At 42.8% G+C, this 144,179-nt stretch overlaps 1 protein-coding gene and 1 pseudogene across 1 annotated transcript; one reads left to right on the forward strand and one right to left on the reverse strand.

Annotated features, from left to right (window-relative positions):
• The first annotated feature begins 476 nt into the window (after positions 1 to 476).
• Positions 477 to 73,075, forward strand: USP31 (ubiquitin specific peptidase 31). Its single transcript, XM_030871472.3, has 16 exons — positions 477 to 1,255; positions 34,346 to 34,483; positions 36,407 to 36,495; positions 36,586 to 36,678; positions 37,294 to 37,429; positions 39,721 to 39,865; positions 44,159 to 44,339; positions 47,280 to 47,391; positions 47,997 to 48,091; positions 49,503 to 49,580; positions 50,176 to 50,305; positions 56,063 to 56,182; positions 58,424 to 58,649; positions 63,915 to 64,073; positions 65,648 to 65,800; positions 67,718 to 73,075. The coding sequence occupies exons 1-16, from the start codon at positions 635 to 637 to the stop codon at positions 69,277 to 69,279; spliced, it is 4,038 nt and encodes a 1,345-aa protein (XP_030727332.2). The 5' UTR covers positions 477 to 634; the 3' UTR covers positions 69,280 to 73,075.
• On the reverse strand, positions 51,257 to 55,313 carry LOC115861041 (T-complex protein 1 subunit zeta-like; annotated as a pseudogene).
• Positions 73,076 to 144,179: the final 71,104 nt, after the last annotated feature.

Below are 144,179 nucleotides of genomic sequence, written 5' to 3' on the forward strand. Positions count from 1 at the left end.
CTCTGCGATGGCGCTCTAGTGGGCAAGCAGACCATCGGGGTCCCTCGGGAGCCTGGCGGGGCTGGCTTGCCCAGGATCGGTCAGGGCCATGTCCATCACCTCTTCCAGAGTATGGTAAGGGGGCGTCCTGATTCCTACACTTTCCCAAGGCCTCCACCATCAGATAGGTCAAGACGGAGTCCTACGCCGGGGCATCCACTACCCAGCGCTAGCCCAGTGCTAGCCCAGCGCTAGCCCAGCGATACCCCGCGGCGCCTGGACCTTGACCACACTAGACATGGCCTCCCTCGGGCTTCACGGAGCAGTACCGCGCCCGGGGCCGCCAGTCATCGCGTCTGGCTGGGGAGGCAGCTCCGTTCCCGGAGTCAACATGGCGGCCGCGGCGGCTTCAGCGCGGGGCGGGGGAGCTGGGAGGCGGGTCACGTGAGCGGCCCAGCTGGGCGGATCTCGCGCGCTCCCGCCCGCCCCGCCGGCCGCGGCTCGCTTGCTAGCTCCGCGGCGCTCTGAGGTGTGCGGGGCATCGAGCCCCCCGTCCCGGTGAGGCGCGGCGCGGCGCGGCGGGATGCGGCGGCGGCCGTGGCGGGGACGCGGGCCGGGCGGGCGGACGCGGTGATGAGCGTCAGCGGCCACCGCCATGTCCAAGGTAACGGCGCCCGGGCCCGGGCCGCCGGCGGCGGCAGCGGGCGGGAAGGAGAAGCGCTCCTTCAGCAAGCGGCTGTTCCGGAGCGGCCGCGCGAGCGGCGGCGGCAGCGCTGGGGGCCCCGGGCCGGCCGCGCCCTCCTCGCCCTCGTCGGCGCGCTCGGTGGGTAGCTTCATGAGCCGCGTCCTCAAGACGCTGTCCACGCTCTCGCACCTTAGCTCCGAGGGCGCCACCCCGGACCGCGGCGGCCTCCGCAGCTGCTTCCCGCCCGGGCCCACGGCCGCGCCCACGCCGCCGCCGTGCCCGCCGCCGCCCGCCTCGCCCGCGCCGCCCGCCTGCGCCGCAGAGCCGGTGCCCGGGGTGGCGGGGCTCCGGAACCACGGCAACACGTGCTTCATGAACGCCACGCTTCAGTGCCTCAGCAACACCGAGCTCTTCGCCGAGTACCTGGCGCTCGGCCAGTACCGGGCGGGGCGGCCCGAGCCCTCGCCTGACCCCGAGCAGCCTGCGGGGCGCGGCGCGCAGGGCCAGGGTGAGGTCACCGAGCAGCTGGCGCACCTGGTGCGGGCCCTCTGGACCCTGGAGTACACCCCGCAGCACAGCCGCGACTTCAAGGTGAGCCCCTGGGGCACCCGCCTGCCCAGAGCTTCCTTCTCCGCTTCCGTCGCGGCCAGAGGACTGATGCTCTGGTTGCCTAATGAAAGAGGAGCGGGCCTCGAGTCCGGGCAGATGGCGCTGATTGCGAGGAACAGTCATTCACTCATTCATGCATCGGGCATTTGGAAGGGCTTGCTACGTGGCGGGCCCTTTGATGGGCACAGGGGAGGGATGGGACAATGGGCAAGACCGTCTGCCATCCTGGAACTTACATTCTTGGGGGTGGGAGTGTTGAGCTTGGGTTCAAATCCTTGTTCTGCCACTTACTAGCGGTGTGACCTCGGGCAGGTTACTCTACCTCTCTGTGCCACAATTTCCTCATCTGGTACCTACCTCATAGGTGATTGTGAGCTGCTAACAAGTTGATATGTTGGGTTGAACCCTATGAAGTTACCCACTGTTGACCGTTCTGACTTACAGATTGGCATTTTTATGGCGTTCAACCTGGTATGTAAAATGCTTCCATTGTGTGCAGTGCTATGAGTATTTGCTGCCATTATTATTTTTAGTATTAAAAACTTTAACAAGTTGAAGAGGTGGTACCAGACAGTGGTTTGAAGGAAGTAAAACCTGGTGATGTGACTGTTGTGCTGGTAGGGTACGTTACATGGGTTAGGGTGACTTCTCGGAGGAGGTGATGTTCTGAGACTTGAGTAACCACAGGGAGGGCCAGCCTTGAGGAGCTCAGGGGAAAGCGGTTCCCAGGTGTAAGGCAAGTGTGGACACCTTGAGACGGGAAAGAGCCTGGTGTACTTGACCCGCAATGTAGCTCCGGGATGGGCAAACTCTTTCTGTAAAGGGCTGCATAGCAAATGTTTTAGGCTCTGCTGTTCAAGATGCAAACTCGAGGCTATTAAGTAGATACGTATATAACAAGAAAAGACACATTTCTACACATTATTGCCTAAAATAAAAATGTTATAATAATTGAGTACAATATTTTGTAATACAGGTCTACTAATGAGAAGCATGGGACTCCTTTTTTGGAGAGTACAAAGTTTAACTTAATTGGAGTTCAAAATTAATGTTCCCTGTTGTCAAATTGATTACAAGCATTCATCTCTCCAAATCATTCGTAGCTCACAGGCCGTATAGAAACAGGCAGTGGGCTAGATGTGGCCTTGGGTCCTTGTGAGTGCGTGAGAGCTGAGAGAGGAGTGTGAGTGGTGGGCTGGGGCCAGGTGGTGTAGGATCATAAATTTAGGCTGTAGTACTAAGGAAACGGGCTCTTACTCTAAGCAAAAGGGGAAGATGATTTGAGATTGTATAAGGGATACTTTTAGGTGGAAAATGGATATAGATAGAACTAAATAGAATGAAGTCACACAATAAGAAAGTTAATTCCTTTTCTGTTCTCTTTCTCTCCTGATCATGCCCAAGAGAAAGTCTCAGCTTGGTGGTTAGCTTGTCTTTAACACCTCTTGCTCACTCCCCCACCTTTTTTTTTTTATTTGTTTATTTATTTTATTTATGTATTTTTTGGCTGTGTTGGGTTGCCCCTGCTGTGCACGGGCTTTCTCTAGTTGCGGCGAGCGGGGGCTACTCTTTGTTGCAGTGCGTGGGCTTCCCATTGCAGTGGCTTCTCTTGTTGTGGAGCATGGGCTCTAGGCGCACAGGCTTCAGTAGTTGCGGCACGCAGGCTCCGTAGTTGTGGCGCACGGGCTTAGTTGCTCCATGGCATGTGGGATCTTCCCGGGCCAGGGCTCGAACCCGTGTCCCTTGCATTGGCGGACAGATTCTTAACCACTGTGCCACCAGGGAAGCCCCCCTTTTTTTTTTTTTTTTTTTTTTTAAATAGAGAATAAGCTTCAAGTTTAGAGATCTGAATAGGTAACAGTAGCTAGAATTTAATAAGGTTATGTCTTCATTGGATTTGTCTTTTCTAAAATAAATTTATTTATTTATTTTTGGCTGCGTTGGGTCTTTGTTGCTGCATGTGGGCTTTCTCTAGTTGCAGCGAGCAGGGGCTACTCTTTGTTGCGGTGCGTGGGCTTCTCTTGTTGTGGAGCACAGGCTCTAGTTGCACAGGCTTCAGTAGTTGTGGCACGCAGGCTCAGTAGTTGTGGCTCGCAGGTGCGGGCTCTAGAGCACAGGCTCAGTAGTTGTGGCTCATGGGCTTAATTGCTCCGCAGCCTGTGGGATCTTCCCGGACCAGGGCTCGAACCCTTTGCATTGGCAGGCGGATTCTTAACCACTGCACCACCAGGGAAGCCCTGTCTTCTGTTTATGGCAAATGGTACTGGCAGTCCATTGGTGCTATGAAGTTTCTTTCTAAAATACACTTATTTAAGTATGAGTAAATGATTTGATTAAAATATAAATTGGTCAGCTATCTAAGGGAATCAGCTTGGTTGAGGACCTACTGTCTTGCTGAGGAACAACACTGCCAAGGTCCACTCCTCTCCTTTTAATACATTTTACTTACATGTTATTTATATTTATTTATGTTCTACCCTGTTTTTCTCAAAAAGAAAAAAATGGTTGTTGTTTGATCTTGGAAATTTGAATGGAAATACTTGACTGGGATAGGGACTGGAAAAAAAGAGATTCATGTCAGAGATCTCAAAATAAGAAAGTAGGAGGGAATGGCAGCCAGCCAGCTACTATTGGTCTTTTTCTTTTTGCCTATACGTGCCTGCAGGTAGCCACAGCAGTTGCAGACTTTTCAAGGTCACAGCCTAGTGTTTTCAGTTTGGTTTTCCATTCTTTTCCAAAATGTGAAAATCAATTTCTACAGCATTTTTGTATGTGAACATTTCCATTGCTTTTTAAGAGATTGTGTTTACTTTTTTATCAATTAAAAAGCTGTAACAGAATTGGGTCAATAATTCTAGAAAAGCATGCTTTGGCAAAGTTGAACAGGTTCTTAGAGGCCTTTTTTTCCCTGAATTTTATTTTATTTATTTTCTTATACAGCAGGTTCTTATTAGTTATCCATTTGATACATATTAGTGTATATATGTCAATCCCAATCTCCCAATTCATCACACCACCACCCCTACCCTGAGGCCTTGTTTTTAAAAAATGTAATCTTCTGAACCGTTAGTAGATTTCACTTTGCATTCATTCATTCATTCACCTCCCTCTGTTGAAGGTTTATTCAGTCAGTTAGGAATGCGTTCCGCACCAGAAAGAAGCAGCCCTAATGATGGTGCCTTAAGCAATAAAGATGTTGAATTAGCTCACCTGTAAGAAGTCTGGAGGTAGGTGGTTCTAAGGTGGTGCAGTGGCTTTATGGGCCCAGCTAGGACCCAGACCATTTCTGTGTTTCCATTCTGTTGTCCTTAGCTATCAGTGGCCTTTTGTCCTTAATGTTTGTCACCTCAGGGTTTTCTACCCAGTCAAGCCAGGAAGTCATTAGGGAAATAAAAGTTCTTCCAGAAGCCCCCTCAACAGGCTTTTACTTACATCTCATTAACTATAATCATGTCGCTTGACCACCCTGGCTGCCGTGGAGGCAGGAAGGTGGTGTTTGGGTTTTCCTGCCTTAATAGAAGAGATGAGTAAAGGAGGGGATTGCCTTGTAGGCAGCCCACCAAAGTGCTTCGCCTACCACGTGCCAGGCACTGTCACGTGGGGAAGACACTGCGCCTGCCTGTGAAGCACAAAGGAAGTTGAAGCACCAGGCAAGAGGATGCACCAGTCACCACGCCCCCCTCACCTGCTAGTGATTTGATATTCGAGGCAGATACTCTTCTCTGCTCTTCTTGAGCTCACATTCAGCCTCAGAATCCTGTTGAACAGCCTGTTGAACAGCCACTACCAGTTGGCAGAGGAGATAAAACCAATTTGCCATGTTGAGATAATTTGCCTTGAGGTCTCAGAAAGCACTTAGTATGTCTTTGCATGTACTTTTATCGTCCTAAAACTTCTTTAAGTTCCTAACAATTTTGTTTGTAAGATTTTCAATTCGGATTCTAACCACATTGATTTCAGCTTTAGGAGCTTGCCAGGTAAACGGAGTTTTGGTTTTGGATGAGCTAGATGGTTGTTATGGTTGGATTTTCGTTTTCCAGAATGAAAGACGTTGACTGGTCCAATCTTGGTAAGCTTTAAGAAACTTCTCTAGCTGCCACTTATATCTTTTTCTTTTTTTGTGCAGTCCTTTTTCTCCTGCTGATAGAGTAGCGGTTGTCAACCAGGGCACTTTTGCCTCCCCTACCCCCTCACTTCTGGGGACATTTGGTGATGTCTGGAGACACATACTTGGGTGTCACAACTGGGGTGGGGTGCTACTGGCAACTAGTGGGGAGACTCCAGGTTTGGGGCTAAGTGTCATACAACATGCAGGACAGTATCCCTCAAAAAGGATAACCCAGCCCCAAATGTCAGTAGTGCTGAGGTTAAGAAACTGTTGGAGGAATGTTTTGAACTTCCTTAGTGCAAGTTTTCCTTACTTTCCCAGCTTTTAATGGTTATCTTGTTACTTTTTCTTCTTTGTTTGCTGCGGCACTAGAGTAAAGGTTGGACTTTACTGGCAGGATCCTTGGATCACTGTCTTAGTAAAACTATGACAGTAAGTAAATCATTTTGAAACCTGAATGCTCAGTATGCTGTTGTAAGAGGAAATAAGCCTATTGTCCTAACTTTAACAGGATGCTAGCTTGGGTGCTCCAGGTTCGTACAGATGCTTTCTGATTTCTAGTACTCAGTGCCCTTTTGCAGCAAGTGAAAGACGGAAGGTCATCTTTCAAGTAACAAAGATGGGTTTTATAGCAGCAGTTTTCAAACTGTGCTTCCAGAGAACGACTAGAACAGAGTGATCTACTGATAAAAGAAATGTGGGGACTCCTTTCAAATTTGCAGGAAAACAAAAAGTAATTGATGAATCAAATTTTCTCTCCCACATGTTTTTCCTTGAACTTTGGTGCCTGGTGGTGCTTATTTATTAGTGAGAGTTCTTGGGTTACAAAGGGAGTATATGTGTGTAAATGAGTAGTGGCAGACAAGCCAGCAACCAGGGGCTTCCGCTGGCTCAGTTTCACACCTTACTGTGTCATGGACTCATGCTGGGGAGCTCTGATTTTATGCTGCAGACCTATGATGAAAGTTTTCCTCGTTTGTATGAAGCTGTTTAGTATGTTGACATTTCACAGTGGTTCCCAAGAAGTGATCTGATTTTAGGGTGTCCCTCAAATTAATTTGAAAAATAGGAAAAAAAAATGAAATAGTGGCGGTCACATTCAGATTTGTGATGGTATTAAATAGAAAGTATGTGTCCTCCTGGTCTGTTCTCTTGTCTGTCAAATGCTGTCAGTTCTGTTTTAGTGAAGTTCCACATCTTTGAAGAAGGGCTGTGAGAGAATCATCAAATTTTAGACTTGGAAGGAGATGTGGGTGAAATGTGAGTGGCCCTCAGCCTTTCTGGATGCGGAAACTAAGGTTCACCTGCTGGCTAGAGGCTGAGGGAGCAGAACCAGAGTTCTGACCACCCCCCGCATGCCGATGCACGCACTGAGCCCTGGTTCTGAGGTCGTCTTATTAGCACAACCACTGAAGCGACAGGTCTCAACATAAAACATAAACAGGGAAGGTGGACGTGCTGAAACATGTAGCATTTTTTCCCTCTAAGTTTGCGGTGCTAAATCGTAGTGAAAATAAGGTCAGCTGCAGCTAGCTTTATATATGTGCTATTGCTCCTGAGACGTAGGCACTTTTGGAAGACTTCCTTAAAAAATTATCCTTTCAGACCATTTAAATGCATATATAAACACATCTTTTACATTGATGGGCTTATACTCTCCATAGAGTTCTGTAACTTGCTTTCCTTTATGCCCCTATACTGGACTTCAAAATATATCACAGGTAGCCATAGCTTTCATTGTTTTTTGTTAATACATCCAAGTCCACCTCATTCTTTTTAACAGTTGTATGGAAGCCCACTGATGGGTGTTTTGGTTGTATAAAATTTTTAACCATTATAGCCAATCCTTCAACATATATCAAGTCTCCTTTTCTAAGGAGTGGGTCTTAGCTGTGGCGTTGCTGAGTCAGAGGGAACGTGCATTTACACTGTGGATGCACCTCACCAGACTGCCCAGCAAAAGCCCGAGTAGGACAAGACTCTGACCCATCCACGCTGCATGCTAGGGCCTCGCTGCTGACACGTGCTTCCTCTTTCAAGTGACTGCCCTATTCTTCAGTTTTCAAACTTATTTTCTTTCACGTAGGTCAGTTTTGTTCCTCTAGGTATGCCTATTCTCCACTCTTCTTAAACGTGTATGTCTCTCTTTCCAGACACGTCCACCTGATGTGTGCAGCTTCTTATCAGGTGGTAAAGGGGACTCATGAGAAAGTGCAAGAAAAGCATTGAAGAGGACTAGTTGGGGAATAAAAATACACAGGACAATTATGGACTTTCATGTTTGCTGACTTAAACCACATTTACTGAGCAATTATTGTGTATAAAGGGACTAGTTTAGGGGAGAGGGTTGGGAATAGAGGATTAAGTATGACGATTATAGGACAAAGTTCTTGCCCTCAGAGAACTTACCAGTTTTATAGGGAAATTAAAAAAAATTGTATTGACTGGGAAAGTTCAGTGGGAGTTCAGAGAAGGGTGAAATCATTGTGAGCTGAAGTGCAAGTAGAAGATTCATTCATTCATTGTTGGCAGTTAAGCTTCTACAAATTTATGAATTTATGGAGCTCGTAACTCTATGCCACGTGCTGTGCTAGTCCTTGGGTATATGGGGTAAACAAAACGGTATGGTAATGTAAAAAAATGGTGCCAGGTCCCGTGATCCATTCCTTCTTGGAACTTTTATTGTTACAGGGGATGCAGATGTTAAACACACACTGGTAAATGTGAAATTTAAAATTATTAGAGCTAAGAAGGAAAAGATAAGGTGTATGGGAGAGAATGATGGGTGTGGCCAGGCAGGAGTGATAAAATGTATTCAAAAGGCTCTGCAGGGGACAGGGCTGGGGGTCCATTTGAAAGTCTGACAGGCCTTTTTCATGGCTTAGAGAGCTAGGAGGGGTGTGGGATAGATGAGGCTGGAAAAGGAGGTCAGGTAGGCAGAGGCGGGTCCTGTAGGACCCCCTTGTAGACCAAGATTAGGGGTTTAGATTTGGTTCTAAGAGCAGTGGGGAGCTGGTGCAGGTTTTAAGCAGAGTTCTGGCATGATTTCCTTGAAATGTGAAGTGATCATTCTGAGTCTGAATAGTGACTATAGACTGGAAGCAGGGAGGCCAGTTCGGAGGTTTTGCGAAGGTGGTGGATGGGATGGAGAAGCGGATAGATTTGATATGTATCTGGAGGTAGACTCGACAGGACTTGCTGAAGGATTGATTCTGGGGAAGGCACTGAGGCAGAGGGGAGCAGCCAGAATAACGCCCCGGTGTTTGTTTTGAGCAAGAGAGTGATTACTGGTGCTGTGCACTTACTTGAGGAGCAGCAACTGGGGGGGTCGGGAGTTCAGTTTCAGATGTATTAAATAGGACACTCATGAGATATCTGGTTGGCAGCTGGATAAGGAAGTCTGGAGTTCAGAAGATTGGGACTGACTAGAGATAAAGATATGGGACTCCTTGGTCTATAGGTGGTATTTAAAACTGTGACATATTGCTTGGAATGGGATTTGAAGATAAATAAGGCTTGGATAGTTAAGGGAAAGAGAGATGCCATTCCATATTGTTGGGGAAATATTCTGAGCAAAGGCACAGCCATGGCACATTGTCTAGGGTCAGGGAGGCCACTGGGCTGTCTGCTGTGTGCAATTGATTTGCAGAAGTTTTTTTCAGCCTTGGCACTGTTGACATACCTGGCATTATTGGCTAGATGAGTCTTTGCTGTGGGAGGCTGTCCTGGTGTATTAGGATATTGAGCAGTGTCCCTGTCCTCTACCCACTAGGTGCTGGTAGTACTCCCCTGCACCCACCCCAGTCATGATAATCAAAACTGTCTCCAGACATTGCCACATGTCCCCTGGCGAGCAAGATTGCCCCTGGTTGAGAACCACTGATTTGGAGAGAAGGGCAAATAAATGTAGATGGCTGAGGAGATGAGAGGGGACAGATTATGGGTGCCCTTGAAAGTCTGTCACAACAATTTAGCCTTGAGGCTGCAATCAGTAGTGATTCAATTGCGGCTTTTTGAGCTGTGCAGACTCTGATTTGATGAAAAAAGATGTTTTAGAAAAATGGTTCTGATGGTGAGCAAAAACGAATCAGGTGGAGGAGAAAGTAAGTGCGTGGAAAGGGCAGTCACAGGTGTGACATGAGGAAAAGGAGGAGGAAAGGGTGAATCCAAGAGACATTTTGGAGGACATCGTGACATCATTAAAGAGACTCCAAGAGATGGAGAGTAAAGGAAACACCGAGGTTTCAGACCTGGGTGATGGAGAAAATAAGGGGATATCTGACAGAGGTGGAGCAGTCCAAAAAGGGCACTAAGGGCAGAGAAGATCATGAAGATAATTTGAACATGTGGGGTTGGGGGTCATAGGATATCTAAGGAGAGTCTTAATAGTTGGAAATATGGTGCGATTTAGAACTAGCTGTGTAGACTTGGATTCAGCTGCATAGAGGTGATAATTGAATCCAGGAGCATTGAGTGTGTAGTCAGAAGCCCAAGGCCAAGCCCTTGGGGGAAACTAAAAATAAAAGGATAGGAGGAGGGAGGGACTTCTTGGACTTGTTAAAGGGGCAGAGAGATAGGCGGAAAACCAGGAAAGCAGAGTCAGGAAACCTGGCTTATTTAGGTTGACTTCCTGCTCTTAGCCCTGAGTACAGTGTAGAGCTGCAGAAACGTCAGTTTATACCCAGTAAGAGGGGCTTCCCTGGTGGTGCAGTGGTTAAGAATCTGCCTGCCAATGCAGGGGACACGGGTTCGAGCCCTGGTCTGGGAAGATCCCACATGCTGTGGAGCAACTAAGCCCGTGCGCCACAACTACTGAAGCCCGCGCGTCTAGAGCCCGTGCTTCGCAACGAGAAGCCACTGCAACGAGAAGCCCGCGCACCGCAACGAAGAGTAGCCCCCGCTTGCTGCAACTAGAGAACGCCCGCTCACAGCAACGAAGACCCTACGCAGCCAAAAATAAAATAAATAAATAGATAAATAAATTTAAAAAAATGCTATATACCCATTAAGAATCAAATTCAGGTTGATATATTGTAGTCATGATTCGTTAAGTCTGCAGATTTATCGAGCATATTTTTGTGCTGGTCCTGTGTTGGGAGGCACTGAGCTGTGCCAGGATGACTGAGATGGTCCATGCCCTTAAGGAATGCAGGGTCTAGAAGGGAAGGCAGGGGTTAAGAAACAATTGCAGAAGGGTAGGATGAGTGCTGTGATAGAGGTATGTATAGAAGTGCTGTGTAGACCCCAGGGAGGGAAGGGAGGGTTGTGGGGGGACTGGAGTCTGGAAGGATTTGGTCGGAATCCTCTAGGTGGGTAAGGGGAGAGGTGGGAAAGGCCTTTCCAGGGCAGAAAACCCATCAAGTGCAAAGGCTTAGAACCTCAAACAACTTGGCTTATTCAGAAAATTTCAAGGTCTAGTGTGGTTGGAGCAGAAGAGCAGGGTGGTGGATGGGTTGGGGAGGAGGTCACTGAGTGATGCTTTGGGCGAGGTTAGGTCTCTGGCTTTGTTCTTTGGGTGCCATGTCAGAGAATAGCATCTTGTGAGGGCAGCACCAAGGAATTTCAGACAGGCTTGTGGTATCATTGTCTTTTTCTTTTATTATTTTTCAAAGAATGATCACTCAGAGGCCAGGGACATTGAGGATGGGGAGGTGATGATGAGAGAGGGCAGGGGCAGAACTGGGGGGTTCAGGGAGAACAGAATATATCTTAGCCTCTTTGAGCCTGGTTACATTTGGGAAACTGAGGCAGCATAAAACTTTTCAGAGGTGCTGAATTCCACTTTAGGCATGTTGTATTTGAGGTCCCATGGTAACTCATGGAGGAAAATATTCAGTAGTGTAGGCTAGAGTTTCGGCTAGAGATTTTTATTTGTTATTAAACTCCCCTTCTGAGTTTTTAAAAATATCTTTCAAACCAGCAACATAAACTAGCACTAAATCTGTTATTTTGATTTGATCTAGTTAGGTTCTTTACACATTTGCAGGGGCAGAGCTTCAACTTGAACTCAGGGCAGTGTGATGATAACATTTATGCTCTTACTGTACTGAACACATTGCCTTGAAGTGCCATCAGTTTACATTTTTGTACTTGTCCACATACATACATATTTTACGTAGTTGCTGTTATCCTGGCCAGGCCATTTTGTATTATAATTTTTTTTCATGCAACTTACAAAACATTTTTCCATCTTTCTAAATAGTACTCATAATACTGTTTAATGTTTACTGATACATATGGTATCATATTGCTAAGTGATAATTTAATCATCCAGTCCTCTTTTTTTTTTTTTTAACGGTACGCGGGCCTCTCACTGTTGTGGCCTCTCCCGTTGCGGAGCACAGGCTCCAGACGCACAGGCTCAGCGGCCATGGCTCACGGGCCCAGCCGCTCCACGGCATGTGGGATCTTACCGGACCGGGGCACGAACCCGCGTCCGCTGCATCAGCAGGAGGACTCTCAACCACTGCGCCACCAGGAAAGCCCTCCAGTCCTCTTTTATTGGGCAATTTCCCCCATACTCTTTTTTATTATAATGAACATGAATCATGTGTATAGCTTTTTGTTTTGTCATGTTATTTATTTAGGATAAGTTTCCAAACATGTTCTCAGAGCATCAGAAGCTTATGGACATCTTTTTGACTTCTTATTACAGAAATTACAGCGCTGCTAGTTTGATCATAAGCTTCACCCAGCCCAGTGAATGGTGCATGTTGGATGCTCACAAACCATTTTTGGAATGAGTTGGATTTTATAATTTAAATTTGTTATTGTCAGTTTATATTCATTCTTTGCTCATTTGTCTGTTGTCATTTTTTCCAATTTTTTGTTGTGGTAAAATACACGTAACATAAAATTTACCCTTTTAGTTGCTTTTAAGTACAGCTCAGTGGCATTAAGTACCTTCACTGTTGTGCAACCATCAACCACTGTCCATTTCCAGAACTTTTTCATCGTCCCAACCAGGAACTCTGTATGCATTAAGCAATCACTCCCGTCTAGTCCCTGGTAACCAGTGTTCTACTTTCTGTCTCTATGAATTTGCCTATTCTAGGTATCTCATATAAGTAGAGTTACACAGTACAATACACAAAATCCTTTTGTGTCTGGTTTGTGTCATTTAGAATAATGTTTTCAATATTCATCTGTGTTGTAGTATGTTGCAGAATTTCATTTCTTTTGATGGCAGAATAATATTCCTTTATACGTATGTACTACATTTTGTTTATCCATTCATCTGTTGATGGACAACTGCATTGTTTCTGCTTTTTGGCTATTGTGAATAATGATACTATGAACATAGGCATTCAAGTATCTATGTGTGTCCCTGTTTTTAATTCTTTTGGGTCATGTAGTAATTCTGTGTTTAACTTTTTGAGAAACTGTCAAACTTTTCCACAGTGGCTGCACCATTGTACATTTCCACCAGCAATGCATGAGGGTTCCAGTTTCTCCACATCCTTGCCAGCACTTGTTATTTTCCATTTTTGTTTTCAAATAATAGCCATCCTAGCGTGTGTGGTTATTGTGGTTTTGATTTGCATTTCTCTAATGACTAATGATCATTAGTCATTAATGACTTAACTGATGTCTTGGACTATCTTTTCAAGCAGTAGGCTTATTGCCTGTTTGTATATCTTCTTTGGAGAAATGTCTATCCAAATACTTTCCTCATTTTTGAATTGGATTTTTTTGTTGTTGATGCTGAGTTGTAGGAGTTCTTTATATATTCTGGATATTAATCCTTTATCAGATATATGATTAGCAAGTATTTTCTCTCATTCCGTGGGTGGTTGTTTCACTCTCTTGATAACTGTGATGAAGTCCAGTTTGTCTATTTTTCTTCTTCTGTTGTCTGTGCTTTTGGTATCATATCCAAGAAATCATTGCCAAATTTAATGTCATGAAGTTTTCCGTCTTTGTTTTTTACTAAAAATTTTATAGTTTTAGCTCTTATATGTAGGTCTTTCATCCATTTTGAGTTAACTCTTGTATTGATGTATGGTGTAAGGTAAGGTTACAACTTCATTCTTTTGCATGTGGATATTTAGTTTTCTCAGCACTGTTGTTGAAAAGACTACTGTTCTTTCTTTGTTGAATGGTTTTGGTGCCCCTGTCAAAAATCAATTGACTGTATATGTGTGGGTTTATTTCTGGGCTCTTTATTCTATTCCATTGATCTATATGCCTGTCTTTGTTTCAGCACCACACTGTTTTGATTACTGTAGCTGTGTAGTAAGTTTTGAAATCAGAAGTTTGAGTCCTTCCAATTTGTTCTTCTTTTTCAAGATGGTTTTGTCTTTGGAGTTCCTGGAGATTCTATATGAATTTCAGAATAGGCTTTTCTTTCTGCAGAAAATGGGATTTTTATAGGGATTGCACTGAAATCTGTAGATTGTTTTGGGTTGAATTGTCATTGTAACAATATTGTCTTCCAATCCATGAACATGGAATGTCTTTTTTAATATTTATGTTGTCTTTAATTTCCTTCGCTTAAGTTTTGTAGTTTTCAATGTACAGGTTTTTCACCTCCTTTGTTAAATGATTATTCCTAAGTATTTTATTCTTTTTGATGTTATACATGGAACTATTTTCTTAATTTCCTTTTTTGGATTGTTCATTGCTAGTGTATAGAAATGGAACTGGTTTTTGTGTGTTGATATTGTATCCTGCACTTGGCTGAATTCATCTGTTAGCTCTAACAGTTTTTTTTTGTGTGTGAGTCCTCAGAGTTTTCTACATATAAGATCATATTATCTGCAAACAGAGATAATTTTACATCTTCCTTTCCAGTTAGGATACTTTTTTTTTTTCTAGATAAAGCATAGTCGGTATACAATGTTGTGTTAGTTTCTGGTGTACAGCAAAGTGATTCAGTTATATATATTCATATATATATATTCTTTTCCATTATAGTTTATTAAAAGATATTGAATATAATTCCCTGTGCTATACAGAAGGACCTTGTTGTTTATTTATTTTATATATAGTAGTTTGTATTTGCTAATCCCAAACTCTTAATTTATTCTCCCACCCTTCCCCTTTCTCGCCTAGTTCTGGCTAGAAATTCCAATATTCTGTTGAATAGAAGTGGTGAAAATGGGCATCCTTGTCTTGTTTCTTCATCTTAGGGGAAAAGCTTTCAGTGTTTCACCATTGAGTATGATGTTAGCTGTGAGCTTTTCGGATATGGTCTTTATCATGTTGAGGAAGTTTTCTTCTTTTCCTAGTTTGTTGAGTGTCTTTATCATGAAAGAATGATGAATTTTGTCAAGTGCTTTTTCTGAATTAATTGAGATGATCGTGTGGTAGTTTTCTTTCATTCTATTAATGTGGCATATTACATTGATTGATTTTCATATGTTGAACCCCTTTTCATTCCAGAAATAAATCCTACTTGGTCATGGTGTCTCTTGGGATTTTTTTTTTTTTCTTGGGATTTTGAAGTTTCTTTTCTTTTTTAAAAAACTTTATAATAACTCTTTATAGAGTGTAGATGTAAGGTAACACCTTCATTAAGCCTTGATACATTTGATATAGATACTTCTCTCAGACTCTTGCTCTTTTAGTTTTGTTAACTTTTATGTATTACAGAAGGTTTTAATGTTTTTGAACCTGTACCTTTGCCTTATTTTTTGTTATGTATAGCTGAAAAGTTAGGCTTTCATATAGGATAATTTTTCTCTTTTATTTTTTGTTAGTTTTTTCTTTTATGTTCTAAAATATTTCTCTTTCCAATAATTTGGAGTTTGGTTTAGTATAGTGCAACTGTAAAGTGGGGATTTATTTTAAGGTTTGAGATTTCCCATCTTGTATAGTACATTGAGTGGTTGAGAACCTGGACTGGGGAGCCAGACAGCCCGTGTTCCAATCCTAGCTGCAGCACTTACTAGCTATAGATCCTTGGGCACTTAATTCTCTGGGCTTAGTTTCCTCATTTGTAAAATGGGGATAAGACTATATCTACCTCATTTGGTTGTTTTAAAAAGAAGAGAAAAACTTGGCTAAGGGACTGGCATACCGTCAGTGCTAAGTGAGTGTTAACTGGTATTGTTACCCAGCCTTGTTATCACACTGCTTATTTGTAAAAGTCTTCTCCATATTTAGAATTTTATGGTCTATTTCTGAATTGTGTGTTCTGTTTCATCAGTACTTTTATTGGTACCACATGGCATTGTTGTTGCCTGTTCTTTTCATGCTATTCTTTTTTCCCCCCACTGTGAAACATTTATTTTTCTTCTGCAATATTTTCTTCTGATTAAAACCAGTGCAGAAAAGTACTCAGTACCTTGGGTAAGAGATGAGCTATCTTGCTGTTCTTTTAAAGTTCTCCAGACAAATTTTAGAATCATTTTGTCAGGTTTCAAAAACCAATCCTGTGTGAATTTTAGTGTTAAATATCTACATTAGTTTGGGACAGATAACCATCTTTGCTGAATGTCTGCCTGTCACTGATAAAATTCATAACTTTAAACAAACCATAAACTAATAATAATGTTACAGTAAGAAAACCTGGTTGACTGATAAGTGAGGAAGAAATTGCAAGAGTTATTAAAAGAACTGCCTGTTCCCCCCAAAGATTACAGAATTGGATGGATTTATTCGTACATTTTTCCAAGGATCAGATAATCCCCATGTTGTATGACTGTCAAAAGTGTAGAAAAATTTCCTCTCCGAGGCAAAAGGATTCTGTTTCCTAAACCTGTTCATGTCTGTCTCCTCCATTCCACTGCGAGGCCCTCGAGGGCAGTGAGTCTGTCTTATTCAGCATTGTTTTGTTGGAGGTGCACAATGTATTGGTCCATCTGAACTGAAGATGCCACAAGCAAGGAAGGACAGCTTGCAGACCAGCCTCAGTTGTAAATGTAGATGTGCTGATGCTGGGCCACTTCTCTTGTACACATGGGTCAGACCTCACTTGAGGACTGTGATCACGCTTAGGCTTTAAGCCTTGCAGGAGGAGGAGGGAAACTGGAGATGGGTGGCATGCCTCAGTAACAGAATTTTTTGAGCATGTTGTCTGAAAATGGAATGAGATGCCTCACCTGAGTATTTTTATCTTTGGACAAGTTGAAGCAGAGCCCTGGGTAGTATTGTAAAGGAGAGTTACACACCCCATAATAAATTGGACTGGATTCAGTTTATTTCTTTCCCTTTCCTTGTCTCCTGCTCCTTTCCTCTGACTTTTGAACATATAAAAAATGTACATTTGAAGCAGAGTTGACAGTGTTTGGCAGCTTTACGTGAAGGGTGGATAAGATGAGGAGGTGAAAATAACTTCGAGGTTTTGAAACAGGGTGTCTTGGGATGGTGTTCTTCACGCCTGGAAGCACAGAATGGAAAACGATTCTGGAGGTGAGTGGATAAGTTCAGTTTTAGAGAGCTCACATAGTATTTGAACATAAGAGCCCTAGGAAAACTTGTTTGTTGTTGTTATTATATTTGTTGAATGTCTCTCATATGTCAGGCAGGCACTGTGTAAAGTGAATCGTTTTAAGTTTTTGGTGAGCCATGTAGAAATGTGCCGATCTGGTCAAAATGTGGAAATCTCTCTTAAACTGATACAGATGTAGTAATAAAGATGCTTGTGCTGAGTTACAGATGCTTATCCTGAGTTAGGTGTTTTACATCTTCCTTTGTGTGGCTTGAAGTTTTTAGTTTGACTCTGCCCCTTTTGTTTTGTTATTAGTGTGTGGTTTGGTGCATTTTTCCTGTCCCCATCTATACACTTGTCACAATGAGGGGCTGCTAAATAGGGCAGTGTTCTCTGTTTGTGTAGTTCCCCACAGCTGTTTCCTATAGTGAAGACTCAGGAAAACAATGACCTCATGGTTTCCACAAAAAAAGCCTTTTATATATAGTCATGGAAAAGAAATCATTGAAAACTGAGTAATTTAAAATTCTGTCCTCTGCAGCTTTTTCCTTCAAAAATATTCTTGTTTGCTCTGTTAATTGGCTGTTCCTCAAATGACCTTTTATGTTTAACAAACAACATTTTTGCAGTGGAGCACATCGGGATATCTTGTCTTTCATTTGATTGTGATCTTTCTCTATTTAGAAATCATTGTTTTCTGCCACGGACTGTGGCAGTTCCTAGAGGAATTGGCCAGTCACCCAACATCTGTTGCTTCTTCCCTCCAGTTGTTGAGCTTGGATGGTAGCAAACAGTGTGTCCACAAACAAACAGTTCACGCATTAGAAGATTGCATAGGACTGGTCAGGAAATGCCTTTGTTGCTTCTACTGTCAGGAACCTTTGTAAGCTCATCACCAGCTTAGTAAATTCTTCTTCTGTTTTTTTTTAAATTCCTTGACTTTAACTCTTGGTCTTCTCATCTTTAAGAGCAAGGCAGAGCTGTCTGATTCTCAGGAGATTTAAGAAATAATAATAATCATAATGAAAATACCATTTATTTGTGTGGAGCCAGATGATTGATTGATTGATTGATTGCGGTACGCGGGCCTCTCACTATTGTGGCCTCTCTCGTTGCGGAGCACAGGCCCAGCGGCCATGGCTCACGGGCCCAGCCGCTCCGCGGCATGTGGGATCCTCCCGGACTGGGGCCACTGTGCTACCAGGGAAGCCCCATTTATTTATTTTTAACCTTCTTTTTAAAAAATTTATTTGGCTGCGTCGGGTCTTAGTTGTGACATGTGGGATCTTTCGTTGTGGTGAGCGGTATTCTCTCTAGTTGTGGCATGCGGGCTCTAGAGTGTGCAGGCTTAGTTGCTCTGTGGCATGTGGGATCTTAGTTCCCTGACCAGGCATTGAGCCTGTGTCCCCTGCATTGAAAGGTGGATTCTTAACCATTGGACCACCAGGGAAGTCCCTGGAGCCAGATCATTTACACTGTACATTCATATACAACTTTTTCATTTAATCTTCCCAACAGCCCGTGAAAGGAGCATTGCTATTCCATTTAAACGATTAGGATATAGGGCTTCAGTGCTAGTACTTGATAAGTAGCAGAGCCAGAACTCCAACCTTGCATGGTTTTTATGAGGTTAAAGGAGAAGATATAATTAAGGGTTTAGTACAGAAACTTGCACATGGTAAGTATTCCAGAAATGGAAGGTGGTGATGAGGAAGGTGCTCATTCCAAGTCTGTGGCCGCCTGAGTACCCGTCCCCATTTCTCAACTCTGTCCTATTGGCAGTTTTTCTTGCTGCCAGAGTAGTCTTACAGCTTATCTGTAACTACATTATTTCTCTTCTCAAAAATTGCCTTTACTTTTTCTTTTATATACAAAATGTGGTATAAATTTCTTAGCTTGGCATTTAAACTTTTCCGGAAAAATAAAATAAAAAAGGCATGCATAAAACCAGCCCCATTAAAAATAATGGTTAGATTCAATAGACACACAATTACTGTTAATTTGCTCTAAATGTTACTGATGCTTACTCTGATTTCTGTACTTATCTCATCATGGACTGGTTAAAAAAGTTCACAGACAGGTACCTACCTGTGGATCATACTTTGAAGAGCACTGCTGTGCAGCTTCCCATGGTCTGATTTTGTCTGTTTATTCCCATAGTTTCAATGAAAATGTTTTTCTGTCTTTGCTTTTCTTGTAAAATGGTAGTTAGATCTAGAGGCTTAATGAGATTCAGGTTTGAGGGTTTTTTTAAGCCCTCTTCTTCTTTTTTTTTTTTGGTAAAACTAGTTTGTGGGAGGTGTTATAAACTTCCATCAGGAAGCCTATCTTGTCTGGTCGTGTCTCTTGCAGTGTTAGTAGTCGTCAATGGTTAGTCCTTGATCCATTAGTTCAATAAGGGTTGAAAAATGGTGATGTTTTACTTTTAACATTCCTTTTCACTTATTAGCTGGAGAACTTCTATAGAGACTCTCGCCCTTGTCGGCTGTTTGGTTATCCCAAAGTAAATTTGGAGAAGAAAGGCAAAATAAATACGTGGTGTTTTTTTCCCTTTATTTTCTGGATTTCAAAATAATTACTTGATTTCCAAATGTAGTTAGTGAGTTTTTTTTGTTGTAACTGTATGAATTAATGGATTTAAATGCATATTTGATGTGTTTCAGTCAATTACAGTTATTAACCTTATTATGCCCAACTTGTCCCTATTTTGGCCATTGGGACAAGTTGGCTACCAAGTCCTTTTGACACAATACTGCTAGTAGTCTGTGATGTCAAACCAAAATGCAGGAAGTTAAGATTTTCAAGGCTCATCTTATATGTTTCCTGCTCCAGATCTGGAATCAGTCATTTCTTCAAGGAGCCCAAGTTCCTTTTGGTGGCAGATGGTACTAAGACACCACAGTCTGGGCATTAGGGGTGTACTTGGTTTCTCTGTGTCTAAGTAGGCAGAGCTAGGAAATGTGTGATTTGTTTTAAAGGTGTAATAAATCAAGAATTCATATTGATAGTTCCATTCAGGATTTCAGGGTTTTTATTTAACCTCATTGATCTTACATCTGTTTTTCCTTTCTTCCATGCTGAAAATCCTGTTCTTAACACTAGTGTACATTCTCATTTACATTATCTCACAGTGCATTCATAAGTCTCAGAATAATCCAATACTACCACCAACAGGATGAGTATTTGAAAAAGGTTTAAGATTTATTTATTCATTTATTTATTTTTCTCCATAGGATATGTCCTACTAGGACTGTATAGTCATATTATTATGTTTTAAAGTCACTTGGAATAGTTCTCAGTGTGGCTTTGTCACCAATGTGGTATACAGTTAAATTGATTTGTTTCTTTTTGCTTTTGGTTTTGAAGAGTCGTTTTTTAAAATGTAGCTTTGTTGCATAATTATGTAAAAAATAAAATTCATTTGCCTGAAGTCAAATCTACAAAACAAGATCTGTTCAAAGAAGTCTAGTTTCTGTCTCTGATTCCTATATGCTATTCCCTTTCTCGTTAAATTTTATGATTTATTCTTTCATTGTTTTAATATAAGCAAATACATGTATTCATAATCTTCCTCTTATTCAGATAAATAGTAGCACACCATACGTACATGATTTTCTTCGTCTTGCTTTTTTCCTATAGATAATATGTGAGTGCTTACCATATGCCCTGCACAGTGGATTATTTTATGTATTCCTTATAACATTGTAAGGTAGATATACATATTATTATTTCTGTTTTACAGATGAAGAAACAGAGGCATTTCTACAGACCTTTAATTCTCTGATTTCCATTATTCCCCATAGTATCTGGTCCTGTCCTTTGTGTGCTTGTTCATGAGTGAATGAATGAGCAGGACCTCACTTTTGTAACTGCTTTACTTTGAGCAACGATGGGAGCAGAGAAAGGCTGTTTTTAAACTGTAGGAAAGGAGATTCAACCTTTTCTTTGAGGTCCATAGCTCTCTATAGCTGGAGAAGAACGCATAGTAGAAAGAACCTTTTTCCTGACCAGCAATTACAAAGATACGTTAACTTGGAACATTCTTTAATGTTACCCTAAAATAAGAGTCCCTTTTTGACAGTGCAGTGACAGCTTGGTAAATCTCCCTCATTTTAGAGTCTTTATTCCACTGAAGTTATGATAAAGTAGGATAGCTAAAGAAAAGACAAACTCCTTTAAAAGCAGTAGCTCATGGGAAATAGCTACTAGTTAATGATTTCAGGATTTTAATAGTGACAGGAAGGAAGGAGGGTAGCCTCATTTCCCTGCAGGCAGGAGAGAAAGAGGAGCATTGGCAGCTTTTTATCTTATATCCAGCAGGAGGAAGGGTTAGCTAGGTTGGAGGCCTGTTGGTCGTTACCCTCTGAGGCTCTGTTGTGACATCAGGCAGCTGGTTAGGCTGTAGTAACTGCCCCACCCACTTCCTGGTGATACCCAATTCTCTCTCAGACTTCAGGTTGTCAGCATCAGAGGATAGTGCTGGGAGGAGGATGGGGCAGCCAGGGTGCAGGTCTGCTCCTTTCCTTTTGAAAATCTGTGAACCTATGAATTTTGAATTTAGTTAGAATCCTGGTATGGCTGAGATCTTGGGGTGGTCACTGAGCCTCAGTTTCCTTATTTTCCTTTTCATTGCCCTGTGGTGATGTAAGCCTCACAGACTGTGGTGTTGAGTAACCACTGGTTCCTTTACACCTGAGTGGTGGAAACACTTTAGCAGGAAAAACCCACCAACCCAGCCTGTGAAAGTAAGCCTAGAACATAGGAAAGGGACCCTGGTAGGAAGAAGATGTGGAGGATCCTACACCACAGCTAAGTGCTGAAGAGAGATAAATGTGTTCCACCCCAGATTTTCTCTGGGTATGGCCTTGTGACTGTAATTGTTTGGAGCTCACCTTTCATGCATGTGTGCTGACCTCTTGAGTTGTAGACTGTTTTTGAAAGGGTGGTATTTAAATCTCCAGTGTAACAGTGCTAGAGGACTCACTGAGGCGTCTGTCCCCCAGGAGGGTATCTCTCACTATGATATATTCTGTGCCATTTTGTTGTCATTGTATGATCTTTCTTTTTTTTTGTTAATATTTATTTGTTTATTTATGGCTGCTTTTGGAAGCCCCTGTATGATCTTTCTTGAGTAACACAGTAATAACCCATTCATCTGGCTTTTTGAGGGAGTAAGTCTTTCATATAAGTTATTTCCTAGATAATTATTTATTTAAATATCAAGTCTTTAAAAGTTTAACTTTTGTTTTGGATAGATGGCTTGATATAGCATATCTTACACACTCGCTTTCTCAGGGAGGGAATCCCGGGCATACTTTACGCTTTGGTGATTTAGTCTTTATCATGAGCACGATCTATTGCACTCTTCTTCTGTACTGTGGAGGTTTCTTTGGGGCCAGTGGGACTACGTAGGACTTAGTGAAGGGTCCTGGCTTGCTGTATTGTTTGAATTCTTATTTCTACTTTTTGTAATACTCCTTCTTGCTCCCTACAATCGTCCCTCAAGGTCCTTCCTTCGTTTTCTCTTGCTTCATCCTGTTTTACTTTATCCTGGGAGCCTGTACCTCCTACCTCCTCATTCCTGCATTTTGCAGTTTCTAATCTGCTTCTAGTTAAATAACCAGATAAATAGAATTGGCTCAAATAAAACTAAATATGCTGAGTTAGGGCCTGAGAGTCTGGCTAAATTAAGAAACTTTAGGGTTTTCCTTTTTGAGGTCAATTTTTAAGAGCTTCAAAATAAAGTATGGCCTACATACAGAAAAATGCATAACATCATTAGTGTACAGCTCAATGAATACTAAATCCTAATGTGATATTGTATCACCCAGATCAAGAAATGGGTTGTCATTAGCACTTCAGAAGCTTCCTCTTTTGCCCCCTCCCAAACCCTACCCTCTCCCTTCTACCCGAAGGTAACCACTTGCCTGGCTTCTAACACCATTGATTCGTTTTGCTTGGTTTTGAGTTTTATTATGAATGAAATAAAAGTATATGTTCTTTTTAAAGAGAGCTTTATTGGGATACAATTTACATACCATATACTTCACACATTTAAAGTGTGTAATTCAGTGGTTTTTAGTATATTCACAGAGTGGTGCCTCCATCATCACAATTTTAGACATTTTTATTATCCCCAGAGAAGCCCCATATCCATTATCAGTCATTGTTCATTGCCCCCAACCTCCCAGTGCCAGATGTCCATTAATTTACTTCCTGTTTCTGCAGATTTTCCTATTCTGAACATTTCATATAAATGGAATCATACAACACATGGCCTTTTGCATTTGGCTTCTTTCACTTAGCATGATGTTTTTCAAGGCTCATCATGTCATACCATGTATCATTCCCCTTTATGGCTGAAAAATATTCCATTATATGAATATACCATATTTTGTTTATCCATTCATTTGTTGATTGACATTTGGATTGTCTCTGCTTTTTGGCTGTTATGAGTAATGCTGCTGTAAACATTCATCTACAAATTTTTGTGTGGAAATATGTTTTTATTTCTCTTGGGTGTATACCTAGGAGTAAAATTGCAGGGTCATATGGTGACTCCATGTTTAACTTTTTGAGCAACTGTCCAACAGTTTTCCACAGCAGCTGCACCGTTTTCCTTTTCCACCAGCTGTGTGTTAGGGTTCCAGTTTCTCTACATCCTTGTCAGCAGTTGTTATTGTCTGTCTTCTGTTATAGCCATCTTAGTGGGTGTGGAGTGGTATCTCATTGTGGTTTTTATTTGCAGTAAGGAATCTTTTATGTCTGGTTTCTTTTGTCAAAATTCATTATGAGTAACATCTATTTGGATAAGAGTAATATGTAAAATATTGTAGAAAACTTGGAAAATATGTAAAAGTTGAATGAGGAAAATTGAAAATGTATTTTTTCCTTTTTGTGTATGCTTTAACATAATTGGGATCAAACTGTGTATACAGTTTTGCATTATGTGATTGTCTTTTCATATTGTATTAGTCATTTTTTTCACAAAAACTCTTTAGATCACTGTATGAAGGTACTGTAAACCTTTTTTTGGATGGTTTCTGGTTGCAGTGAACATATTTTTTACATAAATCTTTCATTTTGACTATATCTTTTGGATATTTAGAAGTGAAATTCCTTGGTCATTGTTTATCTATTGTGAAGGTTCTTAAATCATATTGTTAGTTTATTTTACAGAAGGGTTGTGCCATTAGCAGTGTAAGAACGTCTGTCATACCCCACTGTTGCAAAAAAGAAACCCTTAAGTTGATAAATGGAAAAGAGCATTTTATTGTTTTATTTGCATTTTTTTGTTGATAGTGAGGTAGGACAGCTTCATCTGTTCTTTAAAGTGGGAGGATATCTATATGAGAGTAACATTTCGATAATTTAGGGAATTACTCTGTTTTGATTTCACAGATTTCTCTTGTTTGCTCTCTGTGTTTTCACACATACCCTTCCAGTTAGCTTTCACATTCTACAGGCAGATGAACAAGACCTGTACCAACTAACATTGGCTGAGATTGGGGCAGTCAGACCAGGTCTAGACTGGGACGGTTCTAAGTTGCACTTTGCTAGGAAAAGCCTGGAGCCAGGATAAGCTGGAGGCTTGCACCTGTGCTAGTTGTCTGCTACCTGATTCTTTTTTTTTCAATTAAAAAAAAATTGATGTTTTTGGGCTGCATTGGGTCTTTGTTGCTGGGCACGGGCTTTCTCTAGTTGCGATGAATGGGGGCTACTCTCTTCGTTGTGGTGTGCAGGCTTCTCATAGTGGTGACTTCTCTTGTGGAGCTCAGGCTCTAGGCACCCAGGCTTCAGTAGTTGTGGCACGCGGGCTCAGTAGTTGTGGCTTGCAGGCTCTAGAGTGCAGGCTCAGTAGTTGTGGCGCATGGGCTTAGTTGCTCTGTGGCATGTGGGGTTTTCTTAGGCCAGGGCTCAAACCCATGTCCCCTGTGTTGATAGGCGGATTCCTAATCACTGTGCCACCGGGGAAGTCCCTGCTACCTGATTCTTGTGGTGAGGGTTGAAAGAACTGGTGGAGGCCAGGCCTGATTTGGAGACTACACCTGTGTGCAGTTTACTAGTCCGCCTGGCTTAACTATCAGACATGCACAGTGCTGGGTATGGAGAAGAGTGAGGCCCATGAGCAGGCCCATGACTTGAATGCTTCTTTAGCCAGTTAAAATTTATTTGGAGTGCTCTGGGTTTATGGCAGTATGAATGCATAATTTATAGAGAAACTTACTGTATCTCTATCTGCTTATGAATAACATCTCTTGATTACTACTAATTGATGCTTTAGTTATCAAAATACAATAACAGAATGTTGATTCAAAGCAAGATTATTTCCAGAATACTTTGAATCCCTTTATAAAATTGTCTATTTGGTCAAATACATTTTAGATCTGTTTATCATCAAATTCCAATATATTCAAAATCAAGAGGATGTATACTTTGCCAGTGAACGTAAACACACTGATTATGGAAGAGGTAAATGCACGTTTGGCCTTGGAGTAGTTCAAGGCTTCATGCCTACCCCACTCCTTGTCTTTCCCACCCTCTTTCACCTCTGATGACGTGTAGGTCCCTTTCCTTCCACCCCAGAGAGGAATGACACTCAGCCAGGAACATCACTGGCCCCTGTGCTGGTGAGCAGAGCCATGTGCTGAGTTCATAAGCCAAGCCCACGTTCCCCCTCCTCTTCCCTCCACTTGATCAAGAAGCTGATGCTGCTCTTCTTTTTTTCTCTTACTAGGGTTGAGCTTTCACCTCCCACCCGGCAAGCCAGGGAGGCCTTTTAAAAAGGCCCCTAATGGGTGGCTATAGGCATAAATTGTTTTCTTTCTCTTTCCCTAATTTTTCTTTGATGCTGGCTGCTTTTTCCCCTGGTTGGTAAGATCCAAAGATTGATTTGGGCTTTGGTTTTAGGATTAATATAGGCAGAAGACTTTGATTTAAGGCTCCCTAGGTCTGTCTAGCAGAGAAAAAAATTCTTAGCATAGTGCATCCTGACTCTCAGGGATTTGGGGCCAAAACTTCAGCTAGAAATAAGGTCTGTTTTTGTTGGTTTGTTTCTGTCAGCCCTGTTTTCTTTGCATAGGATTTGGGTTCCTTGGTCAGAAATACTAGGGTATGCTATCATAAGATCACCCTTACGTACCACTTGGTTATCATTATCAACAAATTCATTTGAGAAAATGTGGAAAATACTGAAATGTGTAAAGAAGAGAAAGAAAACTCACCCAAAATATGCTACTTTAAGATAATGACTGTTAATGTTTTGGTGTATATTTACAAGGATAGAAAACAAAAAGGTCTTTTAAAATGTTTTTTAAAAGTTTGAAATCAAGTTCATACGTAGTTTTGTTATCTTCTTTCCACTTAATTTTATTATGTATTTATTTCTTTGAATTTTCTAAAACTCTCAAACATTTGTAATGTTCCATGGTAGGAATATGTAATAATTTCTTAGATATTTAGATGGCTTTTCCAGTTTTTCTGTTTTGAGTTTTAACTGCTGAAGATTATTACACTTCCTGTATGATGACCTTTTAGTCACATCAGGGCTGGGTGTTTGCTTTTTTGACTGTGTTGGTAGTTAGCCAAAATTCCCCATTTTAAAAAAAAGAAAAGCTTTTAAAAAGCATTATTTTACTATAGTTGGGAAGAATCTTAGATTGTGTAGGAAAATGTCAAGGAGACTAAAAAGAAGACACTCTTGAGTTACTGGATTGTATACATAAACACATTTTGGTGACCCAAGCTGACTTTGGAGTTGGCTAGGCTTGGCCTGTTAGAGTGCTCTGGGAGGGACGGACGGCATCAGAATCATCTCCACCAGCAGAACAGCTTGACCATTATAAGGTGAACACTCCCCTTTACATTTGTTGATGAGAGACAGATGCAGCTCTCCGAGGGATGGTGGTCGACTCTCTCTGGTTTCCTTTCTCTAGCATCCTGGGACACTCAGGCAGGTTATAGTTCTTCACATGCTGCACCTTGATTTTCTGACATAGTCCGAATTCCTCCTTATTTCTCGAATAATAACATTTCAATTAGATAAACTGCATTTTTCTTTCTGGGCCATGTTTCAGTCATAGGAAAAAATGCAAATTATAACAAAACTGATTAACGAGGATTTATTTAAAAGCAAATAAACTCCCAGAAGCCTCAGGCTTGGTGCAGCTGTAGTTCAGTCTCCAACACATGTTTTGTGTCTGCATTGAGAATGGCGTCCAGAATGAGGAACCTCAAGCCCAACAGGATCCTGAGTTCTCGAAGGGAAAAAATCGTTTATTGAACAAAATGATTATGGGCAAAAATATTTTAAGGCCGTTTTAATCAGATGAGGTTGAAGAATAGAGGTAACTATAGACAAGTTACTTCACTTTACTGAGCCCAAGGTTTTTTATCTGTAAATAGTGATGTTAATACTTAACAGCCTAGGGAATTTCTGGGGATTCATTTTATAGGAAATAACGCCTATAAACAATTAGTATAAAGCCTGATACATTACAGGCACTCAAATATTAACTTATTGTTATTCTTTGTGTCAAGTATTTTATTCACTAGGCTTGGGGGAAATAATATTCAATAAGACATTCCTGATCACTGTCTAGTGGTGGAGACAGATGTGAGATTATATATTCTGGTGATTTGAATAAATTGTAATAACTGATATAATACAGTTACGACAAAAGAGCCTCCCATAAGTTTTAATGCTTTTGGAACTGAAACTTCAGAGTTTTTCCGGTGTAGCATGCTCTTTCTCAGTCGCAGCTTCACATTAGAAATAGAATTGTGAAAAAAGAAAATCACATTTGACAAAAAACTAGTGATGATCAGGTCCCACCATAGACCTAATTAAATCAGCATCTCTGGGCTGCTGCCGTGCATGGTTTTTATTAAAAAAAAAAAATTTCCCCAGGTGGTTCTAATGTGCAGCCAAGGGTCAAGAGCCAATGCTTTAGATACTTTCTTCTCTTTTGCTCTGGTGTTTTCCAGGATTATACTACACCATAGGGTAATTCCTTGCTTTTTACTTGACTTTTGAAACTTACATAACGGCAGGTGTTTAGAGTTTAAAATGCTTTTATGATCTCATTAAAGCCTCACAATTATAAATTTAGAAAAGTATTATCATCCCCATTTTGCAGAAAAGATAGCCGAAGCTCAGAAAAACTACACCTTAAGTAAAGAGTAGACTTAAACCAAGGTATTCAGAATCCAGTCTTTCTGTTTCTGTTGCCTTTCTAGCAGAAACTTCCAACCACTGTTTAAATACTTAAAGGTCTTCTCTTGCTGCTACGTTTTCTGCTGATACAGCTTTATGATCTGTTGAGAAATCTTTGCTCATTGTTCATCTGGCTGAACCACTTGTGTATTTCTTTTTATATTTCTTCCTTTTATTCTGGCTCTAATGCTCTTGACCATACTTCCACCCTCAGCTATAATTTCTTGAAATGCAGTAGCTATTTTTCAATCCTTTTTTTTTACAGTTTTTTCTTTTATAAAAGAATATACCCTTTCCTGTATTTTATTTCAGTGGTGGGTCCCTGCCACCAAGTCTTTGTGGTATATATAAGTTTTGTTTAATACTGAAAACTAATCTTATAACTGCAAATATCCGTTGTTGTCCAAATCTGTTTTAGTTCCTGAGTTTGGATCTTGAGAACTTGGATATAAGGGACACCTGTACTTGAGGTAACCTTTGTTCAGTTCTCTGTCTGGAAGGATCAAGGAGCTCTGTATCAGAATAACTCACTTTTCCCTGTGGCCAGACATGAACACATGAACAGGTTGTGTGTGGTGTTCTCTACTATTCTTCCCGAGTTGTCTTTCCATCCTGGAAGGAAACTCCTTTCCCATTGCTTCCTTCCTCTTCTGTCTTTCTCCTCTCCCACCAGGGTCCCAGCTCCATCTTGCTGAGGAAGGAGGCGGGGGCAGTGCATTTGGGAGATGGGAGTGGAGGGCATTCCAGGCGTAGGGAAAGTGTGTGAAAGTCTGGAGGCCTTACGGTCTCTTTCAAGGGCCCATAGTTGCCACGGCTGGCTAGTACTGAGGGCCTCTCTGCCTCATATGTACTATTATGTGAACAGACCTCCCCACCAGAGGTGACAATAAAAGGAGGAAAGGCTGAATGAAGGTCACAGAGAGCCCCGTTGAGTGTGGCTATGTTCTGTACCCTGGCATGGAATTCTGTTGTATGGACACTTTATCACTGTTTTTTATGGGTCATATCTGGTTTTACAGTGTTCATCCATTTGTACCAATTTCATCCACGATGTTTTTAGTTAATTATTCTTCATCAGCTTAGGTGTCCAGAAAGTCAAATACAAGAGATGAAGCTTTTCTCAAGACAAGTGCTTATCATTCTGTTCTTTCCAGCACAGTCCAGAAACCAAGTTTCACTTTTAGATACCATCTATGAACCCAACTGTTTTTTTTTTTTTTTTTACACTTCATCTTTCTCTTAAGATGTAAATATATTGTCCTCCCAAGTTCTTCTGTTCTTTCCCAGAATCACTGAAAATAAATTCTACGTTCCTTCTGGCATAGAATCAAGGAAAGTGAGTGATGATTTGGTTTGATGAGTTTTGGCAAGCCACCTTTTCCCCAAAAGAGTAAGCCAACTCCTGATCAGTCATGTCAGACCGGTACTGCCATGTCCATTCCCCATGGGAGGCAATCACCAATAGCCATTACTTTGTCATCTTCTTGGAGTCAGGTAAATGATGTCTTGAACCAATTACTGTCTTTTTGCTGGAGCCCAGGATTCTGCTGCTTCTGTACTAGGGCTCTGTGGAAAGAAAGAACCTCATGTCTAGTTTTATAGCTCCAGTTGGATAGACTTCATTCTTTTCCTTTTCTGGACCATGCTTCCAACTCATTTTTTTTCCCCTTTAAGGGAAAAAAAAAGTTCTCTGTAGTTCTAGTCCTTAAGGTTTTATTTGAAGGGTAAGAAGGAATTTTATGAGGCTTGAAGGCCCTACAAATGTGTTTGACTTTTACTTTATAGTAACTAGATGTTAGGAATCATCCTGAATGGAAAATTAGAATGATGGTTACATTTATTTGTAATAGGATGTAAAGGATTTAAAGCAACAGATTCAGTTTAATGTTTTTACAAACCAGAATCATACCCAAATTCTATAAAATAGACACAGATGTGTAAGGTTAATTTTAAGAAGGTTCTTCTCTATTTTTCATAGAAGTATCAAATTTAATTTTAAATGGTTTCTCAGATTGTAGCAATGCTTATATTTACAGATGACATATTCTAGTGATAATCAACTTTTTAAAAAACTGCAAAAATACGGAAGTATTAATTTTAGGACATCAAATAAACCAAGATTTATTAGGAAGAAAAAATCATAAAAGACAAACCAAAGCAGTGTCAGATATGGCCCAAAAGAAAAACCAAATCACTTGCTGGGACTCTAGGGGCAGAGCTTGGGTGAAGATAATGGGATGCCAGGGTCTCTGTGGTGGTCCAGCTCAACTGCTTCATTGTATGACCAGGAATCAGGTTTGGTGAGTTACCTAAGATAATCATCCGTGTGTGGCAGAGCCATGCTTGAGCCCAGGTTTCTTTTTTTTTTGCGGTACGCAGGCCTCTCACTGTTGTGGCCTCTCCCATTGTGGAGCACAGGCTCCAGACGCGCAGGCCCAGCGGCCATGGTTCACGGGCCCAGCCGCTCCGTGGCATGTGGGATCTTCCCGGACCGGGGCACGAACCTGCGTCCCCTGCATCGGCAGGCAGACTCCCAACCACTGCGCCACCAGGGAAGACCGAGCCCAGGTTTCTTGACTCCTACTATGTTTCTTCCTTCTGTAACACACGCTAAAGGATGGTTACGAGGTTATTCTGTGTTATGGTTTCTCTGGGGAAGAAGTAAAATAAATAGTCCCTTGGGTCTCTGCAGTGGGAAGAAGTCACCGTTGTGAAGGGAAAAAGGAGCCTTTGTGTTGTGTATGTTTAGTGAGGTTTCCTTTAAAATTTCATTTAGTTTGAGATATAGTGATTTAGGGCGGGGTTGACCCAGAGCAGTTTTGGCCATAGTTACAGAGGGTTGTAGAAGTCCTGTTGCTTGTTTAGTCGTGCCCAACAAAAATCTTGTTGAGCAGCTTCAGCACAGCACCTTTTACAGAGTGATTGGAGGATAAATGCTGGATGAGTTGACGTGATAGTGGCAGGAAGCATGAATCAGATTTAATGCAATCCTGATAAAGAACTGAATGTTGTCTCCACTCTGGTGGCCACCGTGCATAAAATATCTGCTTTGACACAAAAAGAAGCATTTGATTTCAGCTAATTTGTTTCTTAGGATACATATACTGAGAACTACCTCTCCCTCCCCGTTGGGAGTAAATAAGGGAGAGGGTCCTGAACAGAAGCTTGTTATGCTTCTAGCATTTTGTGTGCCCCAACTATATGCCATGAGATTTGTCTTTACCCTTGCTGAACCTAAAACTTCCTCTCGGCAATTGGCCTCTGCTTCCTCCACAAAACGAACAAAGCTTCCCTGCCTTCCTGTCTATAACTTCTCTGAATCCATAACTATCCTTACCTCCTTCTCTTCTCTCTTACCTCCTGTTTAAGATAGTTCCTCTACCTCTTTTCTGAATCCTTCCTTCTCCCCTTACTGAAGAATCCTCTTTCTTCAGGTATCTCCTTTCTGTTAGCTTCTTCCCTCAGCACTAAGTCCCTCTGTCCTGTAGGTGCCCCTTCCAGAGAGTTACAGCATCTTTCTTCCTGCCTTTTATAACCAAGCTTCTTGTATGTGAAGAGTGGTCTTCTTGTAACCATTCAGTGTCAGTACCTTTTCTTCTCCTTTAGCCTCTCTGATCAGTGTCACTGAAATTGCACAGGCAGTCAATCTCTTAATTTGCAATTCCAAAGGACCCGTCTCTGTGCTTGTCTTACTTGACTTTTCTGTGGTGGTTTACGTCGTTTCCATCTCCTTGGAGGTTTCTTCTCCGTCAGCTTGTGTGATGCCACTCTCTTCTGGCTGCTACCTCTTATCTTCTTCTTGGGCTTCTTTTCTGTGACTTGTCCCTTCTATAAGATTCTGCCCCAGCTGCCTCCTTTTCTCATTAAATGTTCCTTATTTCCTCTATGCTCATATGATAGGTGTATGTGCTCTGATTTAACTTTCCAGCTCAGATCTCTTTCCTGAGCACCAGACCTAACCTCACTTGAGATCCTGTAGGTACCTCAAACTCAACATGTTCAAAGCTCTGCAGTCCCCAGTCTCTTCCTCAGTTCCCGATTTCGTTATGCACCGAAGCCCGAAACTAAAAACCTTGGTGTCATCCCCGATTTCTTGTTTATATCACTCAATATAGTGTCACCAGTCATCTCTTTCTCTTCCATCCTGAATCAGCCACAGGTTTACCTGCTAGTGCTGCTGATGTTTTTTTTTACTGATTCATTTTTCTTTGCTAGGAGGTCTCTGTCTTCTGTAGCTCACTTTCTTTTGCTCTTCATGCCAGTGGCTTTAGTTTTGGTTCTCCTAAATGAGAACATAATCATGGCCGCAAGCCAAACCTTTTCAAGATGGAGTAAGATGTCAAGTATATAAAATGCTACAGGGAGAATGAAAAACGTGAAGACTGAGAAAGAAGAAATTAGATTTGGTGATGTGGGTGGCGTCTGACCTCTGGGGTAAGTTTTGTAGTGTAGTGAAGACTTTTCCCCACACTCACTCCGCCTTTTGTGTACCTGTTTCTGAGGTGGCACCCAAGTGGTATCCTTCAAGTCACTTGAAATCTTGTTTGTTACCAGGGTCCTTTCTCTCCCTTGTTCACTTCGTTCAGTTAGTGAGTTTTGCCAGTGACACTTGTATATTCTCATTTGCATTGCTTTGATTTTTTCCTCCTTAACTTCGAATTTTGTAGATCATCTTTTTGTTATTCACATCTAATTGATCCTCATGTTGTGATGGTTCTTCTTCATAATTAAAAATGTATCCCCTCTTTTCATCTCTGTTATCATTAATTGGAAAACACAATGGACAGTTATTAGTTCTTTGGCTTACTTTGTCATTCTTCAACTTTTAATACAATTGATCACTCTCTCCTTCGTAGCTCTCTTCTCTTGACTCTTGGGACTCCATTCTCTTGATTTTCTTGCCACATCTTTGATGGCCTTTTCTTAGTCTTCTTTTAGGGCCCCCTAAATATAGAAGTCCTCTGGATTCTGTCCTCTGGCTTGATCTCTCATGATCTTGTCTGGGCAGTCTTAGCCATACTCGTGATTTCAAGTGCCACCCATCTGTTGACCCCCAAACCTTTGTCCTGAGCGCAGACTCTTCTGCTGAGTGCCAGATCTGTTTTTTTTTTTTAGTTGTTTGCCAGGTACTTCCATTTGGAGGTTCCACAGAACTTCAGAGATAGTGGATTCTAATGGGAACTCATCATCCTCTTTTCCAGACTTCTTCCTTTTTTATTTTGTCTTGATGAAGGGAACCACCAGTGGCCCATCATCCAGATAAGACACCTGAATGACATTAATGCCTCCATCCTCACTTTCCACATTCATTAGGTCACAAATCCTATTGATTCTACTGCCCCAATTTTGAAATCTCTCTCAAATTTGCCCTCACGGACTTAGTTTAGACCCTTATTGTTTCTTGCCTGATGGTTTCATTTGTCTCCTAACTGCTCTCTCTTTGTGCAGTTGTCTCCCCTCCTTTCTCCCTACTTCCAAATCCAATATTCATAGCTAAAATTTGAGTGCTTATTATATATCATTTACATGTGAAATATTTTATATGCATTCTCACTTGACCATCACACTAAACCATTATTATCCTTTTTACTTTGGAGCAGAGTAGGCCAGGCCTCACAAATAGTGGTAGGACAGAGAGAGCTGAATTCAGGCTATATGCTCCAGAGCCCATAATCTTAATTTTAATTAACCAGTTCACCTACAGCCATTCATGGCCACCCCTCTTTGCATACTCTAGTTTGGAAGCAAGTCACTGTCACAGTCTATATTCAAGGTTGTGGGGCGGGGTTGGGGGGTTAAGATCCAACTCCTGGATTATTGACATAAATTATTCAGAATTCTTCTTTAAGGAAGATTTATCTCTTCCCACTTATTTATTCACTCAGTCATTTACCTTACATAGACTTGGTTATTTTATACTTTGGTTTATAATCAAATACTGTGATACTTATTTAACCAATTCTCATTTTTTTTCTTTTACTTTTTAAAAAATTGAGGTATAATTGACATATAACATTAGTTTCAGGTTAACAACATAATGATTTGATATTTATAACAATTCTCATTTTTAAGATGTTCAAGTTATTACCAGTTTTTTGCTATTAGTGAATGAATATCTTAGAAGTCTTGGCATGCTGTGTTGATGGTTTCCTTTACATATATTCCTAAAAGTAGGATTGTTGGGTAGGTGCATTTAAAAGTTTTTGGTACATGGGTGAGGTTTTTACATTGAGCATCTGTTTTCATATTTGCTGTCTTTCCAGGAAGTACTCTCTAACACCCTTGAGATCTTGCGTTCCTCTTTGGGATTATGAATAGTTAATGTTTAAAGCCAGGAACTCACAACTCTTCATGCTGATTTATTTACCTGTGTAGAGTATTGTGTCAAAGAATGCACTGCAATATCGGGGGAATTCCCAGCATGATGCCCAGGAGTTTCTGCTGTGGCTTTTGGACCGAGTTCATGAAGACCTCAATCATGCTGTGAAGCAGAGCGGCCAGCCTCCTCTGAAGGTAAGGGCGCGCCCTCAGGGCAGTCAGGGAGCAGTGAGTGGCTGCAGCACAGGCCACCGGTGAACCGGTGAACTAGTGAGGAGTGAGTATAGATTCTTCTTCCAAACCTCCTCTGAGGAGTTGTTGCAGTTTGCAGTTAGTTAATATAGTAAAATTGACTAAGCTCTGGGTGAGTATAAAATTCATGGATACTTAGGGACTATTTCCTCTGTTTACCACTGTGCTGGCAGTGTCAGATAGGAGCTTACACTCTCATGAGAGGGGACACATTTGCATGTATGACTACCTTTAGACTGACATTAACGGATTCCATCTCGCTAAACTGTTTTTAAAGCAGAAATTTGCTTTCTATTCCAATGAGACATAGTCTGTAGATCATTGGAATGTGAATACACAATCAAAAAGGAAATGTATTGATGTCTCTGCTGTTAGGATTCGATTTGAGTGTAGGAACTGAACCCTTAGAATATACTTACTGAGAAACAGTGATTCATTCTCAATTTTTATTTATGTAATCTTAGTATGATGGGTAAAATGATTTATATAATGCAAATAAAGTGTTCTCTCACAGCTTTAAAAATTTTTGATAATTCTTTTCTGTACCTCAAATTTTATTTTATTTTATTTATTTATTTTTATATCTTTATTGGAGTATAATTGCTTTACAATGTTGTGTTAGTTTCTGCTGTACAACAAAGTGAATCAGCCATACGTATACATATACCCCCACATCCCCTCCTTCTTGAGCCTCCCTCCCACCCTCCCCATCCCACCTCTCTAGGTCATCACAAAGCACTGAGCTGATCTCCCTGTGCTATGCGGCAGCTTCCCACTAGCTATCTATTTTACATTTGGTAGTGTATATATGTCAGTGCTACTCTCTCACTTCGTCCCAGCTTCCCCTTCCCCCCACCCCCGTGTCCTCAAATCCGTTCTCTATGTCTGCATCTTTATTCCTGCCCTGCCACTAGGTTCATCAGTACCACTTTTTTAGATTCCATATATATTTGTTAGCATACGGTAGTTGTTTTTCTCTTTCTGACTTACTTCACTCTGTATGACAGACTCTAGGTCCATCCATCTCTTTACAAATAACTCAATTTTGTTCCTTTTTATGGCTGAGTAATATTCCATTGTGTATATGTGCCACATCTTCTGTATCCATTCATCTGTCGATGGACATTTAGGTTGCTTCCATGTCCTGGCGATTGTAAATAGTGCTGCAGTGAACATTGTATATACCTCAAGTTTTAAATTTCTAGTTTTGGTAAGTTGTTGAAGTATTCTGATTCAGGGTCCTTTGTGCCTGAACATTCTGTACTCTCATATGACTATATGCTTGCGGCTGACTTTCCCACCAGATTGAGACGTACTCAAGGGCAGGCACTGTGTCTCATTATCTTTGTATCTTAATGCCCTTTGCATTGCTCTCTGCACGTGGTAGCTGATGCTCAGTAACTGTAAGGGGGAGGGACATGAAAAGGTTAAGTAAAATGTGAAGTAGAAATATTAGGCCCAGATAAGCAGCAGAGGTAATACGTGCCAGACAAAACATTCTCTTTAGGCAGGGGAGGAATGGGCACTTCTGAATAGTTGGGATTACTTCCTGGAAGAGGTTGGAGGGGGCCCTTTGAGAGTTGGAGGGGGATTGGAGCGCTCTGGGGAAGGACTGCCCGACTGCCTGGATGGGGTGGAGAGACGGATAAGCACTGTGTCTGGGAGAGCCTGTGAGGCGATGAGTCCATGTGATCCACACCCCGGCATCTGTGTTCTGGTCCCTTTAGCAGATGTCTTTCCCTGAAACATCTGGATCTGATGCAGATCTTGGAAAGGAGGTCAAGGACATCTGTGACATTTTTAGGCTCATCTTTAATCAAGAGCTGGCACTTTTAGTCTGTGAAATTGTACTTTATTTTTTTTTAGCCACCATCAGAGACTGATATGATGCCCGAGGGACCATCTTTTCCTGTCTGTAGCACTTTCGTACAAGAACTTTTTCAAGCCCAGTACAGGTACGAGCAAATTAAAATTTCCCTTATGTTGTGTGCTTATGTAGTTCTAGGTGATCTTAATGTGAGTGTCTTACATTTTTATTTTTGCAGATCTTCTTTGACATGTCCTCATTGCCAGAAGCAGAGCAACACTTTTGATCCTTTCCTCTGCATTTCTTTGCCAATTCCACTACCCCACACAAGGTAAGAACAGAGTTAATAAAATTAAGACTATATTCCTATATGTTCCTTTTCCTCTGTAGGCTCCTGTTGGGGCTTCTTGCATATTTAAACAAGTAATAGGCTTAGTGATAAATTGAATACAGGCATTGTTAAGGCTTTATAGAAATTTATAAATGCCTTTCTGAGTTTGCAGGGTGAGCAGGTGCATGGGGCAAGCAAGTCTTTTTGGTTGGTCTGGTTGTAGTCTGTTCCGCCTATAGGTCATCCACCTATAGTATTGGGGCCGGAGAAGGTTGCTGAATGCCTTCTAGAGCCTCTAGAGACCTTACGTTCCACTTTGAATTAGCTGCTTTATTTGAACTGTTCCTTGAAATTTCTAGGAGTTACGCTGTTATAAAGAAAATACAAAGCACAGAACCAAGTATTGATATGCTGTATTTTTGTTGTGCTGCCTTTATTATTATGCTGTATTGCCTTTTCCAAAGAGTTCTTGATTGTTGTTTGATAGTTCTACTTAGGTCCAATTAAAGGTGTGGGTTAGCTTTAGTTTTGTTGATTCCAGGTCAGGGTTGTCCTGCTTCTATATTTTAGTTGAAGTAAGTGACTAATAAGAATATCTGACTTTGATCTGTACAGGCCTCTGTATGTCACTGTAGTGTATCAAGGGAAATGTTCTCACTGCATGCGGATTGGTGTGGCCGTGCCTCTGTCTGGGACTGTCGCCAGACTTCGGGAAGCAGTGTCTATGGAAACAAAGATCCCCACTGATCAGGTAATAAGCTTGCTAAGACCGATTACACACGGGCCACAAAAGTGTTGCTTTCTTTTCTTCTGGAATTTTGTAACAGTTCTCAGCCAAACATGGTTGGAGAGAAATTTAAAACCAGTTGTTTCTAGTGTTGAGGGAAAAAATGAAAAATTAGGATCCAAAGGAGAAAAATATACACAAAAACTTCTCATGCTTCATTTAATTGTATTATATATATTTAAAAGGACAAGCTATGACTTTACACCAAGACCTTCTTTCAGCTTTGTTTATAAAGTATAATTAGTTAACACCTCTTAAATCATTCTGTGGGTGCTCATGTGGGCAATAGGAAGAGCATCCTGTGGTATTTGAAGGTCAGAGAGGCTCAGAAAACTCAACCAGTGGCTCTTGAAAATCCCTTCCCATTATGGTGATAAGAATGGGCCTGTTTCTAGTACAGTACATATAGGTGCTCAGTTTGGTTTATTTTCTGATTAAAGCTAGGCTAGAGTCTCTTACCTTGCTTAGAGAAGAGAAAGGAAAGTTGTATCTCCTCCCTTTCTTTTTTGGGTAAATTTTTGATAAGTAGTTATATTGACCGAAAATAATTTTGGCCTGTTTGTGACTTGACATACTTTTGCATACTCTTTTACTCAATTCACTGTTGGGGTTTTATTTGGAAAAAAATTCCCTATTTAAAATTTACCAAGGAAAGATGATCCAGTGGCTGAATAGCTTTCCCTAGATAACTTCTGGAAGCTGCTGTGTAATCATGTGACTAATAAAGGTGTTTTGTACTTTGGCCTCCTGTGACCTCATTTGAGAAGTTACCACAGTAAAACAAAAACAACCAGCAGTGTTGCCCTGATATAGCAAATATCTCATATTTTCATAGGCCAAGTACTGGCAGATTGATAAAATGTTCACATTTTTCCTTACTTTGAGGTGCTCATTGATTTATTTACTTATTTATTTATTTTAAATTCAAGGTGAGGGAAAAGACAGAAAGAGGGAGGCTTAGGTGTGTGTCCGAGGCAGATCTGTCTGTATCTTTAAATCTTCCAGTGCTGTCTGGCTCTTTTTGCATTGTTTAAATGAGTGATGTAATTACAAGTTTGTTTTTGACCTCAGCTTGCTGGAGAAAGTGAATTATACTTGCATGTTCACCTTCAGGAAAACAATACGGTCATTAAAATCATTAGAAGAAAAAAGGGCCAGAAATATTTTTCTTGGACTGTTTGTGGAATATGCCACCAAGCTCCTTTCACCTCATCAACTCATAGTATGTTTGTGATAGTAGAGGGGACCTTAGGGGTCCAGTCCAACCCCCTCATTTGAAGGAGGCCCAGAGAAACCATGTGACTTGTTCAAGATCACAGGGCTGGTTGGCAGTGGCAGGCCAGAATTGGAACTTCTTCAAGCTCAGTCCAGTGCTTTTTCACTAGAGGGTGCTGCTGAGCACGTAATGAGGTCTCTAAATGTCTCCATTGTCTTTTTCCCCATCTTTTGTTTTTCTTTCATTACAAAATACTCAACCATTTCAGAAACTTAACTTAGAAGTGAAAGTATCTTGTACTAAGTATCTTAAGAACTAAGGGTTACTAACTTTAATACTGTGTTGTATATTCATTCATATTTTTTCCTGTGCATGTACTATATTAATATTTTATGAAAATGGAACCGTGTAGTCACATTTTTCTTTCCCTACTTTTAATATTTACTTAGGAGATCTTTCCACGTTAGTGCAAATATATGCAGCTCATTCTTTGGAAGCGCTTTATAATTCCAGTAGAACTATAGTATAGTTAGCTAGTTCCTTTTGTTGGACATTTGAGTTGATTTCATTTTTTTTCCAACACAAATGTCCATGATTATTTGACATTTTTTAATCTGAAAAGAAGAAAATTTAATGGTAGGAGAAAGTCTCGGAGTCAGATGTGGACTCTATCCTCGCTACGAGGCTGAGTAGTTGTATAACCTTAGGCAAGTCACTCCGTCTCTCTTTAGTTTCTTCCCCCTGTGAAAGAAGGGCCTTAGACTTTGTATCTGCTGAGTCTCTTCACCAAAACTTAGAGGAAACTCTGGATTTAGTGCCACAGCACTCTGAAATCAGAGTATGTTGTTATACAATCATAGAAGATATTGTGCTTCCAAGACTCTCTTATTAAAGGCAAATCACATCGGCTTGATGAGGTGTTTCCAAGCCCTCAGATCACTGCAGTCCTGCTGGTCTGGAGACGTTCACAGCTGGATTGGGAGATCAATTCATATTGACTTTCCAGTTATCCAACTATTTACATTTTTCCCATTTTTAGATTGTGTTAACAGAAATGTACTATGATGGGTTCCATCGTTCCTTTTGTGACACAGACGACCTGGAAACAGTCCATGAAAGCGACTGCATTTTTGCCTTTGAGACTCCAGAAATATTTAGGCCTGAAGGAATTCTCAGTCAAAGAGGTAAATGAGTATCTGTTTCCATAATACCACCTGGGTTTGCAGGTCTAACAAATGTCTACCCTCTTAGATTATATGATGGTATAATTTTTTTAAATTGTGGTAAAATACACATAACACATCTTTTTATGATGGTATAAATTTTAGGTAACATATTTCCCTGGCAGAAGGCAGTTCTTGGAAAAAACTTTGTTCCTGGCCTTAGTGTTCTTCAAGATCCTAGGGCTTCTATTCTGTTTGCTGTACTCCAGTGTTGTCAAAACATCAGTGTCTCCTGGGAACTGATTAGAAATGCAGATTCTTAGGTGCCACTCGAGACCTGCTGAACAGAAACGCTGGGGGCAGAGCCCAGCAATCTGTTTTTAACAGGTGATTCTGATGCATGTGAAAGTTTGAGAACCGCTGCTCTACCCAGTCTTGCCAGTATTTTCTACTGGTGATTTTTAGAGCTAAACTCTCCACTAGCCCCCACTTTTCTTCTGGTTCCATTCCCTGACTTCCAGCTGTCCACTGGAAACTCTATTTATGGTCCTACAGGTATCTTACACTGAGCGTTTCTTTCTTAGCTCCTCTTGCGTTTCTTCCGTGAAATGCGGCATCACCATCCTTCTCTTCACCCAAGCTGGACCCAAACACTTCTCCCTCAGATTTTGACTTAAATTCACAACTGAAGTTTTCCTCTGCATTCTACTGCGACTGACACAGTGCAGACCAGTCTCAACTGGGCTTTTCTAGTAACTTCTTTATCCCTGGGCTTTCTCCCGTTCAGTTATTTCTTCACAGCACCACCAGACTTATTCTGACGTACAGTTCTGACCACGTTACGTGCTTATTGATTTACCAGTGCTTCCCTTTTGTCTGCGATTAAATCTGAATACCTGGGAAGAATGCATGGCCCCTCATGATTTGGTCCTTGCCTTTTTTTCAGCCTCTACTATAGTCCATTTTCTTCCCCATGTACCCTATCCAAGTTACTCTTTATTTCTGGAACATGCCACATGCTTTTATACTTTCCCTACTGTTCGCTTTGCTAAAAATTCATTCCTCCAGGTCCCGTCTCATTAGCTCCTACTTTGTCTCCCCTAAGGACACCTCCCAATCTCCCCATCCCACCCAGTCCTAAGCAGTCGTTATTCTACTTTCTGTCTCTATAGATTTCCCTAGTCTAGACTTCGATATGAATGGAATCGTATAATAAGTGGCCTTTTGTGACTTGTTTCTTTGCTTAGCATAGTGTTTCAAGGTTCATCCGCATTGTAGCATATATCAGTCCTTCATTCCTTTTTTTGGCTGAGTATTATTCCATTATATGTATACACCACATTTTGTTTATCCATTCATCTGCTGATGGACATTTGAGTTGTTTCCACCTTTTGGCTATTATGAAATACTGCTGCTATGACCATTCATGTACAAGTATTTGTTTGAATACCTATTTTCAGTTCCTTTGTAGGTATGTACCTAGGAGTGGAAGTGCTGGGTCATATGGTAATTCTATGTTTAACTTTCTGAGGAGTTGCCAGACTGTTTTCCATAGCAACTGCATCATTTTTCATTCCCACCAACAATATATGAGGGTTATAATTTCTCCACATTCTTGCCAATGTTTGTTATTTTCTGTCTTTTTGATTATAGCCATCCTAGTGGGTGCAAAGTGGTATGTCATTGTGATTTTTATTTGCATTTTCCTAATGACAGATCATGTTGATCATCTTTTCATGTGGTTTTTGGCCATTTGTGTATCTTCTTTAGAGAAATGTCTGTTCAAGTCCTTTACCTACTTCAAAATTGTGTTGCTTGTCTTTTTGTTTTTGAGTTGTAAGAGTTCTTTATATCTGCTGGATACTAGACCTGTATCAGATATATGACTTGCAAATATTTTCTCTCATTCTGTGGGCTATCTTTTTACTTCCTTGGTAGTGTTTTTTGATGCACAGAAGTTCTTAATTTTATGAAGTCATAGCCAAGAATCCACCACCAAATCCAAGGCCATGAGGTTTACCTGTGTTTTCTTCTAAGAGTTTTATAGTTTTAGCTCTTACATTTGGGTCTTTGATGCATTTTGAGTTAATCTTTGCGTGTGGTGTGAAGTAGGAGTTCAACTCCATTCTTTTGCATGTGAATATTCAGTAGTCCCAGCACCATTGTTGAAGAGATTATTCTTTCCTCATTGAATGGCCTTGGTACCCCTGTTGAAAGTTCTTATTTTAGTTCCTCTTTTCCTTCACCTCTACTTCTAGAGGTCTCTGGTGCCTCTAGTCTCCGAACCTTTGGTAATTCTGTATTTTGGGTTGGTCGGCTTTCTGCACTGCCAGCTTAGGATTCAGTTTTCTCTGGTCTACTCATATTTACATTATTATTTTTTTGAGTCTTATTTCAGTTGTCATTCTTTGACTTGGGAGCTTTTTTGTTTATTTTCTAGTTGTTGTGTTTTCAGGCATGTGCTTTTGTTTGTTTAAATTGTTTTCTAATTTTAGTTGCATTATAGTAAACAATAGCCAATCATCACCTTGTCCAGAAAACCTTTCCTCACTTCCCCCACCCCAGACTGGCTGACTGACTTCTGCTCTCCTGTGTTCCAGGGTAGCTTCTGCTCATCTCTGACACTGGCACGTTGTATGGAAATGCTCTGTTCTCTATCCTTCCTACCAAACTGTGAAATTCTCTGCAGTTGGGACTACACTTTGCTTTATCTTTCTGCACCTAGCAGTTTAGTGTACTTCGTAATACACAGCGAGAGCCCAGTTAACGTTCGTTTAACTGAAAATTTCCCCCAGTCCCCCTTCATACCCCAATTGCTTACGGTTAACACTAAGTTTCTATTTATAAATGAATTTGGTGAGGTCCAAGTTTATATAGTCTATCCAGAGAGCGCCTTTGTTGGAAGAATATACCACTAGTGAATATGCATAAGCCTCTGTTCTTCACAAAGGCCTCATCGATATTTTGTTGGTGCGTATGAGGCTACTGTCTTCCCCAGTTCACCGGCGAGGGAGCTGAGACTTAGAGAGGTTAGGTCACGGGCCCAGGTCACACAGTGGGTAGTGACGGGCCTGGACTATGAATGCGGAGCTTGACTTCTGAGCAGTTGAGTGGTATCCGCTCATCTCATTGGGAATCCTGATCACTTTTAGCAGAACTGGTCTTCCCAGCCTTACTTCTGCCAAGAACCTGGGAAATGAGCCTGTTAATTGTCTCAGATTCAGACTTCTATTTATTTTTCTCATACCAAAGTTTAAGGTGGTTGTGAAGTGAAATCTGCTGCTCTTTTGTGATTTCTCTATGGTATTTAAGCTTAAAAAGTTCTCTTCCCTCTAATAGCTTGGTGAAGATTCAGTTCTTCCTTATTTCTAGTTTCTGTGTTCTCGTTTCTAAACTCTAATTAATCTGGAGTTTATTTGAGTATTAACTCTGTATGTTAATAGGTTCAACAAATCTCCTGTTGCTGGATATTTAGGTTATTGCTGGAGTTTTGCTGTGGATACTTTTGTGTAAACCACCTTTTATTTTATTCCCCTTTTGGTGATATTGTTATTATTTCTTTGGTGTGGTAGTGGTGGAGGGCTTCTTCTGTTCTCCAGTTTGGGGTATCATTTCCTTAGGCTATACTTCCGAAGGATTAAAGAAATGATCAGTTATTTAGTCAAGCATTTATTGAGTTCCTACTAAGTGCAGGACCTTGTGCTAGGTGCTGAATTGCTAAGTACCTCTGATTGACAGATAGCTCTGCTTTGGGGCATGTCTGAAGACCTGGTTTTTAGCAACCAGCACTGTGCCTGTCAAACATATATTTTTGTTCACTTTATTGTAGGTCAATCCAGGCTAGTTGATTGTATTAAAGTTCCATAATGGCTGTGAGTTTCTTATAAGTCTGGGTCTAAAGTGGGGAAAAGAAGCTGCTATTGGAATATTGAAGATCATTCTACATGTACTAGTCTTTATTTTTTATTAAAATTTTTTTATTTGGTTGCTGCTTGTATGGTCTCACTTTAAGTTTGTCTTGGTGGGTCATCTCTGCAAACTTGCCATTCTAAAACTAATATTCATTGAAGTGAAGAGTTTTAATTTTCAGTTTTTAAGGTAGTAGGTAGGTAAGGCGAGTTTAAATGAAATAATGGATGCAAAAAATTTTCTTATGACTAGATGAGTAATCTCAAAGTAGGTCATTTGTTCCTTTTTTCAATTGCAGCTTAAATAACATAATGACAACTTCTTAATTTCCCTAATGGGTAAATTTTTTGTAATGAAAGAATAAAAAATTTTGAAGAGATAAAGTAAGTTTTCATTTTGTTTTAGGAATCCACTTAAACAACAACCTTAACCACTTGAAATTTGGCTTGGATCATTATAGACTGTCTTCTTCTACACAAGCAGCAGCAAAGCAGGGGAGAGCGGACTTAACCCCCACGACAGCAGGAAGCGACAAGATTGTTCTGTTAGTGTGTAACCGAGCCTGCACTGGGCAGCAAGGGAAAAGGTGAAGACCAACTTATTTTCCAATAAATATTGAGACTTTAAAAGTCTAATATTTTCAAATGTTTTAAAGTAGGGATAAAAAAAATCCTTACTTTTAGTAGTTAATTGTTAATTCTGATATTTAGAAAGAGCATGTGTGTAAATTGACCTGATTTGAGGGGTTGGGAGGGGGAGAAGATAAAATTAGGATGATAAGATCGGAGTTAGAATGGCTCCCAAGCTCATGTAGTTTTTAAGGGCACATTTCTCTTGTATATTTTCAGCTCAAGATCCTCCTGGGTATCTAGACCTATAGACCTATATCCAGCTACTTTCTTTACAGCATTTTTCCTTCTATTAATTCTTAACAAATCTACTTGGATGGCACGTGCACCTCAGTCTTGTGTTCCAAACTGAACCCATTGTGTTTCCCTATAAACCTGACCCTCCAGTATTTCCTGGCTTGGCAAATGGCACCAGTATTCAGCTGCATGTAGTCAGACATTTGGGAGTTAGAAATCTCTCTCAAATCTGTTTCCTTCTGTAAGAATTTATGGGAGTTACTTTTCTTTTTTTTTTTCCTAAACATCTTTATTGGAGTATACTTGCTTTACAATGTTACGTTAGTTTCTGTATGGGAGTTACTTTTAAAGTAACTTTATCACAATAGTAATGTAACTTGAGTAATAACAAGATATGGATGTGTCTCAGGGAGGAAGGATACTGTGTTTCTAATATTTGTCAGAGTAGCATTTATATTAACTTTTTAAAATGTTGCTTTGAAATAAGTTTCTTATTTAAGAATGGTAAATAATGTAGAAGCAAAATGTGTTGATTTGTATGTTTGTGACGTTCATTAGCAGCTCCTTTAGTGTTTACAGTGTGTTGGCCACTATTCTGAACACTAGGGATACAGCAGGATCTGTGTGTTCTCATGGAGCTTGCATCCTAGTTAGGACAGAGCCACTAAAGACAAGATGTTAAAACATGCGGGTGTGATAGAACGTGCTGGGGGGGTCTCTAGCAAAACCGTATTAGAGAGGGAGGCGAGGGGGGCCTCCCTGAGGACGCAGCAGCTGGGCTGAGCCGAGTGGGAAGGTGCGAACTGTGTGAGCCTCTTGGGAAGGGATCCCGTGAAGAGGGGACATCGAGTACAAAGATGCTGAGATTATGGCTGAGTAATATTCTGTTGTATATATGTACCACATCTTTATCCAGTCCTCTGCTGATGGACGTTTAGGGTGCTTCCACGTCTTGATTCCTGTAAATAGTGCTGCTGTGAACATTGGGGTGCAGGTATCTTTTCGGATTACGGTTTTCTCTGGATATTACCGGGGGAAAGGGGGCAAGGGATAAATTGGGAGATTGGGATTGACATATACATACTACTATATATAAAATAGATAACTAATGAGGACCTACTTGTATAGCACAGGGAATTCTACTCAGTACTCTGTAATCCCCTATGTGGGAAAAGAAGCTAAAAAAGAGTGGATATATGTATATGTAGAACTGATTCACTTTGCTGTACACCTGAAACTAACACAACATTGTAAATCAACTATACTCCAATGAAAATTAAAAAGAAAAAAAGTTGCTGAGGTTAGAAGGAGCTTGACATGTTTAAGGGACAGAAGAAAAGGCAGCTCATCGTATTTATATAAAATAAAGAAATTATGAAATCCCTTTCATGATGCTAGTCTCTTAAAAGTGAGGGCATCGTCGTGTGAAAAATATGGCCTACTGATTTACACATCGTGCTTGTAACTTATTTCGCATCACAGTTGTCTTTAGGAAGGTAGGCTCACTCTTGAGTACTACTGTGAGTAAACTGGTACTTGTTAGGAGCGGGTTTCTTGGTGACCTTAGCACCCCCGCTTTGGCCTGAGTCAGGGTTTATCTGTTTGTTTATTCACGTGTTCATTCATTCATTCAGCATCTACTGTTGTCTAGGTATGGCTGTTTGGGCTAGGAAGGTAAGTCGGTCACAGTTCCTGCTGTCAGGTAACACAGTCTGTTGGTGGAGGCAGCAGAATAAGCAGGCAGTATTTGTAGTGCAGCCGAGCTCAGGGAACAGATCAACAGGGTGCCAGTGGCTCCTTCTGCGGACGAGTAGGAAATAGCTTAAACGAAGAGTGAGAAGGGTAGTCCAGACTGAGGGAATTGGCTGTACGTTGGCGGTGTGAGTCGGACGCATTCAGAGCACAGCATGCAGGTCTGAATGGCTGGGGCTTGGGTGAGAGTTAAGGCTAGGCCAGTGCTCCTCCACGTTGGCTGCATATTAGAATCACCTGGGGAGCTCCTCAAACAGCCTTAGTGCTCCAGCCGCAGACCAGAGGGATTGCAGCAGAATCTCGGGGGAATCATTGTGTTTTAAAGTTCCCTGGCTGATTTCAGCCTGCAGCCACTGCTGAGAACCATGGCTCTGCCTCTGATTCTCTAACACCTGTGAGCTCAGCACTGGATAGGAAACCTGGCAGGGGCCATGTGACTTCTGCCCTAGGCTAGGAGCTGACTTTTAGTGTCAGTCACTTGCCAGTGCCTTCCTTGTTGTCAGGCCACCTGGATGTGGCTGCCTCCCTGCTAGACCTTCCAGCCCTGTCTTTTCCTCTGGCACCTAACCCCTTATATGTTTGACCCATGCTGCTTGCTAGACTCGTGTCCACTCCCACCTGCTTTCCTCCCCATCTCCACTAATCCTGTCATCTTATTACCTGGCACCATACTCTGTTAAAAGCCATTTTGGTGTATGAGTTGTTAAATTTCATTTAGAAATCTCAGTTTCCCTTCTGACTGTTTCATCCACTTATGAGAGTATTAAATTTCCTGTTTGTTTTATTTTGAGAACTGTCCTAAAACTAATTGTATTGTGATTCCATTTAAAAAGGTCATGAATAAGGAGTTACAGTATTAAAGGAATTGTCATACCTTTTAAGGTGATTATAATATTTATGTGTGCTAGATTTGGACTACCTTTTGTGCTGCACTTAGAGAAGACAATAGCATGGGACCTTCTGCAGAGGGAAATCTTGGAGAAGATGAAGTATTTCTTGAGGCCCACAGTTGGCATTCAGGTGTGTAAGCCTTTTGGTACTCCAGCATAGCATGTGTGTACCCAGTGAAGAAAGTGATTACAGTGAGATTGGAAGTTCAGACCTTTGCCCTTAGGGAAGACCAGACACTGAGCTGGAATGCTGGGGAGCCCTGGAGAAAAGCTGCGTAGTAAAATCTGCTGTGTTCAGGTTTTCCAGAATGAGGACTGTCCCTCATTTTATGAAGGGAGCTGACCACTGCACGGTTTTCCATGCACTGCCGGGTGTTCCTTTATAATGTTTGTCTAATAAAGTTTAGCACGTGATCGGCTTGGAGAGATTTTGTAGACTACCTATATATTTTCAAAATTATGATTTCTTTGTTAAGGTATCCGTGGAAAACTTATATTAATGTTCAGCTAAAGTAACATATTACTTGTCTTGCGTAACATATTTGATATGTTAATTGCATTTGGGGCAATCATACTTAAAGTGTATTAGAGTGGCTCAACAGCCTCCCAGAATGTTGTAGAGAAGCATTTTGCAAAACAGTTTGCTCTCGCTCTAATCTGTTTTGGAAATGCCCCGGTGAACCACATGCCCTCGAAGAGAAGCTCAGCCTGATTTACCTTTGCCATTTGTTGCAGGTGTGTCCATTCAGTTTGCGAGTGGTCAGTGTCGTGGGAATAACATACTTGCTGCCCCAGGAGGAGCAGCCCCTGTGCCACCCAACAGTAGAAAGGTAAAAAAAAAAAATCACCTTCTAGACTTTCATATATGTTTGTGTGTAATTTCTAGTGATGTCTGATGTAATTTCCACGTAAGTGTGGTGGGTCCTCCAGGCTCACTTAGAAAGTAAACACTTATTTTAATTTTGATTCATATTTGAGTAGGGTATGTTTTATGATCTTTTTTGGAATCGGGAAAGCCTAGAGTACTAAGTAAATTGATTGGTCTCAGGACCGCAGATGAATTGCACTTTCATATTCATCAAGATAAAAGTTTTCCAAAGTAGGATTCTAATCATAACACTTTCCTTCTTGAAATCCTTAAATGGTAACCCGTGGCCTCAAAGATAAAGCCCAGTTTCCACAGTATGTGAAGTTCTCCACAGTTTGAACCCTGACTACTTCCCTTCTGTCAGGCCTCTTTCTTCTCCCCACTATATTAAACATTCAGCAGCATCAAAGTACTGAGGGTTGTTTGAACGCACAGTATGGTTTTATGTGTGCCTTTGCACGTGTAGTTTCCTCTGTTGATAATTCATTCCTTCTGAGCCTCTCTTCACACTGTCCCTCCTCTCCCCCTTAGAATTATCTTCTCCCTCTGCTATGTCTGTGCTTCTACATACTTCTGTTATTAATAAAGTAATAGAGATATGTGTATATAGACACACGATACATATGTGGATACATATAAATATAAAAACACATTATTGTTTTTATTATAATGACTTTTTCAACAAATATCGTAGTGCCCTGCATTTCAGGATTCCAAAAAAGTATACAACATGGTTCTGTTTGAAAGCAACTCACTGTTTGGTTTTAGAGATTAGAGTTAATAGATTAGATAATGATCCAAAACATTGCAAAACTTAAAAACTATTTGATGGGTAATACTGACTGTTAATGCTGAGTATCTCAGGAGATGGCCAAGGAGCCAAGGAGCTCAGGGGAAATAAGTGAGGTGAAACTTGAGGGGTGCCTTGTAGGAAGGCACAGTTTACATTGGTGTGGGCATGGTCCAGGGACCAAGCGTGGCCTATGGGGGCAGGTGGAGAGATGCAGGAGCAGAGTTTGTTCCCAGAGAGACTATCGTCCCGTCCAGTCTCTATTGATTTGGTGAGATATTGGACAAAAATTGGAAAGATCATAACATCTTAAGAGTTATTGTGGATGACCTTATAGTGTGGTACTAAATTTATTCCAATATCTTTATTTCCATATTGAATATTTTAATTTAAGGATTTTTCAGTCCAGTTGTAATCAAGTTATTAAATAAGAGTTTATAATGGTCAGAAACCTTTTCTGATGGGGAACGATGATGAAGATTTTCAGCAATCACACTATGATTTCAGATTTCAGATAGGATGTATATTTAATTAAAATCATTTATTTAGAAAGTAATATGTGACTTCCTTCCCCATCCTATAGGGCACTAAAATCTTGTGGACCAGGTGGCACTGCTCATGTGAAATTAGTGGTAGAATGGGACAAGGAGACAAAAGATTTGTAAGTATTTTTTTTTACTTAGTGTTTGTAGAGTCATTGTCTTAATTATCACTATAATAGCATACCTTTGATCTTTCAAATTAGCTGAAACACAAACCTCTGTTTTCTTTAGCTAAGTATCCAAGTGTGTTGCTGATCCTTTATTTAAGTAATTTATTATTTCTCTCCTACACATTCTGTCATCTGGATCCCAAAACCTTAGAACGTTTGTTTGCTGCTAATGAGACAGAAGCTATATATTCATTAACTACTGTGTAGGTCAAATTACTTCTTTTATTACAGACCCATTAACTCTAGCAAGTTATGCCAAATGCATGCCCTTTGATACAGAGGACAAGGATATATGATTAATCAGTACAGTTTGTGCCCAATCCCAGAAAAAACAATTCCAAGTTATTTCTTGAAAATAACGTTATAGATAGAGAACGTCTCACGACATTTTGGAACATAGAAAAGTTGGATTGCCACTTTTACTTTCTTATATATTGACCTTTTTGGTTATGAATTTACAGCCACGTTGTGAAGCTGTTAATTGTATTTTGTATCAGTTTTCCAAGACATTCTCTAATACATGCTTTTTCTCCCCCGACTGCAGCTTGTTTGTAAATACCGAAGATGAGTATATCCCTGATGCAGAAAGTGTCCGGCTGCAAAGGGAGCGTCACCATCAGCCTCAAACTTGCACTTTATCCCAGTGTTTCCAACTCTACACCAAAGAGGAGCGGGTAAGGGTTGGGCAGCATTTGTTGGGTGGTGAGGGTAGTAGGGAGGGCCCAGGGCAAGATGACAGTGGGGAAACAAATTATGCACCAGAAAACTCCCCAAGGATTTTTGCATTTACATAGGTTTTGCACATGTGATGTGCATCTTAGTGTTATTCCTCTTAGGATTTTAACAAAAAGTAGTTTAAATTTCTGGAAAACCTTGATTAAATGAAATGCTCTAGATGTGAACCTTTGTATAGTTCCTTTTTTTTTTTTTCTTTTTACTTTTTAATGGTTAATGATAAAGTTATATTTTTGTTTCAATTTAGAGATTTTAAATTATTTTCCTTAGTAACTAGATCAGTGGTTCTCAACTTTTTGGAACTAAGAACATAGGTGCCATTTTAATTAAAATTAATTAAAATTAAAAATTCAGTTCCTTAGTTGCATTAGCCACATTTCAAGGGCTCAGGAGACACATGTGGCTAGTGACTCGTATCGGACAGTGTAGATATAGACATAAAGTTCTCTTGGACAATGCTTTAGACTACTTAGCATAGTGTTTGCAGATCGTAGGTACTCAGTAAATATTTGAATGAATGGATGGACAAATAGTGGATAGGACCCTTGCCTATGTGTTTTTTTTTTTTTTCAACAGGAATATTTAATAACAAGGTAGATAACATGTTTATCTAACATATATTTTTATATAACTGAAGCTAAAGCTAAACATCCTGTTATTGGATAAATATGGCCTGCTGTACGTGTGTACACTGCAGTGCAATTAAAAAATTACTGTAAATATAATTTCAGAACTTCAGAATTTGAATAGGTGCCAGTATTCTGTCCTTTTTTCATATGGGAAAAGAAAATGCCTTTGAAAATCATTTGAAGCTTGGAGCAAAATTCTATAGCTATATTCTTCATATCACTCTGGAGAGTCTTCATGATTCAGGTGATACAAGGGAAGCTTCAGTTCAGCCTTCCTTTCGGAGAAGACATTCCAGCTTTCATGATCTCACCAACCAGGAGAATATTGGTGGCAGTTACAGTGCAGGAGTGAAGAAGCTGTTTCTTTACATAGTAGTGTTCCCATATGCCTCCCATTGGCTTACCTGGGTTCAGGTCCACACCCACAAGCTGACCTGAATGTTCTGCTTGGACTCAAACTAGTGTTTCCTGAAGGTCCAAACCAGAGTTCTGAGCAAGAGCCTTGTGAATAGTGAGCACTGCGTTAGCAAATACTTGAACTCCCAAGTTGGGCCCTGCCCTTTACACTGACTGGGCTTTTATTTAATCAGGGCTTCTTCCATTGCCACTTGCACTGCACCAGTACCTGGAATGACACAGCCATCATCAATAACATTTTTAACAGCTGTCAAGCCACCTTTGATTGCATCTTTGATTTGCATGAGTGTGTACTTATTTGGTCCTTTGACCAGTAATGTGATGGACGTTACGTTTCTCAATTAAGTCAAACTTCTCTTCTCCCAGTGTGTAGTCATAGACAAGTCCTGCATTTCCCAAACAATCAGGGTTTAGGTCATCAATAGAATTTAGAGCTACCCCACCACGAGCAAGCGTCAGCCTTTCCACATTTCTCTTAGGTCCTTCTTTTGCAAGAGCATCTAAGGCAAAGGGGTCAATTCCCTTTTGATTAATAACAACAAATCCTTTATCTGAATCACCACCACACTTTCTTTCAAAGTTCTATTATTTTTTTAACTCCATCTTCAGCGAATTTTCTTTCAGTCTTCACTAATTTCTCTCTTCTGCACGCTTATTAAAAAAAAAGCCAGAATTCACTTGTTTTTTCATATTCTAATGGCACATTTCATATGAAGATGTATGCATCTTCTACTTTTTTTTTCATATCAGGATGCCATGTCCCATGATCCAAAACAAGACCTCTGATTAAGCTTGTATAGGTTTCAGATTTATGTTTCATCCCTGTGATCTCAACCATGAAGGGGTCACTACGTTCATCTTGTTTTTTAATGGCCAAAATGGAGTCCACTACAGCGTCTGTTAAAACGTCAGCAAGTTTAGCATGAATTTTAGTATGTAGAGATGTTCTGGCCACGTCTGTAAGTGTTTTTTCACTGTTCATCTCTTTGCATATTTTGACTAGTTGCCAAAACTGAAGTGCCTTTTTCTTTGCAGCTTCAAATCCTTCTGTTATTATTTTGAGATGAAGATCCTATAACAAACACATGGTTACAAAACCACCACTAATACTAGAGATCTTCAGTTAGATGCAACTATAGTTCGTGATAAAGCAGATTTATGGAAGGATGTTCTGGATCATTCATACCCTTTAATACAACTAATATGATGTGCTGACTTTCTGAATACTTTACAAAGGATAAATAAGCTTTCAGTGTAGAGGAAAAGAACAGACATTGCTCTAGCACAGAGCTGAAACCAAGGAACTAAGGCACTCTTGGTGTTCACTGGCAACAGGCCTTTGTGCTTTTTAAACCTCTCCAGGTTCAGGCGCCTTGAGAAACCTTGACGAGAGCTCTTGGAGTTCATCTGATTTTGAGTTGATGTTTAGGATCATAATTCTGGCTACTGATTCTTACTGCTCACTCTTGCATATAGGGAATCATGCAATTTCAGGGTCAGAGGGGGCTTTAAAATTTCTTTTTTCTAATGGTTGAGTTCTGCCTAATTTCAAATAGGTGATTATCCAGCCGCTGTTTTTCAGAGACACCATTTTCTCTTAGGGTATCTCTGATGGTGACTGACGTTAACCTGAAATATGTCCCTGGTTGCTACAGCCAGCAGGTGAACTCTCAGGTCGTCAAGAACAGAGGACAGGTCTTCATTTTCTTCTACTTGTTTGTCCTTCAAATATTTGAAAATAGTTTTCATCTTCTAAGTCTTTTCTCCCCCAAGCAGTTAACAGCTAATTCCTTTAATAGTTTTTCATTAGACGTATTTTTCCAATCTTGGGCTTATATAAATAATTGGCTTTGAAACTGGTTGATCACATGCTGTATGTAGCACCTTATCCTATTTAGCTTTTTTTTTTCTTAAATTGATTTGGGAGATGTCTGAGAATGTCACAAAGCTTAAAGGTGAGCAGATCTACTAGATGATAACATTGATCAGAACATCTGATCAGATCAGAACATCTCGCTGATCTTTCAAGCTAGCCAGATACATTTTAATAGGGCTTTGTTCATTCAATCCATGTCTGTTGAGTACACACTATGTGCCAGGTACTGTGCTAGGAACTGGGAATATAGCAGGGACCAAGACAGAGGAAGGTTGAGAAAAGAAATGAGGCCACTGTGGCTGGGGCACAGCAGGTGAGAGAATCCATCCTGGTCGTAAAATAACCCCAGCATGCCTAGCAGTGTCCGGCCCATGGAAGGCATTCAGCAAATCTATGCCACAGTGAACGAATGAGTGAGTGTTCCTTGGGGAGCTCAGTCACTGGGTCCAAAAATAACAGTCCAGATATGGAAGAGGAGGAGGTCAGACTTAGCAGTGGGCTGTGTGACGATCACTTTGGGGTCGCGTTGTCGTCAAGCTCAGTATGATCAGCAGTGTCATGTGGGTGTCAGCCGCTGTTGGCTACCTAAGGATGCTTTAGAAACAGTGTCCAGAACTCAGATGGTGATAGCACTGCTCTTCTCATTACCTTAAATGTTCACTGTTAAGAGACTGACATCCCGGGGCACAAGCAGAGAGTGTGGATAGGGGATGGCGCGGCTGAGTGTATCTTGACGAAGGAGACCTTAAGTGAGGATCTGATAGTTATTTTCACATACTTCGAGGGCCATCCTGTGGATAAGGGGTTGGACTTAATTGTATCTAAAAAGCAGAATTAGAGATTGGAAATTACAGGGAGAGTGATTTTGTCTTAATAAGAGGAAGAACTTTGTAACAGACTGCCTGAAAGTGGAACAGCTGCCTCTGGGGCTAGTCGTCTTCCTTGCTGGGCAGTTAGCGAGGCTGGCCACGCTCCAAGGGTGCTCTGCAGGCCTAGCAGCTCTTTGTGGCAGTTTACAACGAGATAAGTACAGAAGTCGAGCAGTGTTGTAGAAACTGTCAAAGCTGCCAGACATTGTCTTGACATTCTTACTGTATCTTATCAAAGAGTATCTGTTTATGATGTATTGGAAATTAAAAAACAAATAAACAACAACCTGTTCCTTTACCGCGAGCACTGGGCTGATGGCCACATCTGTAGACAGCGTGTTAGCACAGATGTGGACATGCCAGATGACAGTTAGGTTCCTCCCGCCTAACTTACTTTCTTTTTTTTTTTTAACATCTTTATTGGAGTATAATTGCTTTACAATGGTGTGTTAGTTTCTGCTTTATAACAAAGTGAATCAGCTATGCATATACATATATCCCCATATCTCTTCCCTCTTGCGTCTCCCTCCCCACCTCTCTAGGTGGTCACAAAGCACTGAGCTGATCTCCCTGTGCTGTGCCTGCCTAACTTTCTGATTCACTGCTATCCACCCAGACTTCTGTCTCCCCCCATCTTTCCTACACACATGACAGGATCTCCCTCTCAGGAAAAATAACTCCCTCACTTCTGCTTCCCTTTCAAACTACTGTGCTGGTCTTTCTCTTCTTTTCTGTGTAACTTTACCATTTAGTGATTTCAGGTCTTTCCCTTTCCTCCCTTCCAAACTCTTGTCATCTGTCTGACTTGCGTTTCTGACATTGCTCTCCGAAGTTCTCGGGGCCCATAGTTTGCTCAGTTCAGTGGCCTCTGCTCAGTCTGCATTTGACCTCTCCGTGGGCTATGGTACTGATAACCACCCTGTTCTTGCCACTCTCTTTTCTTGGTGTGCATAAAAGGAATGCTTCTGATTTGCCTATTTTTCTGACTGTGCAGCCTCAGGTTCTGGTGGTTTCTCGACCTTTGTGTTTCCCTTAAAAATCGGCCTTCTGCAAGATTCTGTCCTTGGCTTCTTTCTCTTCCATCTGAGTGGGCATTGCCATCTGTTTCCGTGGCTTCCCTTACCTCATTGTGTTGATGGTCCCAGATCTGACGCATCTTCTGAAATCCAGAGGAGATTTTAAAAATCTCTCTTACCAGACCTGCTCTGTTAGTACCTTTGTGCTGTCATCCTGAAACCCTTGCCTGCAGAGGTGACGTACGTGGATTCGAGGGCTCAGATGGATGTTGAGGAAGATCTTGTTGGTAGCAGGATGGGGAGGGTTGTTCGGAGCAGTTTGATGCTTGGGGGAGAGAGGACAATTAAGAGACTTGAGGAAGTCCAGGTAAGAGCGAGTGAGGACTTTGAATTACGGTGGATGGAGAGGAGGAGACGGGTGTGAGGAATGGCAGAGAGTGTGACCTCGGATGGACGTGGAGCAGAGGAAGAGGGAAGGGTTTGAGGCTTTGGGTTAACCCCCCGTGTTCTGCTCTTGACGGGTGGTTGTGGTATTTGCTGGGGTAGGACATACAGGAGGAGGAGAAAAGGGAGCTATATTGATGGAAAGGCGACGAGTTGAGCTTGGGAGTGTGCTGAGCATGAGGTGCTTCTGTGGCATCTAACATCTCTGTGCAGTATTTACCTGGTTGGTCATTCCTTTTGGAGAGGTAGTCTGTTCAGCAAATGTTCGGGTGCCAGCTCTAGCCAGGCGCCACTCTTAATTGTGTTTTTCTGTCGGCTCCCATCGGACATGGTTTGGGGAGATCCAGCGCCGTGCCGCGCCCTGGCCGGGAAGCGTCTGGCCGTCTCCTGTAGCAAAGTCTTGCCTGAAGCGGCTCTTAACAGAAGTCGTGCTCCTTGTTTTCAGCTTGCCCCAGATGACGCCTGGCGTTGCCCGCACTGTAAGCAGCTGCAGCAGGGGAGCATTACCTTAAGCCTCTGGACTCTGCCTGATGTGCTCATTATACATCTAAAGAGATTTCGACAGGTAAGGAAACCCTCTGTCATAGGGAAAAAAGCTGTGACCAAGTTTCTTACGCCCCTTACTGGTGGGCTGTTGGGCGGGGAGCTCTTTGGTGTCCCTGTTTGATCCTGTGATCCTGTGTTGTCGCAGACACACATCTGCCCCTGCGTTTGGGGCCATGTGTTTTGCTCTTTCCCAGAGCAGTTTGCGCGTCCTGTGGCCCTTTAAATCCTCACCATTGTAGTTCATACTGCAGGTATTTTACTCTGTTCCTGAGGATTTGCTTTAGATTTGTAAATGTTGTGCTCAAGTAAGTGCACTTTGGGATTAAAAAAAAAAAGTTGAGCGCCTTTCTTGGGGGTGGGTAGAATTCTATTTCTGCCTAAAGTAATAACGGGTGTTGTCCTGCTTCCAAGGAGCAGTTGTACAGTTGTGGAGATGAGTCATAAATATATACAAAGAAAATCTGCTTTGAGTTGTGTTGCTTTGTGAGTCAGTTTCCCCACAGAGGCTCTCTCTTCCTAAGGTTAGAGTTGTCCTGGGCAGCCCCCTTGTAAGAGAGGTAAATGAGAGGTAAACGCTGGAGGAGTCTGAGCCTGGCGTAAGAAAGTTTGCATCTGAAAGATTAGGAGGAGGCCTGTACCGGGTGGGCTGGGAGCGGGGCTGCACATGTCTAGTGGCTGAGGGAGCAGCGGGTGCAGAGCGTGTGCAGGAGGCTGAAAGCTGAGGCCAGTGTGGCTGCAGCTCCGGGGGGTCGGGGAGAGAAAGGCGTACGTTGAGGTAGAAGAGCAGGCAGGGGCTGGTCGTCCAAGCAGTCCTTGTAGGCAGAGTGGGATTCTGAAGCAGGGAAGCAGCATGACCAAATTTGTGCTTGGAGAATTAGAGGCTACAAGGGTGAAGACAGGGAGACCTGAAGGAGGCCTTTGCAGTCACCGCGGGGGCGGGGCCGGCAGATGGCTCGCAGTGGAGTTGCGGCAGTGGAGATGGAGAGACCTGGATAGACTTGAGAGATGTCTAGGGCTGGCTGATGAAGTGACTGTGTCGGGGGCGTGCACATGGTCCCCAGGGTGGCCTTTCACACACAGGTTTGGGGTCCAGCTCCTGTAGTAGTGAGGAGTGGGCACTTGCCCTGAGTGTCCCAGCTGTACGCTTCCATTGGGATCTTTCAGGGGGACAGCCAGTTGAGGGTTTGAACCCAGCTTCTCTGTCTCTTTCCATACACACAGACTGGCTTCCTTTGCTTTCTGTTTCTTTTGAAGCCATATCATCACCCTTCCAGCGCCCCAACTCAAAACTGCAGTGTCATCTTTGACTCTTCTTTCCCTGTCACCTAGGCAGTCACCTCTTCGGCCTGGTTGTGCCTCTCCACTGCCTCCTGTACGTGTCCCCTTCTCCCCATTCTTGCTGTCATCCTGCCAGTTCCAACTTCTGATACTTCCGAGCTGGTTGCAGTTGCAGTGTCTTTTCATTGGTTTCGTAACCTACACTGCTCTTCCCTTTCTACCATGTTTTGGGCACTACTTAATGACAGCTCTGATGGCATCACCTCCTCCCTCAAAGCCTCAGTGCTTCTCCCTTGACTGCAGGACAAGGTCCAGGTTCTTTAGCCTGACCTTCCTGACCATGCAAGACCCATCCTACCTTTCTCTTAGGAACATTTTTCTTCCCTTAGTAGGTCCATAGTTCCTTGGGATGGGAATTATCTGTGCCCGATTAATTTTTTAAAGCTCCCATAGACACAGGAAACATTCGGTAAATATCTACTCAACTGATGGTTGGATTTCCCAGTGGGCTTAATGGGAAATACAGATTGCCCAAGATTGTCAACTAAATGACTATATTAAGTCAAGTCACTGTTAACTGTTAATTTGTCGGAGGAGTTGGGGAGGAAAGAGTCCCTGTTCTGTGAACGGCTGTTCTGTGCCAGCACTGTGCTTTCCCTTCACATATGTTGTTATTCCATTACTTTTCATGCCTCTTTCGTGACAGAGGTTTCAGGATGAACCCTTTATCAGGTAAGGCAATGAAGGCTCATTAACCCTTATATGTAGATCATCGCTGGTTCCATTTTTGGTGATATTAAAACCTGTTCCTCCAGTTAGATAAAACTGTTAATCTGTTTCCCTGTGTTGTATGTGTCTTTGGAAACATCAGATAGGTAACTCAACCCTACTTCAGTTGATAGGGTCTGCCTTTCACGCTAAACTGATCTACCATCTGCTTGCACGAAAATATCATCAGAACTTGTTTTTCTTCTTGCCACAGGAAGGAGACAAGCGTATGAAACTTCAGAACATGGTGAAGTTCCCTCTGACTGGCCTGGACATGACACCTCACGTGGTTAAGAGAAGCCAGAGCAGCTGGAGTTTGCCATCCCATTGGTCTCCATGGAGACGGCCCTACGGACTCGGGCGGGACCCTGAGGACTACATCTATGACCTGTATGCTGTGTGCAATCATCACGGCACCATGCAAGGGGGGCACTACACAGGTCTGCAGCGCGAGAGGCCGGGCGCCTGTGCTGACGATTCCTCCCGACATGTTTTGCTTGTGACAGGGTTGCTTTGCTTCAGAACCTCGCTTTCTCTTCCAGCAGGCAGTGTGCCAACCGTGAGGGCAGTTTTCATCCTTTGGTTCTCTGCCCTGAGTTAGATCGTCTGGTCGGGCTCTGACCCAAGCAGGGAATGGTGTGTGCAGATGGGTGACATCGTCTGGCTCACCCTGGACTTGCTTTCTTGACCTCACCTGCATGCCCCGTTTAAGGTTTTGCTCTGCTTCCTTGAGGACCTAACATCTCTTTTATTTGGAGTGGTTGTGAACCACTTTTATAGTGTCTTTAGAGTGACTTGGAAGGGGGTTTCTTTTTGCTGTATGGTTAAATTTACTTTTTCATTTGTCAAAGCAATAGTGCTCATCATATGAAATTTAGACTAGAGAGAGACAGACGGAACAGTGCTATCAACCCACGAGATTATCACTCAGAAATAACCCATGAGATTAGTGCTCAAAAAATGGGAACATTTTTAGAAACTGTGGTAAAATATACACAACAAAATTTACCGTTTTAACCATTTTTAAGCATACGGTTCAGTGTCATTAAGTACGTTCGTATCTTTGTGCAACCATCACCACTGTCCATCTCCAGAGTTTCTTTCATCTTCCCAAATTGAAACTCTGCATCCATTAAACAGTAACTTCCTGTTTACTCCTCGCCCATCCCCTGGCAGCCACCATTCTTTCTATGAATCTGACTGCTCTAGGTACCACATGTAAGTGGAATCATACAGTATTTGTCCTTTTGTGTCTGGCTTATTTCACTTAGCATAATGCAGTCAAGATTCACCCACTTCCCATCGTCTGTCAGAATTTCCTCTTTTTAAGGCTGATAATATCCCATTGTATGTAGGTGACATTTTGATATGTGGTGTTTCCTTCCAGTGTTTTTCTGTACGTTCTGGCCATTATTTTATACTGTTGTGATTGGCCTGATTGGCCTTTTTTTTAAATGTCCAATGCTCTGTTCAGGTGAACCTTTATGGAACACCTCCTCTACGTCCTGCTTGCACTGGGCTGTGTCACATCAGAGACACACTGGAAATGAAAAGATCTCGACGTCTGTCTTCCAAGAGAGTAATCAAGTGGTTGAGGCGGTGTAGGTACACTTAAAATGAAAGAGCAGGATGTGTATTAAGTCCTGTGGTTGAAGTGTGAACAGAGCAGGGGCTGGAGGAGAGAGTGGTCAGAGCAGCCTCCTCCTGGAGGGTCAGGAGAAGCTATTGGGATTAGTAACCTGCTGCCTACACGTGAGGCGCTTATGGGGCAGATGCTTAATTTTTTTTTTAAATAAATTTATTTGTTTTTATTTTTATTTATTTTATTTTTGGCTGCATTGGGTCTTCGTTGCTGCACGGGCTTTCTCTAGTTGCGGCGAGCAGGGGCTACTCTTTGTTGCAGTGCACGAGCTTCTCATTGCAGTGGCTTGTCTTGTTGCGGAGCATGGACTCTAGGCGCGCGGGCTTCAGTAGTGTGGCATGTGGGCTCAGTAGTTGTGGCTCATGGGCTCTAGCGCGCAGGCTCAGTAGTTGTGGCGAACAGGCTTAGCTGCTCCGCGGCATGTGGGATCTTCCCGGACCAGGGCTTGAACCTGTGTCCCCTGCATTGGCAGGCGGATTCTTAACCACTGTGCCACCAGGGAAGTCCCAACAGACGCTTAATTTTTGTAAATATTATTTTTAATGACCAAAGAATATTCAGTTGATGGAACTCTAATGTGATATAACCATTCCCCATTGTTGAACACAGATATTGTTTCTGGTTTTTAACTTTGAAGATAACTGATGGACATATTTGTGTGTAGTCACCTTTTCTGTACTTTAATTCTGTATTTCCTTGAGATTGAGTCTCAGAAATGGAATTATTGGGTTAAGGGCATTCATGCATGCTGGGGAGGCAGGTAGATTTGGGGACTTCTTGCTTGGACATCTGTATGTCGGGGGACTTGATGTGAGGGTCCTCCTACTGTATAGGTGGCCAGGACTCAGATTTCTGCGTCCTTCTCACTCAGCCTATTTGGCATGAACACTTCTCTGGGACTTTTTGTTTCTGCAGTTCAGTGGTTTCTGCAGCAGGACCCCAGGGTGCTAGTGATTCATAAAGGTAGGGGGAGGTAGAGGAGGGTAGGCTGTGCCAGTTGGTGTTTCAGTCTCTCTGAGACTGTTCCCCGGCAGTTAACCCTGAGACCCCTGCAACATGGTGAAGGAGCCTCTCGGGCCCCAGACCCCCTCCTTGGCCCAGCACAGTTACTCTCTCAACCTGCTCTTCCTCGGGAGACAGGGGACGTGGAGTGTGACTGGACACAACAATCTTTTGTTCTCGAAACCTGTTTAGTTCTAGTTCTTTCAGTACGCTGCCGGCAGCAGTCACTTGTGAGAGGAATCATCCCGACCTGGAGCGTATCTCGTAGTGGAGCCGTTTGGATGGCCTCTACTTGCCCTCGGAAGTACTTGAAGGAGAAAAAGGGGACAGAGGATCTATTGAAAAGTCCGTAGAAGACAAAGTTAATATTAATTAAATGCTTAAGTATGTTTTACCTCGTGTTTTGGTTTAAGCCAAATTTTAATACTGTATTTTGTGTCTTACATATGTTATATTTATATTTTGGGGGGCCACTTGTATGATAAGTGTTGTGTTTCTAGTTGGATTTTTGCTTTTGTGGCATTCCCGGTCATATCTGCATTCTTCCATACTGAGTCACAGAGTTATATACTCAGGGACTCTGAGACTTGAAAGGGACTTAGAGGGAATTTAATTTCACTGATTAGCTGGTGAAGCAGTGCCTTTGCCAGCGTCACTGGTTGGTGTTCACGTAGCTTCAGCTTTGGTAGAGAATCTCCTGTGTGTAACAGTGTTTCTCAGGAAAATATGGGTGAGCACGTTGTGTGGTTTCTAGCAAGAAATTGTTGAGGAAAATCGGACAGTGCCAGATTTTCACCTGTCATGTTGCTCTTTGTATAGCATAGACTCTGGAAAGTGCCCGGAAACCCATAACTGCCTTGGAGGCAGTACAAATTAGGGAGAGGAGTATGGGTTAGAAGCTAGACACGTGTTCCTAGCTCTGTGACCTTAGGTGGGTAACCTTATTCAAACCTGGCGACCATGTGAGGGAGGCAGAAGTGCTCGTGCCTGCCTCCTGGGGCCTGTTACCGACGAGGGGCTCGTGGGAAGCATCCCTTTCCCGTGCTTAGGCCATACGGCTGCTTTTCTGATGAGAACATTTTAAGTACCTCAGCATTGTTGAGTTAAAGATACCTTGTTTTTAAGCTTTCATTTGGAGTGTTTATTTTAATGTGTTCTTTTATTTTGCACTGGTTCTAACTATAATTACATGGTACATGTATGGCTGACTTGTGTAAGGAGTCTAGAACAGTGCTTCTCAAACCATCTGTGATGAGGAACCTTTAAAAAAATTTCTTAAACCTTTTTTTAAAATGTCCAATTCTTCATGAACCAGTACTTTTGCAAAAACACAATAAAAGTATCATACAGTATCAGATTGCTATGAATGTTTTTAAATGCTTACCTCGTTGTGGTGCTTACCTCATGGACTGGCACCGGTCTGTGAGCCACAATTTGAGTAGCACTGGTCTAGGAAATACTTCAGAAAATAGCGCTGGGAAGAAAAGCACATAGAATTATTTTATAAATACGTCATTGCCCCATTCATGAGTCCCTGTGCTGCCTTAGTTTCCACACCATGACGGAGGACAGACCATCCTGAGGAGAAACGGACTGAAGCTGGTACAGGCTGCTCCGTCACCTCCTCTCGGGCGCGTTCCCCCTTACAGACCTCCCACTCCCACTCCCGAATAGCAGCCCCTCACCGGCTGGGTCGTTCATCCGGCAAGCCTGATGACACCACTGACCAAGCAGTCGCTGTTTTACCAGCTGCATTTGCTGCTTGTGTCTCCCTTTCTCTGCCGTCTGGTTCCAGTGAGTCCACAGCTGCAGACGACTTTCCTCCCTACAGTCAAAGTTTCTTCTTCTGCTCTTCTTTTTCGGGAAAAAGAAGAGCAGAAGTATAGCCCTTCCTCTTCCGGGTCCCTTTCGTCTCCTAGGAGTCCATACTTAGCAAAGTGGTTGTGGCCTGTCGAGGGAGTCACTCCTGGTGCCACTCGGGGCCTTATGTGTCCTGCCCCTGGGGCCCTACTGAGCCTGTTCCAGCGTTCAGCTAAATATTCCAGCACTCGTTTATTTTCACCCCAATAAATGGGTCTTTTTAGAAAGAATTGTAAACGTGTACGTTTCTGGATCAAGCTTATCACACTCCTTGATGATTCACAGGATGATGTGTCTCCAGGAACGCTGAGCTGTGTCCTCGCTGGTACTTGAGTGCTCTTTATTTTTATCTCAGCTTAGAGTTTGGACTGGAGGGAAGGCCGCATGCATTCATGAGCTCCAGTGTTCTCAGTTTGCCAGGGGCCTTCCAGCAGGCATCATTTGTGCTACCTCTGAGGGAGGCAGGGTGGGATAAGGCTTTAAGCTCAGGGACTAGATAATCCTGTAATGAGCTGGCCCCTGCCCTTCACCAGCTGCATGACCTTGGGCAAGCTGGTTAATCTTTTTGAGCCTCTGTAAAATGGCAATGATAATAGAACAAATTTCATAGGATCAAATGAGATGCACATAATAAGTGCTAAACAAATGTTAGCTACTGCTCTCATTAATATCATCATTTCTAGTTCTGTTGTTTTCTGACTCTAAGAAACACTAAACTGTTACAACATGCTTGAAACAGGGTTTCTGCATACTGGTACAGTAACATTTTTGCTGGGTAATTCTGCATTGTGGGGACTGTCCCGCGCATGGTGGGACGTGTAGTGGCGCCCCCTGGTCTCTACCCACTAGATTGCACTAGCATCCTACCCTCCCCACGCCCCCACCCCCAGTTGTGACAGTCAAAAATGTGTCCCCTGGGGCAAAATCATCTCTGGTTGAAATCCACTGGTTTAAAGAAGTATATTGTGTTTTCTAAAATTAAATAGAATTTCATCCATTTGGAATAGTTTGGAATTTCTTGAAACATTTTGCCTGAGTGTGATTTAGAATTTGGATTTCTTACCTCTTTCTGTATTACTATCTGCAGCCTTAAAAAGTTCTTGAATTAATTACATGAGCCAAAGACATGGTGTCTGTGGGTCAAGTGGAGTGGCCGTTGCGGCCGCCCTGGTGCTGATCGCTGATGGGCTCTTTTTGGCAGCATACTGCAAGAACTCCGTGGACGGCCTCTGGTACTGCTTCGACGACAGTGACGTGCAGCAGCTGTCGGAAGACGAGGTCTGCACGCAGACGGCGTACATCCTCTTCTACCAGAGGCGGACAGCTATACCGTCATGGTCGGCCAACAGCTCGGTGGCAGGTAAGGCCACTCTACTCTTGGGTGGTTTGTTTTGAGAGCAGAAAATTGTAGTTGATGGTCCAGAGAACTTCTCCAGGAGGTCTCATGATTCTGTTGGTTGGATCAGATTAATTCTCAGGTTTGCATTTAATCTGGAAACCAGAATGGTTGCAGTTAAAGGAAATGGGGGTGGAATGTGCCAGCAGCTGTGAACCAGGAGTTCCCGTGGAGGTGGAGTGGAGCCTGGCTCAAAGCACGCTCGTGGTGTTTACTTACGGAGTAAATAAACGAGTGAGGGAGCTAAGAAGCAGCGCAGCACACTGCTCTCAGAGTCGAGGGACTGGAAATAGAACTAAGACTTGGCTTTGCCACATTTTGGTCGGGTTATCTTCGAGCATGTCCCACCCAAGCCACATATGTGTCATCTGTAATATGGGTGTACTGATCCTACCTGCCTCATGGGTTCGTTGTGTGAAACAGATTTGGTAAATGTGCATTAAATCCTTTGGTAAAGGGTAAAGCACCATTAGAAATCGTTCTTTTTTCCACTAAGGTTGGCCTATTCTGTTAGGGGAGGCTGTAAAAATATTAGATGCCTTGGATTTAGTTTGACGGGATCTAGCCTGTTGTGCTTATTAGTAAATGCAGGAACCAGTACCCACGCGTGACGTCGGTGCAGCCACACACAATCCGAACAGGGGGACGAATGCCTCCTAATGCAGGGTTGGAGTTTAGAGAATAGGACAGAGGATTGGGACATGGCAGTGTGTGATCAGTTATTAATCCCTGCTCCCCTTGAAGCGTGCGAGGGCTAAGTTGGAAGCCGCTAAAAGGAAGCATCACGGAAGCAGAGTGAGCCCTGCTGGAGTCAAACCCCACCCAGTACAGCCGTCTGTCCGTAGCCGCTCTTAGTTCCCAGAAAGTGGGAACTCCAGGGCTCTAGTGCCGTCCCTCAGTGCTTTCCAGAGTCTGAGATAGGCTCAGAAATGACACCCTCTTGAGATCTACTCTAGAAAGTCATGTGTCTTCATGTTCTCCATTTCAAGAGCAGTTTCTGTTGCTCCAGTATATATTTAAGGGCCTCCCTGGAACAGACAGGACACAATGGCACGTGGCCTTGTGTGTGCATGTGTGTGTGTGTTTATATATTAATATTGTGAAAATGATTTAAAAATTCCACCACACAGGCCTAGAAGCTAACAGTACACCGCTGCTTGCTTTTTTTTCCTCTGTGTCAGAAGTATTCCTGCAAGTGCTTAGAACAGTGCCTGGGGTGTAGTGCTTAATAAATGTTTGTAGAATAGATGAGTATATGCACGATTGTATCTGTTCCATTCTGTTGCCAGCACTAAGACTCGGACTTTGCGTTCTGAAGTAGCCATCCCTGTACTTGGATTTTATTACTGCAAACGTGTGTGAGCGTCTGTCCTTTTCATCCCAACAGGCGACGTTCGAGCGGGCACAGCGTGGGCCTGGGAGTTAGTGCTGACCTGGCGGTGAGGTCCCCCGCCGCCCGGGCAGCAGCCCTTGGTGAGGGCGTGTGTGGCACAGGCAGGATTCTGGCCTGACCTCGGCGCCCACTTCCTTTCCTGCAGGCTCCACAAGTTCCTCCTTGTGTGAACACTGGGTGAGCCGTCTCCCGGGGAGCAAGCAGGCCAGCGTGACCTCTGCAGCTTCCTCCAGACGCACCTCCCTAGCCTCGCTGTCTGAGTCTGTGGAGATGACTGGGGAAAGGAGTGAAGATGATGGTGGGTCTGGGTTTCGGTGACAGATTTCCAAAATGGCAACTCACGGACACAGCACGGGCTCCCTCATGTCGAGGAGCATTTTATATAACAGGGTCATTTGCTCTTCCTCTGTGACCTAGCACTTCTTCCTTCCACTCCATTGTTTTCCACTTTTAAGGTCTAATGTGGAGGCTGGGGCTTTAACTCTGTACAGTAATGTATGTTTTTTTTCAAAGCGCTGTTTAAAGTCTTCAGAGCAGCTGTGAGGGGACTCAGCGAGGTTGTGGTTTGCCGAGGGCTGCCTGGTGTGCGGGGCCTGGCGTGGAGGCTCCTGACTCGCTCAGCTTCTCGCCTTCCCACCACGCTGTCTCCCCTGGAGGGATCTGTGGTGTGCCCTTGTGGGTGCAGAGCATCTAGAACAAAAGCTGTTGCCTTTGCATAAAGGTAGTTTTTAGGAATTTTGAAGATAGTCACAGTATAAAAGCTTTGAAAATCTGATAAAAATTGAGCTCCAGTGTTTTGCCTTCAGCTGCCGCTTGAGTAGTGGCGGAACAGCCCTCGGTTCTCACGGGGACCCCAGGTGGTGTGGGGAGGGTCGGGCAGCCAGAGCCCTGAGAGCTGGGAGGAGCAGGGGAGAGTGAGCTCAGCTTCTATAACGAGGACAGTGACTCATCCCCCAGCAAGCCTCATTCTGTGGTCAGCAGTTCCATCACGTCCAGTAGCCGCTCCTAGTGGCGCTCAGGAGGCTGGAAGAGGAAGGCCAGACGAGAGCTCTGTCGCAGCTCCAGCTCTACCCCTGCTTCTGGCTGTTGCTTCTTTTTTTTGTAGAAAAAGAGTCTTGGGCTGTAACTGTGAAGCTCCTGTCTGTAGCTCCTGACATTTTATGAAAAACTGACCAGTGAACCTTGGCTTGTTAATTATTTAGAGGTTATTTTCAACACAACCTTTAAACCTAGAATTCACTGTTGTTTTAACAGTAAGCCTAGATATGGTTTGGCTCCGGTCTGTTTTTAAACGGTGTAGTTGGCGAAATCGATATCAGCACCATCATCGTGCAGTGGTGCTGGGTGGTGCCCACAGAACAGGGCCTATCTCTTAGGATCTCATCCAGACAGAGTTTTATTAATACCACAGCTACAGCATCAAGTGTGTGGAGAATTTAATTTAGAATATTTTCTGTGGAAGTTTTAAGTCACTTAAAATAGGAGTATAGTGTTCTAATTATGAATATTTTCCTTGGAGGCTTTCCACTGATTGCTTTCATAGTCAACGATTACAGGCCAGCCTACCTGTGGCATTGAGTTGGGGGGGAAGGGGTTGCGGTTCTGGTGTTAGCTCTGCCTCTGTTTGTGTGATCTTGGGCAAGAACTGCACTGCTGTGGGCCCCAGTGTTCTTAATAGGATGAAGAAGCTGTAAATGAAGTAGCTCACATTTATTGAGCAGCTGTGCAGTGCCAGGTGCCTTGCTGGGCACAGGACTTTTAAGATTTTATTTAATTCTCATAGTAGCTCTGTGAGTTACAACAAGGGTCAGCAGACTATAGCCCACAGGCCAAATATGGCCCCTGCCTTTATTTGTGTAAAAAAAAAAAAAAGTTTTATTGGAACACAGCCACGCCCATTTGTTTGTGTTGCCTGCGGCTGCTTTCGCACTAGGGTGGCAGAGTTGAGCAGCTGGCCCACAAAGCCTAAAATATTTACTGTCTGGGCCTTTAGAGGAAAAGTCTGCTGACCCCTGATGTCGAGCAAGAAGGTGGTTTGCTGATCCCCAAGTTAGAATGCCCATATTTCAAGGTAAAGGAACTGGGCTCAGAAGAGTTAAACTCACATGACTACTCCTTGACCCCAGACCCCTTGATTTCCTACCGTCTTAGATGGATGTCCTAGTAAGGACATTTGGTAGGTTTAGCTTAACGACACTCTCTTTGCTGCATTCAGGAGGTTTCTCAACTCGACCGTTCGTGAGAAGCGTCCAGCGCCAGAGCTTGTCATCCAGATCTTCTGTCACCAGCCCCTTGGCCGTCAATGAAAATTGCATCAGACCTTCCTGGTCCCTGTCTGCTAAGCTGCAGATGCGTTCCAGTTCCCCTTCCCGCTTCTCAGGGGACTCTCCGATTCACACCTCCGCCTCCACCTTGGAGAAGATCGGGGAAGCAGTGGACGACAAGGTTTCCATCTCTTGCTTTGGTAGCTTGAGGAACCTGTCCAGCAGTTACCAGGACTCAAGCGATAGTCACAGTCGACGGGAGCACAAGGCTGTGGGTCGGGCCCCTCTGGCTGTCATGGAAGGTGTGTTCAAAGACGAGTCAGACACCCGCAAGTTGAACTCCAGTGTTGTAGACACACAGAGCAAAAGCTCAGTACAAGGGGATCCATTGCCCCCCATATCGGGTCCATTTGATAACAATAACCAGATTGCTTATGTGGATCAGAGCGATTCTGTAGACAGCTCTCCAGTCAAAGAGGTGAAACCTCCAAGCCAGCCAGACTCCCTCGCAAAGAAATCGGAGAGCACAGCCAGCAGATCCCCCGGCTCCAGAGGCGCTCCTGAGCCAAACAGAAGCTTGCGGAAGGGGAGGCCAGTCTTGGCCAGCCAGGAATCATCTCTTTCCAGTACATCCCCTTCTTCTCCTGTTCCTGTAAAAGTTTCTGTAAAGCCCTCCCGCTCCCGAAGCAAAGCCGATTCTTCTTCCAGGGCCAGTGGACGGCATTCCTCCCCTGCCCGCCAAAAGGAGTCCTCCCCCAAGTCCCAGGACTCCGTGTCATCTCCTTTGCTCCAGAAGCAGAAGTCAGCTTCTTCCCTCACTGACAGTGCTTCCTCCTCATCCGCCAAAAAAGCCTCAGGCCCTGCCCCGAGGGGCCCCTTCCCTCCTGGGAAGAGCAGGACTTCAGACAGGAGCTTAAGCAGAGAGGGCTCCAGACAGAGCCTGGTTTCCGACAGAGCCAGCGTCACCTCCAGCCCCAAACCCAGTTCGCCTCGCGTGAGCCAGGCCAGAGCCGGGGACGGCAGGGGGGACGGAAAGCACGTCCGCAGCTCCTCCATGGCCAGCCTGCGCTCCCCCAGCATGAACATGAAGGCCGGTCTGAAGAGGGACAGCAAGTCGGAGGACAAGGGGCTGTCCTTCTTCAAGTCAGCCTTGAGACAGAAGGAAACCCGGCGGTCAACGGATCTTGGCAAGACAACCTTGTTGTCCAAGAAGGTGGGCGGGAGCTCAGTCAAGTCCGTCTCTAAGAGTGCAGTGGATGACAAGGCAGAGAAAGGCTCCCAGGCGCTAGGCTCCCAGCAGCCAAATGTGAATGCAGTTGGAAAAGAGCAGCTTGCCTCCAAGGACCCTGCTTCTGTTAAACATTCCCTGCTGTCCGCTCGCAAATCCAAGTCTTCCCAGCTAGATTCTGGAGTGCCCTCGTCTCCTGGTTGCAGGCAGTCTGCTGAGAAATCCTCAAAAAAGTTACCTTCTAGCATGCAAACCAATGCACGGCCTTCTCAAAAACCTCAGTGATATTTCTGCAATCCAAGTGTTTTATCTGTAAAGATGTTAATTTATTTAGAACCCCTTCCCTCCCACCAAAGCCCTCTATGCTTTTGTTTTGTATTTTTTGGGTCACGTGCCTGACGTACGTGTGTGTGTGTGTGTGTGTGTGTGTGTGTGTGTGTGTGTGTAGAATTCAATTGCAAATTGTTAAAAGCATCGCCTTATTCTGCCATTGAACCAAATAACAGCCATAGGCAAAGCATTGATACCCAGTTAACTGGAATAATTGCAGACGATACCCTGGACGGTCCCTTTAGCAACTGTACATATTTCTTTCTAGAGAACTCTAATGACTTTCGTTGGACACTAGGGAATTGAAACCTGTGACCCAGTTAAGCTGTCGTTAGCGTGCTCTGTAGAAGGATGAATTATTTGACTTGGGTCTCATCTGAGCGGAATTTGTCCTCACCGCGTGCGGATTGTCGTGTGGCACCGGAAGCTCTAAAAACTGTGACACTAACAGTGAAACAAACCGAGGGAAGACTGTCGCTTTCTGCACTTTGGCCCCATCTACCAGTCTTTGTAAAGGGCAATATTTTAACACTAATGTTTCTCAGGTATATACTCAGCTAGTCTAGGATGGGTGCGCACATCCGTGAAAGGATCGAAGAAGAAGGTGGCCTGTGGGTGGCTGTCATTTCTCCTACTGCCACAGATAGAAGTTTTTAGAGGTAGAAATGAAGTCCTTCACCACCTTCATATCTGCAAAGATGTCTGTACCATAAGCTGTCTGGACCCTTGGGGTAGGTCCTAAGAGGTGGCAAACTGGATAGCTGGAAAGCCAGTCGCTAGTCGTTAAATTCTTTTTTTCCTTGTCAATTTGCGAGCTGAGGTCATTGGGATTTTGAAGTGTAGTAGAGCAGTTAATACCTTTGAAAGAGTCCTGGAGAAAAAAATGGATTCTAAACTGGATGCATAAATCTGCCATTTTCCTTCTCTGGTGTTGCTTTTTTCCACGTTAGAAGTTGAAAGCTCCACGCTGCACCATGTGTGCATGCCTTTGTTTCCTCATCTTGTAATTTGGAGAGGAAAGAAGTTGCCTAATGCCAGCAGTTAGTGATGGTATGTTAGAACGATGTGTGACAAAGTGTTATATGCACACTTCTGGTCCTGCCTGTCAGTCTTAGTTGTGACTGTTTTTCAGGAACTCATTTATTTCTTCTTTGTGCTGAAGATTTAATCTCTTACCCAGAAACTCACAAGCAGGATGGAGCATGTTCCATCTGGCATTGTCAGTGCAAGTTGCATTTCTTGTTTAGCAAAAAAAGGGAACCTCACAGAAATCCAAAGATAAGCAAAATTATATATATATATATATATAAAATTTCAGGCTTTTAGGAGGTATTCTGGAATTTTGTGCTTTTTTTTTTCTTTTTCACTTTTTTTAAATGTCAAGAGAGTCATAGTTCCAATTCTCTTTGAATAGCATTTGTCACTTTGCCATGAAATACAGCATGCTAAGTTTATATGCTTTTACATATTAACTTTTTTTTTAAGTCATGGACTCTTCAGGTTCTTCCTGAACTCTGTGCACAGATCCATTTATAATCTCCCTTTTCAGTATTGCTGTGTGAAGTGACTATAACACATATTACATGCTTAGCTATGAATTCTGCACTGCCCTGTCTTTTTTTTCCTTTCTTTTCTATGAATACCTCTTGGGAAATGTTTCCAGTAAGTTACTTAACTTTATTTTGCTGCTAATTTGAGCATTAGCAGGTAACTTGCAGGTCTGGAGGCCATTTATGTTGAGGGTCGCTGGAATTTTAGACCCTTGCAGTGTTTAAGACCTACACGTTCAGCCTTGTGAGAGTTACACTAGTGCTCCATGAAATTCACTTACTGTGAGCCTGTCGCCCATTGCACTCGATCCTGACTCACCACTTTGCTTGGTGTCCTCGTTTCACCGTACAGACGTCTGGTTTCCCAAAGCAGCCTTACTCTCCCCTGCTGGGCTGTGACTGCCTTCGATCTTGTTGTTGCGTCCAACGGCACATTGAGAGCCTGATCCATGTATAGCCACTTCGAGTTTTCCTGTATCACTTTTATTTCCTAAAAAGATGCACCAAATGTGGGGTTGTCAATATCCGGAATTGAGTGTTTGTCTGACTCTCTCATCTTTCTTTAATAGGTAAATCTCATTTGAAATCTCCTATCTGAAGCTCTGAAACAGTCTTAGAATCATAGTTTGACTACACAGAGTGTTTTAATAACACTTTTTTGGGGGCTGTAAACAGTTAAGCATTAATTAGAATCTAGTTTAATTTTCACAGTGGTAAGTATTTTTACTCTTTGAGTCCTCCAGGAATGGATTTTCTGTTATGTCTAGTGTCTTTAAGAGAAAAAACACAACAACTCTACGAACTCCATTAAATTTCCATGGGATCTAGAAATAAATTTTCTGTATCTATAAACTTATGTCTATGGAGTTTAGTTCTTGTTTCAGATTTAAATGGAAAAAAAATCAGGAAATATTATGGCACTGTTTAGGCATCTTTAGGCTATTATATTTCTGTGCTTGGTAAACAATGAAAACTTCATTCTTAATTATTAGGTTGCAACCTTTAAGCCACAGAAAAGGATATTTTGCCCCAAAGTTTGGAGGTGCTCTTTGTGGTGTGAAGTACCCTATGGGAAAATTATGACTTGGTTCAGTTCAGTTCTTTGGTAGAGTTAGTGACTTGGTGTTTTGTTTTTTCTTTTCCCAGTGATGTTTGGTACAATGAGCTTGTATGTGTTTTGGGGTTAAAAATCACCTGCTGAGGATGGTAGACCTGGGTTCCTGGTTGACAACCAGGTGGGCCTGATGAGAGTAGTCATTTCCTGGTAGGCACAAAATAATCACCAACAGTAGCGTTGCATCTGTAATGTTTGTTTGCTTTTAAAAAACTTTATTCTTGATTTCTTTTCCTATAAACATCGAGTGCACTGAGTCTGTATCATTCCGTAGGACAGCCCTACACCTTGCCTTTGTAATCCCTTATATAATGTGGAAGCACAAAGAAACTGTTAAGCTCATATCATCTCAAGACCGTCTCCCACCTTTTTCGTATTTTCTTATCCTAAAAGCAGCCTAACTGAAAGTAAGTAATGCTCCTCTGGACCAATAGAGATGTGGGAGTATTTGTGACATGGTAAAATATTGTTAACGTCTGTGAGGCTGCTCTGACCTCTTCTGTAATCATTCTTTCGTCATTCATTCGTTCATTTATTCATTCTGCAAACATTCGTTGAGGGCCTGCTTTGCTTGTAAAGGCAAGCTGAGAGCTTCGAGAGTTTGCTGTAGCTGAGGAGCCCTGGGAGCACAGCTGATGAACCAGAGGATGCCAGTGATGTCCTAGATGGAGCGACAGTCCTCCCAACAGAAAGATCAAGTGGATCCTGGTGATCAGCTGAGCCTGTGGGCCTCGTGAGCAAGTCTGTTCTGTTCTGGAAACCAAAAGTGGCCTTCTTCATCTTTGGAGACATTTTATTGTCACATCCTCTTTTTCAGACTGTGCTGTCTCTACTACTTAGGGATGTGGAAATCCATGACAGAGTCACTTTTCATTAGAATTCGGTCGTCTGCATTTGTATGAGCTGGATGTGGGGATTTTGGAGGGTGGGTGGGGAGAGAAATTGTCATCCCTCTAAAGTACCTGTCATGAAAAAACAGGAGCAGAACGTGAAGGAAACAGGTGGCAGCCTTTAGGAAAAAAGGAACAGAGAAGAGCTGTGAACAAAGCTCATTTTTTTCAAATAAACATGCTTTAAAAAGTAGATTGACATCCGACGTTAAATTTCATTCTGACAAATTACCGAACAGCTGAAGATACTGTTTCCTGTGTAGGTTATAATAATTATTGGATGCAAAGATAATTAGTGTCTCCGGGTTGGATTTTTGAGATAGTATGCAAACCATAAGCACAGTTTCAATAAAACGTATTCTGTGAGGTGTGTTGAACTTTGTATTATTTGGAATTGAGAAGAGCAAAACTTGCTGACAAACCAGTGCCTATATCATAAACATAAACATAAACACAGAAAATAGCTGTTACTGTACAGGCTGTCTGTCTGCAATTTCACAAAGGGTATGTTGTTGCTAAACCTGACTACATATTTTGGGGGGGAATCCCATGCTTTTATTTAAATGAACACTCAGTCTCATACTGCCTTTTGATCAACTCCCAAAGTGTTTTTTGCAGCTGCATTTTAAGCATGACCAATCATTTTTCCCCCAAATAATGAAAATAATTTTGCATGGCCTCCATCTAACCCAGAAAGCATGCTCTTACTGCCTATGCAAGCAACTAATAAAAAAATACAGACTATTTAACACTCAACATAAGTTTAAAAAAAAAAACCCACACAACACAATTCTTAGATTATGGAGCTCTATTTTTGAATTTGTAATTTTTAAAATGTGGCTTAATCAGTATCAAAGAACATGAATGTGATATCTTGCTTTGCACGTGTTTCTCTTTGCCGGTTTTTCTTTTTTTTTTTTTTTTTGATCATTGGCAAAATTGTATGTAAAATAAGTATTGTGCAAGCAGGAGTGGAAATGGGTATGTTGAACACTCATTGGTTTATATACCGTATTTAGTCTGAAGACTTTCCTGAAGTATTTTGTTCTAAAAATAACCTGCCATTTTCTATAGATCTTAATTGTTTATATCTTCTAGGGTTCCATTGTGGTCACAAGGGAAGAATGTGGCTTCTAAAACTGCTAACAATTTTAAAACACTTTTGTAGAGACTTGAGCTGTTCTGGAAAGCTTTGGAGTTTCCCAGCTGCTGGTCACAGTGAGACTAAGCTGTGGAGTTTACAGTAGCATTGACAGTTGGGTAGGTTCTAGAGCCATCTCACATTCGTCTAAGACCCGTGTTTCCCAGTTTGGGGGAGAAGGGAGATCCATAGCAGACTGGGGAGGCTTTTTCAAATCTCCCACGCGTACTCTCCCCAGGATTCTGTCAAGCCTCTTCGGAATGACTCGTCTGAGATTCTGATAGCCAGTGTTCGCTAGACTCTTCTAGGGAACTTTTAAAAATGCCTGGGTCCCACTCCCAAGCTTTTGATATACTTAGTGTAGGGGCAGGTCCCAGGAGTTACCATATTTATATTGAAAGCTCCGAGATATTTCTAATTTGCAGTCAGAATTGAGAACCACTGTGATACACCCTTCCTTTGCTGAGAACTATGGCGAGAATCACTGCCGTATGAAGTACTCAGGAGTGACTCAGACTTCTCTGTTGCTTTGGAGAGAAAAGAAAAAAAAAGAGATTGAGAGCTACTGATCAACCTCCTGTTTGAAATCAGGGGGGCCTTTCTGATGTGAGGAGCTTGGAGCTTTGTGTGTGCCTCAGCACTGGCCGTCTGGTGGGAACCGGTGGTCCTTAGTTTGCTGAAGCAGGCAGAGTGCCCCATGGGTTTGCCTCCTTCCCAGAGCCCTTCCCCCTGGATGCCACAGCAGGGCCAGACCCTTGGGGGAGCAGGGCGGTCACTCTGAGTTAGAAAATGCTGAAGTAAAGCCTTCAATGGCTTTGAAAAACCTGTCCCTGATTTTGATAGACCGATTGTCACCTTGTAATTATAGTAGCACACCCTAGGCTGCTGCCCAATTTCCTATTTAGCTCACTCTCTACTATCCAGAATGTAGTTTCAGGAATTTTTTTTTTTTTAGTTTAAAAATGAATGTGAAGCATTTTATTTGGGGTCTTTTTTCAGGTAACCCTCGGTATTTTGTCATGTAATTAAAAAATCAAATAATATTCATCCAAAAATTTGGCAGTACATGTTACCTGTGGAGGCAAATGAAATTTAATTTTAATCTGTGGTGAGCTGAATGCACTACAACATCTTCAAAATAAGCTGCTGTGCTTCTCAGGTGGTTTCTTCCTGTTGAGCATGTTGCTGCCTACAAAAAAAGGATTTACCTGGTGTTTTCAACATTTCAAGGAATAATATATAAATAAAAATCAAGTTGGAAATGCTCCTTTAGAAGGGCCGCCTGGAGCAGTGATACCTGTTGTAATGGTGAAAACGCAATATGAAATTTCCTAGGTGCTATTCTAAACGGTGAGGTGTTATTATACCAAATGGGGAAGGCAGTGTTTCTGAAGCTGAAGTTCTCTTTGTAGGCCTTTTAAATATGCATTTATGTTCCCTATAGTTTTGCTCACCAACTGTGCCTCTCACCACTGGTTAAAATTGAATTCAAGCCCCATTACAAAAATAGTTTCTTGATTGAACTCTTAAGTTTTTACACTGGAATTTCTATAGTTGTCTTAAAAGCTGCATGTCATATCACTGTATACAAAATGCTTTGGTGGTGTTCATGCACCATTCATAGTGATTTGTGTATAATTTTCTTTAGTTGTACAGTAATATGGAAGGCAAGATGTCTTTCCTTGAGGCTGGAAACAAAGTGTATCATACATTTTAAATTATTTTAGAACAAGTGCATGGATGTGTCACTGACTTCTGTTATTTATTTGTATGTTTTATTATTCAAAGTGTATGCACTTTTAAGAAGCAGAATTTATATTTTTATGTTTAAAACGTTTTATTTCTGGAACAGCAGTTGATTATATAGTATACAGTTGGAATTAAGAGAAAAGTGGAAAATGTAACAAAATATAATAAATTTATTACATGATGCCCTCTTCAAGCCATATTCCTCTTTCTCCCCCTTGCCAACCTCTGTATTTTTGGTGTTGATTGACCTTGGAAATTAAGCAGATACTTGTACTACACTGATGAATACAAAATGCTTTAAAATTGTAGTGTTAAGTGAAAACAAGTTACAGAAGGATACATACAGATACTCTGTAAGTAAAATTTTAAAGCAAAAAAATCACATCCGTGCTTATTTAATTTTCACAACCAAGGATTAATATAGCCATTTTCTCCAAGATGCAATTTGTCCTGGGCCATGGAACTGGACAAGAACTCACATTCTAACTCAATTCCAATGGGCTTTGTATTATTCCCCTCTTCTACCAAACTTTTATGATGGGAGGAAATAGTATAAAAGGAACCATTCTTTTCTGGGCCCTCTGTTGCCCCTGATATCTTCGTTTTCAACCATCCTGTTCTGATAAAAATTTCCAGGTGGCAAAAATTTACCACCTCTCAGGATGGGAATCCCTATTGAGGATGTCACATCACTTATGACCACTTGGGGGCACTAGAGATCACCATTATCAAAGGTATTTTAGAAGAAGTCCAGCCTCCGAGTTCTTAGCCTCTGTGGAAGTGCTTATTAAATACGAGTTGAGGAGCATTAAAAGTGAGCATGGGTTTCAGTTTTGATAAGTACCACCAGCCATCATTTTTCCTAAAAATTGAATACAGATCACAGGACAGATCTTATTTTCCTACAGCACAGTGTTACGGTTTAGGGTTGGGGCAGGGAGGCTGTTCTGAACCAAGGATGAGTGTGAACCATATGCATAAAACCCGAGGTACAGCACTATATACCTCTCTAGTTTTAAGTAGTAAAACTGTGCTTCATATTGTGTTCAAGAATGTAACTGTGTAGTACGCTGATCATTCGAGAGGCGTCATTTATGTCTGAAAGTGTTCACGTGCCGTAAAATACATAGATTTAATCTTTAGGCAGGTATTGAAGGATCACTCTGTCTCCTTAGAGTTTGGAAGATTATTTTCAAATACTTGAACGAGCAGTATCTCCCTGCACACGTTTCCCTCTGTCGGTCTTCCTGGAAGAAGCAAAGGCCTGAAAAAGCCCCTTGCCCTGGGTCCTGCGAGTCATTCCAGGCCACTGTCACTCCACAGGGTGTGACTTGAAGCCTGTTGCCGCCCCTTTGCCCTCCAACCCCCAGGATCCTCTCTGTCTTTCCCGGGATCCTCTCTGTCTGTCCCAGGATCCTCTTTGTCTTTCCCAGGTGGCTCCTGGATTCTCCCAGGTGGATGTTGCGGTGTTTCATTTTGTGGCTCTGTCCTGTGTCTCAGGCGTCTCCACAGGGGTCATCCGGTAGAGGTCCCCTCTCTCTTCCTCTTGTAGAACCCTCTGGAATTCAGTCTTGACTTGGCCTGGCCTTAGCCATGTTTCTCACCCCCTGCCAACATTTGCCACACGGAGGACCAGGGCTCTCCTCTCCCAGAGGGATAGGTTTTTGCATGATGCCGCATAACCCATCAGCCTTGCACCCTGTTTCTTAGAGCGTGCAGGGGGGTGACATTAATTTGATTTGCTCTTTGGATTTGTAACAACTCAGTTTTTCTTCAAGAAAGTGGGAAGACAATGTGAGCGAAACCAGTGTTAGAATCGGGCCTCCCTGACGCTGGCAGGCTCTCCTTCTGTACCTTTTCTTTGTTTAGGAAGATTTCATGGAAACCCACAGTGTACAGATCCCGTCCCCAAGACATAGGGACGCAGCGTCAGATTCCTTCGGAGAGCGGGGAAGGGAAGGCGCAGGGTGGAGAATGGCGCAGTGTGGCCCAAGGACGGTCAGCGCCGGCCTCAGGGTTCCACATCCGTAGAAGGTTGTGTTGGGGAAGGTGCCCCTTTAACTGTCTTATTCAGAATTAAAGTCCAAGTTTCTTCGTTTAGCAGTGCCTCCTGTCTGGAGATAGGACCATGCTCCACGGGGCTCTCGGTCTAGTCAGGGGTCAGGTTGGTTGGTAGATAATGAGGATTTCAGTGTGTGCTGCCCATGCCTTTCACTCACTGCTCCTCCCTCGAGGCATCTCCCACCCCACCGGCAGCCACTTCCAGCTGTTCTGCTCGGAAACCTTGTCTCTGAGATGCCCCATGGCTCATTCCCTTCTCTCTCCTGTGCCTTTGCTCAGATGTCAGCGTCTCAGGCCTCCCCTGGCCACCTTTTAAAAAAACACTGCAGCCAGCTTCACATTCTCTCCCTCCTCCCTACTTCATTTTCTTCATATCACTTAGTACCAACAGCCACAGCATCTATACAATATATATGCAATGTATACCACACACCTATGGTGTATATGCTCACAGGAGGGCAGGGCTGTCTGTTCAGCGTGCTGCTCTCTTCCCACCACCTAGGAGAGTGCCAGGCCCACGGTAGTTACTAAGTAAATGTTTACTAACTGGATTAATGGATTTGCTTGGGTAATCCACTTAGCCTTTCTGCCTTCCTATCTAGAAGATAAAGAATGATGGTCCTTGCATCATGGAGTTGTGAGGGTTAAATGGGAATGATTCCTGTAAAGCATTCAGCACAGTGTGTGGCACAGAGAAAGGGCTTAGGGGATGGGCAGGGGGGGCTGACCCTGACCTTCCTGGGAGCTCTACAGAGGAGGGGGCATTGGAGCATGACTCATACATTCCAGGCTGGGGAAACTGCTTGTACTTTCTGGAAACCCCAGGAGTCCAATCTTCCTGGAACGTAGGGCAGGAAGGCAGGACTTGGTGGATGAAGGGAGAGGGAGGTTGGCAGAGGCTTCATCTGGAAGGACCTTTTTTGACCTTACACATTTGTCCTGAGGTAAATGAGAATCCAGGAAGAGATTTTAATTTGGGAGAGAGATGAGATCCAGTTTGTGACGTAGCATGGTCACCATGGCAACGATGTGGCACCAGCGAGCCCTGGTTAGGAACTTATTGCAGGAATCTGGGTAGAGCCCGGTGGAAGGGCTGACCTAAAGCAGTGTTAGGTGGACAGAGGCCCTGAGGGCAGGCTGCTAGGTTCGAAGCCTGGTACCATGACTTCCTAGCCGGGCAACCTTGGACAGGTTACTTAACTTCCCTGTGCCTCAAATTCTTCACCTGTTCCGTGTGTCTAATGGTATCTATATGATCGTTGGGAGGCTTAATTGGGGTGCTTGGTTTATTTACATTTTATATAATCACTAATGTATTTAGTTTCATCTATAATACTATCTCACTGTTTCTTTAATATTTATCCCACCTGTTTTATATTTCCTTTTCTCTTCTTTCTTTTAGATCAGTCGTTTTTTTAAATTCCAGTTTTTCACCTCTGTTTGTTATTCATTCTTTTCCTCCTCTTTCAGTGGTTATCCTTGTGATTTCAACATGCATTCTTGATTTATAGGAGTCTAAGAAAAACTAGTAATTTTTACCCCTTCAGAGTCTTAGAACACTTTAATTCCATTTTACCCTTTCTGCCATTTGCTGTTTGTTGTGTATTCGAATTCTATGTGTATTTAACACACATATACAGTCAGCCCTCCCTATCTGCAGGTTCCATATCACAGTTGGTTGAATCCACGTATGCAGAATCCGTGGATATGGAGGCCAGCTGTACTATGCCATCCTTGGACTCGAGCATCCTTGGATTCGGGTCTTCACGGGGTGTGGGAGGTCCTGGAACCAGTCTCCCATGATACTGAGGGATGACTGTATATATAACTCATGTAACTAACATTATTATTATTAATGTTAGATGTCATAACTAAATTATTATTATTAATGTTAGAAGTCAATATTCATATGGAGTTTTTTACTTTTTTACAAGATATTTTTTTACTTTTTTACAAGATATTTACTTTCCATTGCTCTGCATTCCTTCCTGCATTTCAGTATTTCTTCTGTGATCATTTTCCTTCTTCCTGAAGAATTCCCTTTAGTGTTTCTTTTTCAAGCCCGTGCTAATGATGCATTCTCTTAGTTTTTAGGTGATTGGAAATGTCTTTATTTTGCCTTTGAAGGGTATTTTCACTGGGAATAGAATTCTAGGTTGCAAGTTATTTTCTTTCATTTTCATTCCATGGTCTTTTGCTTTTTATTATTTCTGTTGATAAGTCAGTTCCTTTGAAGGTGTTTTATTTTTTCTAAATGCTTTGAAGATAGGCCTCTCTTTGTTTTTCATCAGTTTCATTATCATGGGCCTAGTGTGGGGTTATTGTTTTGTTTGTTTCTATCCTGCACTTCATGAATCAGTCTTGGGAAAGTTTTCAGCCATTAACTCTTTAAATATTGCTTCTGATCCATTTTTCCATCCCCTTCTAGGGCTCAGTAAGTGGCATCACCATCCACTCTAGTCGCTCAGTCCAGAAGCCAGGGATCCATCCTTGACGCTGCTTTTCCTCTCAGCCCCCATCCTTACATCTAATCCATTTGCAAGCCCTGTCCAAGCCTACTTCCCCAATTATGTCCTGCCCACTTTTCTTTCTTTCCACTGATGACACCTGAGTCAAGTCCAAGGCTCTGTAGTATCTTGACTGGGCTTCTGCATCAGCCTCTTAAATAAATCTGCCCACTTCTCCAACCCCATCTTATGTCGCTCTCCTTCACTGCAGGCACAGAAGCCTCCTGAGTGTCTTGACCACAGGGCCTTGCACTTGCTGTTTCCTCTGCCCGGAATGCTCTTCCCCTGCATGTTCATGTGGCAAGTCCTTTCTCATCTCAAATGGAACCCCAGGACGTCCTCTCTGGACCCCCGTATCCAGAGTCGTTGCCCAGCTCTGCAGTCACTTTTTGTTGTTGTTGTTTATTGGAGTATACATCTTTATTGGAGTATAATTGCTTTACCATGTTGTGTTAGTTTCTGCTGTATAACAAAGTGAATCAGCTATATGTATACATATATCCCCATATCCCCTCCCTCTTGCGTCTCCCTCCCACCCTCCCTATCCCACCCCTCTAGGTGGTCACAAAGCACTGAGCTGATCTCCCTGTGCCATGCGGCTGCTTCCCACTAGCTATCTATTTTACATTTGGTAGTGTATATATGTCCATGCCACTCTCTCACTTTGTCCTGGCTTACCCTTCCCCCTCCCCGTGTCCTCAGGTCCATTCTCTACGTCTGCATCTTTTTTTTTCCAAAGATTTTTTTTTTTTTTTTTTGGCTGCGTTGGGTCCTCGTTGCTGTGGGCGGGCTTTCTCCAGTTGCAGTGATTGGGGGCTACTCCTTATTGCGGTGCGTGGGATTCTCATTGCAGTGGCCTCCCCCGTTGCAGAGCACGGGCTCTAGGCACGCGGGCTTCAGTAGTTGTGGCACGCAGGCTTCAGTAGTTGTGGCTCGTGGGCTGTAGAGCACAGGCCCAGTAGTTGTGGCACATGGGCTTAGTTGCTCTGCGACATGTGGGATCTTCCTGGACCCGGGCTCGAACCCGTGTCCCCTGCACTGGCAGGCGGACTCTTAAACCACTGCACCACCAGGGAAGCCCTCTACGTCTGCATCTTTATTCCTGTCCTGCCCCTAGGTTCTTCAGAACCATTTTTTTTTTTTTTTAGATTCCATATATATGTGTTAACACACGGTATTTGTTTTTCTCTTTCTGACTTACTTCACTCTGTATGACAGTCTTTAGGTCCATCCACCTCACTACAAATAACTCAATTTCATTTCTTTTTATGGCTGAGTAATATTCCATTGTATATATGTGCCACGTCTTCTTTATCTGTTCATCTGTTGATGGACACTTAGGTTGCTTCCCTGTCCTGGCTATTGTAAATAGAGCTCTGCAGTCATTATTTATTTCATTTCCCTGTTGTATTTTCATAACACTCCTCAGTCTCTGAAATTCTTTTCTTTTAAAAATTTTTATTGGAGTATAGTTGACTTACAATGTTGTGTTAGTTTCAGGCGTACAGCAAAGTGATTCAGTTATACATGTACATATATCCACTCTTTTTTAGATTCTTTTCCCATATAGGCCATTACAGAGTGTTGAGTGGAATTCCCTGTGCTATATAGTAGGTCCTTATTAGTTATCTATTTTATATATAGTAGTGTGTATGTGTCAATCCCCATCTCCCAATTTATCCCTCCCCCTCCTTACCCCCTAAAAAGAATGAAATAATGTCACTTGCAGCAATCAGGGATGCACCTAGATATTGTCATACTGAGTGAAGTAAGTCAGAGAAGGATAAATATCATAGGATATTGCTTATATGTGGAATCTAAAAAAATAGTACAAATGAACTTATTCACAAAACAGAAATAGTCACAGGTATATAAAACAAACCTATGAAACTCTATTTATTCACTAGCACTAGTTTATCATGAGTCTGCCCCATCAAAACATAGTTACCATGAGATCAGAGTCTTTGTCTGTCTTTGCTCTGTTACTTAAGTCATTTTGGGTGTTCTCAGCTCTAAGGAACAAAATGTCCAAACAAAGTAGGCTCCACTATTTCAGTGTTATACATATGTATACTGAGGTGCAGAGAGAGAAAATAACTTACCTAAAAATCACACCAGTCATTAGTGGTACATCTTGGATATGAACCTAGGCCTGCTACTTCAAAACCTGTGTTTTTTTACATTATTACTCCAATACCCTACACTATATTAAATAAGGGAATTTAATAATTAACATATTCAACTGCATTTAGTAATGCAGTTACTAGAAGGGGAATCCTTCTACACTGTATAAAGTCCTGTTTTGTGTGTAATCTCTGAGTAATTTTTTACTACAGCAAATTCAGGAATTAAGGAAATTGCTACTTTTTGGAAACAGAATTTAGGAGAGTGTCCTTGGCTTAATTTTTTGGAACTTAAAAAAAATAATTTTATACTTATAGAAAAGTTGCAAAACTAGTTCAGAGGATTACCATGTACTCTGCTCAGCTGCCCCTAATGTCAGCATACTGCAGGACCATAATACTGATTAAAACTCAACATTGGTATAATACTATAAACTACAGAGTTTATCTGGATTTTACCAGTTTGTCCACTAATGTCTTTTTTTCTGTTCCAGAAACCAACCCCAGATCCCACGTTACATTTAAGTGACGTGTCTCCTTAGGTCCTCCAAATTGACAGCCCGTCCCTCTTTTATGAACTTGACAGTGTTGAAGAGTATGAACCAGTTATTATGTAGAATGTGTCTCAGTTTGGATTTAGTTCATGCTTTGTCATGGTTAGATTGAGGTTTTGCATTTTTCGGCAAGAATATCCCAAAAGCAGTGCATCAGAGGGAGAATGTGACATTGATAGGTCTTATTACTGGTGATGTTAAAACCTTGGCCATTTGGTTAAGGTGGTGTCTTCTGGGTTTCTCCACTGTAAAGTTACTATTTTTCCGTATGAACTTAATAAATGTCTTGGGGAGGTAATGTTAGATCATGCAAATATTGTCTCTCCTCCTTTGGCCAACTAATTTTAGCATCCAGTAGTGGATCTGGCCTGCAACAATTTTTTTTATTACTGGGGTATTCTAGTGGTGAAAAAAAGACATCTTAAAAACCTCACGTAACAGGAAGTCCAGAAACAGGGCAGGTGCAGGGTTTTCAGTGCCTCAACAGAGTCAGCCAGGACCAAGGCTCTTCCCTCTGCCGTTCTCAGCAGGTTAGCCTGTGTCCTCGGATTTGGCCTTCAGTGACGACATCCAGTTGAAAAAGACAGGGCCTTTCTCTGCCCAGGTGGGGAATGTTTCTCAGATCGACCCCCTGCTCTCTGAAAACCTCCCCTCAGATCCCATCGACCAGGATCTTGGTTACCTGCCTGTGACCAAGTTGCAAGGAAAGCAAAGGAAGTGAGTAACTGGCATTTCCAGCCAGTGTTGGGGGTTGGAAGGATGGGCTCTGGCAGAGAAGAAACTGGTGGGGGATGAGTACTGGGGAGATAGCCCCATGTCTGCCGCATTGCATCATCCCCAGCTCCCAAGGCAGCGCCCTACACCTGCAGGTGCTCAGTTAATCTCTGTGGAGCCAATGAATTCTTTGTCTCTTGCCTGGAGACATAATCTGCCATGATTACCTGGAAGCATTAGAGCTCTGGACCGTGGCCTCAGATAGAGAGAGTGACATGGGGAGCAGATCAGGGGAAAGGTGGGGTCAGCGTGGCAAGGATGGCAAAATGGCAAGGGGGCCCCCTGTGGGAGTCCCCACTCGCGACACCTTAGCTTCTTCATGCTTTGGTCTCCAGCAGGGTGATGCTCCTCCGGCCCCGCAGTTCCTTCTACCAAAGCCTAGGGAGAACCTACAGAGGCGTTTGTGCAGGAAGGCAGAGAAATCTGTCTGCCAAACCCAACGGCCTCTACTAAGAAGGTTCTCCAAAGGAAGAAGGGAGCCAGAGGGTGGGCCCTGCTCTGTACACAAAGGAGTCTGGCTCTGGGGGCCTCGGACACAGCCTGGTAGCTTGTTTGGTAAATAGTGACATTGTTATAAATATTTAATAAGTCAAGGGACTGCAGCACGTGAAAAATTGATGAGATCCCTTTGTGGGAATGCAGGCTTTTTCTCCACGTCTGCTCTGCGGGAGACAGTTAGAGGCTGACGTCTGTTCGTGCTGACACCTGTATTTGTGGTGGGGCTGATGAATGGCCGGAGAGATATTCTCCATGTTTAGGAAGCATCAATCCATCAAGCTGGAGTTTAGGCTGAGGGAAGAATTCACAGCCATCAATATTCTCTTGTTTATTAAGCAGCGCGGGTTTTGTGAGACAGCGAGCCTTGTGTCAGTCCTGGGAGCAGCGCCTCCAGAAAGGGCACAGTGGCTCCTTGATGAATGACTTTAATAAGAAGCAGCTTAGAAGTACCTTCAAGTAAGAAACTAATAACAATAATTAGATGTTCCTTAATCATTTATTTATTTTATAGTTTATGCCCTGCCTGCTTCTGGAAAAAGAATGGAAGTGGCTTGCAATTAAAACACATCTACCCAGGATGGTTCAAATGAAGATAAACATGAGATCAGAAATCGCACTGAGGGAGTGAATTTTTCTTAATCAACTTTCCTGCTACCCACTGAGAATATTGTATTCCCTCTCCTCGCCAGTCACCTTTGGTTCCTCGGCGCCACGGGATGTGGCAGATGTAAAGCGGCGGCTGCAGGTGTCGCAGGACAGGTGGATGAGGCGGGAGCAGGATGTGTGACCTGTGGTCTCAGCATCTGAGCCCTGGGCTTCCAGCCACATTTGGATTTCGTATGTCGTCGCTCCAAACAAATCTGTGTGTCTGCGGCAGGGTGGCGTGAAAAATTAATGCCCCTGTGTCAGAGCTTGTCAGAGTGACAGTGCAGAAAGGGAATAACAGGGGCGACACGCGCGGTGCTTTCTACTGAACAACCACTCTTGTGTTCCCTGACTGCCGTCTCCCAAGCCTGCGTGTCTGGACTCATGGGGCTTCAGCAGCCAGACCCTCCCTTCAGGCTGAGGGCAGAGAGCCTGCCTCTGTGCAGTAGCTCAGGCCGTGTGTCTGGAGTGTGCTGACCCTCCTCCCCACCCCAGTGGGAGCAGCAGAAGGGGCTGTGGTCAGAGCTGGGTGACGAGTTGACCCGTCTTGGCTGAACCATCCTGGGCTTAGAGAATGAGAAGGCAGCCCCCCAGAGGGTCGTCAGAGAGCAGGCTGGGACAGAGACGCTCCAGAGGTGCTCTAGTGTGGGAGAAACTGGGGAACAGGCGGGCGAGGGGGCAAGGAGAGGAAGAGGGGAAGGCTTAAGGTTCTGTTGCTGCAGAACCTCCACAAGCGGTGGAGTGGAAGTTTCCCCGCACATTTAAATACTCAGCAAAGGTTTGTTCACTCTGAATCTCAAGTTGGCTTCTTTCTGACCTGTGGTCACAGGGCTGGGAGTAGCCACCTCCTTCCTGCAGCAGGGTTGGTCTAATGTAGCAGTTTAATATCATGGATTCTGGAGCCAGACCACCTGCGTTCACATATCAGCTTTTGACTTCCTAACTTTCTGGCCTTACGCAAATTGTTTAACATTTTTATGCCTCAATGTCACATATGTAAAGTACTTAGAAAAATGTCTGGTGCTTGGTGTTAATTAGGTTAACGATCCGGTTTCGCTGATCTTCATCCAGGGGGGTGGATGAGGAAAGGCCCTAGAGCTCAGTGACCTAGGCTTAGGCCATGTTGAAAGGTCCGTGGCTGGAGCTTTGGGGAGGGAGTTAGGAGCTTGTTGACCTGCTGAATGGCCGTGGGAAAATATACATCCTCTTCTGTCTGCCTGAGCTACTGAAGAAAAAAAAAAATCCCCCTTGCCTCCCTTATCCCCCTAGGATGAACCTAAATGTGATGTTAGGTTTATAAGATGAATTACCCTCATCCAAGCCAGGGCTGAGCAAGGCACTCTCTTTTTTTGGTGGTGGGGAGGGTATACCATAATTTTAATTTTTTTTAAACATCTTTATTGGAGTATAATTGCTTTACAATGTTGTGTTAGTTTCTGCTGTATAACAAAGTGAATCAGCTATATGTATACATATATCCCCATATCCCCTCCCTCTTGCGTCTCCCTCCCACCCTCCCTATCCCACCCCTCTAGGTGGTCACAAAGCACTGAGCTGATCTCCCTGTGCCATGCGGCTGCTTCCCACTAGCTATTTTACATTTGGTAGTGTATATATGTCCATGCCACTCTCTCACTTTGTCCTAGCTTACCCTTCCCCCTCCCCATGCCCTCAAGTCCATTCTCTATGTCTGCATCTTTATTCCTGTCCTGCCCCTAGGTTCATCAGAACCTTTAAAAAAAATTTTCTTTTTTTAGATTCCATATATATGTGTTAGCATATGGTATTTGTTTTTCTCTTTCTGACTTACTTCACTCTCTATGACAGACTCTAGGTCCATCCACCTCACTACAAATAACTCAATTTCATTTCTTTTTATGGCTGAGTAATATTCCATTGTATATATGAAGCCTCTCTCTTCTTAAGAAATAAAAAGGAAGAAAGCTTTCCTGCTCTTTGTGGAAATTTAGGATTATTCCTAAATGTTAAGGCAGTGGATCTCTTCCCTCATTGCACATAAGAATCCCCCGGGGAGTTTTAAAATTTGTCTGAAGTCTAGAACCCTCACCTAAGATTCTGATCTGATGGGTCTAAGGTGAAGCCTGGATGACAGGGTATTTTTGTGGTTCCCAGATGCAGTAAATCCCTTGTTAACCAGGGGAGGACATGATGAAGGAGTCTGGAGCATCTGCAGGAGTGATCATGACAGATCGGGAAGCTGCGTGCACCTCGGGTATAAAGGCTACGACATGATTTTGCATGGGACACAGATGATAAATATGGCAAAAATTGTGAAGTTGGCCCTAAAATGACTAGCGTTCAGAAATACTCTGGGGTAGATCATTCACTATGGTTTGGGGCTGGGGAGGCCATCCGGTTTCCTGCTCTGGCCCATGAACTTCTGTTGACACTTAAGCAAGTGCTAAGAGGCGTTGAGAAGTGAATTTATTTCTCTGCGTTGATGGTCTTGTTCTCTGCAGTAGACACTGATAACTGTCCTGCATTATCGCGTCTTCTCTATGCTGCCAGAGGCTGCATTTCCCAGCCTCCTAAGGGTAGGTATGGCCATGTGACTAACTTCTGGCTGGGAGAGTGTAAGAGGAAGTGGTATGTACAATGTCCAGATCACATCTTTTAAAAGGAAGCAGGTTTCCCTCCACTTCCTGTCTTTCCCCCTTCTTTCTGGCCGAAAATGATAACACCTGGAGCAGAAATGGAAGCCACGTGTCAGGAGGGCAGTGTAATCCGGCAGCTCTGGACTATTGTGTGAGAGAAAATAAAAGCCTATTATTTTATTTAAGGTTTCGCATTGTTAGGTCTCTGTTTCAACAGCATAGCCTGTACCCTAACTAATATATGCTTCCTTTGGCACTAACTTTGGCACACTCAGACTTCTAGGATGAGGGGAATAACTATATAAATGCATAAATAAAATAAGGGAAGAAGGATTTTCACAGCCTGAAGATGGTCATATGCCATAAACAGAGGGGTATGTTTATCTCAACTTTCTGCAAATGAGGTCAATTAGATAAACAGACATTCTAATGTAGAATTTCCTTCTCCTTTGGTCTCACAATTCATCAACGTGAGGAATTATTAATGAAGCTCCCTCAGCTACTGACATTGAACTATCTTCACCTCATTTCCGAGAAAACTCTCTAAACACATGAAGAAATTCATCAGAGTGAGTCTCTGAGGACTCAAAACAAGTGACATGTTGCGAAGCCATATTACTGCAGTGAGACTTGGGAGGATATGGCAATGATACAAGTAAAAGCAGGATACGATGAAAAGGTATTAGAGAAGCAAAAGGAATTTTTGGAGCTACAAGCATGATTGAAAAAAATGGAATAGCACAATCAAATAAATTAATTAAAAGGCTTTATTAAGAAACTCCTCTAGAACTTGGTAAAAGACAAAGAAACAAAAATCCTGAACAACAAAATACAATGTCAAACTAGATCAAATGATTCGATATTTATGTAAAAGAAATTCCAGAAATACAAAGTGAAGTAGATGGAAGAGAAGAAATAATTGAAGAAAAGAAGAAAATTTACTTGACCTGAATATTTAAATCTTTATGTCAAAAGGGTTTCCTGATTTATCCTCAGGATTAACTGGAAAAAAGAGCCTGCACATGGATATATTTTGTGGATTTTTATAAATTCTAGGTATAAAAAATATTAAGGTCCGTTAGGTAGGTTAAAATGTGATGATTAAAAAGGACAGGAGGGCTTTCCCTGGTGGCACAGTGGTTAAGAATCCACCTGCCAGTGCAGGGGACACGGGATAGAGCCCTGGTCTGGGAGGATCCCACATGCCACAGAGCAACTAAGCCCATGGGCCACAACTGCTGAAGCCTGCACTCTAGAGCCCATGCTCCACAACAAAGAGAAGCCACTGCAGTGAGGGGCCCACACGCCACAGAGAGGAGTGGCCTCTGCTCACTGCAACTAAAAAAGAAAGCCCGCACACAGCAATGAGGACCTAACACAGCCCAAAATACAATAAATTTTAAAAAAGGACAGAAAAAAAAAAGATACATCAGATTGTTCCCCTGCAACAGTGAGTATTAGAAGGCAATGGCAAAATTTACAGAGTTCTGAGAAAAAGTGATTGTGACCCCATAATTCTATACCTTTTCAAACTATTGTTTTTGCATAAGAATAAAAGACAAATATTTTTAGGTGTTCAAAAACTCAGAAAAGATACCATCCACATATAGCCATAAGAAATTTACTGGAAGCAGCTTTCCAGCAAAATGGAAAAATTCAAAATAAGGAACTGAACAAAAGGAAGACTTGGTATTCAAAAAACAGTGGTTCCAACTATATACATAATAACATTAAATGTGAATGAATTAAACAATCTAATCAAAAGGCAAAGATTGTCAGACTGGATTTAAAAACAAGATCTAACTATTTGCTATTTACAGAAGATACCCTTTACACTCAAAGATAGAAGTAGTTTGGAAGTAAAAAGATGTAAAAGAAATAGCATGCAACTAACAACCATAAGAAAGCTGAATGGTTATACTAATACCAGACAAAATAGACTTTCAAACAAAAAACAGATAAGAGAGGGGCATTTTATAATGATAAAAGGATTGATACATCAAGAAGATATGAGAGGGGGCTTCCCTGGTGGCACAGTGGTTGAGAGTCCGCCTGCTAATGCAGGGGACATGGGTTCGTGCCCCGGTCCGGGAAGATTCCACATGCCGCGGAGCGGCTGGGCCCGTGAGCCATAGCCGCTGAGCCTGCGCGTCTGGAGCCTGTGCTCTGCAACGGGAGAGGCCACAACAGTGAGAGGTCCGTGTACTGCAAAAAAAAAAAAAAAAAAAAGAAGATCTGACAATTACATATATTCACCTAACAATAGTGCCCCCAAATACATAAAAGAGAAATGGATAAAATTGAGGGAAAAATAGATAATTCAACAGTAATAGTTGGAGACTTTAAAAGCCCATTTTCAATGATGGATAGTAGAACTAAGCAGAAGATCAACAAGGAGACTTCAACACTATAAATGAATTAGACTTAACAAACACCTATAGAACACTCTACCCAGCACCAGCAGAATACTCATTCTTCTCAAGTTCACACATGGGACATTCTCCAAGATAGGTCTTGTGATATGCCACAGAACAAGCCACAATAAATTTAATAGTATTGAAATCATACAAAGAATGTTCTCTGACTACAATGGAGTAAAAACAACAGAAAGAAATTTGGAGAATTCACAAATCTGTGGAAATTAAACAACACACTCCTAAACAGCCAATGGGTAAAAGAAAAAAATCACAGGGAGTTAGAAAATACTTTGAAGTGAATTAAAAGGGAGATACAACATACCAAAACTTATGGGAAGCAGCTAAAACAGTGAAAAATATATAGCTGTAAACACATACATTAAAAAAAAAAGAGAGAAATATCCCAAATCAATAACATTCCCTTGCACGCTAAGAAATTGGAAAAAGATGGAACTTCCCTGGCGGTCCTGTGGTTAAGGCTTCGCCCTTCCAATGGAGGGGGCGTGAGTTTGATCCCTGGTCAGGGAGCTAAAATCCCACATGCTGCACAGCCAAAAAACAACAGCAACAAAAAACGAAATGGGAAAAAGAACAAACTAAACCCAAAGCAAGCAGAAGGAAACAAAGTTTAGAGTAGAAATTAATAAAATAGAGCATAGAAAAATAGGGAAAAATTAACAAAACAAAAAGTTGGTGCTTTGAATAGGTCAATAAAATTGGCAAATCTTTAGTTAAGAAAAGATCAAGAAAAAAGGAGACTCACATTACCAAAATCAAGAATGAAAAAGAGGACATTTGTGATTTATAATAAGAAATATGTATTTGGTCATCATCAGGTTCCTGGCACAGAGTTCCTGCAACCTTTGGAATTTCCTAAGTGATAACAGTGATAAAGATGAAAGCAATGTCTTTTCTTAGTCCTAACCCTCCCCTTTCAATCACACCTGAGTTTAGGTTGATGAGGTGACTTTGGGAAAGCTCTTAAGGGTTGGGGGAGGGAGGAATTGGTTGCCAGGGGAACCAACCAACTGATTAGAGAGTTGAAACTTTCAGTCCCACCCCCAACTTCCAGGGAGGAGGGAGGACAGGCTGGAGGTTGAGTTAATCACCAATGGCCAATGATTTAATCAGTCATGCCTGCATAAAAATCCTTAAAGTACAGAGTTTGGAGAGCTTTCCAGTTGGTGAACACAGAGGTTCTGGGAGGTTGGCTTGCTTGGAGAGGACATGGTAGCTCCTTGCCCATTCCCACATAGCTTGCCCTATGCATCTCTTCCATATGGCTGTCCTGAGTTGTATCCTTTAATAATAAACTGGTAATTTAGTAAATAAACTGTTTCCTGAGTTCTGTGAGCCATTCTAGCAAATTATCAGACCAGAAGAGGAGGTCATGGGAACCTACGACTTATAGCCAGTCAGCCAGAAGCACAAGTAACAACCTGGACTTGCAGTTGGTGTCTGAAGTGGGGGTGTGTGTACAATCTTGTTGGACTGAGTTCTTTGCCTGTGGGGTCTGTGCTAACCCCAGTAGACAGTGTCAGAGCTATTGAACTGTGGGGCATCTAGTTGGTGTCTGCAGAAATTTGGGGAATTGCTTGGTGTGGAGAAAACCCTCTCACATTTGGGTGTCAGCCATGAAATACTGAGAATAGTAGTAGAGATCTGAGAGAAGAAGCAGTTTTTTTTTTTTTTCTCCTTACAACATAACTATTGACCTTACAGAAATAAAAAGGATTATAAGAGAATACTATGAACACTGTAGCCAACAAATTAGATGACTTAGACAAAATGGACAAATTCTTAGGAAGATGTAAACTACCAAAACGGACTCAGGAAGTACTAGAACATCTGAATAGACTTTTAACAAGTAAAGAGATTGAGTTAGTAAAACGAAACAAAATTACCCACCAAGAAAAGCCTAGGCCCAGAAATTTTCATTGGTGAATTCTACCAAATAGTTAAAGAAGAATTGATACTAAACTCTTCCAAAAAGCTGAAGAAAAGGGAACACTTTTCAACTCATTCTATGAGACTAGTATTACCCTGATACCCAAACAAGATAAGGACTTCACAAGAAAAGGAAAGTACAGACCAATATCTCATGAATATGAATGCAAAAATCCTCAACAAAAACTAGGCCAAGTCTAGCAATATATAAAAAGGATTACACACAATGAGCAAATGGGATTTATCCCAGCAATGCAAGGTTGGTTTAACATCCCAAAGTCAATTAATTTAATACACAATAGGAATAGAATAAAGGACAAAAGCCACATGATCATCCCAATAGCTGAAGAAAGGAATTTGACACTATTCAACACCCTTTCATTATAAAAAAATACTCAACAACCTAGGAATGGAAGCAAACTTCCTCAACCTGATAAAGAGCATCTATGAAAAACCCACAGCTAACATCATACTTCGTGGTAAAAGAGTATTTCTCCCTAAGATCAGGAACAAGAAGGATGTCTGTTCTCATCACTCCTATTCAACATCATACTGGAGGTTCTAGTCAGGGCAATTAGGCTAGAAAATGCAATAAAGTCATCCAGATTGGAAAGGAAGAACTCAGATTATCTCTATTTGCAGATGACACGGTCTTGTATGTAGAAAATTCTAAAGGAATCCACTAAAAAACAATTAGAACTAATAAGTTGAGTAAGTGTGCAGGATGCGAGATCAATCCACAGAAATTAATTCTTGTGCTATACACTAGTAATGAGCAATCTGGAAGTGAAATTAAGAAAACAATTGCATTTACAATAGCATCAAAAAATAAAATACTCAGGAATAAACTTAACAAAGGAGATGCAAGGCTTGTACACTAAAACTACAAAACATTATTGAAAGAAATTAAAGAAGATTTAAGTAAATAGAAAGACATCCCATACTCATGGATTGGAAGACAATATTGTCAAGATGGCAATGCTTCCCAAATTGACCTACAGATTCAATGAAATCCCTATCAAAACCACAGCTGGCTTTGTTGAAGAAATTGACAAGCTGATGTAAAATTCATATGGAAATTTAAGGGACCCGGAATAGCCAAAAATAAATCTTGAAAAAGAAAAAGTTGGAAGATTCTTACTTCCTGATTTCAAAACTTACTATTGGAAAGATGTAGTAGTCAAGAGAGTGTGGTACTGCAATAAGGATAGACATATAGGTCAACAGAATAGGATTGAAAATCCAGAAATAGACCCTCATATTTACAGTCAATTGATTTTTAACAAGTGTGTCAAGATAACCCAATGAGAGAAAGAATAGTCTTCTCAACAAATAGTGATGGGACAGCTGGATATTACATGAAAAAAAATGAAGTTGAACTTCTATCTCACACCATGTATAAAAATTGATTCAAAACGGATCAAAGACTAAAATTAAATGATAAAACTATTAAATTCTTGAAGAAAATGTTGATGTAAATCTTTGTGACCTTGACACCAAAAGCACAAACAGAAGGGAAAAAAATAGATAATTGACATCACCAGAATTAAGAACTTTTGTGCTTTGAAGGACACTATCAAAAAATGGAAAGACAGCCTATAGAATGGGAGATAATTTTTGCAAATCATATTTCTGATAAGAAATTTGTACTAATATATATAAAGAACTCTTAAAACTCAACAATACAAAGACAACCCAATTTAAAAGTGGGCTGATAATTAATTAATTAATTAATTAATTAATTTATTGACCACACAGCGTGGCGTGCGGGATCTTAGTTCCCCGACCAGGGATCGAACCCATGCTCCCTGCAGTGGAAGCACGGAGTCTTAACTACTGGACCACCAGGGAAGTCCTGGGCAAACAATTTAAATAGTTCCCCAAAGAAGATACACATGTGACCAATAAATATATGAAAAGAAGTCAATATCATTAGCTGCCAAAGAAATGCAAATCAAGCCCTCAATGAGATTTTACTTTATACTCCCTACAAGGGCTAAAATAAAAAAGACAGGTAATAACAGGGTTGGAGAGAATGTGGAGAAATTGGAACCCTCATACACTGTTGGTAGGAATGCAAAACAGTGCAGCCACTTTGGGGAACAGCTTGGAAGTTTCTCAGAAAGTTAAACATTGAATGAACGTACAACTCGGCAATTCCACTTCCAGGTATACATCCAGAATAATCCAAAACAGGTCTTCAAACAAAAACTTGTATAGGAATATTCATCGCAACATTATTCATAATAGCAAAAAAAAGGAAACAATTCAAATGTCCATCTACCAATGAATGAATAAAAACATGGTTTATTCATACAATGAAATAAGATTCAGGATACATGCTACAATATGAATGAACTGTGAAAACATGGTAAGTGGAAGAAGCTAGTCATAAAAGACCACATAATGTATCATTCCATTTATATGAAATGTCCAGAACAATCAAATCCATAGAGACAGAAAATAGATTAGTCATTGCCTAGGGCTGGGGATGAGAGTGGAGTGAAGGAGGGGTGAGAGGAGTGGGGCATGTTGGAGTGAAATAGGGAGCACTTCCAATGGGTACAGTGTTTCTTGTTAGGGTGCTGAAAATATTCTAAAATAGACTGTGGTGATGGTTGCCAATTCTGTGAACATACTATTGACAAAATCTATTGAATTGTACACTTTAAATAGGTGAATTATATGATATGTAAATTATATCTCAATAAAGCTGTTATTGCAAATAAGAACAGTGAACTCTGGGACTTCCCTGGTGGCACAGTGGTTGAGAATCTGCCTGCCAATGTATGGGAAACAGGTTCGATCCCTGGTTTGGGAAGATCCCACATGATGTGGAGCAACTAAGCCTGTGTGCCACAACTATTGAGCCTGCAAGCCACAACTACTGAGACCACATGCCACAACTACTGAAGCCCGGGTGCCTAGAGCCTGTGCTCCACAACAAGAGAAGCCACCGCAATGAGAAGCCCGCGCACTGCAATGAAGAGTAGCCCCCGCTCGCCGCAACTAGAGAAAGCCTGTGCACAGCAATGAAGACCCAACGCAGCCAAAAATAAGTAAATAAATAATAAAATAAAAATTAAAAAAGAACAGTGAAAGCTGAAGTTGTGTAAGTAATTGTTAGTATGGTTGTTAAGCCTATTATAAATGATTAAAAAATGTTTTATTGTGAAAAAATAGTTTCTTTGTACAACAGCCATCAACGTTTTGCAAATCTTATTTCACGGCTTTTTGTTTTTTTTTGGTTCTTTTTTTTTTCCGTACATCTTTATTGGAGTATAATTACTTTACACTGTTGTGTTAGTTTCTGCTGTTCAACAAAATGAATCAGCTATATGCATACATATATCCCCATATCCCCTCCCTCTTGCGTCTCCCTCCCACCCTCCCTATCCCACCCCTCTAGGTGGTCACAAAGCACCAAGCTGATCTCCCTGTGCCATACAGCAGCTTCCTGCTAACTATTTTACATTTGGTAGTGTATACATGTCAGTGCTACTCTCTTACTATATCCCAGCGTCCCCTTCATCCCCTGTGTCCTCAAGTCCGTTCTCAACGTCTGCATCTTTATTCCTACCCTACCACTAGGTTCATCAGTACCATTTTTCTAGATGCTATATATATGCATTAGCATACGGTATTTGTTTTTCTCTTTCTGACTTACTTCACTCTGTATGACAGACTCGAAGTCCATCCTCCTCACTACAAATAACTCAATTTCATTCCTTTTTATGGCTGAGTATTATTCCATTGTATATATGTGCCACATTTTCTTTATCCATTCATCTGTCAATGGACATTTAGGTTGTTTCTATGTCCTGGCTATTGTAAATAGTGCTGCAACAAACATTGTGGTACATGTATCTTTTTGAATTATGGTTTTCTCAGAGTATATGCCCAGTAGTGGGATTGCTGGGTCGTATGGTAGTTCTATTTTTAGTGTTTTTTTTTTTTTTTTTTTTTGCGGTACACGGGCCTCTCACTGTTGTGGCCTCTCCTGTTGCAGAGCACAGGCTCCGGACGTGCAGGCCCAGCGGCCATGGCTCACGGGCCCAGCGGCCATGGCTCACAGGCCCAGCCGCTCCGCGGCATGTGGGATCTTCCCGGACCAGGGCACGAACCCGCGTCCCCTGCATCGGCAGGCGGACTCTCAACCACTGCGCCATCAGGGAAGCCCTCTATTTTTAGTTTTTTAAGGAACCTCCATACTGTTCTCCACAGTAGCTGTATCAATTGACATTCCCACCAACAGTGCAGGAGGCTTCCCTTTTCTCCACACCTTCTCCAGCATTTATTGTTTTTAGATTTTTTGATGATGGCCATTCTCACTGGTGTGAGGTGATACCTCATTGTGGTTTTGATTTGCATTTCTTTAATGATTAATGACTTTGAGCATCTATTCATGTGCCTCTTGGCCATCTGTATGTCTTCTTTGGAGAAATGTCTGTTTCGGTCTTCCACCCATTTTTGTATTGGGTTGTTTGTGTTTTTGAGATTGAGCTGCATAAGCTGCTTGTATATTTTGGAGATTAATCCTTTGTCAGTGGCTTTGTTTGCAAATATTTTCTCCCATTCTGAGGGTTGTCTTTTCATCTTGTTTATGGTTTCCTTTGCTGTGCAAAAGCTTTCAAGTTTCATTAGGTTCCATTTGTTTATTTTTTATTTTATTTCCATTACTCTAGGAGGTGGGTCAAAAAGGGTCTTGCTGTGATTTATGTCATAGACTGTTCTGCCTCTGTTTTCCTCTAAGAGTTTTATGGTGTCCGGCCTTATATTTAGGTCTTTAATCCATTTTGAGTTTATTTTTGTGTATGGTGTTAGGGAGCGTTCTAATTTCATTCTTTTACAAGTAGCTGTCCAGTTTTCCCAGCACCACTTATTGAAGAGGCTGTCTTTTCTCCATTGTATATCCTTGCCTCCTTTGTCAAAGATAAGGCGACCATATGCGCATGGGTTTATTTCTGGGCTTTCTATCCTGTTGCATTAATCTATATTTCTGTGTCAGTACCATATGGCCTTGATTACTGTAGCTTTGTAATATAGTCTAAAGTCAGGGAGCCTGGTTCCCCCAACTCCATTTTTCTTCCTCAAGATTGCTTTGGCTATTCAGGGTCTTTTGTGTTTCCATACAAATTATAAAATGTTTTTGTTCTAATTCTGTGAAGAATGCCATTGGTAATTTGATAGGGATTGCATTGAATCTGTAGATTGCTTTGGGTAGTAGAGTCATTTTCACAATGTTGATTCTTCCAATCCTAGAACATGGTATATCTCTAATTTGTTTGTGTCATCTTTGATTTCCTTCATCAGTGTCTTATAGTTTTCTGCATACAGGTCTTTGGCCTCCTTAGGTAGGTTTATTCCTAGGTATTTTATTCTTTTTGTTGCAATGGTAAATGGGAGTGTTTCCTTAATTTCTCATTCTGATTTTTTGTTGTTAGTATATGGGAATGCAAGAGATATCTGTGCATTAATTTTGTATCCTGCTACTTTACCAAATTCATTGATTAGTTCTAGTAGTTTTCTGGTGGCATCTTTAGGATTCTCTATGTATAGCATCATGTCATTTGCAAACAGCAACAGTTTTACTTCTTCTTTTTCAATTTGCATTCCTTTTATTTCTTTTTCTTCTCTGATTGCCATGGCTAAAACTTCCAAAACTATGTTGAATAATAGTGGTGAGAGTGGGCAACCTTGTCTTGTTCCTGATCTTAGAGGAAATGCTTTCAGTTTTTCACCATTGAGAATGATGTTGGCTGTGGGTGTCATATATGGCCTTAATTATGTTGAGGTAGGTTCCCTCTATGCCCACTTTCTGGAGAGCTTTTATCATAAATGGGCATTGAATTTTGTTGAAAGTTTTTGTTGTATCTATTGAGATTACCATATGGTTTTTATCCTTCAGTTTGTTAATATGGTGTGTCACATTGATTGATTAGCGTATATTGAAGAATCCTTGCATTCCTGGGATAAAGCCGACTTGATCATGGTGTATGATCCTTTTAATGTGCTGTTGGATTCTGTTTGCTAGTATTTTGTTGAGGATTTTTGCACCTATGTTCATCAGTGATATTGGCCTGTAATTTTCTTTCTTTGTGACATCTTTATCTGGTTTTGGTATCAGGGTGATGGTGGCCTTGTAGAATGAGTTTGGGAGTGTTCCTCCCTCTGCTATATTTTGAAAGAGTTTGAGAAGGATAGGTGTTAGCTCTTCTCTAAATGTTTGGTAGAATTTACCTGGGAAGCCAACTGGCCTTGGGCTTTTGTTTGTTGGGAGATTTTTTTTTTAACATCTTTATTGGAGTATAATTGCTTTACAATGGTGTGTTAGTTTCTGCTTTATAACAAAGTGAATCAGCTATACCTATACACATATCCCCATATCTCCTCCCTCTTGCATCTCCCTCCCACCCTCCCTTTCCCACGCCTGCTGGAAGATTTTTAATCACAGTTCAGTTCTTGTGATTTGTCTGTTCATATTTTCTATTTCTTCCTGGTTCAGTCTTGGAAGGTTGTACTTTTCTAAGAATTTGTCCCGTTCTTCCAGGTTGTCCATTTTGTTGGCATATAGTTGTTTGTAGTAGTCTCTCATGATCCTTTGTATTTCTGCAGTATCAGTTTTTACTTCTCCTTTTTTGTTTCTAGTTCTGTTGATTTGAGTCTTCTCCCTTTTTTTCCTGATGAGTCTGGCTAACGGCTTATCAATTTTGTTTATCTTCTTGAAGAACCAGATTTTAGTTTTATTGATCTTTGTTATTGTTTCCTTCATTTCTTTTTCATTTATTTCTGATCTGATCTTTATGATTTATTTCCTGCTGCTAACTTTGTGGGTTTTTGTTCTTCTTTCTCTAATTGCTTTAGGTGTAAGTTTAGGTTGTTTATTTGAGATGTTTCTTGTTTTTTGAGGTACGATTGTATTGCTATAAACTTCCCTCTTAGAACTGCTTTTACTGCATCCCATAGGTTTTGGATTGTCGTGTTTTCGTTGTCATTTGTTTCTAGGTATTTTTTGATTTCCTCTTTGATTTCTTCAGTGATCTCTTAGTTATTTAGTAGTGTGTTGTTTAGTCTCCATGTGTTTGTATTTTTTACAGTTTTTTTCCCCTGTAATTGATATCTAGTCTCATAGTGTTTTGGTTGGAAAAGATTCTTGATATGATTTCAGCTTTCTTAAATTTACCTAGGCTTAATCTGTGACCCAAGATGTGATCTATCATGGAGAATGTTCCATGTGCACTTGAGAAGAAAGTGTATTCTGCTGTTTTTGGATGGAATGTCTTATAAGTATCAATTAAGTCCATCAGGTCTAATATGTCATTTAAAACTTGTGTTTCTTATTTATTTTCTGTTTGGATGATCTGCCCATTGGTGAAAGTGGGGTGTTAAAGTCCCCTACTATTATTGTGTTACTGTCGATTTCCTCTTTTATGGCTGTTAGCATTTGCCTTATGTATTGAGGTGCTCCTATGTTGGGTGCATAAATATTTACAATTGTTATACCTTCTAGGATTGATCCTTTGATCATTATGTAGTGTCCTTCCTTGTCTCTTGTAATAGTCTTTATTTTAAAGTCTATTTTGTCTGATATCAGTATTGCTACTCCAGCTTTCTTTTGATTTCCATTTGCATGGAATATCTTTTTACATCCCCTTACTTTCAGTCTGTATGTGTCCCTAGGTCTGAAGTGGGTATCTTGGAGACAGTATGTATATGGGTCTTGTTTTTGTATTCATTCAGCCATTCTGTGTCTTTTGGTTGGAGCGTTTAATCCATTCACATTTAATGTAATTATTGATATGTATATTCCTAATACCATTTTCTTAATTATTTTGAGTTTGTTTTTTAAATAAATAAATAAATTTATTTATTTATTTATGGCTGTATGGCCCGTTGCTGCTCACGGGCTTTCTCTAGTTGTGATGAGCGGGGGCTACTCTTCATTGTGGTGCGTGGGCTTCTCATTGTGGTGGCTTCTCTTGTTGTGGAGCACCAGCTCTAGGCACGCAGGCTTCAGTTGTGGCGTGCGGGCTGAGTAGTTGTGGCTTTCAGGCTCTAGAGTGCAGGCTCAGTGGTTGTGGCACATGGGCTTAGTTGCTCTGCGGCATGTGGGATCTTTCCGGACCAGGGCTCGAACCCCTGTCCCCTGCATTGGCAGATGGATTCTTAACCACTATGCCACCAGGAAAGTCCTTTGTGTCTGTTTTTGTAGGCCATTTTCTTCTCTTGTGTTGCCCACTTAGAGAAGCTCCTTTAGCATTTGTTGTAGAGCTGGTTTTGTGGTGCTGAATTCTCTTAGGTTTTGCTTGTCTGTAAAGCTTTTGAATTCTCTGTCCAATCTGAATGAGATCCTTGCTGGGTAGAGTAATCTTGGTTTTATTTTCTTCCCTTTCATCACTTTAAATATATCGTGCCACTCCCTTCCGGCCTGCAGAGTTTCTACTGAAAAATCAGCTGATAACCTTATGGGGATTCCCTTGTATATTATTTGTTGTTTTCCCTTGCTGCTTCTAATATTTTTTCTTTGTATTTAATTTTTGATAGTTTGATTATTATGTGTCTCATTGTGTTTCTTCTTGGGTTTATCCTGTATTGTACTCTGTGCTTCCTGAACTTAATTGACTGTTTCCTTTCCCATGCTTGAGAATTTTTCAACTATAATCTCTTCAAATATTTTCTCAGGCCCTTTCTTTTTCTCTTTTTTTTCTGGGACCCCTGTAATTTGAATGTTGGTGTGTTTAATGTTGTCCCCGAGGTCTCTGAGACTGTCTTCAATTCTTTTCATTCTTTTTTCTTTATTCTGCTCCATGGCAGTTATTTCCACCATTCTGTCTTCCAGCTCACTTATCCGTTCTTCTGCCTCAGTTATTCTGCTATTGATTCCTTCTAGAGTATTTTTCATTTCAGTTATTATGTTGTTCATCACTGTTTGTTCTTTAGTTCTTCTAGGTCCTTGTTAAATGGTTCTTGTATTTTCTCCATTCTATTTCTGAGATTTTGGATCATCTTTACTATCATTACTCTGAATTCTTTTTCAGGTAGACTGCCCATCTCCTCTTCATTTGTCTGGTCTTTGGTTTTTACCTTGCTCCTTCATCTGCTGCATATTTCTCTATCTTCTCATTTTGTTTAACTTACTGTGTTTGGGGTCTCCTTTCTGCAGGCTGCAGGGTCATAGTTCCTCTTACTTCTGTTGTCTGTCCCCAGTGAGTGAGGTTGGTGCAGTGGCTTGTGTAAGCTTCCTGGTGGAGGGGACTGGTGCCTGTGTTCTGGAGGGTGGAGCTGGATCTTGTCCCTCTGGTGGGCAAGGCCGCATATGGTGGTGTGTTTTGGGGCATCTGTGAGCTTAGTATGACTTTAGGCAGCCTGTCTGCTAGTGGGTGGATTGTGTTCCTATCTTTCTAGTTGTTTGGAGTGAGGCATCCGGCACTGGTGCTTGCTGGCCATTGGATGGAGCTGGGTGTTAGTGTTGAGATGGAGACCTCTGGGAGAGCTCTCACTGATTAATATTCCATGGGGCTGAGAGTTCTCTGGTGGTGCAGTGTCCTGGACTTGGCTCTCCCACCTCAGAGGCTCAGGGCCAAGCCTGGGCCAGAGCAACAATACCCTGCAAGCCACACAGAACCGAAGAAAAGGAAGAAGAAAAAAGTAAAACAAAACCCCCAACCCCCCCCCCCAAACAACAAACAAACAGACAGACAAACCCCCAAGATAAATGGTAAAATCACAGCATATTTTTAAGGATAAAAATTTTGTGACATTTGGAACCATATAAACATTTTTGCATTTATTTTATTTTTTAATTAAAATTTTTCTTATTATTTATTTTTTTATGTTTTTTGGCTACTTTTGGTCTTCATTGCTGCGCGTGGGCTTTCTCTAGTTGCGGCGAGTGGAGGCTACTCTTCGTTGTGGTGCACAGGCTTCTCATTGTGGTGGCTTCTGGCTTCTCTTGTTGCAGAGCTCTAGGTGTGTGGGCTTCAGTAGTTGAGGGTGTGTGGGCTCAGTAGTTGTGGTGCATGGGCTTAGTTGCTCTGCTGCATGTGGGATCTTCCTGGACCAGGGATCGAACCCATGTCTCCTGAATTGGCAGGCAGATTCTTAACCACTGCACCACCATGGAAGTCCCTTTTTTGCATTTAGAAAGTGTATTTAGCATTGTTTTCAGACGTCTACAGATGAATTGGAAAAACTCATCACTCTTGTGTCTTTTGCCCTTAACTTTCACTCTACTACCACTACCACACTTGCAACACTTCCCACACAGAAGCTTCTGTCCCTGTGGAGTTGGGGTGCATCACATTCCTAGTACGTGGATGTGTTCACCAACCTGGATGTTCTGCAAACCCTATGCTATTAGATTTTTTTAATGGAGGCTTTCTCACGTAGGCATGATCAATTATTAATTTCATTTTCAGCCCCTCTCCCCTCTGGAGAATGGGGGGTGGGGTGGGGCTGAAAATTCCAAGCTTCTAATTATGTCTTGGTCTTTCTAGTGACCAGCCTCCATCCATGAGTCCACCAAGAGTCCCCTCATTAGAATAAAAGACACTGCTATCATCTAGGAAATTCCAAGGGATTTAGGAGCTCTGTGTCAGGAACTGTGGTCAAATACCAAATATTAGAACAAAAGATGCTCCTAGTGCTCTTATCACTTAGAAAATTACAGGGGTTTTAGGAGCTCTGTGCAGGAACCAGGGGTCAGAGACAAATATATATATATCTCTATTATCTTACAACAGAATACTTCCAAAGGATTATCATTCATTTAAGATGGAAATTGTCTATCTTGTTTATATGCTGAATTCTTTCAGATGCAGGTAACAAGAAACGCAACCACAGTGGCTTGTACAAACATGAGTCTATTTTTTTCTTCATATGAGAAATCTGAAGGTAGGCTGCTGCTGCTGGCATTGGTTCAGATGTTCAACAATGTCAAGGCAAACATTTCTGGGATTCTCTTGGCCTTTCTCACATTAGCAGTCAAGACAGAGAGAAAGAGGAAGAAGACAGGGCAGCACCAATACCAGAAAAGCAAAATCTTTTCCAGGAACCTCACCAACTTCCATTTATATCTGGGTCACATGGTCACCTCTGGCTGGAGAGTGGATGAGGAAAGGAGGCAGGGTACCAACTAAAAATTACCTGTCAGGATCTCAGTGTCTATAACCATCTTTGGTGTATAGTAGGAGGTATGCCCATAGTCCTTTATAAGTATCTGTTGAATGCATATGGTAAAATGTTTATTCACGAACACTCAGTGCTCCTCCCTTTAGAGGATAAGACATCCATGCTCTGTTGAACTCAGGAATCTGAGTTTTCTTTGGCCAATGAAATGGGCACAGAAGTGGCTTCAAGAGCCAGGCTCTTTTCTCTGTCTCTGTGATCATGGAAGCATGTGTCCAAATGGAGCTTGGGTCCCTGAGTGACTGCGATGAGAACTCTGAGCTTACCCATATTATTTAAACCACTGATATTTCTCGGGAGTTGTTTGTTACTGCAGCTTAACCTAATTTATCCTGGCTGATGTGATGTATGTATCAGGTAAGAAATCCACAACAAATCTCCAAATTAAAATTTTGCAAACTATATTTCCTGGTCACATGAATAGCAAGAGTATGCCTAGATTAAGATAAATGATAGCCATTTGGAAATTAAGCAAAATAAAAAATAGCTTTTCTGTCAAAGTGGAAATCAATACTGAAAAGACAGACTATTTAGACATTTAAGATGATGAGACCACTGTATAAAAGTACATATGTGAATATGACAAAAGTTATTCTTAGTAAAATCCATAATCTAAACCTGTTATTACTAAAATAAATATGCTTGAGTGTTGAAAAATTGAGAATAATTGGATTAAGAATTCAAAATAAGAAGCTGGAAAACAAATAGCAAAATAGTGAGAGGAAGAAATTAATAAAGATAAGAGCCTACATTAATCACAAAGCAAAAAGTCAGGGAATTGATGAATCAAATCAACAACCAGAATTTTGAAAAGATAAATCAAATAGACAAGTCTGTGGGGAGTTTGACTCCCCTCAAAGCAGGTGAAAACATGATAGATACTCAATGTGAGGTACGAGAAAAAGACAGTATAAATTGGTACAACATTCCTGGTGAGAGGTTTGACACAACTGTCAAAATGTAAAATGTTCATACCTTGAACATTTGATGAATAAATAAATGTTAGATTGAACTGAATGAGCTTCTCAAATGTGAAGTCTCATGAAAAAATACTCTTTTCTAAGAAGTTTGTGACCCTGGGCCTGGTGAATAGGGGATAAAGTGGAATGGCCTGTACATCAGCCTTTGGAGAAGGATGTGTCTCGATCATTTTGGTCCTGGAGTTGGGCCACCTGGAGAAGGACCCCATGATCCTATGACTCCTGTACAAAGGGAATGGTCCTGGCTATATCGCCTCCCTTCCCTCTTCCCCTTTCAGAAAATTTTCCTGGATTCTCCTGGTGCTCTAACAGACAAAATCATTCCCCAGGCTCCCAGAGCACCCACAAACTCTGTGGGTATTCACAGCAATGCCTTACATATTCTCTGAGCTCTCCTCACCTCTGATGCCTCCAGGGAAGCTCCTTGAGTCAACTTGTCCCTTCTCATGAACCAGGGCCCTTTTTGAACTCAGGTTCAAGCTCCCTCCTCTTTCACCATTTTACCTCAGGATTAAATAAACACTTATGGCTGGAATGTTAAGGCTCATTCTGAGCTCTGGACCTCGCTCTGTAGATGCCCACTGGATGATGCCCTTAGCATCTCCATCTCCCATGGGAAGATTTCTTTAATGCCCAGCATCCTACGATGCAAAGTGCAAATATATCCAGGCTCCTGGCCTAGAGTAGACTCTGGCCATTGGAATTCGTGGCCAGAGACAAGTGACAGACTATTCATCCATTTATATATGTTTACATTTATTCATTTACTCCATTCACTCAAAAAATATTTGCACACTTACTTAGTGCTGGGCATTTTTCTAGTCACTGGGGATTCAGCAATGAAACCAACAGAGAAAAATCCTTGTCCTCCTGGAGCTAACATTCTAGTAGGGCAGATAAACAATAAACAAAATAAATAGGTGAACTAAAAAGGTATGTCAGAAAAAAAAAAAAGGTATGTCAGTAGTAAAATCTATGGAGAAAAATAAAACCAAGATGGAGGATAGGGAGTATGTGGTAGTTGGAATTTTAAAGGGGATGGTTAGAGCCCCACCCCACCCCCCCACCCCCCGGCCTAAATGAGAGGTGACATTTGGATGAAGACATGAAGGAGTGAGGGAGTGAGCATGCAGCTTTCTGGGAGAGACATATTCCAGGAAGAGGGAATGGCAAGTGAAAAGCCCTAAGGAGGAAGCACGTGAAGAGCATTCAAGGAGATAGCAAGGAAGTCAGGGGGGCTGGAGCTGAATGAGCAAAGGGGAGAGAATTAGGAGAGAAGGTCAACAGGAACAGCAGGTTGGAGGCCATTGTCAGAACCTGGGCTTGCTTCTGTGTGAGCTGGGAGCCTTTGGAGGGTCCTGAGGTGGGGAGGGGGCCATGGAAGGCCTCCAGATGCTGTGGTGGGAACAGACGGTAGCGAGGCTGAGATAAATGTAGGAGGACAGTTAAGGGGCTTCTACAATAATCTGGGTGAGAGGTGAAGGTGGCTTGGACCTGGATGATGGCATGGAGGTGATGAGATGTGGCCAGATTTTGGTGACCCTAAAGGTAGTGCTGCTGAGAAGGGGGTTTTAGAGAAAGAAAGGTAACAGCAATGGCTCCATCACCAGATTTTAATGCCAAGAACCCGTATCTTCTACAGGAAACGCTACAAGGAACACGTGAGTTCTTATAACTCATCTTTTAACCACCCTGGTCATTTCTGAGGACCAGCATGAGATCATCTCCAAAAGCTATTCCTGAGAACTCTGCGATTCTCCCTCCAGAGGGCTCTGCTTCCCATTGTTGGACGAAAAATGAATAGGATGAGAGCACGGAGTGAGCCTGGGCTCATCTGAATTCTGCCTCGGTCCCCGTGTTCTATTCATTGACAGGAAAAAAAATCACTGTGTAAGCTGCTCAATGAAAAACAATATTTAATTAGGGCTGAGAGAGTTAGACAAGCAAACAATTAAATGTTCTATTACGATCAGTCTTGAGCCATTTAAGCTTCAGTTCAATAAGAAATCATTATAAAGGTCTAATAGAAATGAAAATATAAATAGCGTAGTTTTGTGTTTCATTTCAGCTGTTTCCTCAGGCTGGTGGATCTAAAAGTCTGTTTGACCATGGTGGGTGAAGGCTGTCAGCCACAAAGGGATTCAGCACAGACAGGAAGGTTGTGGAAGGTGGGCATGTCCACCAGCTGGCTGGGTGGGGGCAGGAGCCTTTCAGCTAAGCTGGTTTGGACCTGAGCGACAGGGGCTTTTTCATCTTATTTTTAATGTCTGAGAAGCAACATGAGAATTCTGTCTGGGAGGGAGGAGAGACAGCTTAAAAATAAACTCCTGGATGTCTTGTGAGAAGCTGGGTCATAGAATAAATACGTCTAATAAAATCCCCCTGGTTACCCAGCTTTGAGGATTTGGAAATAACTTCAGAGTGTTTCATGAAGGAATTTCTTCACAGCAACTGGAAAAACGCCTGCAAAGGGCACCACCATCACCACGGAGGGCTTTGAGATAAAGGTACCATCCATTGCTGAGATTTGAGTCTCTGCAGCCAGGACTCCTGCCCAGGCTTCTGGGGATGTAGAGGTGCAAGCCCAGGTCACCTCTTCCTTGTATCCTTTCAACATCTCCCTCCTTCTCTCTAGGAGTTCCAGTCTTCTTTCTGGAATACCCAGTGTGTCATGAGGATACGATCTGGAGGTAGTCCTAGTACAAGTTAGGTCTTTGGGGTTGCAAGTGACAGAAAATCCCACTCAAATTGGTTTAAGCAAAATGCAGAACCTGTTGGCTTATGTAACTGAGAACTCCAAGGCTGGATCTAGCTTCAGGCATGGCTAAATCCAGGTGCTAAAATGACACCCATAGGAATCCGTCCCCCTCACCCTTGACTCTGCCCCCCTAAGGTGTTGGCATCACTCTCAGACAAGCTCTCCCTGAGTGGTGGCAGGATGACTCCCAGAAGTGCCAGGGTTATGCATCAGCCTTTCAGCAATGGTAATAGAGAAACCGCTTCTCCTAATAGCTCTAGTCAAAGACCAGCTTGGCCTATGTGTCGATCCCTAATCCGGTTACAGTGCCCAGAGGAGTGGAACATTCGGATTGGCCAGGTTAAGGTCACATGTTCATCCTTGGATTCAGAGGTGAGATTAGCCTCTACAGAAAGCACATGATTATGAGTGGGAGAGGGGTGGTTTCCCCCAGGAAAATCAGAGTACAGTTCCCCAAAGTGGTGGAGGTTTGCTGGGTAACAATAACAGATTACCCCACATCCTCGCCTCCTGATTTTCATAGTCATGGTTAAAAGCTTGTAGGTCCCTTTAAGGCCAGACACACACTGGGCATGGCAGGATGGCTTTGTAGCTTTGTCAGGAAGGTAGTGGCCAGTAGGAGAAGCCAGTCTGAACATGGTGAGATGACACAGATCCTACCCTTGACCTTCCAATATCTTTCAGGCTCTGAACTCTGGACTTGTAGTTCCTTATCTACTTTAGGGTCTTGTTTGAGACCAGTTGTGAGTCAGGGAGAACCACACATAAAATGAGGCACAGAGTGGGTGTCTCAGGCTCATGGGAAGAGACCATAAGTTTTCATTGCATTAGTCTTTGGTTGCCCTCAGAACTCTAATATCTAGAGCAGAGTTTGGCAAAGATTTTTCTGGACCAGATATGAAATATTTTAGGCTTTGTGGGTCTCTGTTGCAACTGCTCAACCTGGCCGTTGCCACGCGAAAGCAGCCACAGACAACAAGTAAACAAACAAGTTTGGCTGTGTGCCAATGAAACTTTATTTACAAAACAGGCCACAGGCCAGGATGGGGCCCCGGGCCACAGTTTGCTGACTTCTGATCTAGAGCATGGCTGTAGGCTGGGCTTCTCAAGACGCTGCAGTGGACTTAGAAGCAAAACCTCTTGTCAGGAGTAACATGTGTGTAAAGAAAACGGGAGAAGGCAGGATGGGCCAGAGGAGCCGTGAGACTACCCTGCAGACATTTAAAGGTCTCTGCCAGCCCAGGGCGTGCTCTGGGGCACAGGTTGCCCATTAGAGGGGCCCTGAATTGAACAGAAATGGCCAGGCCATGGTACCACTGCCTTACTCAGTCACTGGCCAGGGGCCAGCCCAAGAGGAACGTGACCTGAGGCCCCTGAAGGAGCCGCCTGATGGAGGCTGTCAGTCAGTCACACTCCTTGCCGCCGGGCAGCGTGCATCTCTTGAAGGGGGACTTGAGTGGCTCATCTCTGGATCTTCTGCAAGACCCAAGATCAAGCAGTAACACGGGGGGATGGCCCGGGAGGAAGACTGGCTTGCATTGGAGGAGGACTTTGGCCTGCCTCTGGAATGGGCCAAAAGTTTTAGATTTGGGACAAAACCCTTTCTGCAAAGTGTGCTTTTGCCTGGAGCATACCTTCTCTTGAGAGCCTGTGGTGGCATCCAGCAGCTGAATGAGAAGTCAGAGGCCCCGGGTCCTGGCCGAACTCATCGTGGCCATCACACGCGAGGTGACCGAACTGATTTTGTTCAGCTCTAATTATTTTTAATTTAATTTTATTATTATTTGGCTGCGTCGGGTCTTAGTTGCGGCATGTGGATCTTTCGTTGTGGCGCGCGGGCTTCTTTAGTTGTGGTGCACAGGCTCCAGAGCGCGGGGGCTCTCTAGTTGCTTTGCGCAGGCTTTTCTCTAGTGGTAGCTTGCGGGCTCCAGAGCGTGCGAGCTCAGTAGTTGCAGCGCATGGGCTCCAGAGTGCGTGGGCTTAGTTACCCCTGCGACATGTGGGAATCTTAGTTCCCCGACCAGGGATCGAACCCGCATCCCCTGCATTGGAAGGCGTATTCTTTTTTTTTTTGTGGTATGCGGGCCTCTCACTGTTGTGGCCTCTCCAGTTGCGGAGCACAGGCTCCGGACGCGCAGGCTCAGCGGCCATGGCTCACGGGCCCAGCTGCTCCACGGCATGTGAGATCTTCCCAGACTGGGTCACGAACCTGTGTCCCCTGCATCGGCAGGCGGACTCTCAACCACTGCGCCACCAGGGAAGCCCTGGAAGGCGTATTCTTAACCACTGTGCCACCAGGGAAGTCCTTGTTCAGCTTTATTTTTAATTGGCAAACTTTTGAGTATAATTTGGCTTCCCATGCAGCCTTCTCTATAGCAAAGAAGGCACAGGCCACTAGGCTTGAGTGAACGATTGTATCTCTCATTGTAAGTGAATACTTCGGAATTATAGCTCATGTTCCAGCCTCAGTTTCAGGTGAGTCAACCTCAGAGAAAGGGGTTCACTGTCAGAGTCTGGATTCAGCCTAAGAAACTGAGAACTGGACTGTGAGCCTTTGAAATGCACCAAAGCCAGTGCCTCCCCGTGAGGCGTTTCGGAACTCAGGAAGGCTGCCCTCCCTAGACACTCCCCTGCCTCGTCCAGCTCTTCTTTGGATTGTCTACATTGCAAATATTTGAGAAGGTCGCTTGGGTGGATGACAACCACCAAGCTTGCAAGATGTGGAAGGACTCATCATTCACAAATGTCTGTGATACCACGCGGGTGACATGGGAGGCTGACAACCGCAAGATTTCAAACCCCCCTGCAGTGAGTCTGAAGGCTCCCAGCCAGAGACTACATTTCCCCGACTCCCTACGTGGAGCCCCTGGTTGACAGGGTCCTTATCCCCTTCGGGAGGGCAGAGCTGTGCTTGCAGCACTGTGACCTAAGCTAGGGACCGCACAAGGCCACAGCGGGGTGGCACCTTCCTGCGGAGGGGAGTGATACCACTAGAGCTGCAGAATCTCGTCATCTTGTTAGGCGTGGGTAGCGGGCCACTGGTACGTGTGAGGCTCTGGGGTGGGTGGGGCATGAATATTGGGGTGGGGGGATCTATGTGTGGAGTCACTGTCTCTGGGTGGTCTCCGGGCGAGTGGTGTTGCAGGCTGAGGGAGAGGGGTTTTGCATCTGATGGCATCAGAGGGAGTGCAGGTGCCTTGTCTACGCGGATGTGACGGATGCGGAGCCTGTGCCTCGAACGGAGGGTGTGAGACGTGTATGTAGCGTCCGAATGAATGTGCTTAATTTTTATTATCACACAGCTCTTTTATCAGCATATAATTTCAGTTTAATTGATAGCGGCGCTCCCTCCTCCAGGATAATTCATTCGGGTTTATCACTGAAAGCAGAACTAAGGCCCGTCCATCCTGGTTTCTCACAGTGTTGCAGGCTCGTCTCCTGTCCTGGTTGGCCTGTCCATTTAGCTGGTTAGCTAGCTGGTTGAGCAGTCATACTTTAGACCACCTCTGTGGGTCTCCTCTCTTTTCTGAGCCACATTTTTGGCTTGTTCGGTGGAGTCATCAAACCCCTGTTTTCTCTGCAGCTCATTGCTGCAGAATTCTTTGTTTTATTTAAATGAGTTTAAATCACTCAGAATATATTAGATTACCCTCTGCCTTGGGTTGGAGCTTTGTAGGGATGGAAGTAAACTGAACACTTAGCAGTCATCTTTTCTTCTTCTCTTAATTGAACAGGGGCTGGCTGCCGGGAAGATTGGTATTCTGCCCAAAGACATCCCCCCGCATCCAGAGCTGGGTTCCTGTCGGGTCTGTAAATACATGAGGCCAGGCTGGGATAAAGGTGTGTCAGGGTTTAGCACCGGAATCTCGCTGAACAAAGCCCCATTTGAGGCCCTACTTAATTTATGATGGCCAGTCCCTCCTTAACTGGCCCCCATCTGCCTACATAGCAGTTCACAGAGGCCTCATGCCAGTGTTTAGGCAGCGTCCTCTTTTGCAAATGATTTATGATTCATAATGAGCAAAAGACTGCTCCTCAGATGACCTGTCAGGGTTAGCCTGACCCAGCACTGGGGTCCATAGGAGAGGAAACTATTCTCCATGTTCTGGGTGGGAGAAATGGAGAGACACGAAGAGCAGAGGTGCTGCAGACCAGGGCTGCTGCCAGCCTATAGAGTGCCTTTGTGTGCAATTGCAAAATATGTCTCCTCTGGGTAGACACAGCCCCATGGCCACACAGTTAGAAGGGGAGGGCTCCTTCTAGGAAGAAACGTGACTTTCTCCAGGCACACTTAGCTCTGTGCCAGGGAGTGTGTAGTAGTGAGGAGAGTGTGGACTGTATTTCAGTCCTAGACCTGAAGCAGCCACTCCTTCTCTTGTGGCAACTAGGCCAGCCTCCCCCAGTGCTGGTTCTTCCCACCTTGAGAGAAAGAATAATCTACCCTCTTTGCCTTTTCTTCCTCATGTCCTCTTCATGTCTTAACCATTCTGCTGTGATGTAGGTATTCTGTGTTCCATTTTAGAGATGAGAAACTGAGGATCAGAGCAGTTTTCCAAGGCTGTGTAGCTTGTAAGTGATTGGACTTGGCTGATGAGAACTCAAATCTGTCTGACACCCATGGTCTTTCAACTACATTTCCTTATAAAGTCATTGGATGGATTCGAATTTTCTGTGATCAGGACACATTCATCCTGCGGTATCCATGGGAGATTTGTTCCAGGGGCCCCCACGGATAACAAAATCTGCAGACACTCAAGTCCCTTATATAAAACGGTATAGTGCCATGAAGACAATAGGCCTTTCAAACCCCAAAACAACTGCGATCGAAATTCTAGGGTGGGACTGTCCTGCGGTGTCGGGTCTCTCCCTCCTCAACCCTGTGATGATGACTTTAGTCTAACTCTAGGTACCAACTCTTTGTCAGGCTCTGTGATACACACTGGGCTTAAGAAGTCAATGAGCAAAAGGGGTCTCCTGTCTAGTTGGGTGAGATGGACAAGTCCTGTCACCCAGCACACCGATGTCTATTTCTGTTTCTCCACAGAAATAGAGGTGCCTGGGGTGAAGGAGGAGCCCTAGACTGGGGATCAGGGGTGTGGGAGCCTCCCCTAAGGCTGGCTGCTGATTTGCTGTGCGATGCCCTGAGCAAATCACCCAACTAGGTGACCAACTCACTCCGGTTTGCTTGGGACTTTCCCAGTTTTAGCACTAAGGGTCCTGTATCCCAGGAACCCCCCATTCTCACCCCTGCAAACCGTTGCACAGTTGGTCACCCTACACTCAGCCATAAAACTTCCCTCTGGCTCCTTCATGGACTGTAAAGCACTTTGCAGAAAAGAGGGGGCCAGCATTTTTTTCTTTCTTTTTATTATATAAGTCATGCATGTTGATTGCTGAAAATAGAGATAACCAAAAAAGAACTATGCTAAAATGGCATATCTATCAGTGTTTGAGTGTGTGTACATCCTTTGTCCTAGTAAATCCATTTTAAGAATGTGCCCTACAGAAATACTTGCCTGGGTCCATGAAGATGTATATGAGAGAATGTCCGATAGAGACTTTTTGTTGTTGTAAGAAAAAGTTGGAATTAATCCAGGAGTTCACCAACTGGGGTGAACAGTGGAACAATTGCCCATCATGGAATTTGAGGCATCTTCTTCTCGTAACTCCTGTAGACAAGGGTTCTCAAACGTCAGTGTGCGTCAGAATCCTCTGGAGGGCTTGCTCAAGCAGATTGCTGGACCACATTCCCAGAGTTTTTGTTTTTGTGGTCTGGGGTGGAGCCGCAGAATTTGCATTTCATATAAGCTCCCAGGTGATGTTTTCAGGTCCCAAAGTGTGGTCACACATTGAGAACCACGGATATGGAGAGAAATGAGAAAACCTTCTTCAAGTATGACCTAAACCAGATCTGGGAGCAGCACAGTCAAAGACAGAGAGGCAGGGGTCCAGGAGAGGGTTGAAGGATCCCCTCTGATTTCTCTTCTGTTGGCCTGGAGCCCTCACCCGATCCCTCAGAGCATGGGTCAGGTAAAACGTGGCTGGATTCCTTGGCAAACATGAACGCCAGGGGTTCCTGCAGAGTGGGTCTTAGCTGTGGGCAGAGGGAGGGAGAAGCTTGTGGGTTGGCCTCACCAGCAAAGGTACAGGGCTGAGGGCTTCCCTGGTGGCGCAGTGGTTGACAGTCCGCCTGCCGATGCAGGGGATACGGGTTTGTGCCCCGTATCCTCCCCACGGTGTGGGAGGATCCCACATGCCGTGGAGCGGCTGGGCCCGTGAGCCATGGCCACTGAGCCTGCACATCCGGAGCCTGTGCTCCGCAACGGGAGAGGCCACAACAGTGGGAGGCACGCGTATCGCAAAAAAAAAAAAAAAAAAAAAAAAACGGTACAGGGCTGAAAGGAGGAGTGAGGGTCAGCTGGGTGACTCCTGCCAGCTGTGTTTGTTGGTGTCTCTGCTCCTCCCTGGGAACATGGCATTCTGGTTTCAAGGACAATATCAGATGCTTGGGGAATAGAAGGGCAGGTGTTTTCAGGAACCAAACCTTGCAAATGAATTAACAGGTGTTGATTGCTGCCACGCAGAGGTGTGTTATGTGTGGATATCGTTTTCTACCTTCTTCTCCCTTCAGTCTCAGGCTAACACCATGACCTCATCCTCGCCAGCTAGAGCTGCTATTAAACTCTCCCCACGTACATACTGTGACTTAATTTGGAACTTTCCCCTAAGTACACATTTTTGCTGTCTTCTTCATCCAAGGCAATGGTTTGTGGCCTGATGAGGAATATGAGAAAGGAGTGGGGAAAAAAACGCTTCTTGTCTCCCTCTTGGAAACGCCCCGCAATTCCCATCACCACCACATTTGCTAGAATTTTTCTCCGTGTCCTGGGAAAGGTCAATGGAGGGATGGAAAAAGACAATAAATCACTGCTACTGCATTGCCCCTCATCCACCAATCTGGACTTGGCTCCATTTCTGGTCTCTGTTTCCCTGGTGGGTGCTCTATCTTTTGTTTTCAACAGGCTGACCTAGCTCCTTGAAAACGAATACCTTCTCTGCATATCCTATGCATCACTTCGTAAGGGCATTCTGGCGCCCACTAGCTCTTCATGGTCTTATTCTTGAACCACTTTGATCCATGCATTGCTCCTTGCTTTATTGTGGACTTGACTCTTCCGGCTATTGAATTGGCTAGGCATTCTCCCATTTGTCTCTCTTCCTCATCCTTCAGATTCATATGAATTTGGCTCTTCTCAAAAAATTCTTAGTTCTCCACCCGAGCTACACTATCCCGGGTTATCATGGGTAGTTCCCATTCCTAGTCCTCCCTAGTAACCTTTGTCTCACCCTTCCCTTACCAGCAACCCACGCCTGCAGACAGAGCAGCCCCCAAAGAAAAGACTGGGAATTCCTGCTGGAGGAATCCCTGACCTGAACCGGAGAAGAGAAATACGAACTTGGAAGCAAATGTTCCCCACTCATGACAGCCAAAGCCACAAGACTTCAGCCTAACACCGAGGCAGCTGTACAGCTCACAGCAAGTCTTCGAACCCTGAGCCAAAGTGCCAGCCAGTGAACGAACTCCGTGGGAACCTAGCAAGCAGCACCTCCGCTGTCCACGGTGCTGAACCCCTCCCACCATTTGCCTCTGGGACAGGAACAAGTTCAAGAAGCCCACGTGAAGGAAATGAAAACTGCCCTGAAACCTAGGTCCCCATCAGGAAGGCGAATACCACTAAATTAAGATCTAGTTAAACTGTTGTTGTGTGAGGTCATCTGGTTTGGCTTCAGGTCCACCGATCAAGGAGAAAGGAAATAACGTTGAACACCTGGACAGGCAATGTGCTTGACACTTTGGGTACATTATTTATCTTAATATTTAAAATAACCAGCAGGGGTAGGCACTGTTATCTTCATTTTACTGATGAGGAAGTAGGGGCACTCATGCTTTGGCTAAGCTCCTACAGCTATTAAGTGGTGGAGCCAGGCCCCAACCACAGAGGTGCTTATTCCCAAAGCTGGAACTGATGACATTAGACCCACACACCCCTAAGGCTTGGGCTGATGGCTCTTTGTGAGGCAGCTGCTGACATTTGGGCAGGTCACCAGATTTTTTTCTCTCTGGGACATTTAAAATTTCAAGTCTTTGAGACCCTGAAACCATTTCGAAACCCGTCATTGCCCTCAAAAAATACACACTACACCCACACAAATGAAAATGCTTCATTTCCTTTCTCATTTATGGGAAAACGATGTGAATATAAGCAAGACATTCAAATTAAAATGGACCATTTTATTTTAATTGACCTTTGATTCCCAGCTCACTGCCTCCCCAACGTCCCCATCCTGGCCCCTTCCATCCCTTGCTGTGCTCTGTGATTCATCAGGGCCTGAGGCTCAGCAGCTGTAATTGGTTTGTAACTTCCTGGAATGTCAAAGCCAAGATGGAAATTTTGCGTATCGCTCCACCAATTCCATCCTGGCTTTAATAATAAGTTGGCAGAGGGAAAGGCAGATTTACAGCAGAAGAGAAATGTAATCAAATTTGGAGGTGCAATGCAATAAGTACAAATGCTAGTTTTCATTTGGAAGCTTCTTAGATAAATGTGATCTCACCCAGCTCCCCAGCCAAATCTGTTGTTTCTTCAGGAGCAGTGGAGGGCCCCAGTGGAATAATAATCCTCAGAGAGAGAGTTTGTATCCAGTATTCCCCCACCCCAGCCCCAGCAGAGTGACCCTGGTAGACTGGAAAGCAATGAAGGGAGAGGCATGAAGAGTCAGTTAAGGAGACAAGGCTTAATGGGGGCCTCTGATAAACTGAATTCTTGAGGGAAAAGCAGAGTTAAGTACTTGTTAGGCAGTGTAGTAAGTGCCTTACATGTCTTATCTGAGTTTCACAGCAACGCTGTAAGGTAAGTTACGTTATTCTTCCCATTTTATAGAGCAATAGAGTAAGACTTAGGGAGAGGATTCTCAGCTACAGTAAAGTAAGGTTCTATCTGACTCTGCAGCTTGTACTATTAACCCCTCTCTTACAGGAAAGTAACAGCTGACATTTCTTGAATATTTATGTGCCAATCACTCTTCAGGTGCTTCATGAGAACTTTCACAGCATCTCTGTGTGGTAAGTGCTATTGTCATTATTATCTTCATTTACCAAGTGAGAAAACTTTCTGAAGATTGATCCTGTAAAAGTCAGTGAGGGTCATGTGAAAACACGTTCACATCATTAGCTGTTAGTGAAATGTAAATTAACACCACAACAAGATACCACTATGTATCTATCAGGATGGTTAATTTTTTTTTCTTTTTAAATAGCGATAACACCAAAGGCTGGTGAGAATGTAGAGGACCTGGATCACTCATTCATTGCTGGTGGGGATGTAAAATGATACAGTCTCTCTCGACAAAGAATACGGCACTTTCTTATGACATGAAACATGTGCTTAGCATACAATCCAGCAATTGCACTCGGGCATTTGTCCCAGAGAAATGAAGACTTAACATTCACACACAAGCCTGTACATGAATGTTCATAGCAGCTTTATTCATAATAACCAATAATTGGAAGTAATCCAAATGTCCTTCAATGGGTGACTGGTTAAACAAACTGTGGAACACCCATACTATGAATTACTGGTCAGTAATAAAAAGGAACAAGCTATTGATACATGTAACAACTTGGATGGATCTCAAGGGAATTAGGCTGAGTGGGAAAAAAAGCCAGTCCCCACAGTTTACAAACTGTAAAATTCCATTTAAATAACATTTTTGAAAGGACAAAATTATAGAAATGGAGAATCCAGGTTGCCATGGATTAGAGAATAGGGGAGGGAGGCCGCTGGCTCTGGCTATGAAAGAACAGCACAAGAAATTCTTGTGGTAATGGATCTTGACTGTGGTGGCGGTCGCACAGATCTACACACATGATAAACTTGCTTAGAGCTAAACACACACACGACTGCATGTAAAATGAGTGAAATCTAAATTAGGTTGGTGGATTGTATCAGTGTCAGTTTCCTGGCTTTGATATTATATTCTACTTATGCAAGATGTTACCACTGGGGTAAAACTGGGGAAAAAGATCTATGATCTTTTTCTTTTTTTTCAAACATCTTTATTAGAGTATAATTGCTTTATGATAGTGTGTCAGTTTCTGCTTTATAACAAAGTGAATCAGTTATACATACACATATGTCCCCATATCTCTTCCCTCTTACATCTCCCTCCCTCCCACCCTTCCTACCCCATCCCTCTAGGTGATCACAAAGGACCGAGCTGATCTCCCTGTGCTATGCGGCTGCTTCCCACTAGTGATCTATTTTACGTTTGGTAGTGTATATATGTCCATGCCACTCTCTCACTTCGTCCCAGCTTACCCTTCCCGCTCGCTGTATCCTCAAGTCCATTCTCTAGTAGGTCTGTATCTTTATTCCTGTCTTGTCACTAGGTTCTTCTGACCATTTTCTTTTTTTTTTTTTTTAGATTCCATATATATGTGTTAGCATATGGTAGTTGTTTTTCTCTTTCTGACTTACTTCACTCTGTATGACAGTCTCTAGGTCCATCCACCTCACTACAAATAACTCAGTTTCGTTCCCTTTTATGGCTGAGTAATATTCCATTGTATATATGTGCCACATCTTCTTTATCCATTCATCTGTTGATGGACACTTAGGTTGCTTCCATGTCCTGGCTATTGTAAATAGAGCTGCAATGAACATTTTGGTACATGACTCTTTTTGAATTACGGTTTTCTCAGGGTATATGCCCAGTAGTGGGATTGCTGGGTCGTATGGTAGTTCTAATTTTAGTTTTTTAAGGAACCTCCATACTGTTCTCCATAGTGGCTGTATCAATTTACATTCCCACCAACAGTGCAAGAGGGTCCCCTGTTCTCCACACCCTCTCCAGCATTTATTGTTTGTAGATTTTTTGATGATGGCCATTCTGACCGGTGTGAGATGATATCTCATTGTAGTTTTGATTTGCATTTCTCTAATGATTAATGATGTTGAGCATTCTTTCATGTGTTTGTTGGCAATCTGTATATCTTCTTTGGAGAAATGTCTATTTAGGTCTTCTGCCCATTTTTGGATTGGGTTGTTTGTTTTTTGTTATTGAGTTGCATGAGCTGCTTGTATGCTTTGGAGATTAATCCTTTATAAGTTGCTTCATTTGCAAATATTTTCTCCCATTCTGAGTGTTGGCTTTTCGTCTTGTTTATGGTTTCCTTTGCTGTGCAAAAGCTTTTAAGTTTCATTAGGTGCCATTTGTTTATTTTTGTTTTTATTTCCATTTCTCTAGGAGGTGGGTCAAAAAGGATCTTGCTGTGATTTCTGTCATAGAGTGTTCTGCCTATGTTTTCCTCTAATAGTTTGATGGTGTCTGGCCTTACACTTAGGTCTTTAATCCATTTTGAGTTTATTTTTGTGTATGGTGTTAGGGAGTGTTCTAATTTCATTCTTTTACATGTAGCTGTCCAGTTTTCCCAACACCACTTATTGGAGAGGCTGTCTTTTCTCCACTGTATATTCTTGCCTCCTTTATCAAAGATAAGGTGACCATATATGCGTGGGTTTATCTCTGGACTTTCTATCCTGTTCCAGTGATCTATATTTCTGTTTTTGTGCCAGTACCATACTGTCTTGATTACTGTAGCTCTGTAGTATAGTCCAAAGTCAGGGAGCCTGATTCCTCCAGCTCTGTTTTTCTTTCTCAATATTGTTTTTGCTATTCGGAGTCTTTTGTGTTTCCATACAAATTGTGAAATTTTTTGTTCTAGTTCTGTGAAAAATGCCAGTGGTAGTTTGATAGGGATTCCATTGAATCTGTAGATTGCTTTGGGTAGTAGAGTCATTTCCACAATGTTGATTCTTCCATTCCAAGAACATGGTATATCTCTCCATCTGTTTGTATCATCTTTAATTTCTTTCATCAGTGTCTTATAGTTTTCTGCATACAGGTCTTTTGTCTCCTTAGGTAGGTTTATTCCTAGATATTTTATTCTTTTTGTTGCAATGGTAAATGGGAGTGTTTTCTTAATTTCACTTTCAGATTTTTCATCATTAGTGTATAGGAATGCAAGAGATTTCTGTGCATTACTTTTGTATCCTGCTACTTTACCAAATTCATTGATTAGTTCTAGTAGTTTTCTGGTAGCATCTTTAGGATTCTCTATGTATAGTATCATGTCATCTGCAAACAATGACAGCTTTACTTCTTCTTTTCCTATTTGGATTCCTTTTATTTCTTTTTCTTCTCTGATTGCTGTGGCTAAAACTTCCAAAACTATGTTGAATAATAGTGGTGAGAATGGGCAACCTTGTCTTGTTCCTGATCTTAGTGGAAATGCTTTCAGTTTTTCACCATTGAGGACGATGTTGGCTGTGGGTTTGTCATATATGGCCTTTATTATGTTGACGAAAGTTCCCTATATGGGTTTCTATCATAAATTGGTGTTGAATTTTGTCGAAAGCTTTCTCTGCATCTATTGAGATGATCATATGGTTTTTCTCCTTCAATTTGCTAATATGGTATATCACATTGATTGATTTCTGTATATTGAAGAATCCTTGCATTCCTGGGATAAACCCCACTTGATCACAATGTATGATCCTTTCAGTGTGCTGTTGGATTCTGTTTACTAGTATTTTGTTGAGGATTTTTGCATCTATGTTCATCGGTGATATTGGCCTATAGTTTTCTTTCTTTGTGATCTCTTTATCTGGTTTTGGTATCAGGGTGATGGTGGCCTCATAGAATGAGTTTGGGACTGTTCCTCCCTCTGCTATATTTTGGAAGAGTTTGAGAAGGATAGGTGTTAGCTCTTCTCTAAATGTTTCATAGAATTTGCCTGTGAAGCCATCTGGTCCTGGGCTTTTGTTTCTTGTAAGATTTTTAATCACAGTCTCAATTTCAGTGCTTGTGATTGGTCTGTTCGTATTTTCTATATCTTCCTGGTTCAGTCTTGGAAGGTTGTGCATTTCTAAGAATTTGTCCATTTCTTCCAAATTGTCCATTTTATTGGCATAGAGTTGCTTGTAGTAGTCTGTCATGATCCTTTGTATTTCTGCAGTGTCAGTTGTTACTTCTCCTTTTTCATTTCAATTCTATTGATTTGAGTCTTCTCCCTTTTTTTCTTGATAAGTCTGGCTAATGGTTTATCAATTTTGTTTGTCTTCTCAAAGAACCAGCTTTTAGTTTTATTGATCTTTGCTATTATTTCCTTCATTTCTTTTTCATTTATTTCTGATCTGATCTTTATGATATCTTTCCTTCTGCTAATTTTGGTTTTTTTTTTTTTTTTGTTCTCCTTTCTCTAATTGCTTTAGGTGTAAGGTTAGGTTTTTTATTTGAGATGTTTCTTGTTTCTGAAGGTAGGCTTGTATAGCTATAAACTTCCCTCTTAGAACTGCTTTTACTGCATTCCATAGGTTTTGTGTTGTTGTGTTTTCATTGTCATTTGTTTCTAGGTATTTTTTGATTTCCTCTGATTTCTTCAGTGATCTCTTGGTTATTAAGTAGTGTGTTGTTTAGCCTCCATGTGTTTGTATTTCTTACAGATTTTTTACTGTAATTGATAACTAGTTTCATAGCATTGTGGTCGGAAAAGATACTTGATACGATTTCAACTTTCTTAAATTTACCAAGGCTTGATTTGTGACCCAAGATATGATCTATCCTGGAGAATGTTCCATGAGCACTTGAGAAGAATGTGTATTCTGTTGTTTTTGGATGGAATGTCCTATAAATATCAATTAAGTCCATCTTGTTTAATGTATCATTTAAAGCTTGTGTTTCCTTATTTATTTTCATTTTGGATGATCTGTCCATTGGTGAAAGTGGGGTGTTAAAATCCCCCACTATGATTGTGTTATTGTCGATTTCCCCTTTTATGGCTGTTAGTATTTTCCTTATGTATTGAGGTGCTCCTATGTTGGGTGCATAAATATTTACAATTGTTATATCTTCTTCTTGGATTGATCCCTTGATCATTATGTAGTGTCCTTCTTTGTCTCTTGTAATAGTCTTTGTTTTAAAGTCTATTTTGTCTGATATGAGAATTGCTATTCCAGCTTTCTTTTGATTTCCATTTGCATGGAATATCTTTTTCCATCCCCTCACTTTCAGTCTGTATGTGTCTCTAGGTCTGAAGTGGGTCCCTTGTAGACAGCATATATACAGGTCTTGTTTTTGTATCCATTCAGCCAGTCTATATCTTTTGGTTGGAGCATTTAATCCATTTCCATTTAAGGTAATTATCGATATGTATGTTCCTATTACCATTTTCTTAATTGTTTTGGGTTTATTCTTGTAGGCCTTTTCCTTCTCTTGTGTTTCCTGCCTAGAGAAGTTCCTTTAGCATTTGTTGTAAAGCTGGTTTGGTGGTGCTGAATTCTCTTAACTTTTGCTTGTCTGTGAAGCTTTTAATTTCTCTTTCAAATCTGAATGAGATCCTTGCTGGGTAGAGTAATCTTGCTTGTAGGTTTTTCTATTTCATCACTTTAAATATGTCCTGCTACTCCCTTCTGGCTTGCAGAGTTTCTGTTGAAAGATCAGCTGTTAACCTTATGGGGATTCCCTTATGTGTTACTTGTTGTTTTTCCCTTGCTGCTTTTAATATTTTTTCTTTGTATTTAATTTTTGATAGTTTGATTATTATGTGTCTTGGCGTGTTTCTCCTTGGATTTATCCTGTATCGGACTCTCTGTGCTTCCTGGACTTGATTAACTATTTCCTTTCCCATATTAGGGAAGTTTTCAACTATAATCTCTTCAAATATTTTCTCAGTCCCTTTCTTTTTCTCTTCTTCTTCTGGGACCCCTATAATTCGAATGTTGGTGCATTTAATGTTGTCCCCGAGGTCTCTGAGACTGTCCTCTATTCTTTTCATTCTTTTTTCTTTATTCTGCTCTGCAGTAGTTATTTCCACTATTTTGTCTTCCAGGTCACTTACCCGTTCTTCTGCCTCAGTTATTCTGCTATTGTTCCCTTCTAGAGAATTTTTAATTTCATTTATTGTGTTGTTCATCACTGTTTGTTTGCTCTTTAGTTCTTATAGGTCCTTTTTAAACGTTTCTTGTATTTTCTCTATTCTGTTTCCAAGATTTTGGATCATCTTTACTATCATTATTCTGAATTCTTTTTCAGGTAGACTGCCTATTTCCTCTTCATTTGTTAGGTCTGGTGGGTTTTTGCCTTGCTCCTTCATCTGCTGTATGTTTCTCTGTCTTCTCATTTTACTTAGCTTTCTGTGTTTTGGTCTCTTTTTCACATGCTGCATCTTCGTAGTTCCCGTTGTTTTTGGTGTCTGTCCCCAGTGGCTAAGGTTGGTTCAGTGGGTTGTGTAGGCTTCTTGGTGTAGGGGACTAGTGCCTGTGTTCTGGTGGATGAGGCTGGATCTTGTCTTTCTGTTGGGCAGGTCCACGTCTGGTGGTGTGTTTTGGGGTGTCTGTGACTTTATTATGATTTTAGGCAGCCTCTGTGCTAATGGGTTGTGTTGTGTTCTCGTCTTGCTAGTTGTTTGGCATAGGATGTCCAGCAGTGTAGCTTGCTGGTCGTTGAGTGGAGCTGGGTCTTGGCGTTGAGATGGAGATCTCTGGGAGATTTTTGCCATTTGATATTACGTGGTGCTGGGAGGTCTCTTGTGGACCAGTGTCCTGAACTCGGCTCTCCCACCTCAGAGGCACAGCCCTGATGCCTGGCTGGAGCACCAAGAGCCTGTCATCCACACGGCTCGGAATAAAAGGGAGAAAAGAAAGAAAGAAAGAAGAAGGTTAAATAAAATAAAGTAAAATAAAATAAAGTTATTAAAATAAATAATTATTAAGAAAAATAAATTTTTTTAGTAATAAACAAACAAAACAACAACAACAAAAAACGGACAGACAGAACCCTAGGACAAATGATAAAAACAAAGCTATACAGACAAAATCACACATGGAAACATACACAGTCACAAAAAGAGGAAAAGGGGGAAAAATATATATATCTTTGCTCCCAAAGTTCACCTCCTCAATTTGGGATGATTCGTTGTCTCTTCAGGTCTTCCACAGATGCAGGTACATCAAGTTGATTGTGGAGATTTAATCCGCGGCTCCTGAGGGTGCTGGGAGAGATTTCCCTTTCTCTTCTTTGTTCGAACAGCTCCTGGGGTTCAGCTTTGGATTTGGCCCCACCTCTGCATGTAGGTTTCCTGAGGGCGTCTGTTCCCTGCCCTGACAGGACGGGGTTAAAGGAGCCGCTGATTCGGGGGCTCTGGCTCACTCATGCCGAGGGGAGGGAGGGGCACGGAGTGCGGGGCGGGCCTGCGGCGGCAGAGGCCGGCGTGACGTTGCACCAGCCTGAGGCGCGCCGCGTGACGTTGCAGCAGCCTGAGGCGCGCCGTGCGTTCTCCCGGGGGAGTTGTCCCTGGCTCACGGGACCCTGGCAGTGGCGGGCTGCACAGGCTCCCCGGAAGGGGGTGTGGAGAGTGACCTGTGCTCGCACACAGGCTTCCTGGTGGCGGCAGCAGCGGCCTTAGCGTCTCCTGCCCGTCTCTGGGGTCCGCGCTGTTAGCCGCGGCTCGCGCCTGTCTCTGGAGCTCCTTTAAGCAGCGCTCTTAATCCCCTCTCCTCGCGCACCAGGAAACAAAGAGGGAGGAAAAAGTCTCTTGCCTCTTCGGCAGGTCCAGACTTTTCCCCGGACTCCCTCCCGGCTAGCCGTGGCGCACTAACCCCCTGCAGGCTGTGTTCATGCCGCCAACCCCAGTCCTCTCCCGGCGCTCCGACCGAAGCCCGAGCCTCAGCTCCCAGCCCCGCCCGCTCCGGAGGGTGAGCAGACAAGCCTCTCGGGCTGGTGAGTGCCGGTCGGCCCTGATCCTCTGCGCGGGAATCTCTCCGCTTCGCCCTCCGCACCCCTGTTGCTGTGCTCTCCTCCGCGGCTCTGAAGCTCCCCCGCTCCGCCACCTGCAGTCTCCGCCCGCAAAGGGGCTTCCTAGTGTGTGGAAACTTTTCCTCCTTCACAGCTCTCTCCCACTGGTGCAGGTCCCGTCCCTATTCTTTTGTCTCTGTTTATTCTTTTTTCTTTTGCCCTATCCAGGTATGTGGGGAGTTCCTTGCCTTTTGGGAGTTCTGAGGTCTCTGCCAGCGTTCAGTAGGTGTTCTGTAGGAGTTGTTCCACACGTAGGTGTATTTCTGATGCATTTGTGGGGAGGAAGATGATCTCCGCGTCTTACTCTTCCGCCATCTTGAAGCTCCTCTCTATGACCTTTTTCTATTTTGTTCTTAAAACTGCACGTAAATCTACAATTTCTTAAAATAAAAAGGTTTTTTTTTTTTATGTCAATGAGAGAAATGGATGGAGAGAGGACAGAGGGAAGAAACAAAGGCACTTGTCTAAATCCACACATTGGGCAATCAAACTACTTGTGCTCATCAGAGTCTTGGGCTCATCCTCTGCTCTGTGCCACCTCCCCATCTGATAAAAGACTGTTATGTCCTCTACTTCTGGGACCTTCCCCTTCCTCTCTCCATCTGAGCCTAGCGATGTGATCAATCAAGAGGTCTTGAACCCTCAGTAGCAAGGCCCAGGCTTTTACCCACGTTCCAGGTTGGGCACGTGAGTTCTGTGTCCACCACTCCCACAGCAGAGAGGAGGGGTGCAGGAGGGCTCTTTGACTCTGCAGCTTATTCTAAGCCATGTTGGGTTAGAGGGATCAACATGGACACTGAGAAGGAGAGACTCTTTGGTTCTAAAAGGACCATTGAAACAGAAATTTCTGAGTGCCATTTTCCTACCATGTAGAACTAGTATACCTAAAAATAAAGTAAGATCAGAGGTGAGGAACAGAGGAAGGGAGGAAAAAGCTGATGATAACAATTGAGCATCTGTGTCTATATATCTATATGAATATTTATATGTATAAATACCTTTATATGTATATCTATATCATCTATGTCTATATGTATATGTATATCTATATCTATGTCATCTCCCTGTATTCATATCTGAAGCATTCAAACTCATGGACTTCTTTGGGATGTGAAGCGATATGTTTACTTTTTGGGTGCTTAAGTTATGTTTGAGTATCATTTCTATTCTTTGCAACCAAAGAGTCCCAGCATATAACCTCCCACCTGCTATATGCCTCCTAGCACTTCGCCCACCAGCCCAAGCCCTACTCAACCTCGGAACGCATTAGTAAACTCACAACCCCGTATGTGCCGAGAGCTGGCCAGCTCCCAGATATTTGAAGATTCTAATCTGAGCTTCCCTCTGCAGGGTGTGCTGAGCCCTGTCTGAGGAGGGGGAGAAGGGAGGCTGTGTCCTGAGATGGGATCGGTGCCTCTGAGGTGAGGCGTAGCAAACTCTAATCTACAACGGGTTTTCCTTGGAGGCTATGCCTTAGAGTCTGTTTCCCACTTCATTTTTTCAGCTCATCTCCCAAATGACTTACAGTGGGACTCTGGGAATGCAGATTCTCACCAAGGCTCTGACACTAGCTGGGGACATGGGGCGCCACCGCCAGTTTCAAGGGAGATGAGAATAGCTGCCCTCATTGCCTGGGATTTGTCCCCACCAATGAAGGCTAATTTTGGAAGCCTGGAGGCCTCTGTTGCTAGTTACTAGACCAGAACCATGGGTGAAATCATAGCATAAAGGTCGTGGCACCTCACTGGGGTCGTCGAAGAATGTTTGAGGTCATAGCCAGGTTCTGGGAGCTTGCTCTACAGATTGAGGGAGAGGGAAGCACACGTCTTGGTGAGCTTTGAAGTGGGTGAGTGTCAGGAAGTTCAAGCATTTAGGGGGATCCATTCTTGCACGTGCATCATGGCCTCTCTACCCTTCCCTCTTGTTGGTCTTACCAAGGAAGGCAGCCTTGAGGCCCCCCTCCCCACACCATCCCTGATGCCCTGTCAGATAACAGCTATGCTGGGGCACCCCGTGTTGGTCAGGAGGCAGGTCCCATCTCATGTTACCCCACTTCACCAATTCTTCCTTCCTCCCTCCATTCTGCCTCACACTACCCCTCCCTCCTCTCTCCCCCATTCACCACACCCCGTCCCACTTCAACCACACTCCTCCTCTGCTTCCTGCCTGTTCCACTCATTTCTCTTCCATTTATGCCATATTTCCTGTTTCATTCCAGCCACACCCTCCCCTTCGCTGCATTCTACTTACCTGCCTTTCATCCCATTCAGTGTTGAATCTAGAATCCAGCCTACTCAGCAATGCCTGGGTCAAATCCCAGGCAACAAAGGCAGCTGTTCTCCTCTCCTTTTGGCAGATGAGGAAACTCAGAGAGTTGCATGCAACTCCCTCCAAAACATGGCACGAGAGAATGACCTAAGAAGAGTGATTCCAGAATCTCAAATGAAGAGAACAGCTGTTACTCCGGCTGGCACTGTTCTAAGAACTTTAATTCTCTTAAACAGCTTAATGAGGTAGACACAAGCATTATCTCCATTTTCAGATGAGTAAACTGAGGCACGCAATGCTAATTAACTCCCAAGGGCAAACAGCCACTGAGTGGAACAGCCAGAACTTGACCCTGGTGCCCATGCTTTCATCCACACTCAGTAGCAGTGGTGGATGTTTATATGAGAAGGTAGCCAAGGGCTGTTTTGATTTCCTACCTTGACTAGATATTTGTGATGTTTAAACATTTTCAGGTATCTAGTTACTTCCTCCAAGCTTATCTCCAAGGGGATGATTTTGCCTAGGAAAAAGGCCGTAGGAAACACCTTCTCCCAGGGCAATAATAAACAGTCTTTCCCAAAGTTTAGTCTCTCCCATGCAGCATTAGAAGTAGCCACGTTGTGTAACCAGGCAGGATGCAAGGTCGGGGATGGAATGCTGTCAGGAGACAAGGGAGAAATTCACTTGCTGCTCTGTCTTGGGCAGATCCCCATCTTCTCTTCCTGAACTCTTCATCACTTTAGGATTTTTTAATGCCTACTTGGGATATTTGGAGGATATGCGCTTTTTACTAACCAGTGTAGTGCTTGAGTCCCCCTCCTTTGACCCCACGTCCCGATGGACACCGACATTAAATCCATCCTTCACGGCAGTGACACCAGTGTTTCTCACAGCAAAGTCTGTGGCCAGCCTCCACCCAGACCCACTGGGTCCAGAAATCTGCATTTTACTAAACCATACCCAAGCTAGGTAAAACTTACTCAAAGGAAAGATTGAGATTGAACTGAGAAAGGCTCTAAATTTTAGACGAAAGTTAAAAAAATACGCAGGCAATGGGAGTGCGTTTTTCACTAGGGGGCTCTGTTTGATAGATAAGTTTTGGCAGGACGGAGAGCTGCAATGTTTAAGGCTGGATCTGAAGACTTTAAGCATTGAAATGATCTCATTCCCCAGATCACCACTGTTACTTCAAAATAAAAATAATACTGAAGCATAAAACACAAAGTGTACGTGTTGAAATAGCTTCCTCTTAGATGTGCTAATTGGCAAATGTTGAGTAAGTTTATTGAAATGCAAACTGTCTTATTTTGGGGCTGCCCCTGCTTAGTTGGTGTCCTACAGATGATGCTTCTTCTGCCTCAAGTCATCTGGCTCTGGTAACATTCATTCGTTTGTTCTTTCACTCATTCATGCAACAAATATTTATTGAGCTTGGCACAGCAATTAACCAAAAAGCAAGGATCTTTGCTTCCACAGAGCTTGCATTCTAGTGCTGGGGAGACAGGCGAGAAACAAAGTCAATATGTAAAATCTATGGCATGTTAAGAGTTATAAGTCCTCCGGAGAAAAATAAGATGGAGAAAGGGGAGAAAAGTTCTGGAGCTTGGGGGAGGGGTTATCAGGGAAGTCTTCTCCCAAAGTGAGGTTTAAAGAAAGTCCTAAAAGAGGTGAGGGAGCCACGTGGTCCCACAGGAGGAGGGTGCAGGCAGAGAGGACAGAGCTTTGCCTAATCCTGTAGCAGCCAAGACACAGACCCCTGACTCCGCACAAAAAGACCTAAACAGTCCCCAATTCCGAGGGAAGCCAAGCTGGGCAGTCGCTCCCATCTCATTACAGCAGCAAAGCTTGACCTCACTGCCCGGTGGCCTTAGGGGCTGTCACCCAAACCCTGCCGATAGGTACCACCTTCTCCCTGTGGGTTCGGGTCAGATCTGTTCAGTGAAGACCAATTAAGCACCGACCCTGTGCCCAGACCTGTGCCAGGACCCGTCAGAGCCTGGCCTGCAAACCACACAGAAAAGTAGAATCCAAGTGTGAGGGTCAGAAAAGAGGCGTGGAGTCAGCCTGAGGGCAGCAGTTGTTGAGTTTGCTCTCATCCCACCCCCGTCATTCCTGCTCCCCAGACACGCTGCTGCTCTCAGATTTGTTCTTCGTGTCAGGGCTTTTGCTGTTTCTTTCCCTTGGATTCTCTCTCCCCAGACCTCCCCAGGGGTCAGTTCTCACTGTTCCGGCTTCAGCCAAGTGTCACCTCCCCAGGAGCGTCTCCGAGATGGCCCTGCCGTCTGTGTCGCTGTTACTATGTGCCTCGTCCTTTTTTCCCTTCCTATCATTGTCCCCACCACCAACTGAGATGACTGGTGTCGCGGTCCCCTCTCCCCTACCCTCCCCGTGGGAGCTGGGACCCAGTTTCTCCCATTTGCCCCCTCCATCCCCAGGGCCTCAAAAATAGGAGGTGCTCAATAAATGTCAGCCAACAAAGCTATTTACTGAGCAAGGGACCATCAATGCTTTACCTGAATAACCCATGCCGTCTGTCCAGCTCTCCTCCTGCCTGCACCCCCCTGCCTGCTCCTGAGGCCCCTGAAGTACATTCTCGGATACTCTCGCTGACCATGGAGAACTGTTGTTAGCCATCCTACAGAAAGGAGGGCAAGGTGATGATTAAGAATATGGATTGGACATCAGATGGGTTTGCTTTGGCCTCTGACTCCGCCACTTTCAGACTGTGTGCCCTGGGCAAGTTCATTAACATCTCTGAACCTCAGTTTCCCCACCTGAGCAGAGCTGCTTTCAGTAAACAGTAGTCTTTGTTATTCTACCCAAATAACAATGGTTACTAACTCCTCTGTCCAGAGGGGAGGTTTGTACCACTTTCTTCCTGAGATGAGCGCCCTGGCCCAGGCTGGAGCCCCCAGGGACTCCTGCAGAGAGACCAACAAAAAGGGAAAGTCCAAAGGCAGTGACTGTGCCGCTGGGGAGCAACAGTTAATGATCCGGGGACGCTTAATGAGCTTCCTCCTCTGCTCTCTCCCATTGCAGGTGGCGTGGCAGCCTTCCAGGACCAGAGGCTGCTCCCTGCACCTGCCCCTCCACATCCAATTTGTTTGCAGTGTCCTGAAAAGCTAACCAAGCTGAAATCGCTGATACCAAGGCTCTAAAAGTCCTGCACCAGTATTTAGTGTTCTCCAAGGCCCCAACCTTGTCCCTGCCTCCTAATCCTTTCCATCTGTTGGGAGCCGTTGAGGGATTCAGTGATGATAACTGCCGAGATGATCTCTTCTGCTTGGGGCTGGGAGCACAGCTGTCCTGGAGGATTGCTTCCTGTGAATTCCTGCAGTGTCCCTTCTCATGCCTGAGCACTCTTCCTGGGGGCTTCCTGAGGAAGCCCCATGCATTAGCGTCGCAATTATATTAGGATATAATAAAGCTGCTGGTGATTATACTGGAGAGGTGGCAGGCCATAGTGGCGTAGAGCATAGACTGGGAATCAGGTTGCCTGGATTGAATCCTGGCTCCATTTAATAACTGTGTGATCTTGGCCCAAAATAATGTTATCTTATCTATTACATACAGCCTGCCTCATGGGAGCCAGGCATTGTTCATAAACCCCCAATATAATAATAATAACAATACCTAATATTTATTGAGAGCCAGGAATGCTTTGATGAGTCCACTTAATCTCAGAAGACAGTCATGTTAATGGACAACTTTCACGGTGGTCAGGGCTGGGCCTCAGCCAGGACTGGACCCAGAAGCCTAGGTTCCTGAGTTATTAATAGCATGGGTGGCTTGCCTGAGGGCAAGGAAGCTGTGATGAGGACCTTTTAAGGGTTCATTTCTAGGCTCAGAGTAGACGGGATGGCATGTCCCCAGCCCAGGTCAGCCTACACCGTATCTCATGGCTCTTGTCAGCTATCGTGAGATTTGTCTTTCTCCATCTGGCTTACTTCACTCAGTATGATCGTCTCCAGTTCCATCCATGTTGCTGCAAATGGCCTTATTTTGTTCTTTTTTATGGCTGAGTAGTATTCAATTGTATATATGTACCACATCTTCTTTATCCATTCACTTGCTGATGGGCATTTAGGTTCCTTGCATGTCTTGGCTATTGTGAATACTGCTGCAGTGAACATTGGGGTGCATCTTTTCACGGTATTGGTTTTCTATTGCCGTGTAACTGATCACCGCAAACCTGGTGGCTTAAAACGGTATCTGCTTATTATCTCACAGTTCTGTGGATCAGGGGTCAAGGAGAGTTTAGCTGGATTCTCTGTTTCAGTTCTCCCAAGGCTGAAATCAAGGTGTTGGCTGGGCTAGGCTCTCATCTGGAGGCCCTGGGGAAGAAACTTCTTCCAGAGTCATTCAGAGTGTTGGCAGAATTCTGTTCCTGTGGTTGTAGGACTGAGGTCCCAGTTTTCTTGCTGGCTGTTGGCCACTCTCTAGTCCTTAATGTGGTCCCCTTTATATACAAAACCAGCAATAGCACATTGAACCTTTTTCATCCTTCGAACCTCTCTGACTTACTCTGCTGTCAGCTTGAGAAAAGTCTCAGCTTTTAAAACTCACGTGATTATATATATATATATAATATATATATAATATAATTTATATATATATATTTATATATATATTTTTATATATATATATAATTTACTTATTTATTTTTGGCTGTGTTGGGTCTTTGTTAAGGTGCGCAGGCTTCTCATTGCGGTGGCTTCTTTTGTTGCGGAGTACGGGCTGTAGGCACGAGGGCTTCAGTAGTTGTGGCTCACAGGCTTAGTTACTCCGCAGCATGTGGGATCTTCCTGGACTGAGGCTCGAACCCATGTCCCCTGCATTGGCAGGCGTATTCTTAACCACTGCACCACCAGGGAAGCCCAAAGCTCACATGATTATATTAAGCTCTCTGGATGATCTCCCTTTTGATGAACTCGAAGGCAACAAATTAGTAACCTTAATTACATCTGCAAAATGCCTTTTGCCACGTAAGGTAATGTGATCACAGGCATGTTTTTACATCATATTCACAGTCCTGGGGATTCGAGCAGGAAATCGTGGTGTCGTCTTAGAATTCTGCCGACCTCATCTACACTGCCTTGAATTTTAGAATGTTCAAACTTCACGTTTCCTTGGGGCACAGGAAAGGTGATCGCTTAATGCTGGATTTGGGGGAGACCCTCACTAGGGCAAAGCGTCCAAGGATGCTTGAAGGGAGTGGGATTAAGAGTCAGAAGGATGATTAATCTTGGATAAGGACAGACATTTTATTTGCTTATCCAGCCATGTTTATTGAGAATCTCTAGGTGCCCAGGATCTAGCAGTCTGCAGAATAGACACAGTCCATGCCCTCATGGAGCTGATGGTCTGGTGGGTGATGAGGTTCCCCAAAGAGAAGTATGGGGTTCAGTGGGGGGAGGGAAACGAAGGCTAGCCTGTCATCTGAGGGCAAAGAGGGCAGGGGTTCAGGTAAATGTTTACAGCTTATGTGAGGAATGGGAAGGACACCATCTCCTAGGTGAGGTAGAGCTCAAACAATTATAGGCTGATCTAAAGAGCACTGAGTCCTCTAAGGATCCCCCCTCATGCCCCAGGGATCACCAGGAAACTCTGTCTCAGCCTATTAGCCTAGCCTGGCAGTCGCTAACTTGAATACAGAAATGCCTACAAGGGCAGGAACTTGACATAAGTAAATGGCGCATCTGAGTGTGAACAAAAGAATAGGGCAAGTGTGATGGCAAATGGTGACTGGCCTGCGGCTTTGGTGTCAGGAGGGTAACGGAGTGCTGGCGTCCACGCACACTGGAGCATGGACACCTGTCTACAGATGTTGCCAGTACCTACTGCAGCTGATTGTACCATCAGGAACAAATCATCAGGTCTTCTGATTTTTGACAAAATTCAGATGATTTTGTGGAAAATCCCCGATTTTAAAAATTTAAGTAATTGTTTTAAATGTAAGGATCTTCAGAGAGGTGACATACGTGCAGGTGTCTGTGACACAGGGCCAGCCTGCAGACATCTATTTGTGAACTTCAGTAGAGCTGCCCGCACTGAGTTGTGTTTGGGTGTCGCATCATCAGCTTTTTTTTTTTTTTTTTAAATATTTATTTATTTATTTTGGTTGCACCAAGTCTTTGTTACGGCACGTGGGATCTTCGTTGCGGCACACGGACCTCTTAGCTGCGGCATTCCGTCTTCTCAGTTGCGGCATGCGTGCAGGATCTAGTTCTCCGACCAGGGATTGAACCTGGGCCCCCTGCATTGGGAGTGTAGAGTCTCACCCACTGGACCACCAGAGAAGTTCCCCCCATCATCACCTTTAACTGAGAAGTGCAGGTGGCCTCTGTATCCCAGGGTTCCCAGCCCGAAGTTATGCATCACAAATGCCTTTGCACACTTTCAATGGAGGAAACCTTGTGTCTCCTTGAGATTTCTATTTCTCCCCTTCCATTGTGACCATGGGAACAATCGCATTGCCTTCTCTGCCATGCATGTTAGAAGCCCACAGTTCAATTCAAGTGTTTGCTCCTCTGGTGTCCAGTGTCTACCTTTTCCTCCTCATGGTCTCATCAACTGAGGCAGCCGTCCAAGCTTCTGTTCCATTTCCTGGTACGTACTAGCTGACTCTGGGCTGGGAAGCTAACTATTTTATTTACCTTAGTGTCTACAGTGTCTAATACATGGGGGGCACTCAATAAATACTTGAGTGTTGGGCCAATGATCAGTTGCCCATTATTTTTGGTTGATACAAGAAATAGACGTGTGTGAAAAGAACACTTTTGTAGACACTATTGTTGAAAACTCAACCCTTAAGGTCCCTTAATGAATTAGAGTGACCAACAGTCCTCACGTGCCCAAGAATGAAGGGGTTCCTGAGATGCAGGACTTTCAGTTTTAAAACCGAGATGAAAGAGTTTCCCAAGACACAAAACTTTCAGTGCTAAAACTGGGAAAGTCCCGGGAAAACTCAGTTGGTCACCCTCCCTTAAATAAAAACTCAAAGGAAAACAAGATTCTCTTGAAGCTCAAAAAATGGAAAAAGACCATTTCTCCTGCTAAACAGGGATGATTCCTTTTATCTGCTGATGGGAGGTTTGAAAATCTCAGGTCCCCTCTTTACCTTGACCTCTAAGAAACTCCAAGGTAAATTCTCTGGATCATGTCAGCAGCATCTGTCAGTCTATGTTGTCTGAGATAATTGTTTCATTGACTCTGCCTTGTTTTTCTTAAATCACTTTTCTCTTTAAAAGTGGTAACATGGTGTAAATTGCACCCAGAATTACATTAAATAATTTATGCCAAGCAAACATGAGGGAAAGCCTATGTCTTTTGCCTTTTTCCTTCTCTTCAATTGGCTGTTACTTCATTCTATGTGTGTATTACTTCAGGGGTTGGCAAACTATGGCCTGTGGGCCAAATCTGGGACCACTGCCTCTTTTTGTAAATGAATTTTTACTGGAATAACAGTCATACTTATGAACTTATGTATTGTCCATGGCCGTTTTCATGTTACAAGGGCAGAGTTGAGTAGTTGCAACGGACACAGTGTGGCCCACAAAACCTAAGATATTTGCTCTCTCTAGTCTGTCAACCCCTGCATTATGTCACAAACCACAAATCCTTTTGAAAGGATTTATATAGAATTTCAAATTTTACGTATATATTACCCTTTCTGTTCCCAAATGTAGTTTCAAAATTTATACATGTATATATATTCTGTTTACAAAAGTAGTACCTGCTAATTATAACAATGTTAACATCACAGAAATACGTAATGATGATAGTACCCATCCCTTTTTAAACTCAGTTCCTACTGGTAAGCCTCAGTTAACTAGTCAGTGTAGATTCCTCCTGATTCCTTTCAGTGCATAAACTAATTCACATATATCATTAAAATAATACTAAAAAAGACATAAATCTCTCTGTGAGCACATTTCCCTGGGTAAGCATTTTTAAATTCTCCATCAGCAGCATTTTTCACCCATGTCTCCACTGGCACATTTGCAGACATTCTCACTCATTGTTTCCAATATCTTTCCTCATTGATCTAGTTTAATCAGAAGCCCTTTCTAACTCGTCTTCACAATAGCCACATCATTGCAAGTTCTAATTATTCCTGGTACCTCTCATTTTAATGATTCTTTTTTGTCATTGCTAATTACTGTTACTTTAAAACATCTCTCAGAACCAATGAGGATGTCAGATGCCTGCAGACTGTCACTTTGCTTCTAAATCATCAAGCTAAGTGTTCAGGACATGGCTTCATCCATTTGTGTCTGAGAGACTATCAGGACCACAGCCCTCACGCAACACATGCATGATCGCGTCCAAGTCTTCTAGGGCATCCGTCATCACCCAGAATCTTAGATCCACACTGCTTTCTACGTACTGATTGGACCAGCTTCCCTCCCCTCTCCAAACATTTCCTCTGAGCCCTTTGGAATTCCCAGTTTGTAACCAGGAGACATCCCTATATTTTCTTTTCTTTTTTTTTGCGTTATGCGGGCCTCTCACTGCTGTGGCCTCTCCCGTTGCGGAGCACAGGCTCCGGACACGCAGGCTCAGCGGCCATGGCTCATGGGCCCAGCCGCTCCGCGGCATGTGGGATCTTCCCGGACCGGGGCACGAACCCGTGCCCCCTGCATCAGCAGGCGGACTCTCAACCACTGAGCCACCAGGGAAGCCCCATCCTTATATTTTCAATTTCTCCTCCAAACGTTTTCTTTCATTTCTTGCCTTGGTTTAAGCCAGAGCTCCCCCCACCCACCCCACCTCCTGGCCAGCCTTCCCAAGTGTAAGTTGCTTTTCTCTCTCAACTCATGTACCCCAAGGTTCCCCTTTGCCACTTCCAAAACATTTCCCAGAATCTTTCAAGCGAAGCCCTTTCCAAAAAGTCCTGGAATCTTTCAAGCGAAGCCCTCAGATTATAGTGCCAGCTATGGTCAAAATGGTCACCTGCTCTTCTCTCAATCATTAGAGACGCTCATGCTTAACGAGCCACTATCTTTATTCCCACCCTGTTTTCGTCATTCTCAGTGATTTCAACATTTACACAGATAACTCATCCAACCCTTTGATGTCTCCATTCCTTGGCCTTCCCACACATCCACGTCTCTTTCCCATCACTTCTCAGCCTTTCCCATGGCCTTGTCATTGATGGTAACTGTACAACCTCTTAAATCTGAATTTCAAATCTCCCCCTTTTTGACCAATATTTCCTCTCATACTCTAATACCTCCACTCCAAACAGTTTCCTGACTCGGTGAGACCTTTAGTTCAGTCCCATCCAACAGAAAAATAATGCAAGCTACGTGTGTCGCTTAAAATTTTCTAGTAGCCGCATTAAAGAAATATAAACAGTTAAATTTAAATAATATTTTTGTTTAACCCAATGGATCCAAAATATTATCATGTTATCATTGTAACCAACATAAACATTATTAATGAGATAGTTTACATTCTATTTCTCATACTCTGAAATATGTGTACATTACACTTACTGTACATCTCAATTTCGACCAGACGCATTTCAAGGGCTCGATCGCCACATGTGACTATCATATTGGACAAAGCAGCTCTGGTCCATTGACCTAATTAAGTTTTCATCCCATCTCTTGAATGTCCTCCCATTATTTCTTATCCAAAGCAGATTCCATTTCCCAGTACTATCATCACACTATTTCAAACATCCTCCACTGTCTGTTTATCTAGTCATCTAGAAAAAACTCATTATTGGTTGGACCAAACAATCAGTTTGCACTCATGCAGTTAAATACAGGAGAAAATCACACATCTGGGCTGCCTTGCTTCATGTTAGCTTTAGGACCACAGATTTCAAACGGGCACATAACCCTCCACAGAAACCTCATCACATGTTCATGGCATTTGTTTAATTGCTCTCTGAGACTACTATCTCAAACGTTTTCATCTCTTCTTAACGCCCCCGCTGCCCCCCACGTCTCCCTCTCAGCAGATGCCCAAGTTCATTATCCACTAACAGGCATCACAAAGGAAATATGTCCAAAGTGGAACCCTACCCTGCAGTTCAGGTGATGGTGCCGTCCTCAAGCCCCGAACCTAGGAATCAGTTTGCTTTCCTCACTTCTAAGTCACCAGCATGTCCTATTGTCCAAAAGGTATCTCAGATCTTTCCCTTTGTCCCTGAGTTTATAGCCACCACCTCGGATCTAGTCAGCATTACCTCTTGCCTGGACTTCAGTGACAGCTAACCGGCTTCCTTCTTTCCACTCTGCCACCTTGCAATCCCTTTTCTACTCAGTCTTTAAGAACACAAACTGGAGAGTATTGCTGTCTTTCTCACAACTCCTTGTTTCCATGGCTACAAAGGTCCTACACGATGGCCTGTGCTCACTTCTTCAATGAAATGTTTGATTGCTTTTCTCCCTACTCCCCACATTATACTCACACTGGCTTCTCTCTTGTCTCTGGAACACACCAAGCTCTTTCTTGCCTTCTGGCTTTGGCACTGCTATTCCCTCTGCCTAGAAATATCTTCATTAGTGTTTCTCATGATTGGTTCCTTTTCTCCCTTTGATTTTTAGAGACATCTTCCCAAAGACCGCATGTAAAGCCCTCCTCTCCTGTCACCCGTCAGTTATTCTCTTGTCAGGTCTCCCGTTATTTCCCTCGTGGCACTTATTGTCTGAAATCACCTGGTTTATCTCCTCATTTACTTCTTTATCATCTGTTTACCTACTAGAGATAAGCACCATGATGGTAAGGATGTTGTCTTGTTCAGCACTGTGTACCCTGAGCCTGGCACAGTACCCAACATATAACAAACTCAGTAAATATTCATTGAATAAATGAATGAACAGTCAAGGAACTGGATGTTCCAGTATATCAGGGCTCCTCTCATTACTGTGAAATGCACAGAATCACAAGATTGAACTTAACAGCCCCAGCAAGATCATTAACCTCCGATCTGGGTCACTGAGATTGACAAAGTACCCTTCCCCCCACTTTGATAGAGATCATGTCTGTAAATACTGCTGGTTGTTTAAGCTCTTTAAATGCGGTAAAACAGCAAATCTAAATAGACTGCTTTCCTGACAGTGCTGGGTCAACGGAATATATTATCCCAGAGGGGAAGATGGGGTTGAAGCCTCAGGGCTACATCACTTCGAGAACTCAAGGGATGTTCATCACGCAAGCTGTACAAATAGGCTATGACCTAGTGGTGGTTCTGAGAACTTATCATATATTCACAAATCATGCTGGCTTCTGTGTGGAGGATGGATTGGAATGAGGCAAAAAGGAGTATGGAGCATCTGTTAGTCGTCTTTCATTTGCAAGTGATAGAAATTCAACTCAAATTGGTTCCAGCAATAAAAGAATGTATTGACTCATGTAAACCGAAAAGGCTGGGGGTGTTTGGCTTCAGGTATAGGTGGATCCAGGGGCTCAAAACTAGTCAGGATTTGGAGCTTAATTACCTCCTCTCTTGAGCATAGGCTGGACTTAATGACATGCTTCCCAAGAACAGAGTATGGACAAGGGAAAATAAACAAGGTAACTTTAAGTGAAGAAGCCTGGCAAAAATTATGTTGGTCAGGTGATCAAAGTCATCATCACCAGTGACAAGTCATTTTGAAAACATGTACCTCCTGCCGTGCTGTGACCAGCAGGGCACTTCTGGGGTATTTTCCCCCAAGCTCATGACTCCAGTCTGATCATGAGAAAAACATCAGAGAAACCCAAGTTAAGGGACATCCCACCAAATACCTGACCAGTACTCTGCAAAACTCTTAATGCTGTGAAAAACAAGAAAAGTCTGAGAAAGCATCGCAGAGTAGAGTAACCTAAGGAGACGTGACAGCTAAATGTAATGTAATCTCCTGGATGGGATCCTGGAACAGAAAATGTTGTTAGTGGAAAAGCTGGTGAAATCTGAATGAAGCCTGGGCTTCAGTTAATAGTGAGGTACTAATGTTGTTTTCTTAGCTGTGATAAATGTACATGGTGATGTAAGTGGTTAACATTAAGGGAAACTGGGTGAGGGGTATATGGCAACCCTCTGTTCTATCTTTGTAACTTTTCTGTAAGTCTAAAATTGTTCCAAAATAAAAAGTTTATTAAATCCTTGGTGTTTACTCAAATGAGTTACAACCTTATGTCTCCACAAAACTGGCACATGGATGTTTATAACAGCTTTATTCATAATTGCCAAAACTTGGAAGCAACCAAGTTGTCGTTCAGTAGGTGAATGGATGAATAAGCTATGTACATCCAAACAATGGGATGTTACTCAGCGCTAAAAAGAAAGGACCTATCAAGCTATGAAAAGACATGGAAGAAACTTAAATGCATACAACTAAATGAAAGAAGTCAATCTGAAAAGTCTGCATAATGTATGATCCCAAATATATGGCATTTTGGGAAAAGCAAAGCTATAGAGACATTGAAAAGGTGAACGGTGGCCAGGTGTTCGGGGGAGAGAGGAATGGCTAGGCAGAACACAGAGGATTTTTAGGGCAGTGAAAGTACCCTATATGATACTATAATGGTGGGTACATGTCATTATACATTTGTCCAAACCCATAGAATGTACAACGTCAAGCATGAGCCCTAAGTAAACACTATGGACTTTCAGTGATAATGATGTGATGATACAGCTTCTTCGATGATCACAAATGTATCTGGCGTGGGATGTGGATAGCGGGAGACGCTGTATTTTAATGTGGGGAGGTAGGGGGTGTAAGGGAACTCTATGTACTTTCCACTCAATTTTGCTGTGAACCTAAAACTGCTCTAAAAAAATAAAATCTATTTAAAAAAATTATTAAATAACAAAACTGTCAGCAGGACCCACTATTTCTGGGTTCTGCTTTCCTTGCTGTCAGCTCTTCTTATGGGTAGAATGACCAGTCACTCCAGTTTGAGAAAGTCCTAATGTTTGTGCTGCTGTCCAGCATAATTATTAATAGCATCTCTTTTTACTCTCAAGAGTGTTCGGATTTGGGTGATAAGTTATGTAGTCACCCAACTCTGTGGACCCCAGCAGCTCTGGGCCTTTATCCTCCCAGATTTAAAGCCAAGAGATGGGAGAGGTTCTTGTTTCTCAGCAGTTCTGACTGAAGTCCCAGCCCTGAGTCTGACTGGCCCTGCTTGAGTCAGGTGACCAATCCTGAAGCAATAGGGAGTCTCGTGTTCTCATTGGCCGAGTCTGGGCCACGTGCCCACCACTGGCACTAGGCCTGAATGGCTCTACTCAGTCTGCATGAGACAGAGGGAGGGCTTGTTTCTCAGGCTCAATTGGAGGTGGAATGGATACAAGACAGGACAAAACACAGATGTCACTCAGATGGGGACACATGAGGTTTTCAAATGACTGACTTTTTGACTCCCCTAATTTGAGCGGGTTTTAGGTTGCATTCATAACACATTGCCCTCACCCCCTTTGCATCACACTTAGTGTGTTAAGAATCACACATATATGCAGACTCTCTCGTCTTGGCCATAGTTCATTGTGATCGATTGTTGCTGTGATGTTGTTGTCTTAACTGTGATAGTTGGGAATTATTGGACTGCTTGTGAGTCATGATTTATCGTTGCTTCAAGTTTCTTTTACATTTTACCCATGCACAAAGTGGAAATTTTGCTGTGTCTGTGTAGGTATATTGTGAATTCCACTGGTATGTGTGTCAATAGTGGGGAATGATGAGAACCATCGTTGCAGGGGACAGATGGCCAGTCTCATAACAAGAGGTCTCAGGGCCACCTAGCAGGGCTGGCATAGTCCTCAGCATGCTGGGTTCTTGGTAAGTCCCACCCACTTGGACATTTGATGTAAGTACTGGTTAAGGTCACAGGCTCAGAGGGAGGAGACAGAAACAGGACCTCAACGCTACCAAAGCTGTGTGACCTTGGGCAAGTTACTCAAACTCTCTGAGAATAGATGAAGCTAATAATCATACCTCCCTATAGCATTGTTTTAGGATTAAATAAGGTAATGCACAGGAAGCACTTAGAAGTGACCAGCACATAGGAAGAGCTCAAGAAATATTTACTATTATTTTTATTATCTTAGTACAACTCCAGAAGCCTGCCTGCAAGATGTCAGCATTTCAATCCAGGCTGCTTTAAGGCAGTGCAACTCAAAGTGTGGTCTGCAGCCCTGCAGTAGCAGCCGTAGCAGCAGCATCTCGGAGCTTGTTAGAAATACAGACCCTTGGACCCCATCTCACACCTCTGAACCCAAATCTCTAAGATTGGACTTGCACTTTAACAAGCTCTCCAGTGATTAACATGCATGTGAAGTGTGAGAACCATCGCTGTAAAGTGCCTTCGCGTTAACCCAGAGAGCAGTGTTTCCAAGCCATAGCCTTGCTATTGTAAGAAACAAAGAAGAGGAATTTTCCCCTTCCAAAAGATTCTTACTTCTCTTCCACTTAGAGAAGACCCTTCAACATTTCTTTTAGGATAGGTTTAGTACAGCAAGGTCTGAGGACCAACTGCCTAAATAAGCCAGTATAAAGATTAAAGGCAAAAAGTTGTAAAAGCAACCATAACTACATAAAGATGTGAAATATGACAACAAAAGCACAAAATTTAAGGAAGGGGAGTGAAAAATGTAGATCACTCAGAGAAATGCAAATCAAATCCACAATGAGATATCACCTCATCCCTGTCAGAATGGCTATCATCAGAAAGTCTACAAATAGAGAAGATAATCCAGCTAGCTTGTACCTGGACTTCTGACCTGCAGAAACTGTGAGATAATAAATAGGTATTTTTCTTAATTCTAAAAAAAAAAAAAAAGTCTACAAATAACAAACGCTGGCAAGGATGTGGAGAAAAGGGAACCCTAGTACACTGCTGGCTGGAATGCAAATTGGTACAGCCACTGTGGATAACAGTATAGAGGTTCCTCAAAAAACCGAAATTAGAACTACCATATGATCCAGCAATTCCACTCCTGGGTATATATTTGAAGAAAACAAAAACACTAATTTGAAAAGATACACCCCAATGTTCACAGCAGCACAATTTACAATAGCCAAGATATGAAATCAACCCAGGTGTGCAACAACAAATGAATGAAGACCATAAAAAAATGAAACATTACCATTTGCGGCAAAGTGGATGGACCTAGAGAATATTATGCTTAATGAAATAAGTCAAACAGAGAAAGACAAATACTTATGGACTCATGAAATCTAAAAATAAAAAATAGTAGAAATGAATGTGTATGCAAAACAGAAACAGACTCACAAATATAGAAAATAAACTAGTGGTTACCATTATGGAGAGGGACGGGGAAGGCAAATTAGGGGTATGGGATTAAGAAATACAAACCAGTATGCGTAAAATAGATAAGCAACAAGGACATATAGTATAGAACAGGGGATTATAGCCATTATCCTGTAATAACTTTTTTTGTGTGTGTGTGTGGTACGTGGGCCTCTCACTGTTGTGGCCTCTCCCGTTGCGGAGCACAGGCTCCGGACGCGCAGACTCAGTGGCCATGGCTCATGGGCCCAGCTGCTCCGCGGCATGTGGGATCTTCCCGGACCAGGGCACAAACCTGTGTCCCCTGCATCAGCAGGTGGACTCTCAACCACTGCGCCACCAGGGAAGCCCTGTAATAACTTTTAATGTAGTATAATCTGTAAAAATACTGCATCATTATGCTGTACACCTGAAATTAATATTATAAATGGAAAAAAAAAGAAACAAAGAAGATAAAGCAGAAGAGATGAAGTTGGCAGAGGGAGGTGTTGGTCCCTGGGAATCCTCTCTGGCCACCGGGACTTAGGCTCTGCTGGAGGTGCAGAAGGCTCTTCCCGTAAAAATGAGCAGAACCCTGAGGCCACACTTGTCAAGAAGACTTCAAGATGCAAAGGAGGGTGGGTGGCTATTCTTTCATGAGGCTTGCACTTTGCAAGAGCCTTTCTCTCCTCTTTTGGCTCCCGTGACCCTGAGCTGTCTGGAGCTGTCCTGATGTTCCTTGACCCCAAAGACTCCTTTTCCATCTCCTCCCCACCCTGCCCCCGAATACAATTCTCCAGGACTCCACTCAGCCCCGCCCTCATCATGCAGGTGTGTCTGCCTGTGTGATCTCCACCCTGCCCACAGCTTCCACCTCCAACAGGCCTCTGTGTGGAGCCTTCACTTCTCTCTGGAACTCCAAGTTAGTACTTTGAGTTGCCAACAGCACTTTCCACCAAGAGACCACTGATTTAAAATGCCCAACCCAGACTCAATTATCTTTTTCTCTCACAGCTGATTGTCTCTCTGTGTTCCTTATCCTGTTGAATGACTTATTCCAACCTCTCCTCCCCACACCCCCACTTACACTCCAACCACATTAGACTCATTAGATGAGCAGCAGATTCTCAAATGTGTGCTGAATTTTCCTATCTCGCTGGCGTCAATGTTACCTCCACCCGGAATCCTTTTCATCCGATGTCTATCCTTAATTGCCTACTCATCTGTCTTCCTCTTTCTACTAAGTGGCACCACTGTCCATCCCGTTGCCCAAGCCCCAAATCTGGGAGTCATCCTGGCCTCGTAGCATTTTCTAGCCGATACCTAGCAGTGTTTGTAAGAGCATTGACCAGACTTGTCTTGTTAGCTGCTGCATCCCCAGTGCCTGGAACAGTGCCAGGTCAGAATAGGTACTTAATAACCACTGGTTGAATAAATGTCTAAAACGCTTTTCCAAATTTTCTAGTTTGAGTAAATTCTTTTGTCCTTATCATAGCTTGGATTCTAAGCAAACTGACTCTGAGGAAGAGACTTGCATGTAGGAAAGATGGCGGGGAGTGGTCTTGGGTACAGCACCAGTGAGGAAGCTGGAGAAGCAGGAATGGGTGGAGGGAGAAATTGGACCACGGTGGAGTTACAAGAGAGACCTTGGCTAATCTTCAGAGGTGGGAGGCTCCCGTAACGCTATTATCAGCCCGTCGTTGCAGGAGGCTGCCCCTGGGGAGGAGGCCTTAGGGTGAGCAACCCACATTCCCCCAGCTGAGGGCAGCGCCTGCAGAAGAATCCAGCTGTGAGCTGATGACAACCAACACTTGTGGCAGCTGGGGAATGAAGTCATACTGGGAAGATCTGGGCAGCCCACAGGGTGTCTGCTACATGCCTCATGCGTAGCATTTAGCAGAATCTGCTATAGCTCACTTATTTGTGTATGTCCAGCTCTCCCTCTCAATTTATCAGCCTCTGGAGGGAAGGAACCAAGATTTTCCCATTTTTTTGTGTCCCCCATAATGTGCAATACATAGCGTGTGTTTAGTAAATGCTATTTGAATTTAATTTAGCAGCAAAAAATTTGTAGCTAAGAATTTTCTTTATGTTTGTGAAATTCCTAATGAAGACTCCACAAAAGAGTTAATGGAAATGCTTTTTGGGTTGGAGAGGGGAGGCCATAGCCAGGTTCCCAGAAATATAGGTACAGAAAGTAAGTAAATCCTCTACTTAATAAGTTGCAAAGAACCTTAGCTCTTGGGTGCCATTCTTTATTTGAAAAGCAGAGCACAAAGTGAGTACTAGGCATCATGGATCTGGACCCTGGCTCCTAATACTCCCATGTGGGAGTGTTTACCAAGGCAGAAATTTGTTCGGAAATTCAGTGTATTTAGCTGCATTCCTTTCAGACGCAATATCTGAATACATAGGCTGGAGGAAGGAACCAGGAGGAAGAAGAAGAATTGAGAAAAATAATGGGTTTCAAACTAGAATTCAACCCTCTTTAGTAAAAAATTTGATGTGCCTTTCTAATGAATGAATAGTTGAACAGAATGAGATAGGGGATGCCAAACAGAAGGCTCTTGACAAGGATTATCAACTTAGGGTTGAATCATTTCAAATCTATCCTGGTGCCAGACTCCCCACCCACCTGGAATGGCTTATGTCTCTCTCACTCCTTGTTTCTTAGACTCCCAGCTGCTGGGGTTTTACCAGGCCTATCCCAGCTGGATGAGACAGTGAGAGGTGCCAGGGCAGTGGCAGAAAGGGTCCCATTGATTTAGGAATTGGAGGAGCAGCTGGAATGGAGAGAGGAAATAATCTGCTTGGGCTGTGATGAGATGCTGTGAACGTACCCCTTTAGATTCCAGGATTCAGTGCAAAAGTCAGAAACCAGAATGGATCATGACACCTTTGAAGTTTTATTAATGTCATGATACTTTCTACA

Source organism: Globicephala melas, chromosome 15 (assembly GCF_963455315.2).
Source record: "Globicephala melas chromosome 15, mGloMel1.2, whole genome shotgun sequence".
In the NCBI taxonomy this organism is placed as follows: Eukaryota; Metazoa; Chordata; class Mammalia; order Artiodactyla; family Delphinidae; genus Globicephala; species Globicephala melas.

Coding starts and splice junctions, on each gene's coding strand:
- USP31 (XM_030871472.3), top strand. CDS start 635: ATGTCCAAGGTAACGGCGCCCGGGCCCGGGCCGCCGGCGGCGGCAGCG. Junction 34,484..36,406: donor GCGGCCAGCCTCCTCTGAAG/GTAAGGGCGCGC, acceptor ATTTTTTTTTAG/CCACCATCAGAGACTGATAT. Junction 36,496..36,585: donor CTTTTTCAAGCCCAGTACAG/GTACGAGCAAAT, acceptor TTATTTTTGCAG/ATCTTCTTTGACATGTCCTC.